Below are 144179 nucleotides of genomic sequence, written 5' to 3'. Positions count from 1 at the left end.
TGCTACAATTAGGACTTTATTCCATGGTGGGCGGTGAGCCAGTCCAGATTTTTATTCAGAGAAAAATATGTCTAAATGATAAATCTGGAAGAGTGGCTTGGGGCAGGGTGGTATCTTGAGTCCTTTGGATTAGTCCAGGCAAGAGATAATGAGAGGAGGCAGAAGACAAATGCATGAGGTGTTAAAGAGGAAGGATCACTAGGTTTGGTGACTCACTGGATTAAAGGATGAGTTGTAGGGGGTGATACGTGTCAGGTAGGAAAAGACTGAAAACGGTTCATTCGGTTCAACAATAAGGGAGGTAACTAGTGCCCTTTAATGGGAGCTGCCTCAGTGGGACAACATGGGTGGACCCAGTGGACTGAAGCATGAACAGGAGGAGAGGCCAGGTGGTGACTGAGAAGCTTGATGATGAAGTGAATGAAAGAGCACAGGTGAAAGGAGTGATGTGGCTGGGACTTCCCCGGGGCACCAGCGGCTGAGGCTCTGTGCGCCCCATGCAGGGGGCCTGGGAACTAGATCCCACACGCTGCAACTAAGAGCTTGTGTGCCACAGCTAAAGAGCCCACGTGGCACAACTAAGACGCAGTGCAGCCAAAGAGCACATTTAGAAAAAGAAAAACACTAATGAAAAAGAGATGAGGCTGGAGATGGAACTTCGAGGCGACTTCCGGCCATTAAGTTGACTGGGAGTTTGTTGTGTTGCAGGATAGATCTGATGCACTGCGTGTAGGTATTTGTTATATAAAGTACAAAAATGGGGAAAACTATGCTATTAGAGGTCAGGGTAGTGCTGTCTTTTGGTGGGGAGCAGTGAAAAGAGGTGCGGAGGAGACTTCCAGAATAGTATTCTCTTCAAGTTCCTGATCTGGGCGCATGTTATTAATACCCGGAGGTGCTTCTTTGAGAATTCACTGAGCTGTACATGTGGGATACATGCACTTTGTGGTATGAGAAAAAGAAGAGAAGGGGGAAGAGGAGGCAGAGGAAGCAGCAGCTGACACATGTGCAAAGACGTGGGAATGTGTGAGGAGCAGAAAAGTGTTCACTTTGCTGAGAAGGTAGTGCTAAACAGGGCAGTGGCTGGAGATGAGCCGGTCAGGTGGGCAGAAGCTGCCTGGGAAAGACCTTGTATCTCAGGCTCAGGGGTTTACATGTTAGCCAAGGGCAGGGGGGTGCTCCCTAAAAGGGTGACGTGACCTGATTTGCGTTTCAGAAGAATCACTAGGGGTGACTGGATTGCAGGGGGCCAGGGTGAAGGCCAGCAGACAAGTTAGAAACCAATGAAACTCTGGGCAGGACACGACGTGGCTTGGACGGAGACCGTGGTGGTGCGAAAGGGAGAGGCTGACAGACTCGAGAGACGCTGCAGAGGAGCATCTCAGGATGCGCGGGCTGACTGGACCAACAGGTGAGAGGATGCGACTGAGCAGTGCTTCTGGGCTTCTGACAGCAGCGCTTGGGGTTACATGGGGACATTCTCGGAGGTGGGAACACCTGGGATGGGCAGGCTTTGAGGAAAGATAACTCGCTTAGTTTGCAGCATGTCGAGTTGGCTGTGAATGTGGGCCATCCAGGTAGGAATGGTCACTGAAAATCCTCTTTGGGACTCAGGAGAGAGGTCAGGATGGAGACACAGATTAGGACATCTTTTGCGGAATGGCAACTGAAGCCCGGGGTGTGAATGAGACCCCTAGCAGGTGTGAAAAGTGTTCTCACCTGCCATCCACAGGAGACTCAGAATTTTTACCTTTTCTGTGTTTTGTTCATAAGCCCTGCACACTGATAAACATTCCTCACTTCTGCTGATATGCTGTTATCAGAATATAAACCCATTAAAATGCAGTTCAAATTCTTTACCCACTTTGGGGCTGTGGGGCACAGGGGCCAGGACAGGGAGACAAAATGTCTCCTTCCTGACTCAGGCTGTGGGCCTTTTACTGACATCACACGCGGCAGTCGTCCTCTGGTGGCTTGTGAGCGCAAGGAGGCCTATGCTGGCGTTCTAGCTCAGCCTTGAATAATGGCCCTGGTGGGTTTTGTCCCCCAAATGCAGCGACTGGACTAGACCCCATCTGGACAGATGGCTACTCAGTGAAGGAATCTCCACATCGTCCAAACTCTGAGAGGAGCAGACAGAGCGACGGCCACTGGCAAGAGCTTAACTCAGAGGTGGTTTCAGAAAAAGAGGCGGAGACGCTGGCACTGAGGTGTCTCCGCAGTTCAGTGTTCAGCTACAGAATGCTGGAGCACTGAGACTCTGAACAGAAGGGTGAGAATCGCTGAAGTGAGAGCGCTGTGAGGTTGCAGCCTGGAGTGGCCACAGCCCTTCCGGGGGATGAGCAGCACCAGGACGGGCTGGCTGAGAGGAAGGCGGAGGCTGCCTAGCAACAGACTACCAACTGGCTCTGCTTTGGGCTTTGGATCTCATTAGATCTGAAGACAGACTGTAGGGACGAAGGGAAGTTCTGACACTTGCTGTAATTTGGGCAGAAGATATGATAGGAGAACATCACCAACTCAATGGACATAAGTTTGAGCAAACTTCAGGGAATAGTGAAGCACAGGGAAACCTGGAGCGCTGCAGTCCGTGCATGGGGCTGCCAAGTCAGACATGACTGAGTGACCGAGCCACGGGAAAAGCAAGAGAGTTCCAGAAAAACATCTATTTCTGCTTCCTTGACTACGCCAAAGCCTTTAACTGTGTGGATCACAATAAACTGTGGAAAATTCTGAGAGAGATCGCAATACCAGACCACCTGACCTGCCTCAGCAATACCTTTCCTGACCTGTGAGGAAGCAACAGTTAGAACTGGACATGGAACAACAGACTGGTTCCTAATAGGAAAAGGAGTACGTCAAGGCTGTATATTGTCACCCTGTTTATTTAACTTCTATGCAGAGTACATCATGAGACATGCTGGGCTGGAAGAAACATAAGTTGGAATCAAGGTTGCCAGGAGAAATATCAATAACCTCAGATATGCAGATGACACCACCCTTATGGCAGAAAGTGAAGAGGAACTAAAAGCCTCTTGATGAAAGTGAAAGAGGAGAGTGAAAAAGTTGGCTTAAAGCTCAACATTCAGAAAATGAAGATCATGGCATCCGGTCCCATCACTTCATGGGAAATAGATGGGGAAACAGTGGAAACAGTGTCAGACTTTATTTTTTGGGGCTCCAAAATCACTGCAGATGGTGACTGCAGCCATGAAATTAAAAGACGCTTACTCCTTGGAAGGAAAGTTGTGATCAACCTAGATAGCATATTCAAAAGCAGAGACATTACTTTGCCAACAAAGGTCCATCTAGTCAAGGCTATGGTTTTTCCTGTGGTCATGTATGGATGTGAGTGTTGGACTGTGAAGAAGGCTGAGAGCCAAAGAATTGATGCTTTTGAACTGTGGTGTTGGAGAAGACTCTTGAGAGTCCCTTGGACTGCAAGGAGATCCAACCAGTCCATTCTGAAGGAGATCAGCCCTGGGATATCTTTGGAAGGAATGATGCTAAAGCTGAAACTCCAGTACTTTGGCCACCTCATGTGAAGAGTTGACTCATTGGAAAAGACTTTGATGCTGGGAGGGATTAGGGGCAGGAGGAGAAGGGGATGACAGAGGATGAGATGGCTGGATGGCATCACTGACTCGATGGACGTGAATCTGAGTGAACTCTGGGAGATGGTGATGAACAGGGAGGACTGGCGTGCTGGGATTCATGGTGTCGCAAAGAGTCGGACACGACTGAGCAACTGAATTGAACTGAACTGAACTGAACAACAGAGCTATTTCATCAAAACCCTGAAGACAGCATTTGCCAGAGTGCAGAAACTATATAAAACTTGTTGGTATTGTTTTCCTGGATCAAAATTAGAATAAGGACTTAGTATTATTGACAGCAGTAGGCCTCTGTTGTCTTCGGAACCTCCCATTACTCTTTCAAGACAGAAAACAACACCATCACCATCATCTTTAGAAAGAGTCAAGACTATGCATTTGTGCATGAGTGTGGGGGGGAGAGAGTGAGCTCATGTGTATGAAAAGGAGTCACTGAGTTATATGATCTGACTCCTTGTTTAATGCTGAATATTTGGGACATATATTTCAGATCTTTTATTCTAAATAATGTACCAACTTATTAAATAATGAGTCACTCATTACATGATCTGATGACCCCTGCCTGGGCCACAAATAAAACCAGCTACACTACCAGATTTAAGCCCAAAAGGGCCAGTTTTTACATTTTCAAAGCCAGATAGAGCTGAAGTTCATCCATCCTGTATTTTCTCCTCTCTTTTACCCCTCTTCTTCTTTCTTTTTTTTCCCCTCTACATTTTTTCTTATCCTCTTTCTCTTCTTATTGTTCATAACTGGGGCCAATATTTAACTTATACAGGCCAGGTCCTGTGATAAGCCTTTGCCTGCATTATCTCATTTAATAGTCATAAGCACTTATAAAGTAGGTACTGTTATCATCACTGTTTTGGAATTGAGCAAAGAGAAGGTCAGGGAGGTTAAGTGATCACACGGCAAGCAGGTGGCAGGGTCAGAATTTGGAGAAGGCATATCCGAGCCCAGAGATGGAGGTCTTGACCTTGTGATTGGGCCTCGTGTCCCACCAGAAAATAGGAAATAGGCCCCAGAAAGCTGGCTCATGTGTAACAGTATGTGATCAGTGCTTCTACCTATTTCCTGCTCTTTCCCTTCATTATTTTATCAACTGAAGAACTTGCAAAGGTCCTGACATGCAGCTGTTTTGGAGGGGAACTTTTTCTCCAGCACATGATATGTCATCGACAATTAAGACATGTGAAGTTATGTAAGAAAGTAGACAAGGCTGGTTAGCATGGAGCTTATAGCTTATACTGCATCCTTCCTTTATAATATTCCTGTTGAATTCCTATCTCCTTTCTGAGGAACTAGACAGACTGATTACTTTGTAATAGCAGGGTATACATCTCTAAAACATGTGCGCCCTCAAGGAGGTTCTAATGTACGTCTCGGATGTGACTGAGACTCTGGGAGGAGTGTCTCTACACTGAATTCTCTAGTTTAGAAAAGCCTGTATCATCATCAACTGGGCTTCCCCAGCGGGTCAATGGCAAAGAATCACCTGCAGTGCAGGAGACACAGGTTCAGTCTCGGGGTCCAGAAGACCCCCTGGAGGAGGGCATGGCAAGCCACTCCAGTATTCTTTCCTGGAGAGTCCCATAGACAAAGGAGCCCGGCGGGCTGCACTCCAGTCAGACGTGACTGAAGCGACTGAGTGCGAGGCAGCACACATCAGCTTGCATCTCACTAAAAATGAAATGGCATCACTTGATCACTCACCTAACTCTTCTCAGACTTCATTCTGAGATTCTCGGTGCCATTTCCAAATGCCAAATTGGTCACATATTTGCATCATACAATGTCTACAATAGCCTGTGTGGCTGGCTCTAAAAATCCTTCAGAGGAGAAATTTTAAAAATATTTTTGAGTAATGGCCTAATATCAGCCTCCCGAATTGATAGGCTAAAAGGATAAACATATATTTAGATGCTTCAGATTTGATTGCTTATTTAAAATATTATTAACATTGCTTTATAGTATTATTTCTTACTACACTTTGATTTACTCAGTTCACTGAACAGAAGTGCCAAGTAGGAAACTCTTTTCCCTGACTTCCTTTGCTTTAGGTTTGTGAAATATGCCCAGATGCGTGGCCTGCTGGGTACAGATCCCATTGCCCAGGGTGGAGCAGTCTTAGGCCCAGCAGACGCAGCCTTCTATCATCTTTACACTACTCTGTAGTCAGACCATCTGCCTGGAGTCAGTGCCCGGGAGATCCAGGCTGTCTGCAACCATGGGAAGGTGCAGCTTCCAGCCAGATCGACCTTTCTCCTCCCACAGGTGTTGTCCTCATCCTGACCCACACAAGAGCTCACAAACCTGTGAGGGAAAAGGATAAAGAATTGGAGCTTCTAAATTGTGTAACTTTGGGACCACATAACACACCTTCGGTGGAACAAGGCTGATGGAACATTACAGAATCAAGCATGCCATCCCCAGAGCTATAAAATTAATAACGGAGTCAGGGTTCCCAGCGCAGAAACACTTCTGTCTCCACTGACATGCATCTTCCTGACAGCAGAGGAGGATGGGGGGCTTGTGCTAATAGTTCCCAGACCCACACCTCAGGGACCTGGAGGAAGGGCACTCTCTATCTCTCTGGATGGGTCTGTATCTCTGGAAATTCCTGCCCTCCAGGCTGACAGAAGCCCATATGTTGACCATTAGGGCATAAAGCAAGATTCACTTAAGCCCGTCATCCAATAGGCTGTTTCTCCTCTGGCTGACTTACATGTTGTCATTCACAACACAGATTTATCGAGGGAAGAAAAGAATGTTAAAGAGCACATGTTAGAGGCCGCACATTCATCTGCTTGGAAGGCTTCCCCCTTCCTTGCATCAAGGATCATAAAGCTACAGCCAGGACAATGTTTCTCCACTTATCTCAAGGCATTTTATTCAGCATTTTCATAATCACTAGGAAAGGTTTGACTGGCTCAGGAAAGAGCATCCCATTAAATTAGCGAATCCTATTGGAGAAGGCAATGGCACCCCACTCCAGTACTCTTGCCTGGAGAATCCCATGGATGGAGGAGCCTGGTGGGCTGCAGTCAATGGGGTCGCAGAGTCGGACACGACTGAGTGACTTCACTTTCACTTTTCACTTTCCTGCATTGGAGAAGGAAATGGCAACCCACTCCAGTGGTTTTGCCTGGAGAATCCCAGGGACAGGGGAGCCTGATGAGCAGCAGCAGCAGCATCCTGGAATTAGTTGTTGAGTCACACTGTTCAAGGCTTTCTTTATCTGGCACTAACTAGCCTGCTGCTGCTGCTGCTGCTGCTAAGTCACTTCAGTCGTGTCTGACTCTTTGCGACCCCATAGACAGCAGCCCACCAGGCTCCCCCATCCTTGGGATTCTCCAGGCAAGAACACTGGAGTGGGTTGCCATTTCCTTTTCCAATGCAGGAAAGTGAAAAGTGAAAGTGAAGTCACTCAGTTGTGTCCGACTCTTCGTGACCCCATGGACTGCAGCCCACCAGGCTCCTCCATCCATGGGATTCTCCAGGCAAGAGTACTGGAGTGGGGTGCCATTGCCTTCTCTGACTAGCCTAAGCCATGTTTATTTCCCATCACCCTCCACCCGCACCCTCATCAAGCTGACTCCTCACTGTCCTACTGAAGTGACTTTCTGATGTCACAGCCATGTAGACCGTAGAGTTACCCTCACCTGCTGCACGGGACTTTCCCCTAACTCCTTTAGACTGAAAGTCTTCCCACCCCTCAAGATTCAGGGCCTACTTCAGCACCTTACATCGAGCACTCTCTGTCTGCTCCAAGCCCACCTGGACCGTCTTCCTAAGTCCTGTAACGTTAGCACATCAGGCTCTAGGGCTCATACACTGTTTTGAAATGTTTGGTGATTTCTCATACATCTTGTTCCCTAAGGACAGTATTAGGTCTCATATTACTCAGGTGGTAAACACATTCTTCCTGATTTATTAAGTACTAAAATCAATTTCTTACAAATTAATATCAACCTTCCCTTGCCAAACAGAGGCATACTTCTCCAGGAAGGGCTCACCCAAGGGCACTGTGATGAGGACAGAGGAGCTGAGAGCCTGGTTTTTATTTGAAATATCTCACTTGATATATAAAGAGAACATATACAAGAAATGTGGCACATTTTTAAATGATAGAAATTAAAAATGACAGGAGACTCTGTGGCATCAGATTCAGGTTCTGTTATTGCAAACTTAGAGTAAGATTAATTAACAACCCATTCATTCGAAGATTGAGTCATAGGAACCTTAGGAATTTCTAAGTGAGATACATATCTTAAGAGACCCAGAGAAGTGAATTTGTCCAAGACTACCCAATTAGTAATCAGTAGAAATAATCATAGGCAGCATCCATCTCCTAATCTATAATGCAGGGCTCTTTATTATATGAAATTTGCAAATTCATAGGCATATGAAATTTGCAAATTTTAAGATTACCATAGCAGCACAAAATAAGTTGTATGGGGAAAGCTTAAAAGAAGTATGCAGATACATTATTTTAAAGTACTTTAACATTCTTTTATTTGTAACACATTAATATAGTAATTAGAAATAATCACACATTAATACAATAATTAGAAATATTTTTTTCTATTTCCAAAAAAGTAAAGGATATCTATTTGATAAATTCTTTGTTGTTAGTAGTTATGTCAAAGACTTAGAAATAAGAAAATTAAATTTTCTTTTTTTAATAAAAAATTTTTTTTTAAAAAACTTCACAAATTCAATCTAATAGTCACTGTCAAATCAGGGTACTTTTTAATGTATCCTAAACGTATAGTAATTCTAGCAAGCTTGTATTCTAAAAGGAAATGCAGATTTACAGATCATGTCTATACTATAAAATAGCATTGGCTGTAAAAGGTATTTTGGTATGTTAGCAATGAAATCTGATGAACTAGCCTGTAATCCCACTGATAACAGTAAATGAAAAAGGCCCCCCAAAGAGTAAAAGAACTGAGTATTTGGTGGCAGCTAAAAGTAACATATAGAGTCTGCTGCTGCATTTACTTAAGACCTTTTATCTCATCCAAGGAAATGGATACCCAGAAGCATCTTAGGCTCTGTAAATGCCCCACTAATGCACTTGAATATGAGGAAAAATTCCATTTAACACTTATGCTTAAATGGGAATTTTCATAGGCTGTGTGTTATAATCAGTGATGAATGAAGACAGGCTGAAAAAAGAAACCAAATTATCTTTAAGCTGCACACTGCACCAACGTAAGTATCCAGCTAATATGGTGAACATATTTTATGTTGCTTATAACTCGCCATTCAGTTCAGTTCAACACATGTTTATGTACTAGGTGCCAGGGATTCAGTGGTGAACAGACAGATGTATTAATGGTTCCTGCCATCATGGAGTCAGAATCCAGTGGGGCAGACAAGTAGTGAACAAATATTTAAACAAAAACTGCTGGCACATTCTAGGAATGAAAGAAGAAGGCTTTCTGTGATAGATCCTTTGTGCATTTTAAGAGGACATGCTGATGGACCAGATGTGGAAGTGAGAAAGCAGCGTAACAAAGGATGTGTGGGTTTATGGCTTGTGTGGGTTTATGGAGTGGGCAGTCATGCCATTTTCTGAGAAGGGGAAACCTGGGGAAGACATGTTTGGGAATGGGGCAAATCTAGAGCTCAATTTCTAACAGAAGTAGGTTGATAAAAACATGAGCATGCTGGAGCTGTTAAGCAGGGGGTTGAATACAGAATGAGGAGAGAGGAGAGGACACAGATGAGGTCTGAGGAGCAGTTAGAACCGTATCAATGGAGGAGGCCACCCAGAGAGAAAATGCAGAGGAACCAGTGAGAAGAGACTAGATTGGGCCCTGAAGATCTTCAAGGTTTAGAAGTAGACAAGGAGACACTAACGACTGAAAGTGAGAAAGAACAATTTCAGGTCAGGAGGAAAATCAGGAGACTGCAGTGTTACAGAGGTCAAGAAAATAGTGTTATAAGAAGGAGGGATAGGCTATCTGCATTATATGCCACCAGGAATTTGAGGGTCCACCAAATAGTATTGATATAAATTATATAAGATAATCAATAATTACTGTGAAAATGGTAACTTAAAAACCTCACCAATATATTTTCGTATCATTCTTGCCTATTCTAGCTGTCTTAGCACTTTTTTAGATATCATGAAATTTCTACAATAAAGCTTAACATAGAAAGGGATAAAAAACTTATTCTTTAATTTTCAAAGTGACAAATGTAAGGTAAGACCTCATAATAGAGCAATGGAGTGAGAACTGAAACCTAAGAAAATCACATTTTGGCCCAGGTAGGGTTTCCTAGCACCTAGCCTGTGTCCCCTGCCTGCCACCCACCTGGGTCATCCACAAGGACCGGGAGGCCTATGAAGCCATGAGGGCAAAGACCAATTCTGACTACCTCATTTTTGCATTCCTGGGGCTTAGCGTAGTTTCTGGCATATAGAAGGGCCTTAATAAATATTTGTTCCATGGAGAGATGAGGAACCTCAGATATCCTGGTGGGAATTGTACATTTCGGATCAAAATAAGGCCCACCCACTGCTATTGGCTGAGATGGTGTTCTCTTGTTTGTTTTTAATCAGGTCATAATCACAGAGTTCGGAGGTTCTGCAAGCTAGTCACACCACGGGGTAGGTCTAGAACACCAACCAGTCTGTGTAAGCCTTGGTTGGGGTTGTGTTCCCATAGGTATTGAGCTGTTTGCTAATATGGTTTATGTGGGAAGAACCACGATATCTGAGAACTCACATCATTCACAGTCTGCAGCTGTTAGGCAGGTAAAGCTCTCCTCTGATTTCTGAGGAAGTTCACTTTATGCATTTCACTTTGCAGAAATTCTACATCAGTACCGGTTTTTGCTAACCAGAAGAAATCCCAAGAGAATTTCTGCTTTACCAAAAGAGGCGAAAAGTGAAAGTAGCACTGAGCCTTTGTTTTTGGAGCAAGCCGGTACAGAGGCAGCGCCCGCCCAGAGCAACAGGAGTAGCCCTACCCAGCTCCTTCCCCAGCACCTGCACTCGGCATCTTAGTACCAAGGCGCCGTCACCTAGCACTGAGTTCGTGAGTGTCCATGCTCTATCTCCATGGATTCTGTGCATCTGTTAGCAAGATGTGTCCTAAGGTAATCACTTCTTCGCTTTTGGCCATTTCGGCTTATGAAAGTTTTTATAGGAAGGTTCTGCTTCTAGACAGCAAGGGAAACCTGTCTCAGGCTTTCAGTAACAAGTTAAACAACTGGTGAACTCCATTTGCTTTCTGAACTTGACAGGAGGATTGCTTGTTTTCTGCAGCAGGAGAGGAGACCTCGTGGTGACCTCTGGCCCAGGTCAGGGTTTTACAGAATAACCAGTGCAAGTGGTCTGTGATTAGGTGCAGGCCTTCTCTGGAGAGACAGCAGCATTCCTTAGCCAGAGATGCACCTATCTCTAACTTAAGGACTTCTTTGATTTACAGATGCCAGGGGCAATAACCAGAGGAGATAACCACACAACCACCCATCCCCGAAAGCCCAGTTCCTAGATCTGGCCTCCAGTTCGGCCTGCAAAATGTCATATGCACAGCATCACACAGCTGTACCTACTCTCCGAATCTCTAGGAAGTATTTATAGTTGAACATCAGAGCACTCAGCTTCTTCAATGGAAGACTGGGGGGTAAAAAATGTCTTTTGTCATTATTGTTGCCATAAGAAAGTCTTCCTTTACAGGTTTTCAAGCTTATCATTTCTTAGGAGCAACTGAAGACATAACACCCTCCAAATCAGCTCCCTGCTTTGTGGGCACCTCATTCCATTATGTTCTGTGTCCTCATGCTGCCTTTTTATTACACAGCCCCCCAGTCGCTACTCTCAAGTTTCAGGAAGTAAGGTAAGAAAAGTATAGAATTTTGTTTTGATTTTATTTATTTTGTTTTGTTTACCACTTACGGCCACAAAATCTTGGACAAGTTAACTTTTCAGAGGCTCAGTTTCCTTCTCTATAAATAGAGGTAACTGCTGTGAAGATTTAAAGAAAATGCACATAAGGCTTGCAGTCCAAGGCCTGATTCTCAGTAGGAGTTCACCCAAAGTTCCCATTACCTTTCCAACCTGAGGTTTGGGTCTGTCTTCACCCAGGAATACCCTAGGGTCTTGACTCACCCTTCTGTAATTCTCACCAAAATCTACTAGTCCTGATATCATTGTTTCAGGCCTTCACTAAAGGGCTGACTTGATGATCTCCGTCAAGCTAATTCCAAGGGAAGCTTTGATGGATGAGATCATTTCAGAGTGCTCTTCCCAGTAAAAGAGGGTCCCAAAAAATGCCTTAATGTGAAAGAACACCCTCTCATACTGTGTAAGTCAAGGCAGGGATATTTTTGAGTGACATTTATTTAGAGCTTTTCAAAAAGAAAAACTTCTTTTTCCTTTGAAGCGATCAGATATTTAACAACAACAACAAATATCTCAGGTAAGATTTCTTCGTACCTGACACTTATAGAAAATCAGGGAATTGTGGATTCCCTGAGAAGTGAAGTGACAGTGTTAGTTGCTCAGTTGTGTCCAACTCTCTACAACTTTATGGACTGTAGCCAGGCTTCTCTGTCCGTGGAATCCAGGCCAGAATACTAGAGCGGGTAACCATACCCTTCTTCAGGGGATCTTCCCCACTCAGGGATCAAACCTGGGCCTCCCTCATTGCAGGCAGATTCTTTGCCATCTTAGCTACCAGGGAAACCCTATGGATTTTTCAAACTTTGATGTGCTTGAGCGTGAAAAGCATACAGAATCTCATGAAAAAAAAAAAAAAACCCTGAGATTCTGATCCAACAGGTCTCTGAAGAAGTCCTCACTTTGGAAAACAGTGGACTAGACCGACAGACTTTATCCACTTCACAAATTGAAATTACAAAACAAGCCAGCTCACGTCAGTCAGATTAGGAGTGGATTTGAACAGGAAGAAGCCACTAACTAGCAAGAGTAAAGTCTGCCAATTCCAAATATCTATGACTTGACAATGTTCAATCTTCTTACCACCATTGCTTTTGTAAGTGCTGACAAAGGGAAGCTGCCCAATCAGTTGAATATTAAATGTACATGATATTTTTTTTTAAAGCAAGATAAAATGACCACAACACAGCAGAGTGGTGAAATCAAGGGAAAAGTTAGTGTCAATTTTAAAAGAGAAAGTAAATATATATATATATATATATATATATACACACACACGCATATATGTATACACAAATATATTTGATTTAAATTTTACTGAAAACTTCTGACTTATTTTGGAGCCTGGATAACTCTGATGGTAACCCATTTCTAAGGAGAGGGAAGCTGGTTTGTGCAGTCCATGGGGTCTCAAAGAGTCAGACACGACTTAGCAAGTGAACAACAATAACTCATTTCGAACATGTTCCATTTACCGTAAAGCAGGTCTGATGTCGTGCAATCATACAGAGACTCTCTCGGCGATGTCCTGACTCGTTACCCGTGAGTGCGTCTTAGAATGTACGCCAGAGAATGTCAGCACTCACCCGAATGAGGGTGGAGAGCCCAGAGAAGAAATGCCACTGAGTTAGATTCGGGAATCTCCCTCCTCACAGTTCTCAGACTCTGTCATGTCTCACTGCCTGAACAATCGAAAGCTGGGAGCCGCTCCAGGAAGATTCAGAACTACACACTTTGACCGATTCTTCAGAGCACATACCGCAGAAGTCTCTAGTAGAATGTAGCCTGGAGAAAGTCTCGTCTCTACACAGACCAGGGCTAGGCCCTCAGCAGCCGTTTGGGTTAAAGGAGGCTGTCTCAGGGAAAATCGGCATCTCATATATGTGTTATTTGTAAGTGTTATTTGTCCAGATATGAACAATGACAAAATACTGTCAGAAATCCAAGATTTCTCCACGTAATATCAAACACCCTAAATCATATTTTCACTAAAACAGTCGTCTGACGGTCAACAGAACTAAAAAGAAATATTGCAAGTTTTCATAGATGACTTTGGCATTTTTCTAGGCTTAGCTAAAATAAAAAGGCCTTAAATATAGTTCAATTTATGAATAATCTAGGAATCTTAGTGGAAATCTGATCTAAAACAATGGAACTGGCTACTTAAAAAGATAACAAGGTGGCTCCTGGTAAATCAATACCAACCCAGAACCAAATTCGAATCTTTTTAAGTCAGAGAAGCTAAAATAGAAGGGAAATAAGAGAGTGACTAAATTATATAACCTCCCTCAGAAAGTCTAGACCTGCAGCAGTAGGCCTTGTGGCCGGTGCATTTGGAGGCAGAGTGAAATAGTTACAAGGATGGGAGGACTTGGATTCAGGTCCCTCCTCTGCCTCTTACCCATTAGAGTCCTTTGGAAAAATCCGTAACCTGTCTGAGCCTCAGTTTCCCCTCCCATGAAGTGGGATAATAACATCCCACTTTACTCAATGAGAGAATATAGATCAAGCCCTATTATGTGGTGGGTACTGCAACTGTGTTTGCTATTTTAGGATCAAGAAACAGAATCATGTTCTAATATATGGGAGTATAGAAAGCAAAGTGTGCAAGAATAACTTAGTATCCTGAAGAGGTAGCAGGGATTCAATTCAGAATCTCCCCATTGTGAAGAGAAAGTAAGGTCTTTCTATCTGTATGTAGCAGTTAAATGGTCATCATGCATAACTGCTTCACTGTGCAAACTGCTTCAATTCAAAAAACCAGAAAAGATGTCCAGGGAAGCAGGTCCTCTTATGTTTGAAGTGAGGTTCATGCTTCACCCGTCCTTTCACACACATGCCCTGGGAGAAAGACAGGAGCAAGCTGCAATGTCTGGGTTAGGAGCACAGGTCATGGGGTCAGACAACTGGACATTCATCCCCTCCAAGACCAGCCAGATCTTGAGCTGGTTACTCACGTTCTCATCTTTACAATAGAGACAGTGATATCCAGGGTACTTAACTGATCTCAAAAATTATAAGAGGTGAATTTGGTTCCTGGTTGATGTTGATCAACCAGGAGCCACCCTCTTCTTAATCATTTTTGTCTTTTTTCTTCAATAATCAGTTCCAGTGCACTGATGTCATAGGGCGGTTCTAAGGATTAAATAAGACCATGTGTGCAATGGTCTTAGAGCAGTACCTGGCACACAGGAGTCAGTACATTGTTCCTACAGTGATCCTGATGTCATCAGCCCCATGCTTGTCTGAGCAGTCTGAAGTTAAGCAGCTAGTTAGCAGCAGAAAGGAACCCAGACCTCTGGGACCCTCCTGTACCAAAACACAGGTTTCTTGGGGATTGGGTGGAAACTTTGGCCTGACAGGTAGGATGACTTGTTAGAGGTCGCAAAGCACGTGAGGAATGCAGCAGGGCACAGCATCTGGCCCTTTCGCTCAGCAGTTATTAATCCAGGGGCTGCATGTCCAAACGTGCTCTGGGGCTGCAAAGAACCAGCTCATCAAACCATGAAGGCAGTTCAACCACTTGGGGACAAAGAAGAGGCTCTGGACTTTTTGTGACATCCCCTGATAATCCTGCTCAGACCTGTGATAGGAGCTGCTGACGTCCGCTCTGTTTTACTGTTTCCTTTGCAATTACTTTGGAATGAAAAACAAATTCAGAATTTGAATTTGAGGATGTTTTTCCTGGTAATGAAATCCCTTGCTTTCTACTAAGCCTGAGAAGTTGGCTTGAGATAAGTTGGCTGTGGGCTCCCCATCACCTCCTCTCCACTGAGACATAGTGCTCATTCTTATTCTGTATCAAAGTCTTTGCATGGATTTTGTGCTAAGCCCAGAGTTCAGGGCTGACCAGGAGGGGCAAGAGGTGGAGAAAAGCACATGTGTAAAGCCCACAGGTGGCAACTGCTGTACTGAGGCTGATGGAGCTGCCCTCTGAGTGAGTTCAGGACAGGGAAGGTGCCGTCAGTAAGGGAAGGGTGTGGCTTTAATAAACGAAGTGCCTCTTACGCAGCCCTCATCCACTGCTCTCCGACAGCTGAGCCAGTGGGGATGAATTCCTGCTTTCAAGTAGTTGGCAACTTCAGAGCATTTTGGAAAGAGCGAAGGAGTGTGAAGTATGGAGGATTTCAGAACAGGCTAACTCTAAAGCCTTGGGATCCTCTTCCATAATCACAAAGGTGGGACTTAAAGGGGCAGATACACTGCAAAGCTGTCCTCCCCTGAGCATCAAATCACAGGGAAGATGCTGGGCTTCTATACAGAGTGGACATGAACCCACCAGTTAGAGTTCTGCCCAGGCTGAGGACTTTTGCTAATCTGCACATTTTGACTTTTTGCCACGTACATTCTTGTTGGGTTCCCATTGCTCCAGAATCTGCACATTATCAGTGAATTTCTCCAGTTGCTTAGGAAAGCTTTCTGTGCACTTAAAATATGAATGCTGAAGAACCTGAGTTTTGAACCTGAAGACAGCAGGCTGTACTTAGAGGACTGGCAGGTGGAAAATACAGTACTGTTCTTAAATTGAGGAGTGCTGATTCATGGAAGAATTAGGTACTTTGAATAAAGTGTTTTGAACTTACCTGCATCTCGGTCCCTGATACAGTAGTCTGGAGAATTCTCAAAATACACGAGGTCATTTTTCGTTGGCTTTTTAAACCTCTTGTTAGCCACAGTGAAACCAGTGCCATCCTGGTTCATGACAACCTGGATGGCCCCATTGTACTTCCTCCAGAGATAATTGCCCGTTTTCCTGAAGTCAGCCATGGCCAGCCAGCAGGTCCTCAGGGTGCAGGAACCGCTCACGCCATGACACTTGCACTCCTGTTTCAAGAACCTCTTTACAGCCTGTGGGAAAGGACGGGTGAGTTCAGTGGAGGCAGATTCAGATATATACACACGCTGCCACTTTTCTTACCTCCAAGCAATCAGGAAGTGACCATAAACCATCGTGGTAGAAAATATGAAAAAGAAAGTATATATAACTGCACCACTTTGCTGTGCAGTAGAAATTAACACAACATTGTAAATTAACTACACTGCAGTAATATATATACACACACACACACACACACACACACACACACATATATATATATATTTCTTTTTTTTTTAAGGCAGGGGTAGGGGAAGGAAAAGAGAAGTAACTGAAGACCCAGGATCCTGGGACTCAGGACTGGGAGATGTTGCAGTCACTCGCTGGTCGCTCTGGGCACCCTGCCCTGACTGTAGCAGGTGGGGAGGGACAGCACCTGACTGTGAGCCTGCTTTCCTCTGGGCATAAAAAAAAGCCTCACTAATTGGAATTTACTGGGGTGTGGAGCCAATTTGAAGAATGAGGGGATGAATTAGAGTATTTTCTAAATAAATATGTTTTACTATGTTGAAAATGTATACTATTACTCGAACAAATAATTGCGAAGCCCGTTTCCTCTTGATAAGCCGATAATAGTGATTATCCCTATCTATGAGGTGTTTCCCATGGTCCAGGCATGGTGCTGATGCTTCTGCACTCTGTCTCCATGACCTTGATCTTCACAAGCCTGTGTTACAGGATTCATTTGCAGATGATTGAGGAGCAAGACTTACAGAGTTGTAAAAGCACTTGTCCAAGGCTACACAGCAGGTAAGGACAGAGTCAGGGTACACTGGAAAGTCAGTCGGTGACCCTGAGGGTGACATTGCATTTGGGGGATTATCACTTAGCTCTGGCTGAGTAATTCTGAATAACTCAGTGAGAGCTGAGCTCGCTCTGTTCTCTTGGAGAGAGGACAGAGAGGCAAGTGGGATGAATAGGGTCTCCCTCATCAGCTCTCCAGAGCACTGTGACACTCATTTCTGAGTGAGAGAGGCTATGGGAGAGAATGACCTTGGAGACCTCACCAAGTCTGAGCCTTTGGCCTCAGCTCAGGCACAGGGCAGAGGACGAGAAGCCTGCCTTCTGAGGGCCTCTGTCCTCTCCATTTGCGTGTCTAAGCCAAGGGGTGTTGCGGATGGGAGGCAGAGGCAGCAGGGGAGTGAAACCCCTTGGTGACATTATCTGAGGCAGCGCTAGAACAAAATTCTTAGGGTGATAGCCCTGTTTCTAGGAACTTGGAGCTGATGGTTGGAACTCTGCCCACTCTCTGGGGTTCTTAGCTGAGGTGGGTGGGGATATGGGGGTTGGCTCCAGCACGAAACTGGGGTAGAGCTCCCCACAGCACCCCAGCTCACCCCATACCCCATCTCACAGAAACCAGTGTTCCAGGCTGCCTGTCCCTCCCCAGGGCCTCACCCCAGGTAACTCTACCCAGGTTTTGCCTCTTCCACAGACTCAGTTTCCATCCAACGCTATGGTGGAACCAAGCGTGCAAAATGTTCATCATTCCAGAAGACCAGTCCCACAAAAGCAATCTAGAAGGAGCTGAGACAGCATGGGGCTCCACAGTTATGCATCCCCTTCTTGGCTCAGCCCAGAGCACCACACCTTTCCCGCTTTGTCCCACATGATGACTGTGCCCTGTTACATCTGAAGCCTGTCCTGTTCAGCATAAGCCAGCTTTGGAGGGAAGGACACAGAAGGAAGGAGAAATGTCCTGAGTTTGGCCCTCCAGGTCCCGGGGCTCTGGGCATCTTTAAAGGATGTTTCAGAATGGACTTCTGTTCTGGAACTACACTTCCCTTGTGCCCCCCAACTCTGCCCCCCTATCTTTATATGGCAGGTGTTTGGTATGAGACTCATTAGGTGACCCAGACAGCAGGCCTCTGCCAGAGAAACACCACTAGGAGGGCCATCTTGACTCCACCCCCCTGCCCCACTTGGGTCACCTGTCCAGGAGCTTTCTGTTCAAAGATCCTGATGGAGCCACACAGAGCTCACTCCGTGCCAAGCGTTTGGGAGCTGACTATGAATGCTTATTCATCAAAGCGTATTCCTTTAAAAGCTGACTTATTTACTCACAAGTAATACTTCTGTCTGGAGAAGGCAATGGCACCCTACTCCAGTACTCTTGCCTGGAAAATCCCATGGATGGAGGAGCCTGGTAGGCTGCAGTCCATGGGGTCGTGAAGAGCCGGAGACGACTGAGCGACTTCACTTCATGCACTGGAGAAGGAAATAGCAACCCACTCCAGTGTTCTTGCCTGGAGAATCCCAGGGACGGGGGAGCCTAGTGGGCTGCCGTCTATGGGGTCGCACAAAGTCAGACACGACTGAAGCAACTTAGCAGCAGCAGCAGCAATACTTCTGTCTTTGAAAATACTGGGATATATTACTCTCCTTTGTAATATTAATACTAAGTTTCCAGGTTACAAAGTTAGAACTTGGTATTTTTACATGATTAACTGAAGGGTTTGCATATTAATTTAAAATACACTTTATGAGTTCTTATAAGCACACGCAGGAGTGGTACACCCTGTTGATCATCACTGTCATTCACTGTTGAGTGGCTGCGGCCACTTCTCTCTTCCTTCGACTTCTGTTCAGGTGTTGGGTAGCCATGTGCTTCAGAACTGGCCTGGACTCTTTCTGACCCAGAACAACCCAAATCATTATACTAATTGCACTGTTCTGCCACTGATTTTTTTTTTTTTTTGCAAAGAGTATGTAGTGATACAATTTGGGCCAATATGATGTTACAAATAATCTGTTGGGAGGCTTGTAGGAAAGGTTCCTTCACTCTTTAAAAGAGATAAATGTCCTTTCCTCTGTCTCTGGATGCCGTTCTCTGCAGCTGCCCCCTTGGGACATGAAGCAGCCAGTGCCGGACGAGCAACAGGCTGTAGGCAGCAGCCTGGAGAGACGGAAGAACTAGCTTCCAGAGGGGGTTGCTGGACTGCTTGAACGGACCCTCCGTGGCCCTGCTCTCCTTCCAGACTTCTCGTGATCCAAGATGCTAAGTTTTCCTCATCTTTTAGGTTCCCTGGGGTCTGTTACTTACAAGTGAAAGTATTTCCACTGGAACCATGATCAGTTCTTGACTGTGGTTTAATCACAGACTCTGACAATTAACCAAGGGGGAAGGTGAGACACTTTCTCTGGTACTGGGTTTGCTGGCATCTCCAGGTCCCCTCCCTAACATGCAGTGCTCAGTCACACTTGGGGGTTACCGCTGCCTCTTCTGTATACTGAGTTTGCAGACCTGACATTCAAATCTTTAACCTTGAAGAGGGAAACACCCACTCCATCAGAGAGGCAGAGGGCAGAGGATCTAAGCCTAGGTGGCCTCATTTAGAAAGTAGCTGATGTAAGAGTAAGAAACTCACAATAATGTTTCCCAGTTTAGAAGAATTCAAATATTCAAATGGTATAATAACATAATAATAAGCATAGCACTATGTGCCAGGCTCCACACATTGTCTTATGTAATTACCATGATTAGGCAAAGTAGATTATTATTCCCATTCTACAGTTATGGAAACCAGGGCTCAGTAAGGAAAGTCAAATCCCCAGTCACCCCGCGAGACAGAGGCAGACTATTAAAAAAATGTGAATCAGATATGTCTCACCCACAGATCCGTGCTCTTTCTACAAACACATTTTAAATATTCCTGTAAATTGTGTTTTTCTCAAATTTTGAATTGTGCATACTCTGCTTCCCTCTATTCTTTTGACTAAATCAAGAATTAAATGGATAATGTTATAGACCTATTAGAGCAAAAAAGAGGTAAGGAGGGAAATAGGAATTACATTCATCTTCCAAACTAATTGTCATAAAAAACCTAAGAAACAGTTCATTCATAGGAGAATTACAAAGTAGTAATAACAAGATAAAAAGATGTTCAACTTCACTAGGCGTCAGACAAAGCAAACTCAAATAGCGTAACACTTTTTTTCTTTTGCCTAGCAGGTTAGCAAATAATAATAAAAAAACAATGATTTGATAATATTTGGTGTTGGTAAGAGCATGGAAAGGAGATGCTTTAACAAACTGTTGGTGAGAGATTAAATCAATATGTCATGTAAAATAGAGAGCATTTTTGCAATACTTGTCAAAATTTTAAATGTACAGTATCCTTTCACTTCGGTGATACTCATGGAAAGGAGATGCCTTTAACAAACTGTTGGTGAGAGATTAAATCAATGTCATATAAAATAGCATTTTTGCAATACTTATCAAAATTTTAAATGTACAGTATCCTTTGACTTTGGTGATACTCTGAAAATATTTGCACAAGCTTTGAAGGATACCGACCCATATGGATGTTCACTGCAGCATAATTAGCAATAGCAAAATATTAGGAAAAACCCAGATGATGTCAACAAGACAATGGTATGGGCTTAATAAAGGAATATGATGTGGCTTTTTATTAATTAATAATATCATTCTTACAGGCATAAAAGGAAATCAAGTGAAAAGCCAACTGCAGAACAATGTAAGTGGTATGATGCAGTTTTAAAAAGCTTGCATATGTGTGCATACAAAGAGAAGGAAGGGAAAGAATGTTCATTTACAATCTGGATGCTGTCTGAGGGGCTGCATAATCCGAAAGAGGGAAAAACAATCAAACTACCCCTCAAGTTAAAACAAACAAACCAAGAATCTTGGGATTGTTCTCTGGCAACTAGAGACAGCAGAGCAGAGCAGAGCAGTGGTTCTCTTCCTGGTTACACATTAGAATCCATCTGGAGACAGTCTCCATCACAGAGACCCTGACCTCTCCCGGAGCGGAATACACCATAACCTGGCCAGGGGGTGGGGCCCACCTTGAGGGCACTTCCGGTCCAGGTGCTTCTAATACACAGCCAGGCTGAGAGTCACGTCCAAACCAGGGAACGTGGCGGAGTAGAAAAGGAGTCCGCACCACGGCCAGAGCAGGTAAGACATTCACGTGCAGAGCCAGGCTTACATTTCTAGAAACTGGGATATCTGAGGACTGAATCAGAAGTTGTGTCATATCCTATGTCTCCAAAATGTCCTGACCTTCAGGGAAAATTTCCCACAAACAGCCCTTTGCGTTAGCGTTGCTTTGGGACAGGCTGCCGCGCAGGGCCCTGCCACAAGGATGCTCCTCCGGGGTCTCCGGAGCCGCGGGAAGAGGGGCTGGGGGCTTCCCACACAGGCAGCTGTGGAGCTATAACAGACATTTTATTTGCACTGTGAAGAAATGAGTGAACGAAGCAGGGGACCTGGGGACATCCAGGCACTGCCAGACAGTCTGGGCCTTTTTGTGTTTGTTTTTATATATTACTTTTGAATTTTAAAGTTAAGTATGTGCACGTGGGGTTTCCCAGGTTTCAGTGGTAAAGAACCCACCTGCCAAGCAGGAGAGGCAGGTTTAATCCCTGGTTGGGGAAGATGCCCTGGAGAAGAAAATGGCAGCCCATTCCGGTGGGTTGTCCTGGGGAATCCCACGCACAGAGGAGCCTGGCAGGCTGCAGTCAATGGGCTCACAAAGAGTTGGACACAACTGAGCGACTAAACAGCAGGAGCAGCAGCAGCATGTACACATGATTTTTAAAAATTAGAGTCCAGAAAAGAGAATAAAAAGCAGTAACTCTCTGCTGTACCCGCTCCACCTCTCCCCTCCCGGTGGGCTTGGCACAACCCCAGAGCAGTCATTTTTAATGCGTTGTGCCCTCGTGGTGGTTCAGTATGTGTCTGTAGAACAAGATCTGTACTAGTTTTCCTCCAGCTTTGTGAGAAACAGAATCCCATCCTCAAGGTATTTTATGGACATCCACCAGAAAATTCTCTTAATAACTAAACAAACCTGAATGCCAGTGAATGGAGCCCTCTGGAGAGGGCTGCACGCACAGTTGGCACAGCTGAGTGTGACAGTTCTGCCAGTCACTTTATTTACCTTCCAATCAGGTTGTATAGTCCCTGATAGACTTCTTATGAGTGAGGGTGAAAACTTGATTCACATCTCACTAATTTTACCCTCCCCCACACTCCCAACATGGTTCTATCATGGTTGGTTCTGATGGTTTCTCCAGCTTCAAGAAGAATCCTTACACCTCTTCTAGTTCCAGAAGTCACCAGTGCTCTCTCTCATGAGATGAGGATATTTGCAGGCCCCTCCATTCTCCTCCCCTTCCACTTCCTAGTCTCCATCAGCATGGTCTGTCCTTTTGTGGTGACGAAGATTAGAGCATTAATGTTCTGTGACCATAATTAAGTCTCTCATGGTATGTCTGAACATCAAATCTAAAAACTGAAAACAATAAATATTTGTTGTTGTTCAGTGGCTAAGTCATGTCTGACTCTTTGCAAACCCATGGTTTCCCTGTCCTTCACTATCTCCCACAGTTTGCTCAAACTCGTGTCCATTGAGTGGATGATGCCGTCCATCTCATCCTTTGTCACCCCCTTCCCCCTCCTGCCTTCAGTCTTTCCCAGCATCAGGGTCTTTTCCAAAGAGTCATCTCTTCACCAGAGTTTTGGAGCTTCAGCATCAGTCCTTCCAGTGAATATTCAGCGTTGATTTCCTTAGTTAACTGCACAACCAAGGACTGTGCCAGGACTGCATTTTATAATCTCTGATCCAATTGGACAACGTCTGGGCTGAAGAATGTTGCTAGAGTGAAGTTGGGTGTTTTCTTACTTTACTTGTTACTAAGTGCACTTACTGTAACCTAATGTCTTCCACTCTCACGCTCATTCCACCTGTGCCACCACTTCCCCTCCTTTCCTGGGGGGGTTCTGTGCCTCTGAGTCGTCTTAGTCTCGCCTGGACACAGCTGGGATCATGCCCTCCTAGAGGAGCGCACGGCACTGCCGGATGCCACGTTTTCTCTCTTTCTTTCGGTTCATTCCTTCTCTTTACTGCAGCCCCTTTTTGAGTAACTCCTTCAAGGTGCACGGAGGATGAATTTTCTGAATCTTGTGTATTATGAAGTCTTTACTCAGTCTTCACACTCGACTAATAGCTTGGCTGGTGATAAAATTCTGGGTTGAAAATAATTTCCCCTCAAAATTGAAGGTATTGCTCCAAGGTTTTTGGCTTCTAAGTGTTAAGATGGAAAATCGGATATGCAGCTGATCTCTGCCAACTGATTTTTGTTTTCATTTCACTGCCCGCCCCGCCCCCCACCACCGCACCCCCTACATGAAAGGCACTAGAAACTTGCTCTTATCCTTGGTGTTCTGAAATATCACAAGGATGTATTTAGAAGTTTTAAAAAAATTAGTCCTGTTCAGCCGTCAGTGGGCCCTTTCAATCTGAAAACTTCAGCGCTGAGATGTTCTCTTAATATTCCACCCCCTCAACATGCCACAATTTTTTAGTCTCTTTATGGCTTTCTAATTGGTCAAGTTGCTGAACCTTCTGAATCAATCCTCCATGTCTCTTATATTTTCTCTTTTATAGTTTTAATACTTTCTTCCTGGCTTCTTGAGGAAGAAATTCCATTAGAGTAATACTCCTGGCTCTCTCTATCCCCTTACTAATTTCTCCCCAGGGGAGGACAACAGACTTTTCCAACTGGTGAGTTTAGAGGAAGGAGAAGGGCTTGTGTGTCTGGGTTCCTTCTCTTTGGGCATCTGCCAGCATGTGGAGAAGATGAGTTATGATCAGCTCCTGCCCTCCAGCAAGGGGCTCCTTGCTGAGCCCGGGTACGCAGCCTGGGACAGGGTGAGTAAGTCTGCCCAGCTCTGGAGTGGAATAGAAGGTTCAGATCTGCATTCTCCAGGGCTGCCCTTTTTTTTTCCCATCCTGCAGCAGCTGCTGTTACTCCTTACATCTACATCCCTTGTCCACTTTTCAGCTGGTTTCAAACTCAAGTGAGAAAGAGAGGTGATGTTATGACTCCCTTTTTGTCCTTTGGGCTTTTTGTTTTACTTTCTGGGAGATTTCTTTGACTTTCTCTTCCAAGTTCTCTCTTGTTTTCTAATTGTCACTTTTTGAAAGCATCCACTCTTGTTCATGGATATAAACACCTTCTTGGACCTTCTTGATTTTTAAAAATTTCTCTTCTCATCCCTGACTTACTGCTTTTTTGTTTTTTCTTTTATGCTTCTGAATTTAATCAAGTATATGGTAATTCTTGGACATTCTCTTCGTACTTAAGAATGAAGTCATAAAAAGATATTTAGGAATCTGGTTATATGGTAGGGCTTGTGGACCAGAGGTTTGGTTTCTAGTGACTAGGTAGGACACTGTTTGTTTGGGGGACTATAACTCCAAAAAGCCTAGAAGATTTGATGCTAGACTTCCAGGAGTTCTGTTTAGGGGTAAAGGGGAGAAGATGGGGTTCTTTATGCTACCAGTGGGTTTTTCAGTTAATCCCAGTTTTCGGACCTGTGCTTCTTTCCAGCGCTCATTTGTATCTGAAATTTTCTCAGGGCATCTTGGTTTCCATGTTCCTTATCTGCTTTTCCCCCCCCTCCTCATCTACTTTTATTCTTCTAGACTGAGGCTTCTTCATCCTGCTTCAGTTCAGTTCAGTTCAGTTCAGTCGCTCAGTTGTGTCCGACTCTTTGCGACCCCATGAATCGCAGCACTCCAGGCCTCCCTGTCCATCACCAACTCCAGGAGTTCACTCAGACTCATGTCCATCGAGTCCGTGATGCCATCCAGCCATCTCATCCTCGGTCGTCCCCTTCTTCTCCTGCCCCTAATCCCTCCCAGCATCAGAGTCTTTTCCAATGAGTCAACTCTTCACATGAGGTGGCCAAAGTACTGGAGTTTCAGCTTTAGCATCAGGCCTTCCAATGAACACCCAGGACTGATCTCCTTTAGGATGGACTGGTTGGATCTCCTTGCAGTCCAAGGGACTCTCAAGAGTCTTCTCCAACACCACAGTTCAAAAGCATCAACTCTTAAAATTTCTTCATTCCCTTTCTACTTTCCAGAAATTTGTTGAGTTCTCTCATTTCTTTGACCATTTTCTTTATTGTTGGTTTAAGCCATGCTTATTCTATTAGTATGATTTTAATGAGATCTGAGGGAGGAAGAAGTATAAAAGTATATGTTCTATCCGCAGCCTTGCATCTGATTGCACTTTGAAATGCTCTGGAAGGAGACAAGGATTGTGAGGGGAGGAAATGTTCTTACTTTATGATACACACTTCTGCACTCCTCAGTCTTACTTTTGTTTGTATGAGTATCGTTTTTATACCAGAAAGAACATGATAAATAATCGATTACAGTGACTTGCTGTCTGCCTTCAATGTGCGATACTGAAAACTTCTCTCAGAAGCGTAGGCCATACCCCATGACACATTCGTCCTGTTTCCTATTTTGTCTTGAATCTTTTCTAAAGGGTTTCTTCTACCACTTCCTTCTTTGATTCTTGACTGCTGTCAAAGTTCCATTTTCTGCCTCCTTAGACTCCTGTTTTGACAGTCTCACAGCCCTGATAGCTTTTTATACACCCCAGGCAGCCAGCACAATTCCTCACCAACCCCCTCCATCACTATTTGTTTAGTCCCATCAGTGTTTGCTCTGTGGCATCTCATCATTAAACCTCATTTGACATGACGACTTTTAAAAAGATGAATGAATATGACTGCTGAGGACAGCATTACTGTTGGCATTTAGCCTTGTAGAAACCATTTTAGCTTAATATGTAACTTTTCCCAATAAAAAATCTTCAATAAGCTCATTGTTCCATTATTGCTAAATTTTACTTAGTAGATTGTGGATGGCCCTTAAATCTTTGACTTTCAGCATTTTAAGCCTTCAGGTCTACAGAAGTTATGTTCTACTCTTAGAATCTAAGAAATTTATAAATATTAGTATTCTCTACTACAAAAACAGAAGTCTGAATGTTTTTTTAAAAAAAGGTATAGAAGAAGGAAATACATGAATTGTGCAACAGAATAATTCTGTTTTATATTTATCTGTCCCAACTAAAGGTCAGAGCATAATAACGAGGCATAATATTCATTAGGCTCTTGGCATATGTTAAGCTATGCTAAGCACTTGATTTAAGCACTTTTATTTAATCCACACAAGCATATAAGGCATATACTATTTTCACCCCCATTTTACAGATGAGGCTATTGAGATACCTAGATGCTGAGGACCTTGCCCTAGGTCTTACAGGCAATATGGTTGAGGCAGGATGCACCCTAAGCCTGTCTGACACCAGGTTGACACCTGAAATCACTCTGCCAGCCTTTCTTATAAAGTCCTGAAGGGTTCATTTACTCTGGTTTCAGTGGTGGGTTCTGCAAAAGTTTTTACATTTAGTGTTTTCCCATTAAATTAGTCCACAAAGAATTATTTTGACAGTTTTAAAGACAAACTTCTCCCAAGGAGAGTGAAATTTCCGTTTCTCAACTCAGCCTTTTTGAAGACAGAACTCAAGCAATGCCAGGGTGTCTTTATAAGACTTCTTTGTAGATCATGAGAGTTATCTTTTTTCTAAATACCTGCATTTTGCTAAGTTTATGACCCTTGTGTCATGCCATACTGATTCTCTCCCTATCAGAAAAAGGGCCGTCTATCTCATACCATGTGAAGTCTGTGCAAACTTAACTACTGACCTTGCCTTAGAAAGCCTACTTAGGATTTATTTTAGTTTGATATATGCTATATGTTTCAACTAAATTATTTAGTTTAACTTGAGCATTTGAAGAAGTGTTAGCACGTCACTTTTTAGTTGGGTGTTTGCCACAAAACCACCATATTTCTGGTCCTATATCAATTTTCCTGAGGGAAACACACATTAAAATCATATTATTTAATTTTCAGATACTGGCTGAAAGCCAAATACATTTATTAACAATTAAATCCTTTTGACAGGTCCACATCTCTGAGAGTGAAAACCAGACCAACATATTTTTCGAACATACATGCATGCTCTGGAACTAGGAAAACAAGGAATATTTATTAGCAAACTGCGCAGTTGATTTGCTTATGCAATCATTTATTAACTTAAATAAGACACTGTGCTTTCTTGAGCACTGTCATGCTTTTAAAAACAGTGCCTGTGGGTGGGCTTAGCTAGGAAATATAAGGTGTGGAATTTATATTTGTGGAATTCAAGAACATTACTGTTGACTAACCATATATATAATAGTTCTTACTGACTAATAAAGCTAGTCTAGAAAAATATTTTGTATGAATAATAGAACTTTACCTGGAACTGTAACAATTTTGTTAAGAGTCATTCTTTGCTTCAGGGCTTTAATTTTGGTTAGTTTTTGATTCATACACAATAAAAGATCAACTGTATCACGAACATACTATTTTGGGGTCCAATAAGATAGAGACGAGGCAGGGAGAACTGATCTAATTTTTCAAAATGCATTTAATTTTATGAATGTAGAAAACCAATCAGAAGATAAATCTGTGCTAAGTGAAAGTTGGGCTTCATGAAGATGCTCAACATGAAGGGAAGATGAGGATATATAGGAGTTAAAGCAGTTTGGCTCTATCAGTTCAGTTTTATCACTTTCTTTCTACTGCCATTCCTTACTTTTAGAGAGTGATTTCTTTTTCATTACGTCCAGTTCTCTTGGTTCAGAACCATTATGTATTATTTATCTTAGGTGGCATCATAGGATTTATTCTTGGAAGCCTTTATTAGGCCCACAATTTACTTGCCTGTAAAGCTGTGCTTACATCTTGTACAGTATCCATTTGTGTTGACTTTGGAGGCATTTCCTGTAGTCAGAACTGGGAAGCATCTGTTTTGTGCCGTGCCCCAGTGGGCTAAGCTCAGGGGTGGGCCCTGTGCTCCACAGCACTGACCTTGCTTGGTGCTGGCCTGGGCAGGGCAGAGAACTAAAACTTTGGATCTTCACCCTCCAAACTCCTCACATATAAAATACAGGCTGTCAAAATATATAAATAAAAATTACAGGAGCCTAGGTTAAGTTTGAATTTCAGCTAGGGAATAAATTCAATTCTAGTGGGAATTAGGAAACAAGTTGAACTTATTCCCTAACTGAAATTAGTCTCTTCATATTGCAAAATATAGATAATAATGATACCTATCTTCTAGGTTTGCTTAAAGCCTCATGCATAGGTATATATATTTTATGTAGCTATCCTTGTTAGGTAACCTGTCCAAGATTGTGCTCAAGTTTTGGAACCAGTGTTCTAATTCCAGAGTCCCAGCCTCCATGTTGCCTTAGTCAACATGATGTCAATAGCTGAGAACCCCTAATGAGCTAATGACAGTGTAAGTCCATCCATGCTTGGGCTCAGTTGTGTCCCACTCTTTGTGACACCATCTGTAGCCTGCCAGGCTCCTCTGGCAGAATCCATGGGATTCTTCAAGCAAGACTACTCTAGTGGGTTGCCATTTCCTTCTCCTTCTCTTTTGTGTCCCCTGCATTGCAGGCAGACTTTAGGTAGATTCTTTATTCCCTGAGCTATAAGAGAAATGCCAATAACCATGTAAACATTATGTTAAAAATATAAATAGCAATAGCAACATCAGTTGCCATGTGCTAATTTTTAATTACTACTCATCAGGAAGCTTGTATCAGTCTTTATATGTATAGGTAAGGCTGAAAATAAAATTCAGGGAGGTAAAAATTTCTCATAAATTTCCTATTGAGTCCATTTTTTTAAGTTGTTCATTCAAACCAGAAGATTTTAATTTTGAAATCTATCATTCTATTTAAGTGGACTCTAGAGAAATTAACAATGCATAGAAGTAGAACTTAAGTATTTAACATCTCCCCCAGTACCTTGTTCAGTACCTTCCTGCTCAGTACTTTCCTGTTGCTTCACAGCGGCATCTGAATATCTCAGCATGGCATTTGAGGCTCTCCACAGCTGGCCAAGACTCAGATTTGAAACCTCAGGCCGTATTAATGCTCAGTCATGAGCTCCTCAGGGACCCTTGTCATTCCTTACTTTTGATGTTTTTTCTGCTTTCATATCTTTCTGTGACTTGGAGGCCCTTCATCCTGGAAAGCGTTTGCCCTATCTCAGTCATAGGAAACCTTTATCTCCAACATCCAGTTCTTTTATGACATAGCCTTTCTCTCCTCAACTGACTGGCTCTGTTGGGTGATTTTTCTACTATACCATATAGAATAGGGCTTCCTCGCCCTATACTTTCTACAATGTTATACTATATACAGTTGTATGTCACTTGTCTCTCTGACTCAGATTTAGTTTCCTGTGGTCAGAACTTTGTTTTATTCTTTTCTCCATATGCCATAGTACCAGAAACAGTGCTTTCCCCAAATTTAACCCAACAGCACATACTTGCTGTGCCTTGAGTTGAAATTTTGGGAATCCCACCAAATAAGGCTGAGTTGCTTTAGGCATGCTCATGGTGACTAGAAGTTATGTTTTTGGCATTTAAAACAGAGTTTTCCCTTTTATTAAAAATAATAATACATATTCACTTTAGAAGACTTGTGAAATTAAAGACACACATAAAGGGGAAAAATCATCAGTAAACTACCTTCCAAGGGCAGCAGCTGCTGCTGTTTTTTTTTTTTTGTTTTTAATTTTTTAAAATACAGAAATACTGTGTGTTTACCCTTCTCAACAGAGACAACACGGAAAAGTAGGTAAAGACAAAAGGGTGAAAGCAGAGGGTTTGAAGCCCCAAGCCCAGTACTCATGATTGTGTGCCCCTATGTGTTAGTCACTTGATCCCTCTGAGACCCAGTCCTTATTTGAAAAACAAAAATACTAATACTATTTTTTATTCCTATAGGGGGTTTTAGAAATCAAATTACAAAGGATTTTGATCATCTTTTGTACACTAGGGAATACTATTTTTTATGCCTATTTTTTATTAGTATGTTGGACTGTATTTGAAGATGAGTCTCTAGGTACTTGCAGAGATCAGATTGAATCCTAAATACCAGCTCAAATTGGATTTGTGGCTGATTCTGTACCCCGAATTACAGACAACCTTCACATCACTAAGGGAGGAAGAGGGGGACTAACTTACTAAGCACCTACTATGCGCCAGGTTCTCTTCTGCTCCCTTCCCTTGTTCCTCCACAGCATTCTGCACTCCCTTTTACACCTGAGAGAGCTGAGTTCCGTGATCTAAGCCACTGCTGTTGCGGGGTTCAGTGATCTAAGCCACTGCTATTGTGGGGTTAAAACGAAGGTGGGTCTTGCTTCACATCCTATGTTCCATCTTCACTATGGTAAGAAGTACTTTGGTGGGAAAATATCTTTATGGAATTCCTCTCTTATTATGGAAATGTCCAGTGATTGAAGGGCAGTATTTGATTGGGTACATGGACTATTTAGAGACAGATTCTCTCAGGAAACGTAAAAGAAGTTGGGATTACTTCATGTAGAAAGAGTGGATTAATTTAAAAGCCATTTGCTGGATCCTGAGAGGAAACAAGTGGTGGATATCAAACAAGTACTTTTTGCTTGTTGTTTTACCTTAACCTAGCTTACAATGCAGTTTACAAGCTTTCATAGCATGGCTTCTTTAGACCTAAAAAGAACTGCTGAGAGAAGTTATGGAATGTCTTTTCCCATAAAATGTTTTGAACAAGGTAGTTTATCTTTTCAAGACTTATTAATAGCCTTATTTGGAGGTAGAAAACTAGACTCAAGATGAGTTTCAGGAAAACATCATTACAAATTCTGTTGAAGCTGTGATGAAAATAAAATGATATAATAGCACAGATCTAAAATGATATTACAGTACAGAAACACATGAGGGTGCTCTAACCAGCTGCTATAATAAAGGAATTAAACTGCTCAAATATTAGGGGAAAGTTAAGGCCTTTTGTGATGGCAGTGTTGAATTCTCACGTGTAGCATTGGCTAAACGGAACAATCTTGGAATAGATGGCTTTTCTTTTAAAATGTATTGGCCCTACTCCTCCCCCCCATCCCCACTTAAAAAAGTAGAAAATGTTCATCTTGGACAATTTGGGAAATATTGAAAAGCAAAGAATAAAAAAACAAATGAATCAATGTTGCTGTCAGCTTTGGAGGCTGGGGTTTACTAGAGCCAGGCCAGTTGGAGGCTTAGCTCAGGAGGTTTGCCTTCAAACACACCCCAGCCTGTTCTCATTTTGATTCCACAGACCTTCTGCTGGAAAGAAGGGGGAGCAGAGGCTGGGGGTCTAATGACCGCAAGAAGAGAATTAGAGACGCATGTTTATCTCAATACATTTACTCTCATTAAAGTTCATATTCACTGACATCATGCATCTCCTTGAAAAAGTCTGCCCACCCACCATTAATTAAAGCCACATTTTAAAAAGTCAGTGTGTGCACTTTTATTCCAATCAAAAGTAGCCTCCTAAGTTTTGCAGAGTAGGCAGGAGAATATCTGAGGCCTGACAGCTGTTCACCTCTACCCAGTGAGGAATCATGTGATTTACATTAAAAGTCATATTGATTCAGAGCCTACAGTATAATAGCTGAGATCTATTGTCTTGCAGAATGGAAACATTCAATATCTAATGACCTACTAAGCAAAATTAACATTTATTTTGATGAGTCAATGTTATTTTGGATGCAGTGTATAACCATATGCTCTTATCTGTACAGATATTCTGAGAGATCTGTATATTGTGCTTGAATAATTGAGCAGCATTCTCTTATCAAAGACACCACACTTTATAACCTATACATGTGGTATCAATGTCAAAACAAAGGTCAATGTAAATTTTTCCTTATCTGAGCCATGCATAAACAGTAATTACCAATAGTTGTAGGGTTGCACAACTGCAGTCTATATTCTTGGCAGTAGTCACTGTAAGTTCATAAATTCATGAAAATAAAGAATGTTGATTTTCAAAGTTCAAGAAGGTACTATTTGTAAACAGTTCAGGTCACACTCATCTTATTCCATGTGCTAAGCAAGACTTCTTTCCTTCCAACTTCCTTTAAATGAGATCTGTTCCCTCTGTGAGCCTAGTAAAAGGGTTTTCATCCAAACAGATCTGCATTCTTTTCTATTCTTTTTCCTATTAAAGCCCCCCTGGGGACTTTTCAACTTTATGCTGATCTTTCTTTACATATTAATATCAAGCATATTGTGATTTTGTGTTGATAAAAGACAAATTATGGTTATCTCTTCTCATTGGCAATTAGGTTATTTTAGAGTGGTTCTGACTGAGTGTTTGATTAGCCCAACTGGTTTATGCTTTTCTTACACAAAGCCCTAACATGCAGCATTCAGATTCTCTTGTTATTCTGGTCATGCCACCATATCCCCAAACGTGGCTCATCAGTAGATTGATCATTGGCATTAAAATGGTTTAATCCTAGGCCAAACCACCCTGGGGCTGGGAGGTGAAACTGGAATTCTAGTCCTGACATTTCTTCTGATTCTGCAGGTGACCCAGAGCTCTGAAGGGTCTGTTTCCTCATCTAACAAATAGGGGTTAGGGAATGAATACTGACCAGATACCCAAAAAGTTAGGCAGGACTAGCGATTAAGGGGCCAAAGCCTCTGGGGTATGTCTTCCCTTGGTGCATTTACTCATCCAGTACCAGAAAACCCAAGGTGGGGCTTTCAAGAGTGAAACTGGGGTCTGGTTCTAAAAAGAACCTCCCTGAATCTAGAAGAAGCCAACAAGCCATGCCTGGTGAGCTGCTTTCATGATAAGTTTGAGAGAAGATGTTCTTGGTCTTGACACCCCTTAGATACAAGCATTCACTGTCCCATCGGTATGTGGGAAGCAGCCCTAGCCTCAGCCACAGATGCTGTCTTGTGACTACATGGTACAGTATCCAGAGAGACCACAGACACTTGACTGTACACACTGCCAAAAGCAGCGGGTGGACTCTTTCACCTCCGCTGTGGTAGGGAAGCTGGAGTGCAGGTGGGATATTTCAGCCCAGTTGGTGGTATTCTCTAGGGCAAACAGCTCTGGGCTGGGGGACAATGGGAAGCTGTGATGATAAGCATTTTTGTACCTCTCGGAAAGTTTAAGATAAGCTTGGCTTAAGTGATTTATGAGGCCATGCAGTCTACCCAGTGAGCACTGTCGAGGTCCATACCTTCCTGCCGGCTCGGTTGTTGTGAAGGTTCATCAGGGCTCTGGCATCCTTGCCTTTCCTTTCCTTGGCATCCACAAACGCTCTGGCAAACTTGATCCCATAGTCAATGTTATCACTGCAGCCACCCCAGTCAAAAGTGCCCTTGTTGTCCTTGGCGGTTCCCTTCTTCTTTGGGTCACAGGAACAGGATTTTAATTCTCCTTGGCTACAGGCCCTGGTGATGGCAAATACAACTCCAGCTGAAGAGATGGCGTAAACAAATGCAGATTCCCGGCTACCTGTAACAAAAATGCTGTTCTTAAAAGGAGTCTGGAATGGCTCGTTGTGAATAACTTTCACTTGATGGCTGTTTAATACTTGTTCTGCCTCTGACAAAGTATTCTTGAAGAATTCTTTCCTAGAGCCAAGGTTCGCTCTTGAATGTGAATCATGGCACTTATTACAAGCCTTTGTCAATTTGGATAACTGTGTAACAACTATCCTTAAAGTAAATAGAGTTTAAAAGAAAATGCAGCAGGAGTCTGCCCTGCACACGTTAGTCTCGTACATGTGCTTTCTTTAACCTAGAATCTCATGTGTCCCAGAAGAGAGGAGACAAATGTGTCTAGGCCTTCAGTTCCTCCTCTACACCACACCGTCTGAATTTTACAATTCTGTCCTTCCATAACATATTTTGGTATTCATGCCACTACAGCTCTCCTGGAAAAAACCTTCCAGGCATTATTGAGGACACTCATATGCATGTAAATGATTATTACTGAAATGCTGAATTCAAAGTAACCTAGGGGCTGAGGTGGGAAGACAGTTCGTGGCAGTAACCATCCCCTCTTGGCATCAACTTGCAAGTAAGGGAGAGATTTTTGGAGGCAATATGCAATATACTTGAGTTACATGCTACGGCTAAATATTAAGGTGAATTTACTTTCTTCTGGAACACCTGCGCTAATTGGGTGAAAGACAGTGAAAAGCTTTTCTTTGGTTTTTCTGGAAGGAAACAAATTTACCGCTTATAATTAGACCTGGGCAAGAACCCTTTGGGGTGCTTTCTTAGAATTGTTCTTTATTAGAGCACAGGCTACTTTCACTTACAGACTGAAAGGTACATATTTCAGTGCAATAACTACATTAAATTATTTTAATAATCTGTAGTAACTCATAACACGGTGTTGTGGTATAGTGACAGATATAAGGCTCTTTAGGGTCTGTGTGCACCTCATTTTTCAAGTGGAGCTGTATTTCATTGTTATTAGCATGCCTTTTTATTAATGGTTGCTGCAGCGAATATATTAACAATCAAAATAGAAGCTGAACAAGCTAATGCCAATGCAAGGAAGCAAATGGAGAGCCATTTTGGTGATTCAATATGTCAAAACGAGTGTGACTTTTTGAACCATGCAGCTGGGAGAACAAACCACCTTTTCGCATCGAAGCCCTACTTGTTTCCGTTTGTCATTCAGTGCTAAAATTTATTATACATCCCTTGCAATATTTGCTCTGCTAGTCTCATTATTAAAAATCAGGAAAACGTATCTACACCATATTAAATGGCACTTACCTCAGCCTTCAAAAAAAATCTCCCCTGAAACCTCTAATCATCAAACAAACCAAGAAAAGGAATCAATCATGCCTTGAAGTTAAGTAGAATCAATTATATGAATATTTGCCATAGGTAGCAGGTAGTGCTCTCCGGAGAGAAATGTGATGGTCGTGGGAGCTGTTTTAGAATTCCAGATTATATTATAAGGATCACAGATGATTTTCTAAGTGAAATTGAGATGTTCTGTAAAAAATGGTGACTAATAGATGGAGATGTAGCTTAATCTCTGGTAGCAGCTTTCAGATAAATAAAATTTTTATCTTACCCATTTTTACTGTTTTAAAAAATACCTTGTCCATAGTCATCCCACTGGTCTGCTAAAACCTGGTTTTGAATTTGGAGTTCAGTGCCCACATTTAGAGATATCACATGGGGGGAAATTCTCAAGTGCATAATCTATTATGTACTAATCCTACTTTTTAAGGAGAAAGAAGAGAAGCTTTAGGAGGTGGTCTTGTAGGGGAAAGCTAGGGAAGATCCACATGATAGAATGTCAGTGACCAGACAGTATTTTGCAAGTTGGTAGAGGAATGAATTGCTTACTCATAGACTGCATCCTGGCTTAACTTGCAAACAAGTACATTGACTTATTGGCTGAAAGAAAAAGAAAATCACTCGAAATCTGCTACATTTAAGAAATAATTTCCAAAGCAAAACCATCACCTTTCTGAATATGTGTCATTTATTATTCAAACTCATTACTAAATAGTTAGATATTTGTTTATTTAAGTAAAAAAATAGCACATGGAATGACTTTTCATTTTACCTCCAGATGTTTTGGTATCATGTAGATACAGCCTTAAGATGTTTTCAGTTAAGTGTCTTAGATGAATCACTTAAATGCTATGTGCAAAATAGTAGCACATTTCAAGAGTTGGCTTTGTAACAAAATAAATTTTGATCTTAGGCCTTTTAGAAAAACTGATTCTGCTTAAAGCCATTGCAATATTAAACAAAATCCAAATCTGAATGGTGATATTTAGACTTGCTATTATGTTACTATTGAAGTTTCTCTAATTTTTGGTTTGAGATAAGTCAAGCAGTGTTTACTCAGTGTATAGACTAGTATAGGTGACTGGGAGGGCAAAACATTAGAAGCTAGGCTTTCTGGAAGGCTATGGATTATGCAGCTCTTTTTTAAAATGCTTGTTTTTTTAAAAAAAAGAAAGCAAGGATGCTACCTAATGACCTTTTTTTTGTTTAAGGCTTATTCTAGAATTCTGGAGGTGTGTGCAAATTCTTGTAGGATTATTTTTAAGTTTACTAGTTCTGTCTACATTTCTCTGCCCATGTCTGGGGACAGCCAGTTCAATGAGCAAATTACAAAAGTTCCTAAAAATTGTTCTGGTCTTAACTCTTGTTCGCTGAAGCAAAAGAGGCAAATGTTCTCCATTTCTCTGTGACCACGGGGTATGTTAGTAACTTTTATGTTCTCCTTATATATGGTACTGCCCTTTGCCTTTCCTATTCATCTATGAGAATTTTTAGGTTTCCTAAGGAGGGTTCTTTACAACTCTAAGATGTGAGTTTCCCTCCAAGCAATTAATTGTAAAACTCTTTGGATAGCTTCATTGGAATTTCGTGATTATTTCCAGGATAAGCTACCTTAGGCCAAATTCAGCCTTCCCATAACCAACACAAAATCATCACTGACAGTCACAGGAGTTTACATAAATGTCCAGGAAGAAATCTGGCCTTCTGTGAAGATTGGAAAGAAATTGTGTAGCATGAGTGTTCTAAGTTTTGAGTGCTTTGGCAGAGCATTCGGCTTCATATGAAAGAAATCTGAAGGAAATGCAGTTATAATCTCTAATTTACCTGAAGCCTTAGATTGAGTCAAACTTGTTATGCTTTCTCTATTTATTACCTTTTCCCTCTCAGCCACCGTACAGCTCTGAAGAAACCAATATTGCTAATATTAAGTTAAAGTATTTCATGAATGAATGTCCTGCTTTGGGAGATACACTGTCTTTAGGATCAGTGGTCAAACTTGCTTCCTTTGATTTGTGATCTAAAGGGTTTTTTTTCATTATAGAGACATCTTAATGGATTTTCATAGATAGACTCTGTAGGTGATCATTTTATAAATGAGAGGTACTCTTAATTTGTAATCATTGGAAATGGCTGTGAGAACTTTGAAAAGGAACACTCCTAATACATCTTAAATACCGAGAGCCTGTACATAATATATGCAAAGATTTCTTGTGCCAGATATTTGCAAACTCTCTTTGACAAGGTCCAGCACTTTGATTGATTCACTGGTGAACTAATCTAGGTGAAGTCTTAAAATTCCATGTAGCTGAAATTTATTATTATCATCCTTTCAAAAATTTTGCGATGTCATATCGAAACTCCAAAAGGAATGCAGAAGAATATACTTCTTAAACTAGAGAATAAAATTGCAGAATATCGCAGTAAATTAACTTTAGGGATACACCAAGAGTGAGAGCACTACGCCCTTGGGGGATTTTTAGAGACATTCAGTTATGCGTTTGGCCTCATAAAACCCTAGGGCTATGATGATTACATGATAGAAACACCCTCTGTTAAGCATTACCAAGTGCACAGCCTGAACGATTTTCTTAGGGGGTAGGGGAGGGCAGTGGGCAAAAACAAGAGGAAACTTCCTGTTTCTGCGATTCACACATAGACTGTTGTGTTTTCAGTCAGATTTCCCAGTAGCAAATGGGATGTGCTGCTCCTTGAAGAAACTGCTAAGGCCAGGTTAAGGGATGGTTTATTTTTTAAAAAATAGGATTTGATTTTCAGTTAATTTTCTCTGTTTGTATACAAGCTAGTGAGCTACTTTCCACATTCAGAACATTTAAGTTTATTATGTAATTAGATAATTTTCGATGTGCTTTCTAAAAAAAGTAAGGAAACCACAGGCATACCCCATTTTATTGCACTTTATTGTGCTTCACAGATACTGTGTGTGTGTGGTTTTTTTTTTTTTTTTTTTTTTTTACAATCTGAAGCTTTATGGCAACCCTGCATTGTCTGATGACAGAATTTTTTGAATAAAGTATTTAAAAATTAAGGTATGTACATTGTTTTTACAGTAGTTAATAGACATGTATGCTGCTGCTAGGTCGCTTCATTCGTGTCCGACTCTGTGCAACTCCAGAGACGGCAGCCCACCAGGCTCCCCGATCCCTGGGATTCTCCAGGTAAGAACACTGGAGTGGGTTGCCAGGGTTGCCATTTCCTTCTCCAGTGCATGAAAGTGAAAAGTGAAAGTGAAGTTGTTCGGTCGTGTCCAACTCCTTGCGACCCCATGGACTGCAGCCTACCAGGCTCCTCCGTCCATGGGATTTGCCAGGCAAGAGTACTGGAGTGGGGTGCCATTGCCTTCTCTGAATAGACATGGATACATAATGTAATATACATATATATAATTTAAACATAGCTTTTATATGCATTGGGAAACCAAAAAAATTCATGTGACTTGCTTTACTGTAATGACTAGTGATCCAGAACCAAACCTTCAATATCTCAAAGGTCTACCTTGATGTATTCATGGTTCTCACCCTACCTTCCATAAATATCCTTCTGCCTAAAACGCACCTGGAGAATAGGTACTCACTGCAAGTTTATCTATTCATTCATTCAACCATTCAATGAATGAGTGCTGCCTACAACATATGAGATACAAACAAAATGCAGAGAAGGCAGAATGAGTCCCTGCCTTACAGAATTTACAGTTTACTGGGGGAGAAAAAAAAAAAAAAGTTTAGAAACAGAGTGACCCAAGATGGAGTAGCTGAATGGGAGGTCAAAGGTGACAAGCAGAGGTTTCTCTCTGCTTCTCAATCACACTGATTTGTTATTGTAACAATGACCATTTATGGCCAATAAAAGATGTGGGAATTCTTTCCCAATCTTCTGCTAAATCCTTCTGGAAGGGTCAGGTCCCAGAAAGAAGAGTTTAAAAGTCAAGAGTGCTCTGTGGCTGCTGCTTCCTTTTCTCCTAGAGACAAAATCTGAACCTGGAGGGACAGGCAGGGTTATGACGGGACATGGATAAGAGCCAAGGACACTGTACCCTGACCCATGACCAGCCTCCTCCAAAACTTTGGGCAGGCTTCTTGATTTCTCGAGCCCACATCTGTAAAAGAGGGCCAATGGCACCCAACAGAACAAGCTTCTTGACTGAACAGAATGCAAGACAAGACGGGCAGGGACTGTGAAGACCAAATAAGGGTGTGTGTGTGTGAGGGCAGAGCCCGTGAGCTGTGTGAAGGCGAGAGACTTACTTCGGAGCAGGACCCTGCCGAAGAGGCTGTGATCCCTGTCCAGGGTGTTGCAGTTCCAGCGGTGCTGGCGGAACTGGTGCTGGCACTCCATCGTCCACTCAGTCACGCCCAGGCCAATGGCACGCATCACATCCGGGTGTCGGTGGCACAGCTGCCGTTGGTGGCTCACCAGGCCTGGCACGTTGTCACACATCACCCTGGAGGAGCCACTCGTAGCTCTCATGTACCTAGGAAGGACCAGCGTTGGAGAGAGTCCTGAACAGCAAGGCCTGGCAGGGTGTTTCCCCAGAGTGGGAAAAGTTCAAAACAGTATTTCATATATGAATTCTTTATCCTGTAGGGGATATTAGAACGCAAAATTTGTTTTGTTTTGTTTTTCTAAACTTAAGTTCACTGGAGAAGTGGCACGGCAGGTATGGTGAGTGATCTGGTAGAAGCCACTCCAAAACTAAGTGCTGACTGTTTCTTGGCCATGAAGCTAAGGCCACCAGATGAGGCTCTGGGCAGAGTGGGAGAGGCAAGGTCTGCAGTCCAGGAATGGGGTGAGGGGGAAGGGCCAACAGGTTTTTGGAAGACATTTTTCTCAAGAAGGCTCTGATCTCAATATACAGTGTGTCCAGACTTGGTTTTGGAGGAACTAGACCTTTAGAAGCTCCTCACTGCCATTTTGTTGATCTGATGTTTGAGTATCTCAAAGAAACTGTCTGTCTAATCAGCACCTACTGGGATCTGATGCTACACTCTCTGCACAGACATGCCATTCTTTTCCTACTAAAGAATCCTTTAAATATTTCCATTTTCCAGCTCTTTTCTGGCTTTATAGAGAATCCTTGGAAAAAAATCTTTCTATTGTTATTAAGGATACTAAATGTTTGGAAGAATCAAACAGTGTTATAGCTTCATAAAGTACTTTTGAAAAGAAACTTTAACAAAAAATTACATCATCATCTCTACCCAGATGTTCTCTATTAGTTGTGAAATGTTTAGAAAGGTACCTTTTATATAACCCAAGCTGCCATAGGTGTCTTTTGAAGCGATCAAACAAGGAGAATGTCTTTTTCTTGTATTTTCATTATTTTATATGATCATAAAATCGTTACAGCTGTGACTCCCCAAAAATATATTTAAGTGACAGCTGAGAGACAATGTGACAAAAAGCCTGGGCAGTAAATAATGTTTATACACCCATGGAAGCCGAAATAGTCATTTTATTGAAAAATGGTCACTCTGATAAATCAATCTTTGATCCTGTGTCAGCAATGTCAAGGCTAAACGCCTTTCTGTTCAAAGCAGCTTAGGAAGGAATTGAACCCCTCTTCCTATCAACCCTTTGCCTTGCTTCTTTGGAGAGCTCATGTCTTCCTAAAGCTTCCTGCTCTAGTCTTTCATTTGGCCAAGATGCCTTACTTTTGCCAGATTCTTTAAAAAAAAAAAAAAAAGCACTTCTTAACAGATAACCGATCTTTCTAAACCGAGTTTCAAGTGTCTGTTCTGAAGTTTTTAGGTGCAAAAATGTTAGAGAGTTCTCAACTCTTTTCTCAAGATCCGAAAGAGATGGAGAAGAGTTTGTGGGTGGGGAGAGCCTCTACCCTTGTAACATTTAAGGATGATAACTTGTTAGGTTTCAAAGTTCCTTCACTCTGCAAAATAGATAGAAGATCACCGTATAAAGGGACAGCAGCAAAGTTACCCTTTGAGATGACTGGTTTCGAACAGGGTAACGTCTTAGAGTCCCCACTTCAGGAGCTTTCTATTAAGGTGGGAGTCTCTACCTGGGGGTAGCAAAATGTTTTTCCGCCCCACTGGGGTGAAGCACTAGGAATGTGGAAGGACGAGAAATAATGCAAAATCACACTCTTTGGGTTCTACGGCTTGCGCCTGCCTGAATCGGCCCGTCGGTTTACCTTGAGGGTTTTGCGGGGTGGGAGCAGAGGGAGACGACTGTAGTTTTGGAGGTGAGTTTACACGCGCGCGCGTGCGCACGCATACACAGACGTCTCTGCTAGTGGAGCTAGAGACCCGGCTAGCGCTTGTCTAAAAGATCCCGATTTTGCTGTCGCTCAGCTGGATCCAAATAAACCACACATCCGAGCTCTCGTTTGAGGGGCAATGTATGTGTAGTGGGTGGGGGTAGTGGTGGAAGGATTGGAGTTGTCAAAGCCGGAATGGCCTTCCGAGGAAAAGCGAAGGGGTGATAGGAGAGGGCAGCAGCTGGGATTGGGTTGGAATCCGTGACTGCCACGGCTGCGAGGAAGCGCCGCCGGGAAGGATCTATGTGACCAGTGCGGTCTCCATTCCCATCTCCAAAATCCCTCGGCGCCCGTGCGCGTGGACTTACCACCATGAAGAGCTGACCTCAGGGCTGAGCCAGGTAAAGAGTAGAGGGAGCCAGAGCCAGATTCCAACGAGACAGGCGTTCATATTAACCCCCTTGCGTCCGCATCAGGTCAGACTCCGTGTGCGGGCGCCATGCGTGCCCGGAGCAGAAGCGCTCAGCGCTGGGAGCGCCTCGTCACGGCCGCCGGCGCCTCGCCGCGCCCCCGCCCCCCGTTCGCGTCTGCGGCGAGTGGCGAGACTCGCTGATAAAGTTTCAAGCCACCAGCGGGGCGAGCGATAAAGGCCAGCTCGGGCCGCCTCGCCCACAGCCAATTCCCCAGGCGCGGCGAGCGCGGGCTGCTGGAGAGCTCTGCGCGCCTCAGGCGCGTCCCGGTCCCTTCAGCTCCCTGCCCGCCCAGGCGCAGCCGAGGGAGGGGGCGCTGCGCCGGGCAGGGTGGCGGAGGCGGTGGGGGTGGGGGGAGCGGTGTTTTATATAAGGGTGGATGAAATGATGGCAAGAGGGGAGGAAGAAACACCTCTGCGTGGCCTCGAGCACCCGCGGAGGCAGGCACCTTTCGGGAAGCTCCGGGTCAAAGAGCATCAGTGGGTCCCCAGCTGCGGGACCAAGCGCTCGGGATAGGCGAGGCTACAGAAGTCGCCCAGCGTGCAATGTGGGGAAACGAGGGAGAGGGTAAAGAGATAGCTGTGTACAGGAGGCAGAAATCCAGAGCTGATTTTCAACTCGTTCCTCCGCTTCTCTCCCAAACACCGAAAGGAAGAGCAAACACTTGTGAATTTGGAGCTAAGGAGGGCAAGGTTGGGGAGGGAGGGGCCAGGCCTCAAGGAAATGAGGACCTGTGGCCTTGATTCCTCCGTGCTGGGCTTATATACAGAGCTCGCAGGGAGGGGAGCCAGGAAGGTCCCTGACCCTCCGGACCTCACCCAGGCGTACTCAGCCATAGCGTCTGGGGAAGATGCGGCTTTTACGCACACCCAGCTCCTCCCTGGCGCAAAAGACCATGCAGGGAGGAAGCGAGGCAGCAGGAGCCGGCCGAGGGTCCGCGCCCCAGCCCTGGTCGTGCCTCTTGTCGCCCGGGCGCTCAGCTTTTGCGCCTTGCGGAGGTAATGGGCCATCGGTCCTGATCTGGGCCCCCGGAGGGCCCAGAGAAAGAGGCTTGAGCCCGCGGGTGGAGCATCTTGAGCAGCAACTGGCTTGTAGCCCCGCCGTTTATCACCGGAAAGGAAGGAAGACCAGGAACTGGCGGCGGCCGTGAACTGTTCCATAGCTCTTTTCCTGGGGTTGGGGGGGGGGGGGACCCGCCGCCCGCCTGCCCGCGGAGCATGCCTTGGGGAATGTGTGTGCCTGTTGGGGGTTGGGTGGGCGCTGTATTGTTAGCAGAGAATGGAGGGGTGGCGGTCCAGATAGGAAGGACAGGCTCTCCCCACACCCTATTCCTAGAGCCGAGACTGGCCAGAGCATCAGCTCTCGCTCGGCGCGAACGAGGTGAGAAGCTGGACGGGGCGAATCTCGGGAAAGCCAAAAACCTGAAAGATGCTGTCATCGCCACCCCTTCCCCCCACTCCCCCTCAACCGCTGGTCCCTGGCAGGTCCAGCCCCTCCCAGGCTGACCCAGATACATCCCCGTTTGGGTCCGGAAAGGGAGGGGAGGGAAACAAGCACCGCGCCACCCACGACTCGGGAAGAGCAGGGCTCCGCGCCAGGGCCGCTCCATATCGCTGGGCCGCGACCCAGGGGAAGTTCTGATCGGTCTGTGCCGGGAGGGAGGGAGGGGCAGGGGAGGAGTGGGTTGTGTTTCTGCTCACAGTGTGTGCACAAGCTGGTTGTGTGTGTCTGTGCGCGGGTGGCGGTTAAGGGGAGAAGAGGAGAGTGATGTGATAGGCACCAAACAGCAAGAAATATCTCATTTACGTCTATGCTTATAAAGCTTTCTCCTGGGTAAAGCAGAAGAGTAAGCTAAAATATACTTCCATTCTCTTTTGTCCACAGTCCCTGCACTTCTACCAGCGACTAGTAAATACTGTAGTAGAGGCGTGGGTGTGTATGTTGGGAAAGGTAGGCAGTCATATGCTTTTCTCCTGGACAGTGAGGCCTGAAACTATCTAAAACACTCAAGTTCCACCCACCTCAGCGCATCTCCCAGTAGAGGGGAGTTAGAAATACATGGAGTGTGACTGTCAGCTTAGAGGCCTTTCCTCCCCACCCAGGGAGTTATGGAGTGGCCGGGAGATCTGCCCTTCAGTTGTAGATGAGGCCAGTGGAATGACCTAAACCTGAACCAGACCTCCTGGAATGAGATCAGGACCATCCCCAAAACTAATGAAATCCACTCCAAAGGACTTTATCCTGGGGCAGGAGCAGTACCTCATGACTTGCAGAGAAGAAATCAGCCTTGGTGAATGGCGAAGGCTAAAAAAGTTCCAGAAAAGCTAAATCCAGATGTGAGAAAGGTTCACACAGACACTTCATCCTGTCAGGTCTGTGATTCTGTCTCTGACATTCTCCACCCCTATTCACTTCTAATCAACTAGCCCTGTACAAATTCTCTGCCTGCCCAGCAGGTCTGACTTTCCTCCTACCTCATCTGTACTGAGATGGAGTGCTCACTACTAGAAGCTGGGAAATGCTCAAGAAGATTAGGAGGGAAGAAAGTTATTACAAATGTCACCTCTCTTCCAATAAACACTACCATTCTAAGGAAAAATTAAGTAAATTGCACATGATTTCCACCTTGCTATAGCAGATGATGAGTTAGGAAAGACAGAGTTCAGAGTGCCTTTAGATCTGTGCATTTAATATCTCACTTTTTATTTCTCATTGAATTGATTGTAAAATTCATTTACTGTATACAGAACCCAATTCTCTTTCTGGATATTAATGTTACTTTGCTGGTAACTTTAGTATAGCATTGTAGCCAAATGAGTCAGTCTATTTTCTTAGTTAGATCCATTGTTTGTCTAATCTCCCAGGACAGAGAGAAAACTAATTTACTAGCAAGCCATCTCCACCCTAAAAATGGACAGTTACTTCTTTAACCAAATAGTCATTTGTGTTTCAGTCTGAACTGGCTTCTTCCTAAGGCAGTGACCCCGATTTAGCTACTCACTAACTAGTGATTCAAAAGTCTAGTATTTCCAACTTAGAATCAATGATCTTAAAAGAACATTGTGTATTAACAGAACAGATCAATGAGGGGAAATAAAAACTGTATTTTTTTTGCTTTCTAAATCTAGTATATATATATATATATAATGATACAGATAATATATCATATAAAAACAGAATGTCATTAAACCTTTTTTGCTTGCTAAATCTGTCCATCTAAGAGAATCATATGCATGAAAATTTATTAATAAGTTTTATTAATAAAGAATTTAGGAGTGACTAAAGGGGAAAGGGGGCAAGCCCTTAAGGGCAAGGAAAACACTTCAAATTTCAAACTTAACCTTAATTTTTATGTATATGATTCTTAGATGGATACACTTAGCAGGAAAAAAAGTTTTAATGATATATATCCCATGTTTTTATTTGATATACTAGCTGCATTCATAGGACTTCCCTGGTGGCTCAGACAGTAAAGAATCCACCTGCAGTGCAGGAGACCTGGGTTTGATCCCTGGGTCAGGAAGATTCCCTGGAGAAAAGAATGGTTGCCCACTCCAGTATTCTTGCCTGGAGAAATCCATGGAGACAGGAGCATGGTGAGCTCCAGACCATGGGGTTGCAAAGAGTTGGACACGACAGAGTGACTAACTCTTTCACTTTTACCTATTCTTTGTCAGAAATTGCTTTTATGAAAAGTTCCAATATCAATCATTTAAATCTCAATGTGCACTTAAATTAATGGGCACCAAAGACTTGCCTATTACTTACCTATTACTTGCCTATTATTTAGAAAGTAATAGGTACCTGACTTGTTCTCCTACTGAAAAAAAACTATAAGACCTGGACAAAATGATAAGGCAGATCTTTTCAAGCACTGGGTAATAGGCAGCACACAGCTATGATCTTTGACAGAAGGAAAACACATGAAGTGTGCTCCGTTACTGTCCCGTAACTGTCCTGATTTTTCTGCTGAAGGACGCTTTTGGGAGAGGAGGGATGGTGCAAGAAGAGCAGCAGTCTTAGTTAAGGAGGAGGGTTTAGAGGCCTGGGCTGTTGCAGCACCTGAGATGGGCAGGGTAGAATATCTGAAATATCTGGATATAGGTATCTATAGATATTCTGAATATCTGAAAATATGTAGCTGTGGAAAAGAGGGCCCAAGAAGTCTACATGGAAATTAACCCCGAGTCCTTGGCCAAGAGCTGAGCTGAATATAGCCGTGACAAGATGCTGCAAGGCTTGGGCAAGTGGAGTTACAGAAAGAAAGGAGAGAAAGAAAATGTGACAAAAATATTTGAAGATATGTTACACCAGATGTGTCTAGTATCATAAAACGCATCAATTTACAGACCCCCAAAACACCAAGCAACATAAGTATACAAAGCATATCACGCCTTTGTACCTCATGATCAAACAATTTAAACTCAAAAAAGGAGGACAAAAATCTCTAAAGCAGCCAGAGGGAAAAGATGCTTTAAATATAGAGGAACAAGAATACGTGTCATAAACTGACTTTTTACTAGCAATAATGGAAGCCAGAAGACAGTTCAGCAACATCTTTAAAATGCTGAAAACAAAAAGTGGTTCACACTGAGTTCTATAATCAGTGAAAATCTCCTTCAAAACTGAAAAGGGAGGTCTTCTTTTGTTCTTTCCCTTACCTTGGGAAGAAACTACAGTTCATGAGGAAGGGCAAAACTGAAACAGAACAGTCCCAATGAAGTCTAAAACCAACTTTGACAGGATCAAACTGAGTCATGGGTTCTCTATTTGCAAGCCAAAAGAAAATGCAACCCTCCTTAGTAAAGTCACTCAGTCGTGTCCGACTCTTTGTGACCCCATGGACTGCAGCCCACCAGGCTCCTCAGTCCGTGGGATTCTCCAGGCAAGAATACTGGAGTGGGTTGCCATCTCCTTCTCCAGGAGGAACATAATTTCATTCTGGGTCTCTACAAATTTTTATCTATTATATCTAGCATCAAATCCAAAAGTTACAAAAAGCAAAATAAAAACCCCATAAGCAAATCAAAAGAAAATAGAGATAGACCCACAAATAATTTAGTTTTTATCTGGGGACTGCAAAATAACTAAAATTTAAAAGTTAAAAAAATAACATAATTTTAACAGAGAGCTGGAACGCATGTTAGAAGATTTAAATGAAAATCCTAGAACTGAGGGCAAGGGGGAAGTTAAGACTGAAATTGAGAATGGATGGATTGAAGAACTATCTAGAACCAGCAGAACAGTGGACTGGTAAACAAGAAGAGAAATGAATAAAAAGTATTCAGGTTAATGCACAGAGAGGGAGTTAAAAGGGTATAAAAATACAGAACATAAGATACAGCATAAGAATGTCTAACCCAGTTGTAATTAGAAATCTTGAAGAAGAGGAGAGAGAGAATGGGACTAAGAAAATATTTCCAAATAAAGAATTTTCCAAACTGAAAGAAATCAGACCACATATTCAAGAAATCTATAAATTTCAAGCAGAATAAAGACAGGGAAAACCATAGTTAAGCAAATCACACAGATGACTGACAAAGACAGGGAGAATATTAAAGCTGCATCAAAAGACAGACACAACAGCTTCATGAGAGAAATCCTAATATATGACTGGCTTTTCAACAGAACCTACTGAAATCAACAGAAATTAGAAGATAGTAGAATGATGTCTTAAAAAGGAAAGATGAAGGACTGCCAAGCTGGAATTCTATAGTCATTGTAAAGATCCTTCAAAAATGAAGACAAAGATGGTTTCAAACAAAAGCTAAGAAAATAAGTATTAAGTCTGTTCTTTAGGCTGAAGGAAAATTATACCAGATGGTGTTATGAAATTGCAGAAAAGAATGGAACACTGGGAAGGGTAAGTCTGTGGGAAAATATAAAATAATATTGACTGTTGAAACAACTATAATATCTTACAAGGTTTAAACCATGTAGAAGGAAAATAATAACATTAGCACAAAACTCAGGAAGGGACTCTGATTCCAGGTGAGATGGAATAAGTACAATCTGCTCTGTTTCTCCCTCTGAGTAGTGCTAGACAGTGTGGATGGAATGCAGAGAGAAGCTATCTGAGGACTCTGAAAAGTGAATGGTAGCAGTGAAGCATTCACTTTGAAAAGTGAATGGATTAAGAAACACTGACATTTTAAGTTGACTAAGTGATGATAAGTTTCTTTTTTGTATCTCCTCTGGTATCATACAGCCTGGACCCAAAGTACCCAAAAGCTGGAGTAGGGCAGAGAGATCTATGGGGACAGTCTCTAGAATTTTGATTCAAGGAGCCTAAAAGGAACTCCTAACATACTCAGAGAGAGTGGGGGAAATCCCTTCATTTTCCTCCAGCCCCCAATCTCTCTCATACCTCATGCCCTAGAACGTTGATATTGGCAGTAATGGCATTAGCAGCAGTAAGGACCCACATGTGCCTAAACTCTTAAGAGATGGGAAAATTCCTCTCCACACGGAAGAACTTGGTACCAAGAAGGTGGGATAAAATTTCATGGCTTTTCTCCCCTTTCTCTTTCTCTCCTGCTGTGTGGTTCCAGAAGGGTATAGTCACAGGAAGTATATGACAGAGTGAAATAACTAAAACCACAGTTTCCAGACAGAAGACCAAAAAGTATCTAGAAAATCACACACAGAATGAAGAGCTTGGAAAAGTAATCCCACAAAGTTATATGTGAACTCCTATGCTGACCTCCCAGGGTATGCACATGTGGATCTGACTCTAAACATCAAACTCTGAGAAAAGAACAGTGGGATATACCTCCGTCAGGTCCCAGATAAACCACTGGGCTTTACACATGGAGGCAGGCATGGAAATAGCATTACAAAACTTGAAAACTGAAATGTTAATAATACCAGAGCAAGAACCCACAGAAAGGTAAGGTGGTCAGAATTTTTGGCCTGAACCCAACTGGCTTGATTATGTGCTACAACAGGAATATCAACATTCTTCATAGGATTTCAACAAGACCTAGAGTCTCAACATTCTATTCAAAATGTCCAGGATGCCAAAAAATTACTTGCCATACAAAGAACCTGTAACATTCCAACTTGACTAGAAAAGACAATGGACAGACACTGTTTCATAGGTGACACAGATGTTGAAGTTATCATAGACATTTGAAGCAGCTATGATGAAAATGCTCCAAGAAGTAAAGATGAATACTTTGGAAACAAATGGACAATAGGAAACATCAGGAAAGAAAGAGAAAATGGAAAAAGTAACCACATGGAAGTTTTAGAATTGAAAAAATATGTACTGTCTTACACAGTGAGATAGTGAAATATCTCACTAAATAAGGGCAGTAGCAATACTGGAATGGCAGAAAAATGTGAGTGAACTTGAAGCCATATCAGTAGAAATTATCTAGTCCTAACAGAAGGACAAAAAAAGAGTGAAAGAAATGAACAAAACTTCAGGAATCTCTGAAACAACAGAAACAGTCCATTGCAACAAAAAATATTTGCAGAACTAATGGCTAAAAATTTCATAAATTTGGTCAAAGGCATAAACCTTGAGATTCAAAAACCCCAAACAGGACAAACCCAAAGAAATCCATGCTATGACACATAAAAAAAGCTACCGAAACCTAAAGAGGAAGACAAAATCTTGTATGACAATAGAGACAAGTGATACATTACTTATGAGGAGCAAAGGAAAACGATGATTTGAATGACTGTAGATTTCTCATGAAAAATTGTGAAAGCAAAAGGGAATGAAACAGTTTTTTTTAAAGCTCTGAGAGAAAAGAGCTCAGTCCAGAATTCCATATCCAGTGAAAATACATTCATGAATGAAAATGATACTCTCAGATGAAGGAAAACAGAAAAATAATTGTCAGCAGACTTGTTTTTATTTATTTATTTATTTTTCCATTTTAAAACAGTTTTGTTTATTTGTTTTTGGTGGCGCTAGGTCTTTGCTGCCGGGCGGGCTTTTCTCCAGCCATGGCGAGCGGGGCTGCTGTCTGGTCCCGCGTGGGAGCGTCTCGCCGCGCGGTCTCTCTCGTGGAGCGTAGGCTCTAGCGCACGTGGGCTCGCTGTTGCTGCTCCCCGGCTCCTGAGCACAGGCTCAGTAGCTGTGGTGTCCGGGCTTTGTTGCCCCGAGGCATGTGGAATCTTTCTGGACCAGGGATCAGACCAGTGTCTCCTGCATTGGCAAGCGGCTTCTTTACCACTGAGCCTCTAGGGAAGCCCCACACAGTTTTTTTGTCAACAGGAGAGAAGGGGAAGACTTGTTTTCTGTTTTGTGATTTCACAGTAATGAGCACTGTTCTGATATCCCGACCTGTTTAGTCTCATAGAAGAACAAGAAGGAAACCAGTCCATCTCTTCTGCTGGGCGCTGGCCTAGCTATCTTGCGCTGGAGAAATGGCCGAGTAGAGAAATCACCACAAGCTTGATTAGGAGGAGGTGTGGTCAGCTCTCAGACGGAAACTGGGTTGGAGGATGGACTGGACCAGGAGTCCCAGCAGAGCTGACCCACGGCATATCCCCCCTTCTCTCCAGACTTGTTTTTAAAATAAATGGCCAAAGGAAAATTTTAAGTTAAAAGGAAAATGATCCAAGAAGGAAATCTGGTATGAAAAAAAAGGCAAAAAATGGTAAATAGATGGATATATATTATAAACTTCTGCTTCTCTCCAGTTCTTTAAAATGTTTGATGGTTGAAGGCAAAAATAATAACATTGTGTGATAGTGGTTTCACTGAAATTATGATAGGGATCACACTGAATCTATTGATTGCTTTGGGTTTGTGGTGTTGTGTTCAGTTGCTCAGCCATATCAGACTCTTTGTGACTCCATGGACTGTAGCCCTCCAGGCTCCTCTGTCCATGAATTTCTTCAGGCAAGAAAACTGGAGTGGGTTTCCATTTCCTTCGCCAGAGGATCTTCCTGACCCAGGGATTGAACCCACATCTCCTGTGTTTCCTGCGCTGCAAGTGTATTCCTTACCACTGAGCCACCAGGGAAGCCTGTTTTGGGCAGTTGTTATAATGCCTATTTATTTATGTCTTCTGAAAAAGTTGGGTCAAAGCTCAACATTCAGAAAACTAAGATCATGGCATCTGGTCCCATCACTTCATGGGAAATAGATGGGGAAACAGTGGAAACAGTGTCAGACTTTATTTTTCTGGGCTCCAAGATCACTGCAGATGGTGATTGCAGCCATGAAATTAAAAGAAGTTTACTCCTTGGAAGGAAAGCTATGACCAACCTAGATAGCATATTCAAAAGCAGAGATATTACTTTGCCAACAAAGGTCTGTCTAGTCAAGGCTATGGTTTTTCCAGTGGTCATGTATGGATGTGAAAGTTGGACTGTGAAAAAAGCTGAGCGCTGAAGAATTGATGCTTCTGAACTGTGGTGTTGGAGAAGACTCTTGAGAGCCCCTTGGACTGCAAGGAGATCCAACCAGTCCATTCTAAATGAGATCAGCCCTGGGTGTTCTTTGGAAGGACTGATGCTAAAGCTGAAACTCCAATACTTTGGCCACCTCATGTGAAGAGTTGACTCATTGGAAAAGACCCTGATGCTGGGAGGGATTGGGGGCAGGAGGAGAAGGGGACGACAGAGGATGAGATGGCTGCATGGCATCACTGACTCAATGGACATGAGTTTGGGTGAACTCTGGGAGTTGGTGATGGACAGGGAGGCCTGGTGTGCTGCAATTCGTGGGGTCACAAAGAGTCAGACACGACTGAGCGACTGAACTGAATTCATTCTTCAGTGTCTTACAACTTTCATTGTATGTGTATCTCATCTCCTTGGTTAAATTTATTCCTAGGTATTTTATACTCTTATGCAATTTAAAATGTAACTGTTTTCTTATTTTCCCTTTTTGATAGTTCATTATTAGTATATAGAAATGCAACTAACTTTTGTATATTGATTTCATATCCTTCAAGTGCATGGGATTCATTTATTAGTTATGATAGTTCTTTTGGTGGAGTTTTTAGCTTTTTAAATATATATTATCATGTCATCTGCAAATAGATGCAAATTTCATCTTCCTTTTCAATTTGGATGGCATTTTTTTCTTTTTTTCTTGACTATTACTCTGGCTGGCACTTCCAATGTTAAATAAAAGTGGTGAGAGTGGGAATCTTTGTTTTTTTTCCTGATCTTAGAAGAAAAGGTTTCTTTTTTTAAAAAAAGCTGTTGAGTAGTGTTTGCTGTAGGCTTATAATATATGGCCTTTCTTGTGTTAAGGTATTATACATTGCTTCTAAACCCACTTGGTTGAGTATTTTTATGAGGGATGGATGTCAGATTTTGTCAAGTGCTTTTCCTGTGTCTGTTGAGATGATCATATGATTTTATCCTTCCTTTTGTTAATGTGGTATATCACACATTGGTTTGTAGGCATTGATTGAACCATCACTGCATACCTGGAATAAATCCTACTTGATTATGGTATAAGTTTATGGTAACAATATGGTTAATCATGTGTTGTTGAATTTGGTTAGTATTTTGTTGAGGATTTTTGCCTCTGTGTTTATCAAGAATATTGGACTATAATTTCTTTTCTTGTAATGTTCTTGTCTAGTTTTAGACATTAGGTATCAGAGTCATACTGGCCTTATGAGTTTGGAAGTGTTCTCTCTTCTATGTTTTGGGACAAGTTTGAGAGGGATTGTTATTAATTCTATTTAAAATGTTTCATAGAATTGACCAGTGAAGCCATCTGTTCCTGACTTTGTTTGTTGGGAATTTTTTTTATTACTAATTCCATCTCCTTCCTAGTAATAGATCTGCTCCAATTTTCTGTTTCTTCATGTTTTAGCCTTGATATGTTGTATGCTTCTAGGAATTTATACATTTCTTCTAAGTTGTTCAATGTTTTGGTGTATGTGTGCTAAGTTGCTTCAGTCATCTCTGACTCTTTATGATCCCATGGATGGTAGCCTGCTGGGCTCCTCTGTTCATGGGGATTCTCCAGACAAGAATTCTGGATTGGGTAGCCATTCCCTTCTCCAGGGGATCCTCCTGACCCAGGGATCGAACCTGAGTCTCCTGCAGCTCCTGCATTACAGATGGATTCTTTACCACTGAGCCATTGGATAAGCCCATTTTAGTGTATAATTCTTCATAGTAGTCTTTATGATTTTTTGTATTTCTGTGGTATAAATTATGTTGTCTCCTCTTTCATTTCTGATTTTGTTTGAGTTCTTTTTTATTTTTGGTGAGTCCAGCTGATGGTTTGTCAATTTTGTTTATCTTTTCAAAAAACCATTTCTTAGATTCATTGATCTTTTCTTGTTGTTCAGCCGCTCAGTCATGTCCACCTCTTTGTGACCCCACGGACTGCAGCACACCAGGCATCTCACCATCTCCCAAAGTTTGCCCAAGTTTATGTCCATTGCATTGGTGATCTTTTCTATTATCTTTTAAATCTTTAATTCATTTATTTCCACTTTGTTATTTCCTTTTACTAACTTTGGGTTTAATTTGTTCTATTTCTTGAGGTATAAAGTTATATTATTTGAGATCTTTCTTCTTAATGTAGTCATTTATCACCATGATTTTCTCTCTCAGAACTGCTTTTGTTGCGTCCCATAAGTTTTGATATATTTCCATTTTCATGTCTCAAAATGTAGACAGCTAGGTTGCTTCCACATCTTGGCTATTGTAACTAATGCTGCTATGAACACTGAATGTTTTATAATTGAATGAATTACATGAATCTTTTCAAATTTGTGTTTTTGTTTTCTTCAGATGTATATGCAGGACTAGAATTCCTGAATCATATTCAGGAATATGATTCCTGAATCATATGAAAAATAGTTCTATTTTTCAGTTTTTTGAGAAACACCCATACTTCCTTTCCACAGTGGCTGTACCAATTTACATTTCTACCAACAGAGACCTAGGGCTCCTTTTTCTCCCCATACTCACCAACATTTATTACTTGTTGTATTTTGATTATAGTTTCTCACAGGTGTTAGAGGATGCCTCGCTGTGGTTTGTATTTTCCTGGTGTAGTGATGTGAAGCATCTTTTCATGAGTCTGTTGGCCATCTGGCTGCAGGGCCCTAGGGTCTCGGGTCTAAATGCCTGTGCACCGGTGAGTGGGGCCAGGTCCTGGGCCGCTGATGGCCAGGGCCGTGTCCAGGGTCGGCCGTGAGCTCAGGTGGTGTTCAGGCAGCCTATCTGCTGGCAGATGAGCCTATGTCCTCACCCAGTTAGTTGTTTGGCCTGAGATGCCCTAGCACTGGCGCCCACAGGCTGGGATCTGGGGCAGGACTGGGCCCTAGGGTTAGTAAGGTAGAGGAAGGGTTCCAAACTTGCCAGCACCAGTGTCCAGGTAGCAGAATGAGCCCCCAGGATGGCTGCTGCCACTGGCTGTCCCCAAGGCGAGCTTCAGTCGCCTGCTACCTCTTTGGAAAACTCAGTCATCAGGTTTCACCAAGCTCCTTTCAAATCAGTGCTTCTGCCCTGGGTCCCAGAGCATGTTAGATACTGTCTGCACTGTTTAAGGTAGAGTCTCTATTTCCCACAGCCCCCTGGGTCTCCTGGAAGTAAGGCCCACTGACCTTCAAAGCCAGGCATTCTAGGGGCTGTCTTCCCAGTACGGGCTCTCCAATCTGAGGACCCCAGTATGGGCTGGTCCCCTCACTCCCTGGGGAGAACCAATGCAACTGTATGATGCTCTGGGTAGTGCGTCACCCACCTGGAAGCATTGGTCTTAACTACACTGTGGTTCTGAGACTCCTACCCATTTCTTTGCAGTGCCTTCTTTTTCTCTTTAGTTGCGTAAGATCTTTTCTGGACATTCTGGTCTTTTTCACTGATAGTAGTTACGTAAATACTTGTAATTTTGGTGTGCCCACGAAAGGAGGTGAGCCTCAGGGTCTTTCTATTCTGTTGTCTTGGCAGTGTCTCTCTTTTGCTGCTTTTAAGAATCTCTCCTTATCTTTTAACTTTTGACAGTTTAGTTATAATGTGTCTTGATGTGAGTCTTTTTAGATTCCTTTTATTTCAAACATTCTTAGGCTTCCTTGATCTTGATGTCTGTTTCCTTCCCCAGGTTAGGCAAATTTTCAGTAAATATTTCATCAAAAAAACAAACAAACAAAAAACAAACAAAAAACAAACAAAAAACAAACAAAAACCATTCTGTCCCTTTCTCTCTCATTTCTCCTTCTCAGTTTCCTATAATGTGAACATTGGTCCTCTTGATGTTGTCCCGCAAGTCCTTTAAGCTGTCTCCACTCTCTTTCATTCTTTTTTTCCTTTATGTTCCCCTCACTGGATGAATAAGAAGCCTGTCCCTCAGGCTGAAGGTTTTAAAATAAGCAAATAAGCCTCTTTTCGTGAAGGAATGGGTGTTTCAGGCTACTGCCTCTGCTCTATGCTCTGAGAAGCAGCCAGTGAGTCTGTGTGAACCTGTTAAGAACTGTCTCTCCATTCATTATAGTCTTGTAGATCTCCAGGATGCAAGCCTGTTGGCTTTCAAAGCTAGATGTTTCGAGGGCCCCTCTTGAGTGTAGTAAGGTAAAGCAGAAGAACATGTAACACAGGAGATACTGCTGTAGCTGTCTCTGAAAAATACAACCTTCCCCACTCTTCTCTCTGGCAGAAGCAGTTCACATTATTTTGCATGCATAAAACCTTCACTCTCTCCCACTCTTGTCGTATTGAAATATAGTATTGGTTTGAAGTCTAGGGCCTTGTTATCTAAATTAGTTGTAGTACAGATAAGTCTCTTCAGGTAGTGATTCTAAAATGTATATGAAAATGCAACAAGCTTAGAACAGTCTAATAATGTTGAAAAAGAACCAAGTTGGGCTGTGGGCTCTCAAACTTACTTAATAAAAACTATAATAATTAGGGTCAAGTGATAATTGCAAGAATAGTCAAGCAGAAACAAATTTAAAATAACAGAGTCCCTAAATGGGGCCCTACATACAGAGTCAACTTGTTTTTCAGAAAAATGCAAAGCAATTTAATGGGGAAAGAAAGCTTCTTTCAAAATTTGGCACTAGAGCAAATGGATAGCTGAATGAGCAAAATGAATCTTTAACCCTACCTCCTATAATACCAAAAATAAGTATTTTTTAACATGGATCATGTTTATGACATTGATCATAAATCTTGATATGAAAACTAAACAACTAAACACAATCAAGCTTCAAGAATAAAACACAGGACAACACCTTAAAGACCTTTGCATGAGCAGATATTTCTTAAACAGAACATTAAAAGCAGTGTGAGGGAAAAGAGGAACGTGTTGAACTTAATTAAGAACTTTTGTTCATCAAAATACACCATTAAGAAAGTTTGAAAAGCAAACCTCAGACTAAGAGAAGAGAAGATATTTGCAATACATATATAAAGGACTTTTCTCTTGAATATTGTAAGAATTCCTGTCAGTTAAAAAGAAGAAAGTAGACAATCCAATTATAAATGGGCAAAAACCTTGGATAGTCATTTCACAAAGAACATATTCAAATATCTAACAAATATAAGAACAAGAGCAAGTAAAACAAAAGGAGAATGATCAGAGTTAAAGTTTTCCGGGTTATAATTTTAAAAGGAAGGCAGAGTTGCTGGTTCTCCTTAGACTTTCCATCTGTTGTTACGTTAAAAATTTAAGGATAATCACTAAAAAGAATATGTAATTTACAATATGGTTGAAAAAAGAGGAGGACTTAAAAAACTCCATAGGGAATTCCCTGGTAGTCCAGTGGTTAGGATTCTGTGCTTTCACTGCCAAGGGCTCGAGTTCAATCCCTGGTCAGGGAACTACGATCCCACAAGCCCTGCAGTACAGCCAAAATAAACAAACAACAAACAACAACAACAACAACAAACACCAACTTCATAAATCAGTGAGAAGAAGGAAGGGAGAAAAGCTTAATAAGAGCCAAAGGGATGGTGGAAATAAATATAAATACACCAATAATCACAAGAAATGTAAATTAACTAAACTTTCTATTTCTTTTTAAGGACAGGATTGACAAATTTATTTCCTTTTAGGACACAGGAAAAAATGGAAGTATAAGAATAGTAAAGGACATATCAGGAAAATAATAGTTTCTTTAAAAGTATACCTTTACTAGTATCAGAAAAAAAATAGATATTAAGGTAGAAACATTAGTTAGGGATAAAAAAAGTTAGATCATATAATGATAAAAGATAAAATCCACCTGTAAGACAACAATAATTTTAAGTTTAATTCACCTAACATTATAGTCTCAAATCTTCATAGCAAAGATGAGCAGAAATACTAGGTTAAATTTAGAATCTTAGTGAGAGATATTTAACCCACTGCTGTCATTAACTGACTGTATCATTTTTTTTTTTTTTGCCATGTAACACGTAATTTAAAACCAAAATTTTGATGCTTAAAATAATAGCCATGTGTTAGCTATTTTGTGAAGCAGAAATGTAAACAGGTTTGAGCTGGCCACTTTTTCTCCTGAGCTCAAATGGGGCCAAGCGTTTGATGGCCTCACTCTCATGTCAGTGAGTTTGCTAGAGTGAAGGATAATGGGGCCATGGTTATTTCTTTATATTAAGCTATCCTGAACTTGTTGATGTGATGGAGGATCAGAAAAGCAACAAGAGTGGAAAGCCTAAGGCACACCTAAAGCAAACCCTGAAGCCTTTGTTTCCATCCTTTTTGCTAATGTCCCATTGGCCAAAAAAAATCAAATGGCCAATGTGGATACTGAGGGTTAGGAAAGAGACTCCACATGCTGTCCCACTGCAAGGGCATAAACACAGGGAAGAAATACTAGGAAGTATTAGAAATAGTCGCCAAATTAACAAGAACATCCATTTTGACTGCTATTATTAACCCTGGGACTAAGGTTCTAAAACGTTCTAAGGTAAATACATAAGTATAAGAAATAGAAAGAGGTCAAAATTTCATTATTTGCAAATCTATGTATGGAAAACCTGAAGCAATCGGTGGACAAAATTACTAAGATGAATAAGACAGTTCAGAATCTTGATTTGTATTTAAGATCAAGCACAGAAGTAACTATATTTCTCAGCCAGCAGTAAACAAATTCAAATGGAGTAGTAAATTACTGTTGTGCTACTAGATATTAAGACATATTATAAAGTCTTGGTACTTAAAACAGTGTGATATTGGCAGCAAACTGATGCATGGAATAAAACATAAAACTCAGATCCATAAGTCATTAGAAATTAGGCATAGAAATAAGTACGATTTCAAATCAAGGAGGAAAAGATTATTTTAAAATGGCGATGTGAAAACTGGCTCACTATAAGGAAAGAAATGTTACTGGATTTCTATTTCACACTGTGCACAAAAATAATTTTCAGCTCTGTTAAGGCCCAAAACATAAAAATTAAAACTTTAAAGCACAAAAAATATAGGTAAGATTTTTTAAATGTTTGGGCAACAAAGAACATTACAAACAAAAGATAAGCAGTAGATAGAAATCTAGTAAATGTTACAGATAAATGACTGATATTTCAAATATTTAAAGGAGTAAAAGCCAGTAAGAAACAGTTCAGTAGAAAGATAAGCAAATGATAGTAGAAAACAATTTATAGGGAGAAAATGGCCTATAAATCTAAGAAATGCTCAGTTACACCGGTAATCAGAGCACAAAATAAAAAACAATCAATTTTATTGAATCCATCAGGTAGGAGAAAACTTAAGGACATTAATTTTAAGCATTGGTATGGCTGTGTGGTAAAGAACACTCTCATGCGTGGCTGGTAGGCCTGTAAATTAATATAGATTCCTTGAAGAGTGCAGAACAGCAATGATGCAGTCAGGCTCTCACCTGGAAACAGATGGCATGATAACTCAAGGAGATTTGATTTGCAAAGAGACTATTTTTGAAAGTGTGGGCAGAGAAGCTGTTACCACCCCCAGACCAGAATGGATGTGGAAGGAAGTAAAGTTTCCAGGAACTCAGGAATGAATCTTGAGATTATCTTGAGACAAAGCCTTCAGCTGAGGGGCACAGGTAGTAATCTCACAGAAATCACTGCCAGGTGAATAAATACCTACACCTTACTCTCCTTCAGATATTCTGCCACTGGATAAATTCCATCAGGAGTTGAAGGGTCCTTTAATGTATTTCATAGATTGAGCTTCCCAGGGTGGAGTGGGGGTGGAGAGAGGATCTCAAGGGGGCAAACAGAAATACCCGGCAACATCAAGAGTTAATGAAACAGAAATTGAAGATTTTTTTCCCCGATAACTAGTTATTCCATTGTTAAATGTAGTTAAAGAAACTTTGTCATTTACACAAGGACACATGTACAAGTATATATAATATGATGCTGCTGAGAAAAGTAAGTCCAAAATAACTCAAAATTTTATCAGTGGGGGAACAAACAGGTAAAGTATGGAATATTATAGAGCAGATAAAAGGAATTCATTACATCTTCACTTTTTAACATGGATGTATCTGAAAACAGTGTTTATGGAAAAAGCAAATTGGAGAATGAGGTACCATAGGTATAACCCTGTATCAGTTGGGATGCCTTTGACACCATTAATAAAAAACCCCCAAAGATGGGTTAATTTTTCTCATAATGTAGAGGTCAACAATTCAGAGCTGGTGCAGCTGCTCCAGGATCTATACTAGGAGGGTTCTTGCACTGTTCTTAGTGTGGGGCTCCATCTATGGCTTTCAGGTATTTGGGAACAGCCTCGTATCTGTGCTTAAAATGAAATCATTTCACAATGTTTATCAATTCAGTTGGCCCAGATTTTACCATGTCTTTAGTATTCATTTTCAAGTAGACATAAAGTAGGTAAATACTTAAAAATCAAGTTAATAAATAGCTAAAAAAATGTGTCCCTCTCAGGTGGATAAACTGGTGGCTCTCATGATCTGTAAACCATTTCTGGGAGAAGAGGTCCTCTTTGTGGCTTGAGGTGAACGTGTATTAGGGTGTCATTATCAAGCTGACAGTCTGACCAGGACTGAATTACATATCTCCTTAGTTATCATCTATGGATGACAAGAATGCAAACTCTAGCTCTCACCATCATCACAAGAGGGTTTTATAGACAAATGGTTTCTGCTTTTGAGCACAGTAACCACCTGTTAAAAGGGAAGAGGGGAAATGGAATCTTAAATAATTTATCAGCTTGGTTTATTAAATGTCGTCTTATGGATTGTGAATAGCTTAGACAATTTAAGTATTTTTAATTATATATCACTATTTTAAGTTATATGCCACAAAAATCTGGTCCTGGAAATTATAAAGATCTGATTTTTGGTCAGAAATTATACTGGCTACCATTTATTTGATGTATGCTATATATCATGCATTGTAGAAAACTCTTTATATTGCCTTATTTCATTAGTCCTTATAACAACCTTACAGGTTTAGTTAAATAGGTCTATTAAAATATAGGTTTTAAAAAAATTATTTAGCTTTGCTGTGTCTTGGTTGTTGCATGTGGGATCTAGTTCTCTGACCAGGAACTGAACCCAGGCCCCCTGCGATAGGAGCACAGAGTCTTAGCCACTGGACCACCAGGCAAGTCCCTGTGATGTAGTGTTGATGAAGGCCTCAGCCAACCCCACCAGGAGCTCTGAAAGTGGGATGGTCCTTTGGAGTTAATCTTGATTTGGGATGAGGGTCCTTGAAATTGGGGCTTTTAAAGCCCTATGTTGACTAGTCATTGCTGGGAGTAGGACATGCTTTGGGGAAGGCATCTTTCATTAGCAGAGAAAACCTCTAAAGAGGGCTTTCTGCTAGCTGCATTCCCAGCAGCTGTGGGAATAAGTTCTTTATTCCTAAAGAGCAATCTGGGAGTTACATCATGGCATATACTTCAGGAAACGAAACCTTATTAACAACAAAATACATAATTTTTCTTTCATTCTATGATGCTATTCCTATTTTATCTAGAAACTGACTGAACTTTCACACTAACTCTGTAATCTTTCATTTCTACATTTTAAGTCCAATTTTCATTTACCACAGCTAATCCCAGTGTTAATGTAATATTGCCACTAACACGACAATTGTAGCTCTACGACTAACTATAGTTAATTGTTATATTACCAGTAACTGGATGGTTAATAGTACTACTACCAAATATTCTAGGTGTCTGATTTTAATACTTTACATTGATGGCACAGGAAATTACATTGGTGCCATAAAAAAATTGGTTTAGTATAATGAATCTTAAATCGATGATAAGTAGAAGCTTACTCTGTTAATACTGTTATTTTAATATTTGCTTATTTATTTGGCTGTGCTGGGTCTCGGCTGAGGCACATGGGATCTTTAGCTGTGGCATATGAACTCCTGAATTGTGGCATGTGGGATCTAGTTCCTGACCAGGGACTGAACCCGGGCCCCTTGCATTGGGAGCATGGAGTTTAGCCACTTAACGCTAGGGAAGTCCCGCTTGCTTTAAATATAGTCTAAATCTCTTCTAAAAGATTTCACACACTGACACTTAGCCAGTTTTCCCTTTGTTGCTTTTTTTTTTTTTTTGTAGGAAGGCACTGATTGAGGTTGAGTGAGCCCTTCTCCCATAAGATAAGTGAATCTATCACGACATTCGCAACTGTGGAAATTAAAAACAAAATGCTCAACCACACCCTTTCCATGAAACAGTTTTACAGAGTGGCCTTTTTTTTTTTAAGCTTATGTCTTTAAGACAGTAACCTCATTGTCTCTCTTAATAGCAAAAGTATTTGAGTTTTCTGATCTCATATAAAACATGTAATATGTGGGTATATTACTGTCTTATACATACTAAGCACTCAGTAATTGTTTAATGAATTGAAATGTAATTACTAGTAATTTCCCCAAAATTTATTATAAAATATTGGCAATAACCAAATGTTAAGATCAATTCTCTTATCAGATCTCTGGATGTGAAATCAAAAGCAAAACCACTTCTGAGGGGTTCAATGTGTCTAGGAAGCACTGATTCTCTTACATAAAGCCCCTATCATTTTATTCTAATTTCAGAACTCCAAACTGGCCCTATTAACAAGGAGGCATTGTTCTGATTCATTTAGTCTTTAGAACCTATTTTACAGATGAGGAAACCAAGACTGAGAATGTACAACGTAATGCAACAGGGCTAGGAACCTAGGCTGCCTTCTGCTTTACCTCATTGTCAACAGGAAAGTGAAGGCTTGAGAGGAAAGAGACAGCATGTAACAGTAGGCAGACTTCAAAAGGAAAGAAAAGAAAGATGGATAAAGTGTTAGAAAGATTCCAGGAAGGAAGAAAATTCATGGAAACAATTATGACAAGATTAGTTGCGAAGAGAAAGGTGAATAATACTGCCTTCTAGAGATAAGTCCGGAGATGGTGACACTTCCAAAAATGGCATTTTATTTACTCTCTCCCCAAAACTGTTATGCAGTATTAAAAATTTGTTCACTTTGTTTAGACTATTGATAGGATAATCTGAATTTATAGGTAGAGAAATATAATAATAGAGCATTGCTCAAATAGTTTAGAATTACTTTCTTTAATAACTAACAAATGTGTCACATAAGTCCAGTATAACATTTTTATTGGCACTTGAAATAAATGTATTACTCACTAGTGGATGTGCCAAAAAGAAAATCCCCACCCTATTTCCACCCCCACAGAGCTACAAATGATTATTTATTAAGCAGTGACAGAGTGTCTTGGAGTGCAAATCAGAAGTCATCATGGTTATCTGTGTTCTTAAAGATTAACTTTTGGATAATGTTAGGATAAATAAAAAAGGTTGTCAATGTAAAAAGTCACATTAAAAAACAAACTCAGTTTCAATTCTGGTGCTTGAAATTGTAGCTGGTTTCATTAGACTTTTATATATCCAGTTTCCTATATTTAATGCATATAATTAATTTATGTATTAAATATCTTCTACAGTAAAGTTTTCAAAATTTAGAGTGTAGCCTTGCTTTACCCATCATTTACCTACTCATAATGTTTCCTGGTCAAACCAAGGTGGTCTCTCTCTTTTGCTTCTTCTTAGGTGCTCTTAGAATTTTAAGCATCCTGTGATACTAACCTGGAGGAAGGTAAAGCTTACATGAAAGAATTTAGCTAATGTTTCTGGCTTAAAAAAATTCTTTCATACTATTCTGGGCCAAGCACTATGTTAAAGGCTGTAGCAGATACCCTAGAAATACCGGTGTGGGAGTTTCACTGCCAGGATAGAAGTGTAAAAAGCAGCGTGGACAGACTCTCCAGAGAAGCAAAGCTAGAGAAAGCTATCAACACACAACTTTACTAAGAATCCTTGCAGAGTCCTACGGGCTCAGAACAAAGGAAAAAATACTGATTCAAAGAAACCTACTACAACTCAGTATGACCCTAAGTGGATGTGGTCAACAAGATGGGGCTCCCTCTCCCCTCAGCTCCCAAATAAGGGCTCCCATATCTCATCTTATCCAAAGGGCAATCCTCCAGCTTTTCTAAGGCCTTCTGACTCTAAGCTTAAGCGGCTAAATTCTGATGAGTGTGGCTGAAAGGTAGAGGGCTCTCTCCTTTCATTGAGCTCATGGGATGAGGGCTTTACCCCAGGAATGGCAAGGCCAGACACTAAGGCCCCATCTTCCTTATGCCAGCTCACTCACAGGACTGGAAGAACAGAACTGTAAGAAACAAACCCAAAAGACCAGAGGCTACTGCCCCACCCAGCACTCAGAGGAGTGGCTCAGAGATTTTGTCCAGGGAAAGAAGCAGTCCATAAGAAAGGAGAGTTTCATTCTCCTCCCCAAAGGAACTGACTTCATTTGAAAGAGAATGTGGAGAAAATCAAGCCCAATGGCACTCTTGAAGAAAACATTTTCCTCTTAATTAGGAGCAACAAGCTAAATTGTAGGCCAACTAGTTCACCAGAGAAGCAGAGAGAGACAGCTGAGAAGGACTGTCCCCTGGTCAGAATATGCCTCAAAAGATGGCTTCAAAAACTATCCCATCCAAATTTAATTCTATCAGACTGCTGAGCAAGGCATGCTCCAGGGCATGTCAAAAACGATCAAGCAATCAACCAGTAACTGGTGGAACCTAAGGGCTGGGTGTCCTGGTAGAGAGCATGACAACCCACTCCCGTATTCTTGCCTGGAGAATCATCATGGACAGAGGAGCCTGAATCGGTTACAGTCCATGGGGTTGCAGAGTGGAACACGACTGAGTGACTCGGCACAGCACAGCAAAGCATGGGCTGGGTGTAATACCAAATGAGGCAGCCAGCCTACTAGAGATATTAGAAAAAAGAGACAGTCAGAAAGAGCCCTGCTAAAACCACTGCCATCCCAGGGTGAGTGTGTACATGCCTAAGACTGCACTCTCTGAAAAGTGACATCAGGGGCTCCACAATTTGGGGGAAGCAGGTTTCAGTAAAATAGACCAGCCAAGTCACTAAACAAATAAAAAAGCAAAGAGCAACAGCAGCAGTTGTTTGTGGGGAGGGGGAGAGGAATCTCTTTCCAGAATAGCCAGTTTTTAACAAAAAATTATGACATTTGCAAAGAAATGGGCAAGTGTGACCCATACATAGGGAAAAAGGGTAGGCAACAGAAACTGTGAGAGGGACCAGATGTTATTTTTAATAAATACTTTCAAAGATGCCACTATAAATATGATTAAAGAACTAAAGGAAGGTATGAAGAAAATGTTTCATCATAGAGAATGTCAATGAAGAGGCAGAAATCATAAAAAAAGAACCAAATGGAAATCATGAAATTAAAAAGCACAATAATTGCAGTAAAAAATTATAGTAACTAAACAGTCGACTTGAACTAGAAAAAAGAATCAGTAAAGATAAACGGATGAACATTATGCAACCTGAAGAAGAGACAGAAAAAAGAATAAAGAAAAACAGAAAAAAATGTTGGATACTTTTGGATCCATACAGGTGTAATGGGAATACCAGAAACGGAGAAGAAAAAGAAATAGAAAAAACACTCAAAGAAATCATGGCTGGAAATTTCCCAAATTTGGTGGAAAACATTACACATCAAAGACGCCCAATGAACTCACCCCAAGTAGTATAAATACAGAAGCTCAAACACATACATATCATAGTAAGAATGCTAAAAGACAAAAAGGAAATCAGCCCCCGAAGTTCAAAAGCTGACTTATCATTTTAAAAAACCGTGAAAACTAGAAAGCAGTGAGACAGGATATTCAAAGTTCTTAAAGAAAAAAAAATCCCTGTCAGCGTAGAATCTTATACCTAGAAAAACTTTCTTTTAAAGATTTTAAAATTAAAAAAATTAAAAAATTAAAAAAAAAAAAAAGCTGCTGGCATTTTTGCAAAAAAAAAAAAAAGGCAAAACAAAGACTACCAGGTAGACAAAACTTAAAAGAGAATTGCTAGCAATCCACCTTATAAGGAATACTAAAAAAAGTTCTTCAGAGTGGAAACAAGTAAACCCAAATGGGAATCTAAGTCTTTAAGAAAAAAGAAAAAGCAGTAGTAAAGGTAATTATATAATTATAAAAGACAGTATCCTTCTTCTCCTTTCTTTTTAAAAAGCAGTTATTTGAAGAAATATATACATAACTGTACCATTGGGTTTGTAACTTGTAGAAATGTATTATATTTGCAAATAATAGCACAAAGGAGGTAGGTGTGAAGAGTTGTACTGGAGTAAGGAAGTAACACCAGATGGTAACCTGAACCCATAGGAACAAATGAAGAGAACCAGATATAAGAAAGTCAGTGACTCATTTTATAAATATAAACTTGATGGTCATCTTTTCTTTCTTTTAGTAGACACAGAATTACAGAAAACAATAATTAAACACTGTGTTGTTAGGTTTATAATATATATAGATGTAATATGCACAACAATAACAGTATAAAAATGGAAGACAATGAAATAGAGCTCTACAGGAATGCTTCCGTATCTCACTGAAATTAAGTTAGTGTAAATCAGAAGCAGACTCCTGTAGGTTAAAATATACATGGTAAGCCCTAGAAAAACTGAAAAAATAACTCAAAAATGTGAAAAATCATTAGATTTTTAAATATGAGACATATAAAAAATTAAAATGACAGATATTTCTAATATTCTAATAATAAACCAGTAACACTGAATGTGAGTAGATTAAATAATTCAATCAAAAGACAGATTGTTAGACTGGATATTATTATTATTTTTAATTCGTATTTGTACCTGTGTGACATTAGACTGAAGCTGGCAATCGATAGCTTGGTAGGCTAACTCCAGGAAATCACCTGTATTTGTAAAGTTTTATTATAGCACAGCCACATCAATAATTTATGTATTGTCTACAATCTGCTACAGTGGCGATGTTAAAAAGTTGTGACATATGGCCTGCAAAAGCTAAAATATTTCATATCTGGTCTTTTACAAAAAGAGTTTGCGGACATAACTAAAGGAAACCCAGTGTGGAAGTTCTTCTTTAACTGATTCTGTTTCCTAGGACATTAAGAGGCAAGGCCATTATTTAAGAATGAGATCAAGAGAAAGAGGTCTTAGAAGTTTGACTGAGAAAAGTAAAAAGGTTAGTGAATACCCCAGGGATGTGGAATAGAACTGGTGGAGGGTGCTAGGCGTGGCACTGGAGGAGAGTGGCAAGGAACCAGACTTTTTTGTGTGTGAAAGATACCAGCATTCCAACCAGTGCTTATAATGAATTATCTGAGCTTCAAAGTGGATTCCAAAGGTACAGGAACATTTTCTGATCCCAGCTAATTACCAATTAATAAAGTTTTACTACTTTCAAGTACATAAAATTAAAATTAGGTTTACACCACTTCTGTCTGTGGTTTTAGGGAGGTTCTCCACTGAGTCTGTTCTATAAAAGGAAGACATGATTTTTAATGAGCTATCTTATAAAATAATGAATATTCCAGTAGTTATACCCTGCCTCCCTCATAGTAAAGCACTGTAATTAAGTCAAATAATCAGAGTAAGAAGGGACTTACACGCTAGATAAAATAACTAATTTTAAACCAGGAGAAAAAGTTTATTTTACCCAGGAAGAAACAATTTAATCACAACAAATGCTGCCCTACTTAGTCTGTAATCTGAAAATTATACTGTAATTGTCAAGGGAATGAAAATACTCAGATAATGCAGATACAATGGACTTTATAGTACTTCTTTTCCTTGAATAGCTAATTATATTTGACATATACTGGGACAGATTATTACCACCGCTACTACTAAAGCATCAATATTTTAAGGAATTGTACAATATATCCTTTTTGAAAGCAAATATTTTATCAATTTGCATTTTCATAGTTTGTCTTACTATTTAAGAGATGCATAGTTTGGTTTGGTTAGCAAAAAAAATTAGCAATCCATTGAGCCAGCTGATGGTCTTTAAAGATGAACTGATATGAAAGACTACTGTAAATAAACAATCAGGTAGTATGTCTGTCACTTTCCTAGAGTTTTTTTTTTTAAAGGAAACTAAAACTAACATTTATTAAACACCTCTGTCTGCCTGAGCACTGGGCTAGTAGTGAAACATGATCTATGTTAAAAGAAGTACCTATTATCCTATCCATTCTCTACTTTAGTTCTAAGACTTGAAGCCTTAAATTTAAAAGAGGGATATTAGAAAAAAATGTCTTACTGTGGCACTTAGGTTAAAATGTCAGACACCAATTCCTTCCAAAAATGTATGGTTGGGTAATTCTCAGAAAAAAAGAATGACTCAAACCTTGCTGCTTTGTTATAACCAAGAGCTACTAGTGCTACTAATAATATTCCTCATGCTGTTCTTCTTTTCCACAATTTTCTTCTTTGTTTGATGTTTTACCTTTTAACAACTGTGTATCAACTGCATCTAAGTATGGTACTAAATAAAGCAAGGTTTAACTACTATGCTGCTGATGAGTCTACTATGCTGCTGCTGTTGCTAAGTCACTTCAATCGTGTCCAACTCTGTGTGACCCCATAGACGGCAGCCCACCAGGCTCCGCTGTCCCTGGGATTCTCCAGGCAAGAACACTGGAGTGGGTTGCCATTTCCTTCTCCAATGCGTGAAAGTGAAAAGTGAAAGTGAAGTCACTGAGTTGTGTCCAACTCTCAGCGGCCCCATGGACTGCAGCCCACCAGGCTCCTCCGTCCATGGGAGTTTCCGGGCAAGAGTACTGGAGTGGGGTGCCATTGCCTTCTCCGAAGTCTACTATATTGCCTGCTAAATTAGGCCTGCCTTTTCTTCACTTTTATAATCTGAATATCATTATTTTGATTTTGGAAAAAAAAACTCATAAAGAAATCATGCATTACTTCTTTAGCTTGGTATGAGAAATTATATGCCAAATGCCAGTCACTTTCATACCATCCTCAAGAATGTTACACACACTAAGTTCCCAAAAGTATACTACATAAAAAATTCTAATGTGCTTTGGGCTTTCCACACTACTCTAAATTTTCTGCTTTTTAAAATTTACATTTAAAATGTTTTTCCTGTTTTTAATAAATGATTAAAATTTTTCACATTTTATCTATACTCTGCATTCTCTAAAATATTCTCAAATTAATAATTTCTACATAATGATATATAACTAAAAAAACTAAGAAAGTCCTTACTACATAATAATGGAAAGGGAAGACACGGACTAAAAGAAAGCTACTGTTTATGAACACTTTACAAATTCTGTAGGTTCACTGTGACAAATGAACATACTTTTTTAAATGTCAAAGAATATTAGATAAAACTTTTATTTTGAATGTGATTTACAGTCATAGGATAGGATCAAACTTAAAAATCACTTATAATTTACTGCTTGATCAAAATTAACATAAAAATATAACAAATTATATTTTCAGTTCAAACTGACAAACCACTTTTTAAAGAAAAACATTCTGCCCTATACTATCATAATTCTTCCTACAGAGTACTGGCAAAGAAGGTAGTTACAGTGTGTCACAAATAGTTAAAAGCAACATTTTTAGGTAATTTGAATAAGGAACACATACGTTATTCAAAACAAATATTAGGGTTATTTTTTCTGAAAAGTTAGCTTGCAGATGAAAAGAAGAACCCCAAATCCGCATACTGTAATAGCCGTCCTCTTCAAAATCCTAGTATTCCATGTAGATACTTCTTCCATTAACGGTATATGAGTTGGATCATTTTCTCGTTCATTTTGTAACTAATGTTTAGTATGGAAAAAAGAAGAGTTAATGTACAGTACACTGAAAATAAAAATATCTTTGATTTAAAAGTATCAAAATATCCATGTTAATTCACTTGATTTAGATGTAACCTAAATGCAAGATTCCCATGGAAGATTTGAAGTCTTAAAAAATAGTTTTTCCTTCAACCAGGATCCGATTATAGTAGACTATTAGTTTTATATTAAAAATAAATGCTTCTACAGATGACTACATTTTAAAATCACGTTTTTATGTCAAGAGATAAAGTTCCTTTAATGTCAAAGTTTCTGTTTCTACCTTTAAGGAATGACAATCATTTTTTTTTTCCTCCTGTATTAAATATCAACTGATTTCTTACCCAAAAAAGCAAACCATTCTTATAGAATACCTACAATACATAAAATTCAACAAAAACTAGAAGATTCGATGCTAATGCTAGAAGTATAACCCTTTATTTAAATATAGTTGCAGGAACAAATGTTAACAAAAATTTTAGTGGTTTTTTTTTTTAGCACTTTCCAGCAATGAAATTACATGACTCAGTCAGTTTCTAAATCTCCATATTGGAACTTCTTGCTAAAGAAGTCCCCTCAACTTTGTGTGTGTGTGTGTGTGTGTGTGTGTGTGTTTGTGTGTGTGTGTGTGTGGTGGGGGGGTGCGGAGAAGATAGTTTAGTTGTTGGGGGAGAGGCAAAAGAGGGAGAACAAGCAGAAACCAGAAGATCCTTGAAAGATAAAAAGCATCAGGCACATTTATAGAGTGATATTTACTGGAAACATCCTGTGCTGGAGTGGTGACATAAATACTTTGAACCTTAGAAAAAATAACTACTTCTCAAATCTACACTGTAAATATTTAATTAAAGAACCCTGCAAAATTAATTTTAAATTTATAGTAGAAGATGGACTTCAATGCCAATTTCATTAATACTGTATTCTTGGTCTAGCTTCCAAATGGCTTCATTCAGCAACAGATTCCTTTTTGACACTGATGCTCCATTTACTGAATCCTGAGACAGTCATTCCTTTTATTAACCAATTACTTAGAATGACCCTTTCTGACAAGAGCCTGTCCGTGTGTTGGTTTGAAAGAGAATGATGTGGTGTTAGAGTCTGGCCTTGACCTCTCCCACCCTCTCTCTGTTACCTCCATATACTTATCTATGATAGCTCATATGTTTCTTTTTTTAAAAAAAATCCTTTGTTATTATTGGTAAACTGTTAAAATATTGTAAGTTTAACAGGCATGACAGCATACTCCCAAACCTGGAAGTCCTCACAGTTTTTTAAATAAAATCTTATTTTGATGATTATTGCTTGTTTAAGACTAATTAAAAAAAAAACCAATGCACTAGCTTGCTGCAGAATTAAGACTTTCCTGCCCAAAGAATAATATCTATTGTTATCATGAACCAATAAATATGTTTTCAAGGCTAGTCCTTATATAGAAATGTATAGATTCAAGGTAGAAAAGACCAAAGAAAAAAGACCTTCCATTTAGCTAAAGAAAGTTGAATAATTTCTCTTTAGGTATACACTATTAAAATAAATATTACTGTACCTGACTCAATTGTTTGTGTTTTAGAATCAGAGTTACACTTGAAAGCAGTAACTTTTTCATCCCTTCAGGAAAAATCTGATCTCTCTAATTTCATCTTACTCCTCTTATCTACTCTCCCTCCAAATGTTTTCAGTTCATCTTGGAGAAATCAAATCATTACCGATCCTGAGACAAAGATGTCTTAGGGACTATCTTACACTAAACATGAAAAGTTGATGCTTTGCAGAAAGTTTTACATAAATCCTTCCAAACTTCCCTTGGACCCCGTGAAAAACATCACATTAATAAGTAAAATCAATACCATTTCCCTTCAATTTTTCTGGATGATGGATATAGTAAACATGAATGGTGCTATAATTTTCATGTTGTAATCAAGTTCAGAAAGTATAAAATCATATTTTTGCAGGAGAAGGTTTATTTGGGGAGTGGAGTGGATTAAAGAAACACAAAAGTAGAAGGAGAGAGCATAATTAGAAAAGTACTGTGTAGCACAGTTGCCTGACATACAACAGGCACTCAAGTTTGTTGAATGAATAAATGTCAGAGATAACACAACTTCTAAGATAACTTTTTCTGGGAAGGAGTTATTGTCTACAAAAACTTTGAACTATATTGTTCATTTGCCCTATTTTACATGTTTTTATTCTCCTATAATTTTGCAGAATTTGCTTCAATTTTCTGCTCAGTTTTTAACAAGACTCCTTTTGACTGAACATATGTTAATAGCTAGAATGACAAATTACCTGGAATATATATACAGTTATTTTGAGGAAAATAACTTTTTGATAAAATATTAATGAAAATATTAAATGATTATGGTATGAAACTATGAAAATTTAATGCATAATCTGATGTTCACATCAGATATTTCACAAAAACTTTTTAGATACCAAATATATTTATTAGACTTGGAGAACTCAAAGGGAGTTCTTTAGTAAAGTGAAAGTTTTCCTTTATTATCTACCTTCAACAGAGTTCTCTATTTTACCAGCTTAGATTTTGATATACTCAATTTTCTTAAACGGGGGAAAAATCACCTGTCCTTAAACCATGTATGTATAGAAGATACATACTTCTATATGAGTACAGAAACAAGAACCAAGAAAAGCCCATACTCTTTTAAAAAGTTAAATTTAAAAGATACTGGGTTGGCAAAAAAATCCGTGTGGGTTTTTCAGTTACATCATATGGAAAAACCTTGAACGAGTTTTTTGGCCAACCCAATATTATAAAAAGTCTAGAAAATAGAAGGAATATTTCATCTACAACCCTACCTCATTAACAGAGCTAATAAACCTTTAATTTTTGGTATTTTTTAATATTTATACATAAAGAAAAATTAGAAATACAACATTTTGTCTTTAACAAGTTGATATTTGCTTTTCATTATATTTTTCAACTGGCTGCATACCATTATGACAAATGGCCATACCATAATTTATTAAATCATTTTCCTAGTATACTATACTTCCAGTACGAACAATTTTGGAATCATTCGACTAGTAGTATTGAAAGACAAAATCATTTTTATAGTCCTTGCCACATCCTGCTAAACCGTTCTTGAAAGCTGTTTTAACATCAGTCTTACACGAAAATATTAGTTTGGTGAACTATAACCAGTAGTGAGTAGGGTAATACATTCCCTGCTAATTTGCAGGATGAAAATGATGTATCATTATTCTTTCAGTATGCATTTCATTAATGACCAACAAAGTGTCTTTCCTAGGTAAATTTCTTTCTTTGGAAATGGTCCTTTTCCCAGCTGTCTAGTGAGAACTTAAGTTGCTCTTGTCAGAACTGCTTCACTGTCTAACATGTGCTTAGTCGCTCAGTGGAGTCTGACTCTTTGTAACCCCATGGTCAGCAGCCTGCCAGGCTCCTCTGTCCATAGGGATTCTCCAGGAAAGAATACTGGAGTGGGTTGCCATCTCTCCTCCAAGGGATCTTCCCAACCCAGGGATCAAACCTAGGTCTCCCGCACTGTAAGCATTCTTTACCATCTGAGCCATCAGGGAAGCGCTCATTGACTAACATACTGTGCTGTAAATGATTTTTCCCACTTTAAATTTTAAATAGATACCTTCTGAATTAAGTCTTTTAGCTTGCAGACCTCTTCACTCAAATCTTCAACATTACTAACCAGTTCTTCACAAACTGAAGTAAAATTCCGGGGAGAAGCCCATTCTAGTACTATCTGTTAATATTTTCAAAAGTTTTAATAAGAAACAACTTTTTTTAATTTTAAACAATAAGAAACAACTTTTCACAACTTTAGATCCACAAAAGTTACACAGTACTATGAAACATTAAATTATATAACTGAAAAGCATTTTTTTATCAGGATAAATCCTGACACCGAAAGAACTGAGTAATTTTATACAAATAATTGAATCAGTTTCCTGAATGCATTTATTAAATACATGTAACTATGGAAACTAATATTAGTAATAATGATTATGTTGAATAAATAAAGTCATGAAGGTTTGAAGAATGACATGATTTCCATATCAGCATTATACAAAAATCATTGGAAAACAAATGCATTAAATATTTTTCACTACATACAAATAGCTACAACTAAATCACATGAAAAAAACAAAACAAGTTTGCTTTAACGGGTCACTTACACTTTCTCTATTTAAAATTTCTTTCATTAAAAAATCCTTACATTGATGTGATTTTTAATAATCTCAACACACTGTTTTATTTCAACTTTCACTTGGGTCTCCTGTCACTTTATATTTTAAACAATTAAATTCCCTTTAAAAATATATGGTGAGTTTAGTACACAAATCAGTTTTCTTTTTGGTCTGACTCATTTCTTTTCTTGAGGGCTGGAACATTAGTTTTTCAATTATTTCATATAAAAAGAAGTAATGTTAAATAAATTGACTTATTTAGATCTTGTGTGATTTTGTAGAAGATATAGTTTTACTAGATCATTATTATTTACTGAATTATCATTAAATTATCTGTAATGTTATTTGCATTTATACTTTTCTTCACTTAAATAATTTTTGTAGAATACCTTGTGAGAATTTACAGGCAACTCAGTAATAATGTTCTGTACAGCTTTTATTAAGTGGCCACACTGTTTGTTTAATTTCAGAAGAAAGTTGAGGAACTCATCACCACTAAAGAGAGGAAATAAACAAACAGAAATCACTGATATGAACAATTTACTCTATTTTACTTAGCTAGTTATTCACTGTCTAGTCATAACACTTATTATATTCTTTAAAAAGTATCTGTAGAATAGTAAATTTGTATTAGCAGATGAAATAAGACATTAAGCATACAAAGGAAACCAACTGTCCAGTCTTGAAGATCTCAAAGTTTGGGATAAGAGGCAGACCTACTATTATAACCAAATTATTCACAGGGACATATGAAGAAGGAACATAAAAGTCCTAGTATTTGAGTGTCTATTATGTGAAGGCACTGCATTTGATTTTACATTTATTATTTTTTAAATTCCTTCCAACAGCTCCAGTAAGGTATATGTTATTAACAGTAATTTACAGTTGAGATATCTAAAATTCAAGAGATAATGAACCTAGCATAAGTTGGAATGAGGCATCTTCCCTGGTGGCTCAATGGTAAAGAATCTGGCTGCCGATGCAGGAGACATAGGATACATGGGGTTTGATCCTTGGGTCAGGAAGATCAGATCCCTTGGAGAAGGAAATGGTAACCCACTCCAATACTCTTGCCTGAGAAATCCTGTGTACACAGGAGACCAGAGGGCTACAGTCCACAGGGTTGCAACAACAACATAACTGGGAAGAGGGATTTCGTAACATTTCAGAGAGTTCATACTTGAACTGAGTCTGGAGCTTTTTTAAAGCTTGTCAAGTACATAGGAAGAGAAGAGATTCTGGATGGAGAGAATAGCAGGTGTGGAAGTATGGAGTTAGGAGGTCTCCAAAGTATAACTAAAGCACAATCATGTGAAAGTCGTAAAAAAAGAGGTTATATGGGATCATTTATTTAAGGAACTTTTGTGACATGCTAAGGAATGGAATATTATTTTCTGGATAATGTACAGTTACTAAGGGACTTTAAACAGGGAAGTAGAAAATCAGACTTTCGTTATGAGAGTTTATTTGGGGTATGGTGTGGATTAAAAGGAAAACAAAAGTAGAAGTATAGAGAATAATTAGGAGATAGTTTAAGAAATGTTCAGGAGAATAAACTGAAAAAAAAAAACTTGGTGATGGACTGCATGTAAAAGGAAAGGAAAGGTCTAGGGTGATTCTAACTTCCTTGGTTTCAGTGGAAAATGGCACTGCCAAGCAGGGAAGTGAATTTGGGGGTGGGTAGTAAAGAAATAAGTGGGGTAAAGAGAGAACAATAGAGCATAATAATTAAGAATATAGACTCTAGCATCAGGAAACCCTGAGTTTAAATACAACTTCCACAGCGTTATGATCTCAGGCAAACCTAATCTTCAGCCAAATATTGCCATATCTCTAGAACTGAGATAACAGGACTGTCAGGAGGACCGAAAAGTGAAAGTCGCTCAGTTGTGTCCGACTCTTTGCAACCCCGTGGACTATATAGTCCATGGAATTCTCCAGGCCAGAATACTGGAATGGGTCATCTATCCCTTCTCCAGGGGATCTTCCCAATCCAGGAATTGCACTGCAGGTGGATTCTTTTCTAGCTGACCACCAGGGAAGGAGGACTTAGGAGATATTATATGAAAAGCACATAGTATTTAATCTAGTACACAGATGGCATTCAAACAAACTTAATAATGTTGATAATGGCAATGATATGAGTCATGTAGGTGCAGTGATCAGTAAGTAGTAGAAAATGTCAGTCTTGTAGGTATTTTTCCTGGGGTCTACAGACTGACTCATGAGGCTACAAAGAATTCAGGGATCTGGTGAACTTATATGGGGAAAAATTACATCTTTATTTTCACTAACCTCTAAAAGAATTTCAGTATTACCTTCAACAGTGAATACAGGCACAAACAACAGAAGTATCAGAAGTGTCTATAGTTTGCTAACCAATAGAAATCAAAACAATGATCATGGAGAAGGCCACCAAGGAAAAAGATACATATTGTAAAGAGGGGCGAATTGATAGGGGTTTAAGGAAAAAAGCTATCAAAGTAAAAGTAGCCTGAGAAAAAGAAAATCAGGAGTAATTTCTATTATGAAAGGTAAAGAAAGGAACAGATTCAAGATGGAGGGAAAAAGTCAAGCATGTTAAATAATCAGGATTAATCCACTAATTCTGACAATGAAGAGACACTGATGACTAGATTAGTTTCAAAGACAGAAGCCAACTTGTTGTGAAATCTGCAAAGAGACTAACACAAGCTAATAGAAAGGGTAATAGGTAACTCAAAGAAAAAGAAAAAATGAAAAATTTGATGAATAAACAATTATAATAAAAATAAGTTATGTTTCAGTGGAATGACAAAAATTAGGAAGATGATTAATATCAAGAGCTGACAAATCTGCAAGATGACCTTTCTGGAGTGTTACTTAGTGGGATCTATTATAACAACAACTTACACACATTCTAATACAATAGGGCCACAGCTGAAATAAGCAAATACTATTATAAACAAAATTACATAGTCTTAATGAATGAAAGGCAAATATATACCTTTCTTGTGATGTATAATTTTCAGGGCTACTGAATATCGATAGGCAAGTTATAAAAAACACAACTTTTATGCCTTTTACCATCACTGTGTGAATGGATGCCCAGCCCCCACCCTAGAGCTATACAACCTACATACCTTTACATGGAATGCCTGATAATTCTGAACTTATTTAAAGAATTCCAGATAAGCAGATATGGCATAGGTATGGTAGACTATATCATTTGATCAAACTGTCATGTCTCTTTTACCGAGCTAGATACTACCAGGGAGGATTACATTTCATGTCCGAAAGACATGAGGCTTGGCCAATGACTTGCTTTGGCAAATAAAATATGACTGGAAGTGACTGTGTCATTTTTGAACAGATGCTCTAAGAGCCACTGACTGGTTCTGCCAGCTCTCTTTTCCCTTTGCCACAAGAGCAGCATATCTGAGGTGGGGCTGTTTCTCCAGCCTATTGGCAGAATAATAAGGAAGAGATTCACTGCAGCTGATCCATGATATAGATGGATCACATATTTCTGATCAAGAAATAAATTTTGTCACTATAAGTCAACTTAGATTTAGAAGTTATTTGTTACTGCAGCACAAAAAGTGTAAGTTGACTGAAACAATAGGCCACATTTAAAAATTTTGAAGCTAAGGATGAGGACAAAATTTATACTTTATACATTTTATTTTGTATTTGGGTATAGTTGATTAACAAACAATGTTGTGATAGTTTCAGATGAACAGTGAAGGGAATCAGCCATACATAAAACTTGTATCCATTTTCTCCCAAAACATAGGTACTCCAAATGGAAGAACCATGTGCTCACTGTAGACTATCTGGAAAAATTAAAATAACCAATACTTTAATCACACAAATATAATGACTGGTATTATTTTCTTCCAGAATATTATAAAGGAACTAAGTATTTCTCATATGCATACATACAACTGGCATTATAACTCACACTCCATTTTATATTTGCCTTTTCTATAAGTATTTTTCCATGACATTAAGTCTCAAAATAATTTAAGTGACAGAATAAAATCATTATATTGATGTAATGTAATCCAACCATCCACTTAACGTTAAATATTTGGAGTTTCCAAGTTTAGAATAGTTATAAATCATAGATGTGAACAATGTATTTTTATGTGAAAATTTGCATCTATACACTTTTTTTTTTAAGGAGAAATCATTTTCTAAGTAGGCATAATTTTGAGATGCCTTTGATACGCTCAAGTAGATATCAGGCTTGGAGAAAAGGTTTGGGCAGAAACTGCTGAAAATGTCAAGACATGGGTGAAACTTAGTTATCTCTGTTCAAAAAAAAATCTCAAAGTAGTAATGAAATGGTGATCAGTATTTTTAAATTGCATTCTCTAATTCTGAAAACATACTAAGGCTAACTATAGAAGAAAGTAAAAGTACTGTGCATGTGTACTCTTGTAACAGACTATTTTATAAAATTGAGCACATAGAAGAAAAGTATTTTAAAACAAATCAGTAGCTAAATTGTTAAAGTCACATTACCAGAAGATTATAATCAATCAGTTCAACTTTTCCTGCTGTTAGTTTTCTTATGACTTGATGACTAATTTCTTCTTTAAAGAATGACTTTGAACAAATGGAAAGTAAAACCTTTTCCATAACAGCATGTAAACAAAGTCTGTGATTTAATAACAAGGTCAAATTCCTGAAATATATGTCTGCTAGTTTTATTTTTTAAAAAATTTAGCAGTTGTAATATGTGAACCATTCAGGACTCTATACATTCTTTAAATCTATTAAGCCTCACAGTGAAAATTCATAGAGGCAACTCTGACATCCTATAAATAAATTATATTAGAATTTTAATTTGCAATTCAGTCATGTTGAACTTAGAATATTCCTTCATAGAAGCAATACATTAAAAAAGTAAAGACAGTGAACAAAAAGATTCAAGGTTTTCTGATTTAAGTCATCATCACAACTGAAATCCTTTACAATGTACTTACATATTCAAGAGTTGTGGTTATTTTGAAACAGCGATGAAACATTATTTTGAATATAGATCATCTTGTTATAAGGAGGTATAGTTAGAGAAAGGGAAATAATTTTGCAATAACATTTTTAAAGAAATCTGCATCATCTAAATTATTCACTGTAAGACTTCTCTGAATTCTACAATGGTATGGAAACTTACTGTTCCTGTGTTTAATTAATGTTTCTCATAGCTGCAATGTTAGTTTTAGGCAGGCTACACTAGTGATGCTACTACTGCACTTTGATGTGTTGTATTTTATAGCATATAACTTGGACGAACCTCAGGGAAATTAGTCTGATAGAAAAAAGACAAACAAAGATGGAAAAATACTCCAGGTGCGATGCATGAGCAGGGTGCTCAGGGCTGGTGCACTGGGATGACCCTGAGAGATGGGATGGGAAGGGAGGTGGGAGGGAGGGTCAGGATGGGGAACACATGTACACCCATGGCTAATTCATGTGAATGTATGGCAAAACCCACCATAATATTGTAAAGTAATTAGCCTCCAATTAAAATAAAAATGGAAAAATACTATATGACTGCATTTAATTTATGTAATGTTCATGATATAACATCTTTATAAAGATGGATAACAAATTATTGTTGCTAGTTTTAGGGATGGGGGAGAGGTGGTGGGAGTTATGAAGGGGTAGTACAAGGTGGCCTTGTGGTGATGGTATGTTAAGTATATTGATTGCGGCGGTGGTTATGTGAAGCTACACACCTGATAAAATTGCATAGAGCTACATACACACACACACAAATAAGCACAAGTACAACTAGTGAAATACAAATAAACTATGTAAATTATATCAATGTCAGTTTTCTGGTTTTGTTAGTGTACTGTAGTTAGGCAAGATATTAGACCAGGTAAGAATGGGTGAAGAAGGGTGCATAGAACATTCCTATACTTCTCTGCAATTTCTTGTGAATCTATAATTAATTCAAATAAAAAGTTAAAAAAATGATTTAATATTGTGCAATATGTTTAAAAAATCAAACACTATTATTTTCAAAATAACTTTAATTACTAATATTACTAATAATCAGTGCTTGACAAGTTTATAATATTAAAAAGGAACTTTATATATTGATAACATAATTTCATAAATCATTAAGGCTGAAAATAGAGCTGAGCTACATGAGAAACACATTTTTATTGCCATAAGCAAAAATATTACCTTTAAATTTTCAACTTGATACTTAAATGATTAAAGAGAGTAAGAGATACACTATGAAAAATGCAAGATCTTTTAAATAGCTTGTTTAAAAAAATGCAATGAAAAAATAAAACAAAAATGTTTCTATGTGAATTAAGAAAATGCACTGTTTTGCTTCTTGGTATTGGTAAAACCTGCCTTGTAAAGTACTTTCTATCTCAGAACACGGTGTATAGCAAAATGAACTACCCATATCTCTGGAAAAACTATGGTATCAAGTAAAATAACTCAGACATTATCAAAATTCAACTGAAGAGGAAAGGTGGTTCTAAACAGTATTAATGTAAACCAGTAAGTTAACTTTACCTGATTTCCAACTTTGCCACTTCAGGTAATTCTCCAAATTTTATCTCTTCTACTTCCAGTTCTTTAAGGGCAGCCATAATTTTCTGCTGATCTCTACTGGTAATTCCATTCTAAGCAGAAATGATTTCAAGGTGCAGTAAGGTAGTCATGAAGAAGTGAAGTGAAAGTTGCTCAGCTGAGTCCGACTCTTTGTGACCCCATGGACTATACAGTCCATGGAATTCTCCAGGCCAGTATACTGGAGTGGGTAGCCTTTCCCTTCTCCAGGGGATCTTCCCAACCCAGGGATCAAACCCAGGTCTCCAGCATTGCAGGCAGATTTTTTAACCAGCTGAGCCACAAGGGAATCCCCAAGGTAGTCAAACTTGTATAAAATTTGAAATTACTGAACAAGATCTACCTGATTAATTCTCATCTTGAAAAAAATGCATATTGAAAAAAATGATACTGAAAAATATACAAATTTGCTTGTAATTGGGCTGACAAAGTTACATCATTAAAATATTTAGCTACATAGTGACTACAGTCAATTTTTTATGTTATATAACAATGTGATAGATGCTAAAACAAATGACTAGGTTTTAATATACAGTATAAACTTTCCAGAAAATCACAGTAAAATAATTTTTCCTACAAAACATTATCAGTGATTAAATGAGAATTAAGTCTTCCTTTTGCCTGTATTCTACCTCTAGTATTAACTAAATTTTCTATCCTGGATTTATCTATATAGTTTGATTTTCAGTGATGCTGAAGATTTCAAGTTTCCAATGTGTTCATACAGGGAGATCATTCCTTTTTATTATTTTATGTATTAAAGTATCTTTGATGTTTCCCACAGCTATTTTCAAATTGTTACTAATAATACTTGATGGCAAAATAACTGATCATTTGAGAACCTAGCAAAAGGCAATATTTGAACAATACATTTTTAAGCCCCCATGTATAAAAAAATCACCTCTTATTTCTGAGTAATCTGTTTTATATAGTGTTACAAATCTATTTCATATTTAGAAACATAGCACCAGTTTTAGTTGAGATGTCTTAACTAGTATGAAGGAAAAAACTACCACCTTTAAGTCTTCAAATATTGAGGCAAATTAATACTATAATAGAAAATTTTAGATATGGTTATCCATAAGCATATCTAATGAGGAACCTAGCAAAAGATAACTCACAGTCTATAGCTGTAAAATTTTTTAAATATAAAATGAAAGGATTCAAAATATTAAAACTATGAAAGAATGTCTGGGGTTTTGAAATTGATACTAACCTTTGCAAGCTCATCTTTCCTCATGGTCAAAAGATGTCTTAAAGTTATTTCCCTTTCCTGTAGAAAAGGAAAAAAAATGCCACCTTCAATATAAATGAAATAGTGGAAGGGGAAGTAGGCAAGTATACACATAGGCTAGTCAGTTATATGCTACCCTCCCAAACAACTTTCAACTTTCTAGAGGAGACAGCATATGCAGGTGTACAGCTGTATTACTGGGTAGATAGCAGTAAGTGTAATAATATGTATAATGACCTAAAAAACATACATATAGCTAGTTTTCCAGAGTAAAAAAACTGTTACAACTTTTACTTTCTTACATAAATAGCTCTATAAAATTTGATAGAAATTATGTTTTATGAGTAGTCAAAATTTATAACTGTATAAGATTTAACAATCAATAACATTTAGTTTTATTAAATAATTCTCAAATAGGAAGTTTCAAGATTGTACAATGAAACCCAATTCTAAACAACAAACCACCTAATCGAATGCGCATTCCTAGGGAGAGCCTATCTAGAACAGTGCTTTACTGCTGCAGCATCAGCTAAATGGCTGAGAACTGCCATCGACGCAAACTCCATAACGCATGCTTAAAATACCTACAACAGTGCTTGTCATAGGATCTAATTTAATATCTATGACACTCCTACACTAGGTATTACCATTCTTTTGGGAAAAAAAGAGATTTAAGTAATACATTTCAGTTAATAATCATTAGAGCAAGACTCCCATACCAGGTTTGTTCGGTTTAAAATCTTGCTGCTCCTAATATTCTATACAGGAAGACTGGCAATTGGAAAAACACCCTAAGGCATAGGTTTACATGGAGTTCTGCAAAGCTACGAGCAATGGGTAAGAGCCTGATTCTAATTTCTGTAAATTTTTATAATACATTTTCAAAATGCTTCCAAGTTTAAAATGGGATGTACTATAAGTTATGCAGAAAAGTGCATGTCACTCTTTCATAAGCATGCTTATGAATTAACGTTACATTAATTTAATGTTATGTTAATCAATCAATAAACATGCATACACAGTTCATTGTAGTTCATACAAAATCTTACCTTCAATAAATCTGTCATATGTTCAAGTCCAAGACCATGTAAAAATATTTCCAGATCTCCAAATGCTGTATATGAACTATACATATTTATAGCAATGTCAATTTCAGAACAGACTATAAGTGTACAAATAATAAATATATATTTTAATGTACAAAAGAGAATAAGAATGATTGAGTCTATGTAGAATATACAGGTATACCTAGTTTTAATTGTGCTTTACTTTATTGCTTTACTTGCAAACATTTGATTTTTTATAAATTGAAGGTTTGTGGCAACCCTCTGTCAATCAAGTCTACTGGTACCATTTCTTCAATGGCATTTGCTCATTTTGTGTATCTGTGTCACACTTTTGTAATACATGAAATATTTCAAACTTTCTCATTATTATTATGTTTGTTACGGTGATTCGATATTGCTATTACAACTTGCTGAAGGCTCAGATGATGGTTACCATTTTTTAGAAATAAAGCATTTTAAATTAATACATGTACATTGTTTTTGTGGGGCCCTGGTAGCTCAGATGTTAAAGAATCTGCCAGCAATGCAGGAAACCCGGGTTCAACCCCTGGGTCAGGGAATGGCTACCCACTCCAGTATTTCTGTCTGGAGAATTCCATGGACCGAGGAGCCTAGCAGGCTACAGTCCACAGGGTCACAAAGTGTCAGACACCATTGAGTGGCTAACACTTTCACTTTTTTCACATTGATTTTGTAGACAGAACGCTACTGCACACTTTAAAAGACTATGTGCATGTGTGCTAAGTCGCTTCAGTCGTGTCCAACTCTTTGCAACCCTATGGACTGTAGCCTGCCAGGCTTCCCATCCATGGGATTCTCCAGGCAAGAATACTAGAGTGGGTTGCAGTGCCGTGGCCCCCCTCCTCCAGGGGATCTTCCCAACCCAGGGACTGAACCCATATCTCTTAGGTCTCCTGCATTGGCAGGTGGATTCTTTACCACTAGTGCCACCTGGGCTACAGTATAGTGTAAATACGACTTGTAAATTTGTGTAACTCACTTTATTATGACATTTGCTTTATTGTGGTAGTCTGGAATGTACACCAATATCTCTGAAATATGCCTATATCTGCAAATTTGATCTATGTTATACAAAGGAATAAGAAATGTTTCTTGAATGAAGATTTAAGTAAACAGAGAAAATGGTGATAGTAAAATGAAACTCATCTTTCCTAAGAAGGAAAATATTTGCCAATATTTATACAGTGAACCCTGGAACAACACGGTTTGGACTGTGCGGGTCCACTTATACATGGATCTTTTTCAATAGTAAATACTACAGTAGTATACAGTCATGGATGTGAATTCATGGATGTGGAACTGCAGATATGGAGGAACCTTGGATACAGACTTTCCAAGGGGGACGGTCAGCATCCCCAACCCCCAGAATGTTCACGGGGAAACTGTATTCCTTATAAGAGCTCTGGGCATGAAAATCTCTTTAATTGTAGGAAGTAAAAATTTACAACAATTTTAAAATGTAGGTAAATAGAGAATAATGTTGTGGCTATGTATTGAACAATTGTGTTCGGGGGTGGGGTGGGGGCGGAAACATTTTTATTTTTAGCTTATAAAATCAGAAATCTGCTGTAAAGAATTAGAAAGCAAAGTGCAATCTAGTTTGAACACTAACAAAACCATAACCTTAGAACCTTTTAGAAATAAACTGTATTGTTGATATTTTATTTAAAGTAAAAAATAATTCTCTTTACTGTTAATATATACATATATAAAACTTTTCTAAAATTCTGGAGAACCAAACACTCAAAATTCATACATTTTTAAGTAGTATTTTAAAATACTCATAAAAGCTTAAAATATTGTACATTTCAAATGTCATCACTTGACTATAAGTAATAAAAACACACAATTTTTACTCATTTATAGGTATTGAACAAAAACATGCTATGTTACCTAAATATGTGATCTTTTTCTTTATCAGAATCTGTTCTCAATAGTTTACTAATAGACTCTTCTTTAGTTAGCTGGTGAAGCTTTCCTTCCAAAGGATTTAAAGTCAAGGAAAGAAAATTGAAGATCTGAAAAAGTTATAAGAATTAAAGCAAGATAGTAATTAATAATATTTTCAACAAAATATACAACAAAACTAAAAATTCCATTTTGGTAAGTTAAGTCAGAAAGACTAAGTACTCAGGTAGTATTTTAAATACATTATTAAACAGAGAGAAAATAAGAAGCATGACTATGGTACATAAACCTCAACTGTACATCTTAAAGAGATGTGAAATTCCTTAGTTTTTGAAAACTTCTTAGTTCTAACTTTTCAGTAAGTTAAGGTTAAGTCATATAATCAGTCAAGATACAAAATCAAATCTCACTTCAGGAAACAATTTATGACTCAAAATAATCTTTGATATTCATACATTTCTTAGTATGTCAAATTCAGTATCATCCACCCTAAATTTAATAATGCAGTATATTAATGAAAAGTTTTCAAATTTTCAAAGCTTAGGAAAAAAACTGTAAATTTCTTTTTAAAGATTCACAGGGCTTCAGTGATTAGCACTTACACCAGAATAATATTGGAAATGTAGATATGAATTATAAAATGATAGGCATGTTTATAGGCTGCTTTAAAATTGAGGAAGTTATTTTACATGCAATAAAAATGACATGGTCTGACTACTGTATGGTGGAAACTTTGGAATGTCATAAGCTTCCAAAATCAGAAACTCAGTTTTAGAAGATCTTGAACTATATTACTTAGATTTAGAGTTGTACTGTATTTTATCCTTGCTTAGAAATTACAGACCTTTGGCTGAAAGCTTTCATATTTAGACCAAAAGTTTATATCAATAAAATTATTCACTGTATGGCAAATATTTACTATTGACTTTATTATCTGAATGACAGTAAATTATATACTCCCATGTTATTACTTTATACCTTGTCAAATGTATAGGAGTAAATGTAGTTCAAAGGATTTAATTTTTAAATTGTCTAATATGTGTTAATTAAAGTTTAAAAACAATAGTTTACATGTGCAAATTTTGAAATTTTACTAGCTGTGTTAATACACTAATTTTTGAAAATTAATTAATTTTTGAAAATCAGTTGGAAGTGCTTAAATAAACAGTCTGTTACAATTTTATTTCTAGGGCCAGATGAGACTTTATTATCCCTTTATATAGCTTTTAAATTACCACATCATAAATGCCTCTTATTTAGTAAAAAGATAAATACTCTAGTAAACTAAAGTTTTCATTACCTGGCTGGGAGAAAATTACATACTGAAACATTTAGTAATAGATAAATTATTATTATAGTAGTGAGTTCTAACAAAATCATACAAAAGTTTTACAAACAATAATGTAAACTAAGAAAAATTAGCTAAATAATAGGATACCTCGAGATGTTTATTTCTTTTTGCAATTTCACTTGGTGTCTTTCCATCTTTGGTTTGTATCATTTTATTAGCTCCAAGTTCAAGCAACTTCAAAACTACATTTTTATGACCCTGACGTGCTGCCCATGTTAAAGCCTGTAAGTGGGGGAAAAAAAGATTGTTTAAAGAGAGGGAGTACATATGACACAGAGAAGAAAATTTCTCAACAGTATTTATGGCACAATAAAAAAGTGAACATGGTTAATTAATGGAATGATGCAATCTTATCATTTCACAATATAATGTAAACATATTTCCAATGTTGTAATCGCAAAGCAGACTGCCAGTGTTCACTGATTTTGTAAAACCAAATAATGTCTTAGTCAAGTGAAATTACAGAGTAAAATGATTTATCTACCAATCAGAGAACTGTTTTCTATAAAAAGGAATTCTATTTGTAGTCTAATAGAATCCAGGCTTTGCTATGTGTTACAGTTTCTTTTGTTAAGGGTGCTGACCAACAAAGGCAGATAATTTCTTTTTTCTCATTGAAACTGTTGCTTTTCTTTACTGAACAGCAATTACATCCCAGCCCTTCTGTAATTTTTACTTCTTAAAACCTTTCTGCCAACTACTGATAGTAAGATATCAATGTCCTAGAGATAAAAAGAACACTGTAGAGTCGGTTCTCACAGTATAGCCGTTCTCATCCTGGGTATTAACTTCTGCTCCATGAGCAACAAGGAGAGCAACAACCTGAGGGTGGCCGTCACGTGCAGCATACATGATTGGTGTCATAAGTCTCCTGAGGAGGAGGAAGAAAAGACAACTGTGTCAATGCTGCCCTTAACAGTTCTTCAAAGGCTGAACTTAACCATCAGTGCTGTTCTGAGAGCAAAGAAATGGGAAAGCTTTTCACAAAGCAGGGGGGAAAAAAATCTAAAAATCCAATTTACCAGCAAATAAATAAAATATGAAGGAGATTACACTCTTAAAAGCATTGAATGCTTACACAGCACCCTCTAGTGAAGAAATGTGTCTTTAAAAATCACTAAATGAGCCCATACTTTTTAATATGAGGCTTCATTACTTTACCTATTCACATATCAAAATATCAGAGTACCTCACTATGCTTATGCTGGGAAAATAGTGATGAACAACACACACAAGCACCCCCACCGACCCCATGTTCTCAAAATTGCTCATTTTAAATGCTTATTACACTTTAAAAACTGTATTTTATTTAGTAAAAATGTAAGTTTAAGATCTCTTACTTCTTAATGTGTTCTATTATAATTCGACTTTAGGACTGAGAGAATTTTACCCCGAGGCTTACTTTAATAAAGACAGACATCAGCCCAACAGCTTTGCCAGACTCTGAGACTATGTTCTGGGAGAACACAAGTGGTCTCCCTCTAGTGGATCACTTCCCCAAATTAGAGATTCAACCCCTCGACTTCTAGAAGTCATTCAGCTTCTGAACCTAATTACAAAGGATACCAGAAAGGTTCTATTAGTTCTACTTGGGTTGAACTTAGTATCACAGTCTGTTTTAAAGGAGATCTAGGATTCTGGGCTCAATCTTCCTGAGTCACCACAAATATCTGATCTATATACAAAGACCTTCACAAAAGAACAATAAATTAAATAATTTTACAATTCTCAGTTTTGATCTCATTAAGGAAGACTGTCTCGATTACTCATATTACATATACTACAGATAAACAATATTTCTCTGTAAGATTTGTTGACATAAGGTATATCCTGAATCTGGTCATTTCACACCAATGCCTTTACACAGAAAGTTTCATGCATTTATCCGTTCCTTCTATTTCCTGGTATGTTAAAATTTCAACTTTTTATTAGAATTACATGCTAAGGTAGTTTGTCAAACACTGCCTCCTCTACCTTGAATTTCTCCTACATAGTGGCTTTAGTACACAATCTTGACAAAGTGAAGTGTGAATTTCTGGATAGCTAAGCAAATAGGGAGAATATATACAGTAGAATGAGCTTGTTTGAGTAAACTGGCTATTCTAATTCTTTCGTAAGTCTAAATCAGACCGCTTGATGCTTCTCTTCCCACCTTCCTGACAGCAGCTCAAATCTGCTCCTTCCAAGGTTCCCTATTTCCCAGAGCTTCCACTAACCAAATAACTCAGGCTAAAACTAAACATCATTCATAACTTTTCTCCAGCACTCCATATACATGTCATCAGAAGGTCCTGTTCCCTATTTTCCTATCATATTTTGAATCTAACCATGTCTCATCAACTTGTTAGCCACTGTAAGCAGTCCATGCTATCACTGTATTTCTCTGATTTGTATTTTTGCAGTAGCCTCATAACTGCTCTCCATGCTTCTGTTCTGGCCACGTATTCTTTTTGAAGACGCCAAGTTCTTCCCCTTTCAGAGACTGTGCAAGTGCTCTTCCTTCCACCCTTCCCTTGACCTTCATACTGTACACTCCTTCATCTTTTCCAGGGAAGGTAACATGAAAGTCTGAGTGTCCTGTCTGCTTGAAACTTATTACCGAAAATTTCTGAATCTGTACTGAAATTGTATTGAAAATTGAAGTTCTTTTAAAAATCATTTTTTCTTATAACAGAATCTTAGAAAACAGCAGGGATATAATTTTCAGTCTGTAAATTCACAGAGACATAAAATGGCTTTTATAAATGCTTTTGTCATCCTAGCTAGTAAAACTACTAGACTAGTATAGTTTGCAGACTAAGATGCTTCAGATCATAACTGAATATGTGTTACAATAAAGCTTCATTGACTTCTTAGTTGAATTTACTGAATGGGATAGCAAACTCCTATAATGGAGTCTAGATTATCTAGAAGGTGTATTTGTTGTTCAGTCGCTAAGTTCTGTTCAACCCTTTATGACCCCACAAACTGCAGCACGTCAGGCTTCTCTGTCCATCACTATCCCTCTGAGTTCATTCAAACTCATGTCCATTCAGTCAGTGATGCCATACAACCATCTCATCCTCTGTTGCCCCCTTCTCCTCTTGCCCTCAATTTTCCCCAGCATGCGGGTCTTTCGCAGTGAGTCAGCTCTTCCCATCATGTGGCCGAAGTACTGCAGCATTAGCTTCAATATTCAATATTTCAGTGTGTTACTTAGCTTCTGAAAGTTATTAGAGTTACTGATACTATCAATAATGTTGTATGACCATTTTGAGAGGGGACAGAACAATTCTTACAGTGGTTTTATATCTACAGAAACTTCTAACATCTATTGTTTCCTGCCTGTCATAGATTAATAAAATCTAAGTTAAGTCTTCAATCTTACAAACTCTTATGAACTTATAAATGGTCTTATTATAAACTCTTCAGGGAAGTTATAAAACTTTTAACTGGTTTGATCAAATGACATGGTAACTATTTGTGCTACTGATAACTTTACTTTCAATATTAATTTCCATCTTATTTATTTCCTGAGATTTAATATAAAGAATTCTTTACTTCCCCTTCTGTTTTGTTCTGCCCGCTCCTTCCAATACATAACTGCTTTGGCAAAGGTCAGCAGTTACTTGGACTCCTTTTATTTTTCTAGCATTTAAAGGTATGTATTTCAAGAGGCTGCTGCCCTCAATATTCTTCCCTTTTCACTACCTAAACAACATACCTGTATGGTTTCACCTACTCTCATGACTATTAATGCACTGGTGACTGCTGAATCTGTATCTCTAGCCCAGGCTTTGCTCTTGTGCTCCAGATCACATCTGCCATTTCCACCTGGGTATCCCAACAAAATTCAAAACCAACATATACCTAAATCTGAAGTCACCATCTTCCCTCCAACACATAGTACCCTCTGTTATTACCTATCTCCATGAACAGCATCACAGGTCCAGCATGACCCAACCCAGAAGCCTGAATGAATTTATCTATGACTCCTCATGTCCTCATAGCTAACCCAGCTTTCCTGCCAGTTTTACCTCCTTCCCATCATTTGTACCTGTACTTTACACTCGCCTCCTTCCTTGTCTTCAAGTCCTCATCACTTCTTACACGGATTACTGCATGCAACAGAATCACAACTGGCCTCCTTGTCTCCAATCTTTCCTCTACATTTGTAAACCTCATCAAATAAATTCAGTTTGAAGCTTTCAGGGTTACACCTATGTGGATCTTTCTAAGTCCTCTGTCTACCTCTCTACCTTTCAGTACCTGCCATCCTATTCCATTCCAGTAAAATACTTCAGTTCTTCTGCAGGCATGAATTCGGCTCTCTCATCTGCCTATTTCCAGAGCACTTCTGGTCGAAATGTCCTTTTGCTTTTCAACAAATGTATTCATAATCTACTTCTGGGGTTAATCTTAGAAGCCAGCATGCCCAATTTTTTGATGATCTGCCTCATCTTAGATAGCAACCCCACTCTCCTCTATGTTCTCATACATAGCACTCTGTGCTTATTTTAATCAGGTCACCTTTCATGTCAAAGTATTTGTTCAATTCATCTGTTTTCTCAACCAGAATATCAGTTCTTTGAGGATAATGATCCTGAAAGTGTGAAAGTGAAAGTCACTCAGTTGTGTCCGACTCGTTGTGACCCCATGGACTATACAGTCCATTGACTTCTCCAGGCTAGAATACTGAAGTGGGTAGCCTTTCCCTTCTCCAGGGGATCTTCTCAACCCAGGGACTGAACTCAGGTCTCCCGCACTGCAGGTGGATTCTTTACCAGCTGAGCCACAAGGGAAACCCATGATGATCCTGACTTGTCTCTATATCCACCACCCCGCAAACCATGCAGTAACTAGTATAATGGTCTGCTTCTCTGCTGTGTGTCATGTGTACATTTAATACAGGCAGAGTTTTCTTATCTATTACATCATCTCATGTCTACTGATTGTGTTAGTCAGCTCATCTATATCCTTACTCAATTTACATATATTAGATTTGTGTAATGAGATAAATACTGAAATTTCCTCCTATCATTGTATTTTGATCTACTTCTTCAATTTTAATAGGTTTCAATTTATGGATTTAGCAGTCATGTAGTATAGTGTGTACAGGTCTGTGTTTGTTATATTTTCATTGATCTTTTTTTTCACTATAGTACAAAATTTATTCTGTTTATTGTATATAATATTAGTAATAGCTGGTATTGATAATCCTGATTTCCAAGGGTTTACCTCCACATGTAATGGGATATTTCATACCCATTTTCTTCTAATTTTCTTGTAATAGCATTTAGCCATCTTCTGTTTTTAAGCCAATATTCAGTTGAAAAATTCAGTCCGTCCTCATTTAGCATGATGACTGATATATCCGACAATACTCTTCTATCTTGCTGGTGCAACAAAACCACCATTCACTACATTTCTCCCCTTGAAAATCTGATTCTGCTTTTCCTCTTTTTAAAATGCCATTAAACATTACCCTAGTAAAACATTCTCTTATAGGTGAGCAAGATGAGACTTGTTTCTCCTAATAAGATTATGGTTTCCTCATCCATCAGGACACATTTCTCCCTACTTGTATTCAAACAGAATAAAGCCTCCTGAATACTCTTTGTTTCCTTTCTTCTCCTGGGTATCCCCCAACTCACTGCAAACTATAGCTCTTACAATCTGTTGGCATAATCTAGTAATTATTAGAATTTGGCTTGCATTTTGTCTTGCCATTTCCAGAATCCTTATTTAGCAGTCACAATTCACAGTCTCAGTCTAATACTATCTATTAAATACATATTTATTAAAATTCATCCCCCTTCAATGCTTTCTCTTTATCCTCCGCCTTCATGAGGTCTCTGGTTCTTTTTGGTTTGGCTAGTCTTTTTTCAGGCATTTTCCTCAGCTAGGGTGCTTAGGTAATGTATTTTCTGAGTTGCTGCATATCTTTGACAATCTTTTTTTCCAACCCGAGAGGCACAGCTTGATTGAGAATAAGATCTTTAGGCTGTATACCTTCATTTAAGTGAAAATGCAATTTCATTCTTTTCTAGTTTCAGCTGTGCTCATAAGAAGTCTGATGCCACTGTAATCTTTCTACTTTTCATTGTTAAAAACTTAATTCTTTCTACCTGGAAACTTGTAAAAATTTCCTCTTTGTTTTTAGAGTTTACACATTCTAATCAGAATTTATGCCTAGGAGTGTCTTTTTTTTTTTTTTTTTCCTTCCATCAGTCCAAACTAAAGCTTGAGAACTGTTCAAAAATGTAGGGTTTTTTGTTTGTTCCTTTGTTTTGATATGCATTTATGATAGTTTTTCAGCTTAAGAACAATTTCTTTTTACCAGACTGTGTTTTATTATTACCAGTCTTCCATGTTCCTCTTTCTTTCCTGAACTTTGAATTGAAATGCCACAATTTTTAAGTTTCAAGAGATCTTTCTTCATGCTGCATTTAGATCTCCTTGTGTGCTCATAATTTTTAATTCCGGTTTTTTGCCTTTTCCTGTCAGCATTTTTATTGTACTAGGCAAATATTTTAATTGTCAGTCTTTTCACTAGCTGCTGGGAAATTTGTTTGTTTTGTATTGGCTCTTTAGGGCTCAGGTCTAGCAGTTGTAGTATTTTTTAATGGCAGAAATCCTTATAGATATTGAAAATCAAGTTTCTTATGCAGTGGGTCTATAGTTTAAGGTTGTTAGCTTCCTCCAGAAGTATCTAGATCTCTCTCTGCTTTCCTATCTTCCAGAATGTTCCCAACCTCTGGGATAACTAAGCCCACTTGTCTAAGTGGCTAAGAGATAACTTAGCCCATTTGTTTAGCTCTAAGTCTTTAATAAGAGTCTTGAAACCTAAGACATTCATGCAAGATCAGCTCTGCTCCAGGTCCCAGATGTCCTAATGTCAAACTTTTGTGGGGTCAGCTGCTCTCCATCTAAGCTTACAACATAACTTCCTACCCTTGGGGAATGGAGCCTGTATGTTTTGCAGGGATAGGAACACAAGCCTGAGTCCTCATCAGCACCCAGCTCCCTTAAGGTCTTATCAGCCCAAGGCTTGGGAAAGGCACAGTTTGGAGTTGAGAACAAAAAGGATGAGAATGATGTTCTGGTAGCCAAGTTTCCAGATATCCTATGTCATGTTTATAAAGACCATTGCCAGTCCAACATATATTCATCCACATTTTCATCTAGTAATTTTATTAAGCATCTGTGTGACTTTGTATTGTTTAATTTTTAAATATTTTGAGGCATATGAAATTACTCTGGCATGAGATTGGTGCCCTGCATTTTTTTTGGCCGTACCACACAGGATCTTAGTTTCCCGACCAGATATTGAACCAGTGTCCCCTGCACTGGAAGTGTAGGGTCTTAACACTGGACCTCCAAAGAAGTCCTCTTGCATTTTTTATTCTTCTTCTCCTACCCCACCCCCTTGGCAACCACCAATCTATTCTCTACATTTGTGATTCTTGTTTCTGTTTCATAGATAGGTTCAACTGTATCATACTTCAGATTCCACATAGAAGTGATAACATACGGTATTTGTTTTTCTGATGTATTTCACTTAATATGATAATCTCTAGTTGCATTCATATTACTACAAATAGCATTATTTCATTCTTATAGCTGAGCAGAATTCCATTGTATATATGCAACACATCTTTATCCGTTCATCTGTTGATGGACCTTTATGCTGTTTCCCTGTCTGGCTACTGTGAATAGTGCTGCTATGAACACAGGGGTGACGTATCTTTTTGGACAAGAGTTTTGTTTGGATATATGCCAAGGAGTGGACTTGTTGGTTCATATGGTAATTCTATTTTTAGTTTTCTGAGGAACCTCCATACTGTTTTCCACAGTGGCTGTACCAACTTACATTCCCACCAGCAGTGTGGGAAGGAATGTAAGTTTTCCCCACATCTTCTCTGGCATTTGTTATTTGCTGACTTTTTAATGATGGCCCTTCTGACCAGCGTGAGTTGGTAGCTCAGTGTAATCCTGACTTGCATTTCTCTAATAATTAGCACTGTTGAGCATCTTTTCACGTACCTACTGGTAACCTCTATTACTTCTTTGGAGAAATGTCTCTTTAGGTCTTCTGCTCATTTCCCAGTTGCATTGGTTTTTTGCTTTTGTTTTGTTGTTCTTGAGTTATATGAGCTGTTTGTATATTTTTGGAAATTAAGCCCTTGTCAGTCTTGGATCAGTTTTTCTTCCATTCTGTAGGTTGTCTTTTCATTTTTAAGCTTGTGCAATTGATTAGGTCCCATTTGTTTATTTTTGTTTTTATTTCCATTGTCTTGGGAGACTGACCTAAGAAAACATCAGTATGAGTTATACTTACCAGAGAATTTTGTTATCATATGATCTCTTATGGGAGTTTTATGGTGTTGTGTCTTAAGTCTTCAAGCCATTTTGAGTTTAGTTTGTGTATGGTGTGAGGGTGTGTTCTGACTTCATTGATTCACATGCAGGTGTCCAACTTTCCCAACACCACTTGCTGAAAAGACTTTTTTTCCCACTGTATAGTCTTGCGTCCTTTATTGAAAATTAACTGACCAAATGTATGTGAGTTTATTTCTGGGCTCTCTATTCTGTCCCACTGATCATATGTCTATTTTTGTGTCAGTGCCATAAAGTCTTGATTACTATAGCTTTGGAGTATTGTCTGAAGTCTGAGATGGTTACTTCTCCTGCTTTGTTCTTCTTCAGCATTGCTTCAGTAATTCTGAGTTTATAATCATTCCATATGAATTTTAGGATTTGTTCTATTATGTGAAAAATATCATGGGTAATTTGATAGGGATCATGTTAAATTTGTAGACTACTTTGGGCAGAATGGCCATTTTAACAATATTAATTCTTCCAATTCAAGAACATGGGATATCTTTCCATTTCTTTGAATCATCTATAGTTTCTTTTATTAATGTTTTATAGTTCTCAGTATACAAGTCTTTCATCTCCTTGGTCAGCTTTATTCCTAAGTATTTTATTTTGGGAGATATGATTTTAAAACATATATATATACATATATTTTTTACATTCTCTTTCTGATATTTCATCACTGGTATAGAGGAATGCAACCAATTTCTGTATGTTAATCTTGTATCCTGTTACCTTGCTGAATTCATTTATCAGTTCTGGTAGTTTTTGTGTGGAGTCGTTATAATTTTCTCTATATAATTATCATATCATCTGCATATAATACAATTTTATCTCTTCCCTTCCAATCTGGATACCTTTTATTTTCTTGCCTGATTTCTGTGACTAGAACTTCCAGTACTATGTTGAATAGAAGAGGTGAGAACAGGCATCTTTGTCTTGTCCCAAATTTTAGTGGGAAGGCTTTCAGTTTTTCACCATGAGTATGATTATATTGGCTATGGGGAAACCAGCATTTTTTACCCCTTCAAATAGCTGTCTAAATCCCTAGCACCTAAATGATGATCCACTTTCTCCCCACTAGTCTGGATGCCACATTAATCATTTAATAATTTAATGTGTTCATGGATTTCATCCAAGATTTTCTTTTGTTTTACTTTTAGAGATCAGCAATTCAGAGTTTTCCACTAATAACACACATTTTAATTATTGTGATTTTAAAATACAAGGCAAATTACATACTACTCTTTTTAAAATGACATATTGATTTTAAAAAATTACTTAACTTACACATATGTATTTTTCCCTCAGAATACTACAGATAATTAATAATAAGAGCTGGGTATCTTTCCAGATCTCAGCAAACAAAAAGAACAAATTTTACATATATAAATGTGTGCAGGAAAAACATTTTTTAATATAAATAATATCATGCTGTTTATGTAGTGTTTTGACTTAAGTTCCCTTTGAGTATTGCTTTGTGTGAATCACACAGGTTTTGATATCAATGTGATATAATTGTGTTCAATTATCATTTTCCTTTAAAATCCTTCTTAATCTAGAAGTTATTAAAATATGTAATTTAAATACCTGCTTTTATGCATTAAGGAGGCTTTTGGTTATTAAATTCTAAGTTTGTTACATTTTGATTAGTGAAAGTGTTCTACATAACTTTTTAAAAGGGAATTTATTAAGGCTTCCTATATGTAGGATACTACTATAAAAATAATCGAGGTGTATTTGAAAATAATCTATATAAATTATGTTGGAGTCAGAATTCTAGATAAATATGAATTAGACATGCTTGTTAAATGTTATCTTAATCTCCTATATCTTTACTTTCTGTCTTAATACATTTATACTAAAGACTCAAAGATAATTATAGATTTTCTATTTCCTTTCCAGTTTCATAATTTTCATTTCATATATTTTAAAGCCATTTATATTAAAACTGTTCTTGTTAAATTTTTTGCTTTTATCAAAATGAATACTTCCTCTTTGTTCCTATAAATAATTTATTATCCCAGAGAGTTTCTGGGTTTTTTTGGTCTTGTTATCCACCAGGTATAGGTACTTTCTAAATGAATATTTTTTTATCATTTTATTTTCAACTTTTATGTATTATTGTATTTTAGCTGTGATTTCATTGGCTTTTGGTTTTAGCCATGGGCTTCCCTGGTCGCTCAGCTGGTAAAGAATCTGCCTGCAATGCAGAAGACCCCGGCTCGATCTGTGGGTTGGAAAGATTCCTGGAGAAGGAAATGCCTACCCACTCCAATATTCTTGCCTAGAGAATTCCATGGAGAGAGGAGCCTGGCGGGCTATAATCCATAGGGTTGCAAAGAGTCAGACATGACTAAACACAGCACAACCCAATTCAGCCAATTTATCTTTGTTGAAGAGTCAGACACAACTGAGTGACTTTCACTTCACTTCACTTTAGCCGTATGTGAGTTAATATTATAATCAGTGAGCTTTACCAACTAGTTTTCTTTTATATTAATATAGTTAAACTTATTTCTGACACTATATTTTTGCACTCTTTATTTATCATGTTTCCATGATAAATATATGCATTTAAGTTTTGTCAGACTGAATCAAGTTCTGTATGTTCTATCCACTCTCTAGCGCCACTACTGCCCCTTGATCTGAAAGCTTTTAACAATCCTTCTTTTCTTCTGGTACAGCAGTCCCTTCTTATCCACAGGGGATATGCTCCAAAACCCCCAATGGATACCTGAACAGTGGATAGTACCAAACCCTACATATACTATGATTTTTTCTATACTAATGGGAGGGTAGCATACACAGTGTGGATATGCAGGACAAGGGATGATTCATGTCCTGGATGGGACAGCGAGATATTTAATAACATTACATAGAATGGCATGCAATTTAAAACTTATGAATTGTTTATTTCTGCAATCTTCCACTTAATATTTTCAGACTGTAGATAACTACAGGTAAGTGAAACTACACAAAGCGAAACAGAAGATAAGAGGGGAACTACTGTGCTTATTACTTTTAAATCCTTTTCACTTTTCCCCTCACATCCTTCACCTTACCATTTAACAACAACTAAAGTGAATAACTTTGGTCTCATCTGAAGGGAGAAGTTTAGTTTTATTTTGCTTCATTCTTTTCTCAGCCACCCACATTCCAAACTTGTTATCATGAAAATTTAGTATACCACATACACTTTTTCTCTGTCTTTTTTATGGTCAATAGTTATTTCAATTTACCAATATATTTACTAATCTCTTTGTTCAACATTATATCTTATATCTCACTACCTCTGAGTTTATTTTCCTTTTTGTAATTAACTTTCAAAATTTATTTTTAAGAGTCAGTTGAACATAATTCTTGACCGGTAGCACTTTTCTTTGAAATATGTAGGAGGTATTTTAGTTTATCAAATGACTGGAATCATCTATTGGCATTTAATTACTAAATATCCTGTAATACACAGTATAATCCCACTCAAAATGTCACTTGTACTTTTGCTTAAGATAACTTTAAGCTCTTGTAGATAAGAAAATGTCTTTATTTTTGCCTTCACTCTTGAATAACAGAATGGCTAAACATAGAATTATAGTTCAAAGTTTATTCCTCAGACCATCTGTCTTCTCCCATATATAGTTGTTATTAAGAATTCTAATGTCAGATGGTCATTTCTTGATAAGAATTGTCTTAGTGAACTGTCTTTTCTATAGATAACATTTAGGAATTTTGCCTTTATTCTTTTTTTTTTTTAATTTTTATTATTTTTTTTTAATTTTAGTTTTTTATTTTTTAAATTTTAAAATCTTTAGTTCTTACATGCGTTCCCAAACATGAATATTTTAAAGTTTATTATGATGTGTCTCTCTGTGTGTGCTCAGTTGTGTCCGACTCTTTGTGAGCCCATGGACTGTAGCCTGCCAGACTCCTTGTCCAAGGGATTTCCCAGGCAAGAATACTGGAGTGGGTTGCCATGCCCTCTTCCAAGGGATCTTCCCAATCCAGGGATCAAAGCCATGTCTCTTTCATCTCCTGCTTTGGTAGGCAGCTTCTTTACTACTGTGCCATCTGGGAAACCGTGATGTGTCTATATATTTTAAGTTAAAATATAAGTTATATATCTTCATCATTATGTGTATAAATTTTAGTTTGCACTTGGTAGATCTTTCAATCCTAAGGATTTGTGTGTTCAGTTTGGGAACATTCTTGGCCATGACTACTTCAAATACAGTTTAGCTTCCATTTCCTCCTTCTGGAACTCTTATTAGGGCAGATGTTGTAACTTCTGGTGAGGTTCTCCATGTCTCTTACCTTTTCCTTTGTAACTTTTTGTGTTGTATAATGCTGGAGATTTCCTCACATCTATCTTCCAGTCTACTCATTAGCTCTTCTGCTGAGCGTCATCTGCTATTCTTCACACATATTTAGGTTAATATTCAATAACAGTTTGTTTTTCATAATTCACTCTATTTGTTTCATAATTCCTGTTTGTTATTTTGTGGAAGAAAATCCCTCTTTTATTCCTCAGAGGAATATAGTCCTTTTTAGATGCTTTTGCTTTTTCCACTGTATCTAATCTAAGTGAATCTTCTGTTAGATTTGTTGCCCTTGTTTTACGATGCTTACATTCTCTAGGTTTTGATGCTTTGTGGTTACGATCTTCTACGACTTCTGGGTAGCACAGTGGTAAAGAATCTGCGTGCCAATGCAGGAGATGCAAGAGACACCAATGCAGCAGATGCAAGAGATGCAGGTTGACCCCTGGGTCAGGAAGATTCCCTGGAGTAGGATATGGCAACCCACTCCAGTATATGTGCCTGGAAAATTCCATGGACAGAGGAGCCTGGCAGGCTATATAGTCCATAGGGTCAAACATGACTGAGCAACTGAGCACACCCATCTTCTGGCCTAAAAAGACCCCTTCAGCATGGAAATCTCAAGCCAACAACCCTGGCCTGAACTATCACTAATGCAGTTCTTAGGGATTACCAGAGAGGGTTCCCATTTGTTTCTTTCTTTAGGGAGTGACTCCTTTTCCATTCCAGAGATAACTCCCTTTCTTGTTTCAAACAGAAGTTTATTAAAACTTTAAGGAGGTCTAAAGTTTGCTGTGGAAGGGCAAAACTTTAACATATGTTCAGTTTAACATCTTGAAGTCATAAAATTAGTTTTCAGAAAATTCCTGGTCTTTTACTGGTCATGTTTTTTTTTCAGAACTTTTAGAATCATTTCATCAAGTTAAAACAATTCCCCTGGCACTCTGAATAACATGTTTAATTTTACAAACTAATTTAAATTAAAAAAATGTCTTTTTTAATGCTGAATCACCCAGCCAAGGAAATGGCATGGCTGTTTATTGAATCTCTTTTTGTTTTAGTCAGTATAGTTTTAAACTTCTCTTCATTTGGATCCTTCACATTTTTTTTTTACATTTACCTTTTGATATTTATGGTGTTTTTTTTTTTTTTTTTCCACTTGTGAGACTTGGATCTATTCTCCAATTCTTCTAAAGCTGGCTCTTATTTGCAAATTGGAAGCTGACTGAATTTTGCATATTAGGTAAAAGAAAACTATCTGACTTTATGATTACTATTTAGAACAGTTTCTGAGTTCATGCTTGGGTTTACCAAGTATATATTCATATAATCTAAACTATAAATGTGTCTCCTCTTTCCTAATAAAAAAGACCTTCATAGTTTGATCAAAGGTAAGATAGTTCAATGGCTTAGAACAGTAGCTGGCAATTTTTTCCTGTAAAGGGTATGAGAGTAAAATATTTTAGGCGTAATGGGGCATATAGGGCTGTGTCAAAACCACTCAACTGCTACTGCAGCGCAAAAGTGGTCACAGACAATACATGAAGGAATGAGCATGGCTCTGTTCCAATCACACTTTAGAGGATTGCAAAAAGCCTAGTTTAGAGTATAAGAAGTGTATCTAAAAGTAAAGTCGATCAGCCAAAGTTAAAATCTAGTCTTCAGTATTTATTGGCCATGTAACCTTAGGCAAGTATCTTAAACTGTCTCTGTCTTAGTTTCTACAACTTTACATAGTAAAATGAATAGTTCCTATATTTGTGGCACCTATTTGTGATATTATCATAATCTGTGGTAATGAAATAATAATGTTCAATAATCAGAATGGTACTAGGCATAAACTAAATGCTCTGTCGTTATTAACTATTTCTACTATTATTTGTATCTCTTTTCTTCTCTTACATGGCTAAATTACCTTATAGTTCCCAAAACACTGTAAGACAGAAAGCTTATAATAAGCATCCTTGAAGAACTATTCATCTAATAAAATTTTACTAAGGTTACAAAAATCAGAATAAGATTTTAAGTTTTATAAAAACACCATTCTGGCATCTATTATAATGATTACCTCCTTTTTAAAAGCTCTTGACATATTTATAGAATTTATTTCTCTGATATTGAGACATTTTCCTATGAAATAGAAATTCTGACATGAATCCCACTTGATCGTTATATATTATTTATTCATTGTGCAGATAACATTCACCTTGTTGGTACTTCATTAAGGAATTTTTGTATTTATAATCATAAATGAGATTGATTTATAAAGTCTGTTGGAGTGGATAATTTTTTTATTGGATTTAAAAGTTAGAATTATGTTTGTTTTATTAAAAAAACTAAAAGGTTTCTCTCTCTTTTTATACTCTGGAATTATTCAAGTTGAATTAGTATAATATATTCCTTGGAAGTTTAAGAAATGACCTCTTAAACTCTCTGAGTCCAGGACATATTTTGGAAGTTAGCTTTATGACAGTTTTTCTCCAAAGACAGATAAAAATCACAGCATAAAATTAAAAAAAAAACCAGAAACAGACAAATAAATAAAAAATTAGAAATAGCACCTTCAACACATGTAATAAACTAAAAAAATTCCATATACAAAAAGGTATTATAAATCAATAAGACACATGTGGACCATCAAATAGAAAAATGGTCAAAAAGGTCAGACACAATTAATAGAAAAAGAAATACTTATAAATCACTAACAAAAATGTGGAAGACTAATCAATTATTATTGAAAAGAACATGAAGTATTATTTACAAATCATACTGAAAAATTTAGAATATCAAAATATCCAGCAATATCATTATGTGGGTTCTTTCAAATACTGTGGGAGGTAGTATAACGTGATTCCATTTGTCAGAAGACAATTTGGCAGTGTCTATCACAATTCTAAATATACATATATCTTTTAGTCAGAAATTCCATTTTAGGAATATATTCTATAGAAAACCTACCCAACTTGACAGAGATGTTCACTGTAGCATTTTTATCATATTAAAAACCTGAAAATAACCCTAATGTTCTTCAGTAAAGTATTAGGTTAACTCAGGATATCACATTTATATAGTAAAATATAATGCAGTCATTATAAAGAGAACTGTGTCTATACATACTGTATAGTGCCCATGAAACATTGTTTAAATAAGTCAGTTGAAATATAGTACATAGGATAAAATCCCATTTAAAAACAAAGGAAAACAAAAGAAAAATGCTAACACATGGAACAAGTTCTGTAACAATATATATGAACCAACTACATTACAGGGAAAACAGAAGACTTTTCACCTAAGTTAAACATTGTTTAAAAAATGTAATAGGAATCTTTTATGACCAGAATTTTAAATAAAATTTAAAAACTATCTGGAGGTATACTGGAACAAATCTTCAAATTCAGGCAAAATTACTTGCTAATTTTAATTCTTTGGTAAGAGCAAGTCTTTTAGCTGGACCTCCTGGCCCCAGTTCATCTCAACTGCTGACAGAATAACCTTTATAAAATACTAATATGTTCAGTCTTAAAGTTGTTCAATAGCTTTCAGGATGAATTCATACATTTCAGCATGGATAACACAGGTTACAGGTTATATCTAGCCACTGCCAAATTCTGATTCATTTTCTACTCTTATATCATCTGCTTAAATAACTTAAAATTGCCCAAATGAATTATGCTCTCGCGTCCTTCTCTGTCTGTACACGCACCATCCTCTACAGTGAATATTCCATTCTGCCATCTTGAGCTGGCCAAATCTCACTCATTCTTCAAATCTCAGTTCAAAAGATAAATCTTCAGAGAGCTTTTACTTGTCTTCTACATCTCGATTAAATTCTAATTTCTATTCCCAGAAATACTCTTAATCATCTCTAATCTTACAATGTTGTTAAATCACTACAGTGTTATAATATCTTCTATTATATTATCAAATACAGTAGGGTCAGGGACTGAGTCTTTTATCTTGTATCTCCTAGTACTTAGCACATATTGCTTAACAAAGTCTAGTTTAATTTCCTAGTGATACTAAGTTTGTTTTTTAATTCAACTACCAAATGTCCTCAGAACTGTTAGTAATCAAGAGTTGGTTAAAAAGAATAAAACTTATGCAGAATTTTTTTAGTGGATGATACAGCCTTTATACATCTTTCTGGTTATTTCTTTTCAATAAAACCTCCACTAGAGGGCATACAAAGAAAAGCAGAACCAAATGCTCAAGTCTGACAGCAGGAAAAAAATACCTTCTTAGTGGTATCTTTATTACTTCTCTGTACCAAGGAAAAAACAGCTAGTTTATCTTCCTGTCACATTTTTACTGTAAACGTCAGTGTTATCTACTATTTTTAGTCCCAGCTTTTGGCTGGGAGATTAATGAAATAACTATGATAAAGGAGATTTTGAAAATTATAAAAGTCTCTGAATTGTACATTCATTTCCAGTTATTTCCAGTTTTATGACATTAATGTTTCCACTAACCAAGGCTATAAAAGCTGACAAAATACAAAATATGTCTGAAGGCACTGTAGTAGATCGAGGCAGCTAAAATATGAAAAGTCAGGATCCTAGGGAGAAAAGAAGCATTTACTGGAATCCTACATTCTTTGACAGGTTTTCCCTTGTGACATCTGCCAATTCCTGGCTGGCATAAGTAGGCCTTATTAGCTAGAGACAGTCTGGAATAAAGGGAATAGCAGAAAAGTGGCCCTGCAGAGAAGGGATCTTTTGCTGGGCTTTTACCTTCAAGACATTTCGAGATTCTTAAACTACATAAAATATGTGTAGAGAGGGAGAAAGGCAGACCACAAATGAGCCGCTAAAAGGTAAAAAGCTGAGAAGGGCTTTTAGAGAAGTCGTTCAGTTGTGTCTGACTCTTTGCAACCCCATGGACTGTAGCCTATCAGGCTCTTCTGTCCATGGGATTTTCCAAGCAAGAGTACTGGAGTAGGTTGCCATTTCCTTCTCCAGAGGATCTTCCTGACCCAGGGATTGAACCCAGGTCTCCCGCATTGCAGGCAGACGCTTTACCGTCTGAGCCATGGCACTCATAAAGTTGAGGTGACAAAATATGGCATTCATGACCCTCAAAGGGAGAGGGTGCTCAAGTAAACCCCTAAATTTGAGTTAAGACCACTGAAGGAGTATAGGGGAAACAGACTAAACCCAATACCCAGGCATGAACTAATGTAGAACCCTGATCTAATCAGGGATTAACTGCCAATCAGGAAAAAAACTAAGTATTTTCTAGAAGCAGACAGACCTATACAAATGTTCATACATTATTCAATCAAAAATAATTAGGCATATTAACAGACAACCAAGTGACCAAAAGGAAGAAATGATAAAAACAGACCCACAGAAATTATGAGAAACACACTTTAAAAATCAGTGTGATTAACAGCTTCAGAAATAGAAGACAAGTGAAAATTTTAATTAGAAACTCAAATTTCAGGGAAAAAATAGAGGAAAGCATAAATTTTGGATGGAAAATAGGATTACTGAAATTAAGAAGGTAATGCATGGGTTTAATAGAAGATGAGCAATAGGAGAAGAGGATTAGTCACCTGGAAATTAGGCCAGGAGAAAATACTCAGGAAACTATTATAATAAATGGCGAGGAAAAAGATGGAAAGTAAGGAAAAGAGACATACATGATATGGGTGTAATGGTCTAAATCCTGGAAAGAGAGGAGAGGGAGCATGAATCAAAAGCAGTTTCTTAATACTAAAAATATGATGAAATAAACCAAGCAACAGATTCAAGTTCTATGAACCTCAAGCTAGAGAAATTGAAAGGAAAGAAAACCTAGGGATATCATACATAGCAAAGGTGCCCAAAACAAGAGACAAAGAGAAAATCTTAAAATCTACCATAGGATAAAGCCAACATATTCAAAGCATCAATAAGAATAACAACTAGCTGGCTTTTTAATAGAAACAATGGAGGCCAGGAGACAACTATAATAGCTTTAAAATACCAAGAGGAAACTAACTCCTAACATAGGAATCTATGCTCAATGAAAATAACTTTCCAAATTAAAGTGAAATAAAAAGGTTTTCAAACAAAAAGACTCTGTCACCAGCAAATCAACTAAAGAAGGTTTTCAGAAGAAAATGACCCCTGACTGAAACATGAAAATATAGGGATGACATGAAGAGTACCAGAAAAGATGATTACAGGAGTAAATCTAAATGAAAGTAGATAATAATGACAACATAGTTGAAAACAATAAAATGATGATAATAATATGTTGTGAGGCTTAAAAATACAGGTAGATTTGAAATACATGACAACAGCACAAAGGGGTGGGATGGGCAAATGGAGTTAAAATACTCCAAGATTATTGCCATCGTCCAGGAATTGGCAAAAGTCCTCATTTATAGTAGATTCTAAGAAGTAGAGAACACATGTTATAATCTCTAGAGTAGCCATTCAAAGAATAATAGAAGAATGACTGATAGCAAGACAGGAAACTGCAATAAATAAAAAGATTAATCTAAAAACAATCTTGGAAAAAAGCACAAATTAAATGGAACAGATATATCAGTATGTACCTTAATGTGAATGGACTAAATATTAAAAGTAAAAGTTAAAAGTAAACTATTATTAAGCAATCTGGACTTAAAACGAACTATACTGCTTACTTTATATAAAAATATATAGAAAGGCTGAAAGAAAACAGTGGAAGAAGATACATTATATACACACTAACTAAAAGAAAGCTGACACAACCACACTAGCATTAGATATTATAATAAAGAAGAATTCCTAGACATACAGAGGAGTACACTTCGTAACAGTAAAAACATTAATGCATCAGGAATATGATGGCCTTAAAAACATAAAAGCAGAAGTTCAACAAAATACAAATCACAGTAACTGGCAGAGCAAGCAAACAAAAATATCAGTAGTCATTTAGAAGATCTGAGCAATGAAACTAATAAATGTTGCCTAATTAAGACACAGACCATTTATATCCAACTATTACTAAATTACATTCTTTGCTAGTATACATGGAACATTTGCAAAAACTGCCATCAGTCAGTTCAGTTCAATCACTCAGTCGTGTCTGACTCTTTGCGACCCCATGAATCGCAGCACGCCAGGCCTCCCTGTCCATCACCAACTCCTGGAGTTCACTCAAACTCACATCCATTGACTCAGTGATGCCATCCAGCCATCTCATCCTCTGTCGTCCCCTTTTCCTCCAGTCCCCAATCCCTCCCAGCATCAGAGTCTTTTCCAATGAGTCAACTCTTCGCATGAGGTGGCCAAAGTACTGGAGTTTCAGCTTTAGCATCATTCCCTCCAAAGAACACCCAGGACTGGTCTCCTTTAGGATGGACTGGCTGGATCTCCTTGCAGTCCAAGGGACTCGCAGGAGTCTTCTCCAACATCACAGTTCAAAAGCATCAATTCTTCGGCGCTCAGCTTTCTTCACAGTCCAACTCTCACATCCATACATGACCACAGGAAAAACCATAGCCTTGACTAGACGGACCTTTGTTGGCAAAGTAACGTCTCTGCTTTTGAATATGCTATCTAGGTTGGTCATAACTTTCCTTCCAAAGAGTAAGTGTCTTTTAGTTTCGTGGCTGCAGTCACCATCTGCAGTGATTTTGAGCCCCTCAAAATAAATTTTAACATGGATGTACCTAAAAACTGTTAAGCTGAGTTAAAGAATTCAGACACAAATGCAAAATAAAAAAAAATTCTAAAAAGAATTCAGATGTTAAGAATTTATAACGTATGAGGTACTAACCCAAAACGCTAAACCAGCATAGAGAAGAAAAAACAAGAGTGGGTGCCTCTAGGATTCAGGAGATTGTCTCAGAAAGCACTTTAAGGAACTTCCTAGGGTAATGGAAAAATATTCTCCACTTGAAAGGGATGTGAGCTACACTTGTATATGCGTTCATCATAATTCAAATTTACACTTAAGATTTGTGTATTTCACTTTGTAAATCAGATCTCAATTAAAAAATGGAATTAAAATTATGCCCAATTTTACTATATGATGTGTACAGATGGATAGATGGCTGGATGATTATATGTATATACATGTGGATAGATAATTTTATATTCTCTCTCTATATATATATAATTTAACATGGGCAGGAAATATGCACACAAATTATAAGACTGGTTGCCTATGGGAAAGAAAGAAGGAAAAGTGAGTATGATTGGGGAGGATACAAAGGGGCCTTTGTTGTTGTTGTTCAGTCACTAGGTCATGTCCAACTCTTTGAAACACCACGGACACCAGTATACCAGGCTCCTCTGTCTTCCAGCAACTCCCAGAGTTTGCTCAAATTCATGTCCATTGAGTTGGTGATGCTATCTAACCATTTAGTCCTCTGCCATCCCCTTCTCCTTTTGCCTTCAGTCTTACCCAGCGTCAGGTCTTTTCCTGTGAGTTGGCTCTTTGCATCAGGTGGCCAAAGTATTGGAGCTTCAGTTTGAGCGAGTCCTTCCAACAAATATTCAGGGTTGATTTCCTTTCGGAGTGACTGGTTTGATCTTGCTTCCAAGGAACTCTCAAGAGTCTTCTCCAGCACCACAATTTGAAAGCATCAGTTCTTCGGCACTCAGTCTTCTTTATGGTCCAGTTCTCATACCCAGACATGACTACTGAAAAAACCATAGCTTTGACTACACAGACATCTGTTGGCAAAGCGATGTCACTGCTTTCTAATATTCTGTCTACGTTTGTCATAGCTTTCTTTCCAAGGAGCGAGCATCTTTTATTTTCCTGGCTGCAATTACTGCCTGTAGTGACTTTGGAGCCCAAGAAAATAAAATTTGTCACTATTTCCACTTCTTCCTCTTCTATTTGCCATAAAGTGATGAGACCAGATACCATGATCTTAACTTTTTAAATACTAAGTTTCAAGCCAGTTTTTTCACCCTCATCAAGAGGGTCATTTGTTCCTCTTCACTTTCTGCCATGACAGTAGTATCATCTGCATATCTGAGGTTGGTATTTCTCTCAGCAATCTTGATTCCAGCTTGTGTTTCATCCAGCCTGGCATTTTGCATGATGTACTCTGCACAGAAGGTAAATAAGCAGGGTGACAATGTACAGCCTTGTTGTACTCCTTTCCAAAATTCCAAAGTCAGTTGTTCTATGTCTGTTCTGACTATTGCTTCTTGACTCACACAGGTTTCTCAGGAGACAAGTAAAATTACTCTCATCTCTCTAAGAACTTTCCACAGTTTGTTGTGATCTGCACAGTCACAAGCTTTAGTGTTAATGAAGCAGAAATAGATGTTTTTCTGGAACTCCCTTGCTTTCTCCATGATCCAAAGAATACTGGCAATTTGATTTCTGGTTCTTCTGCCTTTTCAAAACCCAGCCTGTACATGTGGAAGCTCTCAGTTCACATACTAGTGAAGCCTGGCTTGAAGGATTCTGAGCATAGGATTGCTAACGTGAAATGAGCTCAGTTGTAGGGTAGTTTGAACATTCTTTGGCATTGCCCTTCTTTGGGACTGGAATTGAAACTGACCTTTTCCAGTCTTGTGGCTACTGCTGAGTTTTCCAAATCTGGTGACATATTAAGTACAGCACTTTAACAGCATCATCTTCTAGGATTTAAAATAGCTCAGCTGGAATTCCATCATCTCCATTAGCTTTCTTTGTAGTAATGCTTCCTAAGGCCCATTTGACTTTGAACTCCAGTATGTCTGGTTCTCGGTGAGTGACCACACCATCACAGTTATCTGGGTCATGAAGATCTTTCTTGTATAGTTCTTCTGCATATTCTTGCCACCTCTTCTTAATATCTTCTGCTTCTGTTTGGTCTTTATTGTTTCTGTCCTTTATTGTGATCATCTTTACATGAAATGCTCCCTTGATACCTCTAATTTTTTTTAAGAGATCTGTAGTCTTTCCCATTCAGTTGTTTTCCTTTATTTCTTTGCATTATGCACTTGAAAGGGTTTCTTATCTCTCCTTGCCATTCTCTGGAACTCTGCATTCAGATGGGTATATCTTTCCTTTTCTTCTCTGCCTTTCACTTCTCTTCTTTTCTCAGCTATTTGGAAGGCCTCCTCAGACAACCACTTTGCCTTCTTGCATTTCTTTTTCTTTTGTAGAGTTTTGGTCACTACCTCCTGTACAGTGTTATGAACCCCTGTCCATAGGTCTTCAGGCACTGTCTACCAGATCTAATTCCTTGAATCTATTTGTCACCATCACTGTATAATCATAAGGGATTTAATTTAGGCCATACCTGAATGATCTAGTGGTTTTCCCTACTTTTTTCAATTTAAGCCTAAATTTTGCAATGATCTGAGTCACAGTCAGCTCCAGGTCTTGTTTTTGCTGACTGAATAGAGCTTCTCCATCTTCAGCTACCAACAACATAATCAATCTGATTTCAGTATTGACCATCCGGTGATGTCCATGTGTAGAGTCATCTTGTGGGTTGTTGGAAAAGGGTGTTTGCTGAGCCAGTGTGTTCTCTTGACAACATTCTGTTAGCTTTTTCCCTGCTTCATTTTGCACTCCAAGGACAAACTTGCCTGTTACTCTCCTGACTTCCTATTTTTTCATTACAATCCCCTATGATGAAAAGGACATCTTTTTTTGGTGTGAGTTCTAGAAGGTGGGGTTGTCACAAAAACTGGGCAATCTGAGCTATTTTGGCATCAGTGGTTACAGGACAGATTTGGATTACTGTGATGTTGAATGCTTTGCCTTGGAAACAAACTGGGATTTAACCAATCTGTATTATTTTATTTAAAACATACTTAAAGCAAAATTAGAATCATTGGGCAAAACATGGCTTTTCAGAGACTATATGAATTATAGTTTTGATATACAGAAGTTTTATATGATTTTTCTTAATTTTTAATGTCTATTAGCTTTAACAAGTACTAATGGATATTAGAAATGAATATCTTCAAAGGTTAAGATCCAGTAAATTCTGGACTAAATAAAGGTCCTAATAATTGCACAGTTCCACAGAGACACATGCAGAGCAGATATTAAGCTTTCCTGGCACAAATGGATTTACTCCTGTGTATTTGTGGACTTACTGCTATAACACTGGAATGTGGGAAGACTTTCCATATGAAAATAAAATTTTAGCACCGTTCTTCCCAGTAATGAATATGTCATCTATATGTGTGTACAAGGTATAATTAAAAGGTATAATGGAAAACATATTTTTTGTATCTTATGCTTCACTTGCATCAGCAAACATCCTTCTAACATTCTTTAGCACAGACCATTAACATATAAAATTAACCTATTATGGTTAGAAAATGCTGAAATAGAGTATATTTACATAAAGAATTTTACTTTTTTGAAAGCTATGAAATATGAGAGTAAATTTTAAATGTTATTTTTATACCGTTCACTTTTCCCAGGACTTCTAATATCACTGGATATTCCTGAATACAAAAGTTCAAACTAAGATAAGACTACTAAAATAGGTAAGTAACAAGTTACTATATTTCATTAGATCTAAGACATCATCAATATGAGGATGTATACCAATTTTAGAAATGCTAATATGTGAACAAAAAGTGTCATAAAACATGAAAAAAGTTGGTTTTTATTTCAAATTAATTTTTGTGAAAATATATCTGGTGACATAAGTATAATCATTACCAAGGTTCAAAAAGAGACTTCTGAAGAAGATGAATTAGAATTTCTAATTACAAAGCATCTGAAATAATTATATTCACTACTTGGGTAATCTTTCTGAGGCATGTGAGGCAAACTCCAGATTAGCGTAGTTCATTTTTTTTTAACAGAGCAGAGTTAAAAGACTAACTGTTAAAATGAGTACTATACTTGACATCCCATTTAGACAGTATTCGGTATCTCTTCTCTCTCTCTTGTTTAGCTACCAGAAAGGTAGTTTATATTCATTCTTTCCACACCCCCCACTCTCATTTATTGTCTTCCCTGAGCTTCTCTGGTGGCTCAGATGGTAAAGTGTCTGCCTGCAATGCGTGAGACCTGCGTTCAATCAGTCCATGTGGTCGCAAAGAGTCGGACATGACTGAGCAACTTCTCTTTCTTTACCTCAATAAGACTCCAGATTCTTTTTTTCACATAGAAATAATCATTTTAATGTTTTATCATTAATACATAGGAACACATGCGTTTATGTATATTTTATTAAAATAATAAATGTTTAAAGAAAAATAGTACCTATACTTATTTGTTTTAAAATCAATCAAAACGAATATCTTAGAAATCATGGTGCTTATAACACAACACAGGAAGTATTCCCCATTTAGGTAAATGTAACTTTTGGTAAGGGGCTTCCTGGATGACTAAGCAGTAAAGAATCCTGTAATGCAGGAGACACGGGTTTGATCTCTGGGTGGAGAAGATACCCTGGGGAAGGAAATGGCAACCCACTCCAGTATTCTTGCCTAGGAAATCCCATGGACAGAGGAGCCTGGTAGGCTATAGTCCACGGGGTCACAGAAGAGTTGAACATGATTTAGTGACTAAATATGTGGTAAGCATCAGAACTACCAAATGGCAGCATATTAATTAAGTCCTTTCATATTCATTATCTTGTTTTAATTCTCACAGTCATCTTGCTAATTAGCTAGATATCATCTCAATGACAGAGGAAACTGAGCCTCAAAGATTTCCAAATGACTTAACAGTCATATTAGCTTGGACAAGTTATTGAGGTAGTATCTGGACCGAGATTTTCAGGCTTGAAGTCATGCTTCAAACTTTCTTCAGTATAAATGTATTAATATATTAATTACTTCACAAATGATATGTTTTAGTTAAGCTTTATAAATATATTAATGACCATTCTGTATCAAATACACTAATTCAATAAAAAACTTGATAAATATAACATGAAAGAATTATGAAGGAAATAAAAAATACCATAGTCGTCAAGCAGCTTACAGCAAAATGAAGGCTTTCATATATTAAATGATGCGAGAATGAAGAGAACAACACATGCCATGTACAAAACCGTGCTAAACAAGATAAGCACCTACCCCAAAATCATAGCCTATGAACAAAAAGCACTCTTGTGGGCTGTAATAAAATAGGGAAGTTAACAAACTATTCATCTGGCCCTTGACGGCAAAATGTGAATGCACCATGAGGGGAGGAGAGGATATTCCAAACTGAAGAATAACAAAAGGAAAAACAAAGAGGTAGAAATGATTATGTATCTGAAGAATATCACTGAAATTGTATAAATGAAATAAAAGTTAGACATTAGGGAGATCCAACTATTCAGAGTTTAGGATTTCACCTAAAAGAGAAAAAGAAGTGTGTTCCCCAGGTAATAGCATACAGGACTGACTAAAGCACAGAAATAGTGCAGTCAGAAATACCAATTAGGAGGCAATTTAAGTTGCCCCTGGGCTTCCCAGGTAGCTCAGTAATAAAGAATCTGCCTGCAAATGCAGGAGACACCGGTTCAGTCTCTGGGCTGGGAAGATCCCCTTGAGAAGGAAATGGCAACACACTCCAGTATGCTTGCCTGGAAAATCCCATGGACAGAGGAGCCCGGCGGGCTATAGTCCATGCGATCTCACAAGAGTTGGACATAACTTAGTGACTAAACAACAACAAAGCTGCCCCTAAAGTGGGATGATAAGTACCAAAACTGAAAGAAATCTAAGAAACATTACCGAGAAAGAGTAAACTATATATAAAAGTGAATGGAAAAGTTTGAGATATCTGTTTTTCTTGGTATAAATTTATGTTCAATAAATTAACTATTGCCTTAACCATACAGTAAATCGGAAATACAATTACTATAGCCATGAAGAAAATACATTTAGAATAACATGGTAAGTCATCAGGGCTGCCCACTCAATACTGCTGACTTTTCTTTTGTGAACACAGTAAGACTGAACTTCTTTCAGTTCAGTCGCTCAGTCGTGTCTGACTTTTTGTGACTATGTGACCATAATTAAATAGACGAAATGACATGGGTCTCTTATGGGTGGGAGCTTTAGCAGCCAGCACACAATTTACCATCCATGCTAGACATAAATAAAACAAAGTCAAGTCAAAATTTGAAAGGTTTCTGTCCCAGTTTTTTTTTTTTTAGTTTTGGTTTCTGTGCATGTGTCTTGAGAGATGAGTATCAAGGGCTTTCATTACCTAGCTTTCCTCACCTTTATCCTCTCCATTCTGTGCTTTCAAACGGACCAAGCAGATTTACACATATATGAATAGCAATATCAATCCTACACCTTATATATGCAAGGAACACTAAGATATTTGTCACTGTTTGCATGTGAAACTGATAACAAAAATCAGGTCTTCAATGCAGATAAAGAAAAGACAGGTAAATAAAAAAATAAGTAGAGGATGTTAACAGGCAATCTGTAAAAAAAGAAAAAAGAAAAAAAATCACAAAATAACAGTTTTTGGTACTGTTTTCTAAATAAGCTATTAAAATTTTTTCTGAAAATATTTTTGTGACTAGTCTATGCTTTCAGAGCAAAAATATGTCAGATCATTACTTACAACTGGAAAACAAGTTAATACTGTAATCTAAAGTTACACCTCAATCTACCAAACTGCTCCAGCGACGTTTACAACCAAATTTATATTGTGATAAAGAAAGCAACATTTTTCCCAGAGTATTTTCTCTACCGGCAATAACATTCAACAAGTTAACAATCACACAAATGATTACGTCAAAACCTTGAACACTGGTTCATGTGTGCAGTCTTATCAATGGTAATAAAACATCTATTGAAATGAAAATGCCATATCATTTTACAAAACCCTTATCTCATGACTAAGCACTGTGAATATAACAAACTCCTCTGCCAGAAAAGTTGCCTCCTGAATGTAAAGAAAATATATCTTCTTTTTTTTTTATATAATATAAGAAAATGTTTTAGCAAACTATCTAAAAACAGAAATGTTAATTATATCTAAAAACAGAAATGTTAATTATATATACACTTTTAAAGGCTTATTATTACTCAAACAATAAAAATATCAATTGCAAATTTAAGGTTAGACTGAAGTGTTTAAAATTTCATTATGTGTCCAATACAGACCTTTAAAACTTTGATAATTTATATCATCTGTTACTGCATTATAGACATAAAATAAGGAAATAAGATGTAAAATATAGACATAATATAGACATAAAATAAAAAAATAAGGAATAATAAAGTCCATACTATAGCACAGCTGCCAAGTTCCAATTAATTTACTTGCAGGACATCGTGTTTTCAGAGCTAAAAGCAATTATGCTGCTGAATTAAAGTGATAATATTTTCTGTTCATATATTTTCCTTTGCAATCTGTGGACTTTTCAAGTAAAAATATTCAAGTACCTACAATAATTTAGGGAAAGAGGAAAAAATATCCCAAAATACAAGTCAATTTAAGATGTGCTTTGCAACAATTAGAAAAGTCATGTTGTTTAAACTGGTTGTGCTGAAAAAATCCTCAACCTAGACAAGATGGGGAATATAAATACATTCCATTGGTGGATCCTACTCACATCAAACTTGTAAGTTTTGTTACCAAACCTCTGCTACACTCAAAGGCTCAAACATTTGATTGCCAACTTTCTGTTCTATATAAAAAATGGATACCATCTATCACTGAGCAGTAAGGATTACATTAGACAACAAATTTAAGAGCAAATGACACAGTGCATGCTACACAGGAAACAATGAATAAATGTTTCATTTAAAAACAAAATAAAAAAGCCTAACCCAGAAACAAATTATAAAACCCCAAATAAATAAATAGGTATTAAATTATCATATTTGCTAGACATAGTATACTAGTATTGTGTGCCAAGATTCAAGAGAAATATAAAACATAATTTGTATTAATTTAAAAATGGATTTAAAGTTGTCAGGGTTTTTTTTTCCATTAGTCCTACAGGATAGAAAATAAAATGAATTTTTAAAACTAAGAAAAACTAATAAAAGATCAAGGTAGATCTATATGTACTCACATTTAGCTGATTATTAAATAATAATACTATTTTCAACAAGATTTGATAAAGGAAGATACATAAATAAAAATCAATAAAAAATCAAGAAGACGCTGATTTCTGCTTCCAGTAACTGCAAGCTAAATTGGGATCAAAACTGAAAGGCTTTAAACATAGCTAGATTTTTTTTTTAATTTCTTAAAGACTGAAGAACTAATACGATATCAAAGAACTACTGAACCAAAATCTATATGGCAAAAACATAGAGGTACATAAACTCAGCATTCACAGTTAGCTTTTGCCTTGAGGGCATTTGCCAGTTCATAAGCACTGGTCTTGGCAAACACCTTCTTCCAGCAACACAAGAGAAGACTCTACACATGGATATCACCAGACGGTCAACATCAAAATCAGACTGATTATATTCTTTGTAGCCAAAGATGGGGAAGCTCTATACAGTCAGCAAAAACAATACCGGGAGCTGACTGTGGCTTAGATCATAAACTCCTTATTGGCAAATTCAGACTTAAATTGAAGAAAGTAGGGAAAACCACTAGACCATTCAGGTATGACAAATCAAATCCCTTACGATTATACAGTGGAAGTGAGAAATTGATTCAACAGATTAGATTTGACAGAGTGCCTGAAGAACTATGGACAGAGGTTCGTGACATTGTACAGAAGACAGGAATCAAGACCATTCCCAAGAAAAAGAAAAGCAAAAAAGCAAAATGGCTGTGTGAGAAGGCCTTACAAATTGCTGTGAAAAGAAGAGAAGTGAAAAGCAAAGGAGAAAAGGAAAGATATCCCAATTTGAATGCAGAGTTCAGAAGAATAGCAAGGAGAGATAAGAAAGCCTTCATCAGTGATGAGTGCAAAGAAATAGAGGAAAACAATAGAATGGGAAAGACTAGAGATCTCTTCAAGAAAATTAGAGATACCAAGGGAACATATGCAGATGACACCACCCTTATGGCAGAAAATGAAGAACTAAAGAGCCTCTTGATGAAAATGAGAGAGGAGATTGAAAAAGTTGGCTTAAAGCTCAACATTCAGGAAACTTAAGATCATGGTATCTGGTCCCATCACTTCATGGCAAATAGATGGGGAAACAGTGGAAACAGTGGCTGACTTTGTTTTTGGGGGCTCCAAAATCACTGCAGATGGTGATTGCAGCCCTGAAATTAAAAGACGCTTGTTCCTGGAAGGAAAGTTATGACCAACCTAGAGAGCATATTAAAAAGCAGAGACATTACATTGCCAACAAAGGTCCATCTAGTCAAGACTATGGTTTTTCCAGTAGTCATGTATGGATGTGAGAGTTGGACTACGAAAAAAGCTGAGTGCCGAAGAATTGATGCTTTTGAACTGTGGTGCTGGAGAAGACTCTTGAGAGTCCCTTGGACTGCAAGGAGATCCAACCAGTCCATCCTAAAGGAGATCAGTCCTGGGTATTCATTGGAAGGACTGATGTTGAAGCTGAATCTCCAATACTTTGGCCACCTGATGCGAAGAGCTGACTCACTGGAAAAGACCCTGATGCTAGGAAAGATTGAAGGTGGGAGGAAAAGGGGACAATGGCATGAGATGGTTGGATGGCATCACTGACTCAAAGGACATGAGTTTAGGTAAGCTCTGGGAGTTGGTGATGACAGGGAGGCCTGGTGTGCTGCAGTCCATGGGGTCACAAAGAGTTGAATACAACTGAGCGACTGAACTGAAGGGAACATTTCATGCAAAGATGGGCTCAATAAAGGCCAGAAATGGTATGGACCTAACAGAAGCAGAAGATATTAAGAAGAGGTGGCAAGAATACATGGAAGAAATGTACAAAAAAGATCTTCAAAACCTAGATAATCATGATGGTGTGATCACTCACCTAGAGCCAGGCATCCTGGAATGTGAAGTCAAGTGGGCCTTAGGAAGCATCACTTTGAACAAAGCTAGTGGAGGTGATGGAATTCCAGTTGAGCTATTTCAAATCCTATAAGATGATGCTGTGAAAGTGCTGCACTCAATATGCTAGCAAATTTGGAAAACTCAGCAGTGGCCACAGGACTGGAAAAGGTCAGTTTTCATTCCAATCCCAAAGAAAGGCAATGCCAAAGAATGCTCAAACTACCACACAATTGCATTCCTCTCACATGCTAGTAAACTGATGCTCAAAATTCCCCAAGCCAGGATTCAACAATACATGAACTGTGAACTTCCTGATGTTCAAGCTCATTTTAGAAAAGGCAGAGGAACCAGAGATCAAATTGCCAACATCCACTGGATCACTGAAAAAGCAAGAGAGTTCCGAAAAAACATGTATTTCTGCTTTATTGACTATGCCAAAGCCTTTAACTGTGTGGATCACAATAAACTGTGGAAAATTCTGAAAGAAATGGGAATACCAGACCACCTGACCTGGCTCTTGAGAAATCTGTATGCAGGTCAGGAAGCAACAGTTAGAACTGGACATGGAACAACATATTGGTTCCAAATTTGGAAAGGAGTAAGTCAAAGCTGTATATTGTCACCCTACTTATTTAATTTATATGCAGAGTACATCATGAGAAACGTTGGGCTGGATGAAGTACCACCTGGACTCAAGAATACCTGGAGAAATATCAATAACCTCAGATATGCAGATGACACCACCCTTATGGCAGAAAGTAAAGAAGAACTACAGAGCCTCTTGATGAAAGTGAAAGAGGAGAGTGAAAAAGTTGGCTTAAAACTCAACATTCACAAAACTAAGATCATGGCATCCAGTCCCATCACTTCATGGGAAATAGATGGGCAAAGAGTGGAGACAGTGGCAGACTTTATTTTGGGGGCTCCAAAATCACTGCAGATGGTGACTGCAACCATGAAATTAAAAGACGCTTACTCCTTGGAAGAAAAGTTATGACCAACCTAGATAGCATATTAAAAAGCAGAGACATTACTTTGCCAACAAAAGTCCATCTAGTCTAGGCTTTGGTTTTTCCAGTAGTCATGTATGGATGTGAGAGTTGGACTATAAAGAAAGCTCAGCGCTGAAGAATTGATGCTTTTGAGCTGTGGTGTTGAGAAGACACTTGAGAGTCCCTTGGACTGCAAGGAAATCCAACTAGTCCATTTTAAACGAAATTAGTCCTGAATATTCATTGGAAGGACTGATGTTGAAGCTGAAACTCCAATACTTTGGCCAACTGATGCAAAGAGCTGACCATCTGAAAAGACCCTAATGCTGGGAAAGATTGGACGCAGAAGCAGAAGGGGATGACAGAGGATGAGATGGTTGGATGGCATCACCGACTCAATGGACATGAGTTTGAGTAAACTCTGGGAGTTGGTAATGGACAGGGAGGCCTGGCGTGCTGTAGTCCATGGGGTTGCAAAAAGTTGGACATGACTGAGCGACTGAACTGAACTGAACTGAGAACCCAATGGGAAACTGAGCTGTGGCTTCAGCAGCTTCAAACTTCCTGATGAACACAATTAAAAGCACTGGGCCTAAACAAAATTGGAAATTTATTAAACCATAATCAAGACACATTAAAGTGTGCCTCTAAGTATATTTAGGGTAAGGGTGAACTAGAAATAAGGTGTTTAGGGTTAGGTTTAACTTACATCACCAAAATACTCCAGGGAGCTTCAACTTCTGAGCTTAGATTACATGAGTCCTGGAGTGATAACTACCCCAGGCATCTTTAGAAATATACAAAATCCTCTCTGATGGATCATCCGAGGCCTCACATTATTCCAACAAGTTTTAAATCTAACGACTAGCACCTAGTCATGAGTGAGAAGTATAAGAAACTATTGTAAACAGAGACAAACATACAAAGATCTCAGATACTGTAATTGTTACATCTAGACTATATGTTGACCATATTAAAGTTTTATTTGGAGCTTGAAAATATTTTTAGTGAACAAAAAGTCATAAATTTCTTTATAATACTTTATAACTTCCTTATAATCCTGTCGATTTTAAAAAGAATCAAATGGAATTTCTAGAAATTAAAAAAAAACTAACTGAAATTATGAACCAAATTGAGGAGTTTAATAATAAATTAGAAGGAAGTGAAATGAGATTTGGTGAGCTAGAAGGCAGACTGGACGCTATTATCCAGAATGTTGCACAGTGAAACAAGACGATGGAAAATAAAGACAGGGATTGAGGATACAGTGAGAAAGGTCTAACAGATATACAATCAGAGACCCTAAAAGAGAAAAGAACAGGGCACAGTAATACCTAAAGTGACAATGGATGAGACTTCTTCAGAACTGCAGTACCAACCCCAAACTTAGAAGCTTTTCATAATAATGCTTGAAATGGCAAATGGAGATGCCTTAATGATAGATACCTACCACATTAAGTTGATGATTTTTTCATTAGCCATTTTCAAGATGAAACAGAGAAACATTAGAAGAAACTACAAAAATTTTGCCAAAATACATGGACACCTAGAAATCAAATGTATTAACTGATTTTAAAGTCTATACACAAAGTTTAGGAACAATATAAAACTTCAAAGCAGATAAAAGTTGCTCTTTTAAATAATATTTATCTAATAAATCTGAATATTATTAAATGTTTACCATAATAATGAACCAGAACAGCTAAGGAAGTAAAATAAATGTTGAAAATTATATAAGAGCAATTAGTGATATTGATGCACAGCACACATACCCAAATCAAACAACAAACACCAATACGCATTCAGCAGGTAGAACAAAGCAGCAGATAGTCACAGCTATCTGAAGAACTGATAAAACGCTCGTCTCTATTTAGCTTAACTCAGAACTCAAATCAGAAAAGCAGGCATTGCTCAAAAAGACTCCAAGTGTTGGGTGCCTCGGGCAAATGTTTAGTCAGAAAAACACTAACCTGTACACATAAAAAATGGTTAAAACAGCAAATTTCATGTTATAAATGTTTTACCACAAGTTTTAAATTAAAAAAAGGAGGGGGACAAGTAGGACTTAATAACTTTATGGAAATTTTGAGGAAAAGACACAGGAATCTGGAGGGAGTTCAAGAAAGGAGTGACATGAAGAACACTGTGGAAGAGAAGCTAAGGGATGGCTACAGGTACTTGGACCGAATACCAGGAGCTGCTGGGGATACAGAATCACGCATTATGTTGTCAGCACTCATGCAGCCTTAGCATAGAGCAAGCCATAATATGCTGTCAATTCTGCCTATTGAAGCATTCTAACAATTTCATGATCTTTTAAATACACTATTCTGTATTTTCTTTCAATTTCCAAGCGAATCAACTTTCTGCCTGACTGGGTCAGCCATTTTGTGAGGCCAAGAAGACTTCGTCGTACTCTTATTAGTACAGAATCTCTATACAATGGAATACTACTCAGCAATAAAAAGTAACAAATTTTTGACACACACAACTTGGATGAATCTTTAAAACATTATCCTGAGTGAAAAAATTCTGTATAATTATATTTATGTAACATTTTAGAATAGCAAAAAAATAGTTTATAGTGATAGAAGTAAGTTCTGCAGCACTGGGGAGGGGCATGAGGGAACTTTCTGAGATGTGAGTTATATGAACACACATTTTTCAGAACTGATTCAACTGCACACTGAAAATCTGAACTTTTTCACATTTATGTAAATTACACACAATAAAAAAACTTTAAACTATTACAGAATTTCCTCAGTACCATTCAGCAAGACCTCTAATTAAGTTTAAGGCAAAATGACAGAAAGTAGGTGAAAGAAAGCAATTTGGTAAGTGGCTAATATTAAAATAACATCAATATATATAAGACGAGTGCTCATCTTCTGCGAGAACACCAAAATTGCAACTAGCTGCTGAACAACTATGGACAGGCGAATGTTGGAACCCACCAAGAAAAAGATACCCCACAACCAAGGGCAAAGGAGAAGCCACAAACAAGGTGGCCAGAGGGACGCAACTGCATTTAAAATCAAACCTCATACCCACCAGAGACCCTTGGAGGGCACAAGCAAAACCTTGTGTGCCATAGGGCAGAGGAAAAGGAGCAGTGACCCCCACAAGAGACTGAGCCAGACCTACCTTTGAGTGTTTGAGGGTCTTCTGTGGAGACATGAATCAGCAGTGGCCTGCCATGGGGACAGAGGCTCTGGCAACAGCAGTCCTGGGAGGCATGGCAAATAGCCTCTTGGAGGAGACTGCCATTAACCCCACTATATGGTTGCCGAGCAGGCAACTCACAAACTGGAGAACAAAGTTCTCCCACTGCTGCAAAAGTTCTAGGCCCCGCAACAGACTTCCCAACCTGGGAAGTCCCTTTCCCATCAAAGGAACTGAATATCCCCAGGGAATCTGACTTTGGAGGTCAGCAGGATTTGATTACAGAACTTCCAAAGGACTGGGGAAACAAACTCTTGGGGGTCACAAACAAAATCTTGTGCACACCAAGACTCAGGAGAAAAGAGCAGTGACCCCAAAAGACTGAGCCAGACTTGTCTGTGTGTGCTTGGGAGTCTCTGGCAGAGGTGCGAGTTGACAGTGGCCTACCACAGGGTCAGGATACTGGCTACAGTAGTCCGAGGAGGCCCGGCGTGCTTGCAAAAGTCCTCTTGAAGGATGTTGCCATTATCGCCATTACCCCTACCATAGTTTGGCCTCAACTACAGGGAAGGAATACAGCCCTACACCCATCAGCAGAGAACTGGATGAAAGAGTTACTGAGCATGGCTCTGCCCACCAGAACAAGACCCAGTTTTCCCCACAGCCAGTCCCTCCCATTAGGAAGCTTGCAGAATCCTCATCCTCATCCATCAGAGGGCAGACAGAATGAAAACCACAACCACAGAGATCTAACCAAATGATCACATGGACCATAACCTTGCCCAACTCAATGAAACTATAAGTCATGCTGTTTAGGGCCACCCAGGACGGATGGGTCATGGTGGAGAGTTTTGACAAAATGTGGTCCACTGGAGAAGGCAATGACAAACCACTTCAGCCTTCTTGCCTTGAGAACCCCGTGAACAGTATGAAAAGGCAAAAAGATATGACATTGAAAGATGAGCTCCCCAGGCTGGAAGGTGTCTAATATGCTACTGGAGAAGAGCAGAGAAATAGCTCCAGAAGGAATGAAGAGGCTGAGCCAAAGTGGAAACAACGCTCAGCTGTGGATGTGTCTGACAGTGAAAGTCAAGTCTGATGCTATAAAGAATACATAGGAACCTGGAATGTTAGGTCCATGAATCAAGATAAACTGGAAGTGGTCAAACAGGAGATGGCAAGAGTGAACGTCGACCTTTTAGGAATCAGTGAACTAAAATGGACTGGAATGGGCAAATTTAATTCAGATGATCATTATATCTACTCCTGTGGGCAAGAATCCCTGAGAAGAAATGGAGTAGCCCTCACAGTTAACAAAAGAGTCGAAATGCAGTACATGGGTGCAAGCTCAAAAACAACAGAATGATCCTGGTTCATTTCCAAGGCAAACCGTTCAACATCACAGTAATTCAAGCCTATGCCCCAACCACTAATGCTGAAAGAGCTAAAGTTGAATGGTCCTATGAAGACTTACAGGACCTTCTGGAATTAACACCAAAGAAACCAAAAAGATGTCCTTTTCATCATCTGGAAGAGAAACAAGGCAAGTTTGGCCCTGGAGTACAAAATGAAGCAGGGAAAAGCCTAACAGTTTTAGCAAGAGAACCCCCAGGTCATAGCAAACACCCTCTTCCAATATCACAAGAGACAACTGTACATGTGGACATCATCAGCTGTCAATAATGAAATCAGACTGATTATATCCCTTGTAGCTGAAGATGAAGAAGCTCTATGCAGCCAGCAAAAACAAGGCTGGGAGCTGACTGTGGCTCAGATCATGAACTTCTTATTGCAAAATTCAGACTTAAATTGAAGAAAGTAGGGAAAACCACAAGGCCATTCAGGTATGACCTAAATCAAATCCCTTATGATTATACAGTGGAAGTGACAAATAGATTCAAGGGATTAGATATGATAGACAGACTGCCTGAAGAACTATGGACAGAGGTTCATGACACTGTACAGGAGACAGTGCTCAAAACCATCCCCAAGAAAAATAAATACAAAAAGACAAAATGGTTGTCTGAGGAGGCCTTACAATTAGCTGAGAAAAGAAGAGAAGCAAAAAACAAAGGAGAAAAGGAAAGATATACCAATCTGAATGCCGAGTTCCAGACAACAGCAAGGAGAGATAAGAAACCCTTTTAAGTGAACAATGCAAAGAAATAGAGGAAAACAATAGAATGGGAAAGACTAGAGATCTCTTCAAGAAAATCAGAGATACAAAGGGAATATTCCATATAAAGATGGGCAAAATAAAGGACAGAAACACTAAGGACCTAACAGAAGCAGAAGATATTAAGAAGAGGTGATAAGAATAGACAGAACTATACAAAAAAGATCTTAATGACCTGGATAACCATGATGGTAGAGTGGTTATCACTCACCCAGAGCCAGACATCCTGGAATGTGAAGTCATGTGGGCCTTAGGAAACATCACTATGAACAAAGCGAGTGGAGGTGACAATTCCAGCTGAGCTATTTCGAATTCTAAAAGATGATGCTATGAAAGTGCTCCACTCAAAATGCCAGCAAATTTGGAAAACTCTGCCATGGTCACAGGACCAGAAAAGGTCAGTTTTCATTCCAGTCCCAAAAAAGGGCAATGCCAAAGAACGTTCAAACTACTGTACAACTGAGCTCATTTCACATGCTAGCAAAGTAATACTCAAAATCCTTCAAGCTAGGCTTCAATAGTATGTGAATGAAGAACTTCCCAATATACAAGCTGGATTTAGAAAAGAGGAACCAGAGATCAAATTACAAACATCTGTTGGATCATAGAAAAAGCTAGAAAATTCCAGAAAAACATCTACTTCTGTTTCATTGAATACGCTAAAGCCTTTGACTGTGTAGATCACAACAAACTGTGGAGGATTCTTATAGAAGTGAGACTACCAGACCACCTGACCTGCCTCCTGAGAAATCTGTATGCAGGTCAAGAAGCAACAGTTAGAACCGGACATGGAACAACAGACTGGTTTCAAATTGGGAAAGGAGTACATCAAGGCTGTATATTGTCACCCTGCTTATTTAACATATGCAGAGTACATTATGTGAAATGCCGGGCTGGATGAAACACCAGCTGCAATCAAGAATGCTGGGAGAAATATCAATAACCTCAGATATGTAGATGACACCACCCTTATGGCAGAAAGCAAAGAGGAACTAAAGAGCCTCTTGATGAAGGTGAAAGAGGAGAGTGAAAAAGTTGGCTTAAAACTCAATATTCAGAAAACTAAGATCATGGCATCTGGTCCCATCACTTCATGGCAAATAGATAGGGAAACAATGAAAACAGTAGCTGACTTTATTTTCTTGGGCTCCAAAATCACTGTTAACAGTGACTAAATTAAAAACTTGCTTGCTCCTTGGAAGAAAAGCAATGAAAAACCTACGTAGCATATTAAAAAGCAGAGACATTACTTCCTGACAAAGGTCTGTATTGGTCAAAGTTATGGTTTTTCTAGTAGTCATGTATGGATATGAGAGCTGGACAATAAAGAAGGCTGAGCACAAAGAATTGATGCCTTTGAACTGTGGTGCTAGGGAAGACTTGAGAGTCCCTTGAACTGCAAGGAGATCAAACCAGTCAATCCTAAAGGAAATCAACCATGACTATTCATTGGAAGGGCTGAGGCTGAAGCTGAAGCTCCAATACTGTGGCTACCTGATGCGCAGAGCTAACTCTGATGCTGGGAATGACTGAAGGCAGGAGGAGGAGGAGGCGACAGAGGATAAGATGCTTGGATAGCATCACTGGCACAATGGATATGAGTCTAAGAAAACTCCAGGAGATGGTGAAAGATAGGGAAGATAGGCATGCTACAATTCATGGGGTTGCAAACCAACAGGACTGAGTGACTGAACAACAAAGGGAACTCAATAGTTTTGTCCTAATTTTTATTCTTCTCTTCACCTTTAGTGCAAATAGAACCAAGTGGTACATTTGACTAGTGAATCACTTCCATTTTAAGATCTAGAATTATCTTTCTGTCTGTAATACAGATAAAATTCTCTTTTTCTTTTTTTCATATTATATACAAACTAATACTCTGTCATTTTCATTATATCCACAGAATACAGAAGGGCTTCCATGCTACTTTACACACTGAAACAGACTTCTGTCGATAAGTGTTTATAGAGAGAATGCTAAGAGGCTTTACTATTATAGCTCAATTATCATATTCTTTTGAGTGTGCAATTCAAAGGAAAGTGATACAGTTAATAATTATCTTTCTTCCTCTCACATCAACTTCTTAGCATTTTCTTCCAAAATTAAAATATGAAAGACTACTTTTGATGATATACCTGTCCTTTGACACACTTATACAATTGGAATCATGACCTTATGACCTATTTTCATTCATCAGTTATATGGCCAAGTAAACACATATTGGTTATGCTTTTTAAAAAATCATGCTGTCAAATGTTTAACAAAGAAAAGACTGATAATCAAAGAAAAGTACATCTTCATCATTTTTGAACCAACAGTAAGATTCTTACCTACAAGCGACATTTGGATCAGCATTTCTTGAAAGTAGTAGCTCTATACACTTCAAGATCTTTTCCTCTGAGCCACGAGCAGAACATGCAGTAATCAAAACAGTTTGCTTATCTATAATGAAAAGAAAAGTGAGGAAAAGCCCGCACACATCAGAAATTGTAACTAGCTGACTTCTTTTATCATTCAAAACATTCTAAATATTTATTGCATTTTTAAACTTCTGTAACTTATTCCCAGATCTCTTGTTCTTAACAGGTAATTTTGTATTCCTTCACCTAAAACTGAGATGAGGGATGAACAATTTCCAAAGTATATCTACAGTTCATTTACTAATTTCCTTTCCCTATTCTCATTTCTTCAAGAGGATAGGAAAGTGGTTCAGAGCATGGGCTCTGTGCAGATTTACCGCCTGGAACTGAACAGTTTTTGGTTGATTAAAATTTGCCTTGAACAGGTAAATTTGCCTTGGATAAAAAACAATGACTGATATTCTCCAATTTCACTTCTTTGCTTCTCACTCATTTAAAACTCACTGAGATCTGGCTTACGACCAAACCCTCCTACTGAAGATGTCCTAACTGCTACACCTGTTGGTTTCTTTTTAGTCCTTGCCTACTTGATCTCTCTCAGCTCATCCCATTTCCTAAAACTCTTCTTCCCTTGGCTCCTATGGCATCAGTGGAGAACAGGGTTAATTAAAAGACAAAAAATAATTCTCAAGTAAGAACTGGGGAACTTAAACTAAGTCATGCCATGGTTTATATTTGTGGTTCATTATTGACCAAATATAGAAATCTAGATTCTGGTCCCAGTTCTGTCACTGAAAAACTATGACTCCAGTGATCTCTTAGTCTCTGAGTAGATTTACCTTACAGTTGAAAAGCTAATGTCTGCCCTCTACCTGAGTGGGCCTGTGAGATAAACAAAATAATTTATGAGGACATGCTGGGCAAAATGTTTTATAACTGTAAGGTATTCTCTGTTTACAAAAAGCAAAGAAAGACAACTACTGATCAATTTTTTGGGCAGAACATTTTACACTTTCAAAAATTTAAGTATAGCTTCCATTTAGTAATATTTTAAATGACATAATAAAAAGAAAAACCTGCCACAGCAACAGATTAAACATAAAATATTGCTAAGACATGAAATCATATAAAATATATAAATGAGAAAACAGAATAGAAATGATCATACAAATATCAAATGCAGTACAAAGTTAATATGAAAATTCTCACATGAAAACTATATCTGAATTAAAAAGTAAATCTGTCTATTGTAAACATGTAAAAATAGTTATTCAATATAATAATTAAATAGGATTTGTACATATATTCTTATTCAAAGCAATAATGAATAGAAATTATTTAATAACAAATAAAGAAATGGATTTAATAATTATCTTTGAAACAATTTTTAAGTGATATAATTCAGAATTGAGCTGTAAAACTCTCTAGCACAGATTTTTAAAGGTACATATTAATAACACAATCCGTTATAATGATAATATAAATGGAATCTACCTCTTTGGAAGGAAGGTTTTTCAAAATATCTATGGTTTCTAATTTGGTTTTCTGTTTATATAACAGGAAGATATTTTTTTAAAACTCTTTTAAGTTTTTTTTACTTTGCATAATAGTTGCTTGGGGATCAAGAAAATCACAGTAAAAATAATCAGTTACCTCAAACATTTTACCCTTATTATGATTTTTTAAGAGCCAAGTTTTTATTTTGAAGTGAGTATATGAAAATAGAGCATGGAAAAAGTATATATCACTACCCCAAAGAGAATATAATTTGGTTTCTAAACAGAGAAGTATACAAAGTAAATGTTCACATATTTTAAATATTTAAAACATCTTACCCTTATCAAAGCTTGCATTAGCACCTCTGTCCAGAAGGACCCGAACCAGCTCTACATTGGAAACACTAGCAGCATACATAAGCGAAGTCCACCCATACTGAAAGCTGGTATCTACACTGATGCCTGTTAATACAAAAACAAGCTTTTACAAGCCTCCTTCACCAAAACAAACAAACAAATCCATGTCACATTAATATGTTGAAAGTACTGCACACAGTGACATATACCATGTACTTCACAATGGAAGGGAATTTCTTGGTAATAACGGCTTAAGAAAAATAGAAAATAATTATATGTGAACTATAATAAAATAGTTAACTTCACTTTTGCTATAGTTCACTTCCATGTCACTATATTTCAAGAGACTGGATCTGTCAAATATATTTTTCATATATTTGTTGTTCAGCTGCTCAGTGGTTTCTGACTCTTTGCAACCCCATAGATTGTAGCCCACCAGGTTCCTCTGTCCGTGGGATTTTCTACGAAAGAATATGGAGTGGGTTGCCATTTCCTTCTGCAGGGGATCTTCCTGACCAGAGACTGAACCCACGTCTCCCACATCTCCTGCATTAGTGGGTGGATTCTTTACCACTGAGCTACCAGGAAGGCTTTTTTTCATATAATATGTTATCTATATTAGGACAGGTTTTTACATCCTACCTTTTCCTTTCTAGGGCAGTTGGGAAGTTTCACAGATGTAAAAATGTCTTTTTAGTTAGACATTATCACACATCTCTATGGTGGCAAATATAGAAAATACTCCTTACTAAAACTCTCTTAACTTCCTTCTGAATGCAAAATTTAACCATGGGTTACTGGCCAAACGTGAGGCTAAAAAGGTAGGTCAGGGTTTGATTATGAAAGCTCTGTTAAGAAATGTAGACTGTACTTTGTGATCCAGGGATTTACATTATTACAATTGTATTTTAAGAAGACAATTTAGGTACCACTGCTGAGAGTGGGATAGGAGGCAGGGAGACCTAGTAATGAGGTTACAAGTCCAAGCAAAAGTCAGAGCAAGGGCAGTTGAGAAAGAGAAGGAATACAAAAGGATAGTTCAAAGACAGGGTTAGTGGAATGTAAAGTTACTTTGAGGAAAAGGAGTGTTAAAAAAGAATAAATAGAAAATATCAAATTCTTTGCTTGAAACTTTTGAGGAAGGGGTACGTTTCTCAGCTGGGACTACTGAAAGGAGAAGCCTCTGTCCATCTAACTGGAGATCCTATCATAGGTGGAAACAACACAGAGAGAAGCAGAGCTTAGAGGTGGAAAGACTCTTGAGAAGGCCAAGAACAGAATTTAAACCATGGAGCAGAACTTTTCACAGATCAAGCCCTGAGTCTCTGGAGTAGGAGCACTGACTCCGAGACCCTAGACTACCAGAGAACTAACTCTATGGAGTATCAAATAGTGGGAACTCACACAAAGGAAACCATTTGAATACAACAGCTGGCATCACCCAAGCACCCTGTGTAGGACACCTCATCCAAACAACAAACAAAACAAAAATACAAACCCAATCATCAGCAAATAGGATTACTACCTAACTCAGCCATGGCCATTAGAGGAAAAACAAAAGAACAAAAAAACTCAGCACAAATCTCACCCTATACAAGCTTACACAAACCACTGGACTGACCTTAGGAGGGCAGAAAACAAAAGGAAGAAAGAATTCAGCCTTGAAGCCTGGGAAAAGGAGACCTCAAACACAATAAGTTCAAAAAAAAAAAATAATGAAAAGACAGAGAAATACTACACAAATGAAGGAACAAACTATGAACACAAGTCCAAATAAATGAGGAAATAGGCAAACTATCTGAAAAAGAATTCAGAATAACGATAGTAAAGATGGTCAAAAACCTTGAAAACATAATGGAGAAAGTGCAAGAATCAATTAACAAAGACCTAGAAGAATTAAAGAATAAGCACAGAGAGATAAACAACACAATTACGGAAGTTAAAAATACCTTAAAAGGAATGAATAGCAGAATATCTGAAGCAGAAGAACGAATCAGTGAGCTGGAAGATAAAATAGTGGAAATAACTTCTGAAGAGCAGAATAAAGTAAAAACAATGAAAAGAAGTGAGGATAGGCTCAGAGACCTATGGGACAATATCAAACACACGAACATTTGAATTATGGGGGCCCCAGAAGAAGAAGAGAAAAAGAAAGGGTATGAGAAAAGTTTTGAAGAGATTATAGTTGAAAATTTCCCCAACATGGAAAAGGAAATAATCAAGTTCAAGAGGCACGAAGTCCCATACAGGATAAACCCAAGGAGAAACACGCCAAGACACATACTAATCAAATTAACAGAGACTAAACACAAAGAAAGAATATTAAAAACAGCAAGGGAAAAGCAAAAAGTAACAAACAAGGGAAACCCCATACATTTAACAGCTGATCTTTCAGCAGAAACTCTGCAGGCCAGAAGAGAATGGCAGGATATATTTAAAAGTACTGAGAGGGAAAAATCTACAACCAAGATTACTGTACCTGGCAAGGATCTCATTCAAAATTGATTGAGAAATAAAAAGCTTTTCAGACAAACAAAACTTAAGAGAATTCAGTACCACCAAACCAGCTTTACAACAAATGATAAAGGGACTTATATAGTTAAGAAAAACAAGAGAGGAAAAAGATACACAAAATCAACCCCAAACAATTAAAGAAAACGGCAATAGGAACATATATAGCAATAATTACTTTAAATGTAAATGGATTAAATGCTCCAACCAAAAGACACAGACTGGCTGAATGGATACCAAAACAAGACCCATATACATGCTGTCTACAAGAAACCCACTTCAGATCTCAAGACACATACAGACTGAAAGTGAGAGGACAAAAAAAATATATTCCATGCAAATGGGAGGCAAAAGAATGCTGGAGTAGCAATCCTCATATCAGACAAAACAGACCTTAAAATAAAGAATATTACAAGACATAAAGAAGGACATTGCCTAATGATCAAGGGATCAATCCAAGAGGCAGACATAACAATTGTAAATACTTATGCACCCATCATAGGAGCACCTCAATACATAAGACAAACACTAACAGACATAAAAGGAGAAACTGACAGTAACATAATAATAGTAGGAGACTTTAACACCCCACTCACACCAATGGACAGATCATCAAAACAGAAAATTAATAAGGAAATGCAAGTCTTAAATGATACATTAGATGAGCTGGATCTCATTGATATCTCAGGACATTCTATCCAAAAGCAAAAGAATACACCTTCTTTTCAAGTGCACATGGAACATTCTCCAGGATAGACCACATCTTGGGTCACAAATCAAACCTCAGTAAATTTAAGAAAATTTAAATCATATCAAGCATCTTCTCCAACCACAACGCTATGAGACCAGATATTAATTACAAGAAAAAAACTGTAAGAAACACAAACACATGGAGATTAAACAAGAAGTTTCTAAATAACCAACAGGTTACTAAAGAAATAAAAAGAGAAATCAAAAAATTTCTAGAAACAAGTAACAATGAAAACACAACAACTCAAAACCTATGAGATGCAGCAAAAGCAGTTCTAAGAAGGAAGCTTATAGTAATACAATCCTACCTCAAGAAACAAACAAAAAAAAAACCACATCAAATAGACAACCTAACTTTGCACCTAAAACAACTGGAAAAAGAACAACAACAAACAAAAAAAACAAAATTAGTAGAAAGAAATAAATCATAAAGATCTGAGCAGAAATAAATGAAAAAGACATGAAAGAAACAACAGTAAAGATTAATAAAACCAAAAGCTGGTTCTTTGAGGAGATAAACCAAATTGACAAACCTTTAGCCAGACTCATCAAGAAAAAAAAGAGAGAAGAATCAAATCAACAAAATTAGAAATGAGAAAGGAGAGGTTACAACAGACAATGCAGAAATACAAAGGATTATAAGAGACTATTATGAACAAGTATAAGACAATAAAATGCATAACCTGGAAGAAACGGACAGATTCTTAGAAAACTTCAATCTTCCAAGACTGAACCAGGAAGAAATAGAAATTATGAACAACCCAATTACAAGCACTGAAATTGAAGTGTGATAAAAAATCTTCCAAAAATCAAAAGCCCAGGAGCAGATGGCTTCACAAGAGAATTCTACCAAACACTTAGAGAAGTGCTAATGCTTATCCTTCTAAAACTCTTTCAAAAAACTGCAGAGGAAGGAACACTTTCAAACTCATTCTATGAGGCCACCATCACCCTGATACCAAAAACAGATAAAGACAACACAAAAAAAGAAAACTATAGGCTAATATCACTGATGAACACAGATGCAAAACTCAACAAAATTTTAGCAAACAGAATTCAGCAATACATCAAAAAGCTCATATGCCATGATCAAGTTGGGTTTATTCCAGGGATGCAAGGATTCTTCAATATATGCAAATCAATCAATGTGAGACATCTTATTAACAAACTGAAAGATAAAAATCACATAATAATCTCAATAGATGCAGAAAAAGCCTTTGACAAAATTCAGCACCCATTTATGATTAAAACTCTTCAAAAAAATGGACACAGAAGGAACCTACCTCAACATAGTAAGGCCGTATATGATAAGCCTACAGCAAACATTCTCAATGTTGAAAAATTGAAAGCATTCCCCCTAAGATCAGGTACAAGACGAGGGTATCCACTTTCATCACTATTATTCAACATAGTTCTGGAAGTCCTAGCTATAGCCATCAGAGAAGAAAAAGAAATAAAAGAAATCCAAATCAGAAAAGAAGTAAAGCTCTCACTGTTTGAAGATGACATGATACTGTACATAGAAAACCCTAAAGATAATATGAGAAAATTACTAGAGCTAAACAGTGAATTTAGCAAAGTTACAGGATACAAAATCAATACACAGAAATCACTTCTATTTATATATACTAACAATGAAAAATCAGAAAGAGAAATTAAGGAATCAATCCCATTTACCACTGCAACAAAAAGAATAAAATATCTAGGAATAAACTTACTTAAGGAGACAAAAGAACTGTATACATAAAATTATAAGACACTACTGAAAGAAATCAAAGATGACATAAATAGATGGAGAGATAATCCATGTTCCTGGGTAGGAAGAATCAATATTGTGAAGATGACTATACTATTAAATACAATCTACAGATTCAATGTGATCCCTATCAAATTACCAATGACAATTTTCACAGAACTAGAACAAAAAATTTCACAATTCATATGGAAACACAAAAGACCCCGAACAGCCAAAGCAGTCTTGAGAAAGAAAAATGGAGCTGGGGGAATCAACCTTCCTGAGATCAGATTATACTACAAGGCTACAGTCATCAAGACAGTATGGTACTGGCACAAAAAATACAGACCAATGGAACAAGATAGAAAGCCCAGAAATAAACCCATGCACCTATGAGTACCTATTTTTGACAAAGGAGGCAAGAATATACAATGGGGCAAAGACAGCCTCTTCAATAAATGGTGCTGGGAAAACTGGACAGCTACATGTGGAAGAATGAAATTAGAACACTTCCTAACACCATACACAAAGATAAACTCGAATTAAAGACATAAATGTAAGACCAGAAACTATAAAACTCTTAGAGGAAAACATAGGCAGAACACTTGATGACATAAATCAAAGAAACATCCTCTTTGACTCACCTTCTAGAGTAATGGAAATAAAAACAAAAGTAAACAAGTGGGACCTGATTAAACTTAAAAACTTTTGCACAGCAAAGGAAACTATAAACAAGGTGAAAAGACAACTCTTTAAATGGGAGAAAATAATAGTAAATGAAACAACTGGCAAAGGATTAATTTCCAAAATATACATCAGCTCATACAACTCAATGCCAGAGAAAACAAACAACCCAATCAAAAAGTGGGAAAAAGACTTAAACAGACATTTCTCCAAAGACATACAGATGGGCTCACAAACACATGAAAAGATGCTCAATATCTCTCATTATTAGAGAAACACAAATCAAAACTACAATGAGATATCACCTCACACAGGTCAGAATGGCCATCATCAAAAAGTCTACAAACAATAAATTCTGGAAAGGGTGTGGAAAAAAGGGAATGCTCTTGCACTGTTGGTGTGAATGTAAAGTGATACAGTCGCTACAGAAGACGGTATGGAGATTTCTTAAAAAAACTAGGAATAAAATCACCATATGACCAACCAATCCCACTCCTAGGCATATACCCTGAGGAAACCAAAATTGAAAAAGACACATGTATCCCATTTTTCACTGCAGCACTATTTACAGTAGCTAGAACATGGAAGCAGCATAGATGTCCATCAACAGATGAATGGATAAAAAAGTTGTAGTAATACACACAATGGAATATTACTCAGCCATAAAAAGGAACACACTTGAGTCAGTTCTAATGAAGTGGATGAACCTAGAACCTATTATACAGAGTGAAGTAAGTCAGAAAGAGGATAAATATCATATTCTAATACATATATATATATATATAGACAGAGAGAGAATATAGAAAAATGGTACTGAAGAATTTATTTACAGGGCACCAATGGAGAAAAACTTCCCTGGTGGCTCAGACGGTTATACATCTGTCTACAATGTGGGAGACCCAGGTTCGATTCCTGGGTCGGGAAGATCCCCTGGAGAAGGAAATGGCAATCCACTCCAGTACTATTGCCTGGAAAATCCCATGGACAGAGGAGCCTGGGGTCGCAAAGAGTTGGACATGACTGAGCGACTTCACTTTCACTTTCAATGGAGAAAGAAAGACATAGAGGATAAGACTTATGGGCATGGGGAGAGGAGAGGAGAGGGTGAGATGTATGAAAAGATAACATGGAAACTTATATTACCATATATAAAATAGACAGCCAATGGGAATTTGCTGTATGGCTCAGGAAACTCAAACAGGGGCTCTGTATCAGCCTAGCGGGGTGGGATGGGGAGAGATGGGAGGGGGGTTCAAAAGGGAGAGGATATATGTATGGCTGATTCATGTTGAGGTTTAACAAAAAAACAACAAAATTCTATAAATCAATTATCTTCAATTAAAAAATTAATTAAAAAACATTAAAACCTTGGATACAGCTCATAATATAAAAGTTAATACCTTAATGAAATATTAAAATTGCATCAGGAATACTGTTCTGGCATTAAAAATAAACGACATAAAAAAAAGAAAATAACTATCAAGTTTGCTTTGGACAAATGAATGAAACAATGAGCTAGAGTAAGAAGCACAGATGAGATATCAGGCCTGAGAAGTAGGATTAAGTTTTAGATAGCCACCATCCAGAGTGAGACAGGAAGAGATGGATGATAACTGTTAAGAAAGGATGAGAGAAAGCCAGATGCCCTAAAAACCCTCAAATCAATCATTAATGGTACAAATCCGTGAAGTAATCTAATTTCCCCCCATAGCACTGACTGGTTTAGTCACATTAAAAAAACTGGTGAACTAATCTAGGTTTGGATCTAAGACTGGCGAGAAGCATAGAAGATATGATACAAAGACAAAGTTATAATGAGGCAGTGAACATAACCCATTAAATTTATGTAAAGCCTTTGCTATATGAAGAGCTTAATATATAAATGGTGAACTTTCTCCTGAACCTAAGAAATATCTGCTAATTTTAAGAAAAGAAAGAAAATAGAACATCTTTCTATTTCAAAGAGGGAAAACTTGCATATGAAAAACCACTGAATACAGCCTTCCCTTAATACCTTATATTTGACAGGTTTTATACTCTGGCTATAAAGTGTTTCATCTGCAAAAGGTGATATCACTGAAGGAAAGCAAACTTGTTAGGGAGTACTCACTTTATTTCTGTGAAGACTCAGTATTTTTCTGTAGGAACACTAAGGTGCTGAAAGATTATTTGTCAAATTCCCAGTTGTCTAACTTTAACTGATATAAGGTACATGATAATTCCTTGGAGAAAACATCAGAAAACTGTCTAAGTATTCTATAAACAATATACTGCTGTCCCAACTTGTCTTCTCTAACAAATTTTTCTCTTTAAACTGCTGCAACTGAAAGCGTATGAATAAGATCAGAGAAAATTATTCTTTCCTTATTGACATTACTGCTCAAACTGTGACAGCAAAAGTAAAAAGGAAAAGATGTGAAGATAAAGATAAGCAAATGTGGCATTTTAGTATAAAAATTCTTAGTAATCATCACCTCTAAACTCAAAAAAGTAAATTATTAAACACATGATGTTCTAAGCATAAATGCAAAAAGAAAAGTTTAAAAGAATTGACACAAGATAGTTTTACATAGCTCAAAAAAAAAAAACGATTCAAAATAACACTATATTGTTTGTGGATATATACATATGTGGTAAAAGTATAAAGACATGCATAGGAATAAAAAATACCAACTATAGGAGACTGCTAATCTCCAGGAGGAAAAAGGTAAGTCTCCATACATTTTCGACTGTCCAAAATACTTAATAATTTAAAGAGAACTGAAAATGTTAGTGCATAGCAGAAAAGCAAAAACCAGTGTTATCGTTGGACTACTAAAAATGCCTGACTCAAAAGGAGCTTTCATTTTTTTATTAAGATTTCCAACTAGTACAGAATATGTATGACTTTGGCAAAAAATGAAGAATACTTTTTTAAGTGTTAAATGATGACCTCTGGGAGGAAATCAGGAGATACTAAAATAGGAGTTACACGTTAAAGTAAGACTTCAAGGATAGTGAAGGTTAAAGTGGGGACAAAGGTGTTTCTCTACTTACACCTGTTTGTTATTGGTTTTTTAGAAGGAACTTAAAATTTTTTGTAATTAAAGACAAATTTTAAAAGGTTGACAAAATACTTTACCAGAAGGCTCTTTTCAAGTCCTTTCAAGAGACTCCATCACTTCACTGTATCTAGTCCCACTACTCCCAAGACAAGCTCTCTTTTCTAAAAGAAATTTCTGCCTATTCCATCCCATCCAACACTATGCACACTCCTGCATGTACTCATATCCTAGTATTAGATCTCTTTCAATTATTCAAATTTTATTTAATTCTTTACCTATGAACTGAAGTTCCATTGTCCATAAAGTCACACAATCCTTACTTGGTACAACAGTTAATATTTATATAGTGCCTATATGTTCTAAGACTTGTATATATTCTCTCATTTTAATCTCCCCTCCCCCCCAAAAAATAAAAACCCTTTGATCCAATGCATCTTGCTTTTGAAAATGGGGACATTGAAGCTTAGAAGGTTTCCTAACTTGGTCAGGATTACAGAGCCAAGTGGCAGGCTAGTAATCAAATCCAGAACTGTACTGTTTCCCAAATGATTCACTTTCCATTAAACCATGCATCTCTAGCATAGAAGAAAAACATTTTGCCAGATACAATTTTGTGTGAGAATGTGTTGTATTTACAAGCAGACAGTGGATGCTTATTACTCCTTTGATTAATTTCAGTCAATATCGAAAAGTCACACTTCCATGTCAAGGTAATTAAAAAAAAATATTTAGCAAACAGAAAAACGTCATGGGACCCAAGACATAATTATGATGTTTTATAGAGACACAGAGGCTCTGGAAGTTTAAATGACTTGCCCAAAGAAGCACACTGAACAGGCGATAGGCAGGAAAAGGTATCCAGATACATTCCTACTTTGTTCTCATTCACACACTGACACAACCAACACAGGCAAAGACTGTAACGAAAATGTACATAACTGGGAACAACTCTTGAGAAACACACAATCAAAATTATAGACAGATAAATGTTGAGAAAAGTGAGTCAAGATTATCAAAGCACGGTAGGCTTAGTCAGAGTAGACCTTTCAAAGGAAGTGGAAGAACTGATGGAAGGTAATCAGCAGTAGCATTCCAAATTTGTATCAGAGGGAAAAATAAGGCAGAGAGAACTCAGAGTTAAGTAAGATATGCAGGACACGTGATATGACTAACATTCACTGTGCTTCCATTATAAAACCAACTCAAATCTTTTAAAACACGGAATCCCTGTGAATTGAAACAACTGTGCGAGGTTTGAAACCATCCCTTGACTCTCACCAGAATCTAGGAGCTCCTCGACCAATGAAATATTGCCTGAGGTCAAAGCCTTCTTAAATGTTTCCTGCCTTTCTTCAACGGGTAACGGTCCTTTTAATTTCTAAGAACGAAGGAAAAAAAAAAATTGTTATACATATTTTCATTCCCAGTGCATTGGGAAACAATAATGATTGGTTTTAGGTACATCATTTTAGGGGTTGGGGGGGAGGCAAAATACAAAATTTGCGTCTAATTCATAACTAAAAAGGGATCTTTAAAGGGAATGGGTAATGAGGTGTTCAAACCCAGAAGAGCCATATTGACAACCTAAAAAGGCGTATTTGATGGAAAACACAGTAGGGAAATGAGAGGGAAACTGCGAGTTTGTCCAAAAGCCTGTATTCACGCTGGGAAAAAATTTTAGGGAAAGACAGGCAAGGAAGAGGTTTCATGGCCAGGGAAGGCCGATTCAGGTGCGGCCAAGACAAGGCCTCCTTTGCTACCTGAGCTGTCCGGTCGAGATACCCAATCTCCCAGCCGTCATCCTCACTCTCGCTACTCTCGCCTCCACCAGCCACTGCTAGACCGCGTAGGGGGCCCGCCGCCATACCACCCTGCCCTCTCCGCACGGTACTGGCGGGCTGCCTGCCCACCGGCTCCATCTGCGCCTGCGCACTGGGCAGTGCGTAAGCCTGCGCGGGAAAGGCTGTGCGGGCAGGCGCGACGCGCCAGCGTTGGGGCTTTGGACCCTCCAGCGCAGGCGCGTGAGCGCGCGCAGCGGCCCTGAGTCCGGTCTGCCAGTCATAAAACCCTCGGGAGAGGGAAACTGGCCAGCGTGACAGGCTGGGCAGACCTGACTTTGTGGCCAGTGTTGCCAATACTTTTCGGGGGCGGGAGTCTTACCCTTCTTTCTTTTTAGGGTATTTGCCTGATGAGGTTCTTAGAGTTTAAAGAATGCCCCACTTGTGGCAGGAGCAGAATGGCGTTTCAGTGTCACGAAAACTAGGCTTTTGCTCCCATTCCCTTCACCTGTCCCCGCCTGACAAATCCACTGTCAAATGTGCGTCCCTTGGTCAATGCTGTTGGCCAGAATATTTCCTCAAGGAGCATCACCCGCACATTCAAGCAGCGAGCAGATAAATGGGAGCCGACAAAAGAATCAGGAGGATTCTTCCTTTGAATTTCTTGTGATCGCGGATGTCATCGTAAATTTAGAAACCTCAGGACATCAAAACACTTTCACAGATAAGCAATATAGAACCCTTAAAGGAAATGATCAAGCAAGGGGAAAGTCAAGAGAGTGGATCAGATGAGTTGGAAAGAAGAAATGATTTAAACTTTCAGAAAGTAAGCAGTACAAACAACTTCAGGTGAAAGCAGCCCAAACTCACTTTTCTGCATCTACTCTAATTTCTAGATGAAATATTCGTAACACAGTGATTATCTTTGCCAAAACAGACCTATCAATGAATAGGGCACATGCATGTACCCAAAGAAAATTTTAAAAGAATGTGGCCATGCACCAGGGCTTCCATGGTTGCTCAGCTTGTAAAGAATCTGCTGGCAATGTGGGAGACCTCGGTTCGATCCCTTCAGGGTTGGGAAGATACCCTGAAGGAGGGCGTGGCAAGGCACTCCAGTACTGGAGTGAGAGAACCTCCATGGACAAAGGAGCCTGAGGGGCTACAGTCCCTGGGATCGCAAAGTGTCTGACAAGACTGAGCAACTAAGCACAGCACAGCCATGCACCATTCTTAGGAAATGTTACAATACATGCATATTTTTCGTTAGGGAGTCTTTGGTGTAAGATTTTGAAGTTATTTATTTCAAAGATTTTCACGGATAAGTATTTTTAAGTAGTGTGGTTATTTGGGGGACAAGATCAGTCTTTCTAAATGAATTCATTCCATAAATGTTCTGGATCATTGAGCACAGTCAGTCATAACTAAGTTTGGGGGAACATCAAAGACAAACTAAGCTGCCTCATGGAACTCATATTCAATGAAGAAAGACAGTACGCAAGTAAACAAGCAGGATGGTTGCAGATTGTGAGTCAAATAAGTGCTCAGTTTCTGAAATCAAGTTACTTGGGTTGTTTCCCAGCCAAGTCACTTACTACCAGGAGCTGTGTGCTCTTGGGCAATTACTTAGCCTCTTTCTTCTTCTGTCAGTTCTCTTATCTGTAAAATGGGGATTATGATAGTACTCATCATATAGGGTTGTTTGGAGAATTAAATAAAGTAATGAGCTTGGAATAAAGGCAGGCTCAATGTAAGAGATTAATAAATCTTGGCTACTATTGTTTTTATTATTTTAGATGGAGTAGTTGACCAGAGCAGAGTCATAAATGACAAGAAGGAGCTAACCATAAGAATGGGGAGAGCAGAGCTTTCTTGGTGGAGGAGATGACTAGTACAAAGTCACTAAGGCAGGAAAAGCTGGGGCCCAGGCCTGGACTAGGGTGGGGCAGTTGAAGGCTCTAGGAAGCAAAATTTAAGACACTCACTCTTAGGGGTCTGTAAGTTCTTGTGTTTTGCACTCTAGGTGTCTCATTCACTTTCCTTTTTCATTGCCTTTGGACCAGAAAGCCCTGAGCCTGGAACTTCTTTGAAGGAAGGGGTATGTGATAAGAGGACCTTGTTGGCCTGAAGCAAGAATTTTTTAGATTTTATTCTAACAGCAATTGAACACTGAAATATTTAAATTGATAAAATACATGTTCTGGTGTGTATGTGTGTGTGTGTGTATGTTTCTATATAAATATACTCAAACTCTTGTAAAGGAGGTTTTTGGTGCCATTGACTAAGATGGTAGAAGATCAAAGGATTAACTTGACATGAGCATCCCAAAATTAACATAGTCAAAATAAATACTCATTGTAGCTGTCAGGTTGGTAGTTGGGTTAGTTTAGCTGTGGAGCTCAAAAGAAAGGCTGGTCTTAGAGATACAAATTTTGGAGTCATCTACACATAATTGATTTTTAAAATGAGAATTTATCTGGCAAGATTTTTTTGTAAATATAAATGCTATAGACTAAATGTTTGTGTCCCCCACGACCACCTGTTTCCCAAAATTCATATGTTGAAACCTGATCCTCAAAATTATGCTATTTGGAGGTAGGGCCTTTAGGAGGTGACTAGGTCATGAGGGCAGAGCCAGCACAAATGGGATTTGTGCCTTTATGAAAGAAACCCGAGAGAACGCTCTTGCCCCTTCCATCATGTGAGGACACAGCAAGAAGATTCTTTATGAACCAGGGAGTGAGTTCTCACCAGACACTGCAACTGGCAGCGGCTTGGTCTCGGACTTCCCAGCCTCCAGAACTGTGAGAACTAAATTTCTGTTATATTAAACCACCCTGTTTATGATACTCTATTATAGCAGCCTGAACAGACTATGAAAGTGAAGTCGCTCAGTCGTGTCCGACTCTTTGCAACCCATGGACTGTAGCCCACCAGGCTCCTCCGTCCATGGGATTCTCCAGGCAAGAATACTGGAGTGGGTTCCCATTTCTTTCTCCAGGGGATCTCCCTGACCCAGGGATCAAACCCGAGTCTCCCACATTGAAGGCAGACGCTTTAACCTCTGCACCACCAGTGGCTTCCCTGAACAGACTATAACAATAGCTAAGATTAATCTAAAACTTACGTGGAAAGGCAAAGGAACTAGATAGCTCAAACAATTCTGAGACAAAAGTATAGAGTAAGAGTAATTCTACTTGGTTTTAAGACTTATGTAACTAACATAATCAGGTGTCATATTGAAGAACAAATAGAACAGAACAGACAACCTAGAAATAGGCCCATGTAAGTAAGACCAAATGTGTTTTGACAAGGGTGTAAGAGCAATTCAATGGAGGAAGGATTGTCTTCAACAAATGATGCTGGATCAACTGAATGGTCACATGTTAAAAAAAAACCTAGACCTAATTTTGAAAACCTCACGTCTTTTCAAAAATTAACTCAAAATAGGGCTTCCCTGGTGGCTCAGTGGTAAAGAATCCACCTGCCAATGTGGAGACACAGGTTCGATCCCTGATCCAGGATGATCCCAAATGCCACAGAGGAACTAAGCCCATTCACCACAACTACTGAGCCTGTGCTCTGGAGTTTAGGAGCCACAACTGCTGAGTCCTGTTGCTGCAACTACAGGCTTTAGGGGCTGTGCTCTGCAACAAGATAAGCCACCTCAACGAGAAGCCTGTGGACTGCAACTAGAGAATAGTCTGGGCAGCAACAAAGACCAAGCACAGCCAGAAATAAATAAATAAAATTATTTAAAAATAAATCATCTAAAAAATCAGCTCAAAATAGATCATAGATGTACACAAATGTTCATAGCATCACTGTTCCTATTAGCCAAAAGGGATAAACAACCCGAAAGTTCTTCAGCTGATGAATGGATAAACAAAATGTGGTATATCCACACTATATATATTAGTTTCTCAGGACAACCATAACAAATTTCTACAAATTGAGTGGTTTATAACAACAGAAATTTATTCTCTGACAGTTCTGGAGGTTAAAGTCTGGAATTAAAGTGTCAGCAGTACCAATTCCCTCAGAAGTCTGCAGGGGAAATCCTTCCCTGTCTTCTTGTAAGTTCTGGTGGTTGCTAGCAATTCTTGGCATTCCTTGGCTTGTAGTAGATACGTCAGTTTAATCTCTGCCTTTGTATTTACAAGGTATTCTCTTCTGTGCGTCCGTGTCTCTAAATGTCTCTGTCTCTAAATTCCTTTCTTCTTGTAAGGACATCAATTGTATTGGATTAAAGCGCACACAAATTCACTGTGACCTCACCTTAACTTGATTATATTTTCAAAGACCTTATTTCCAAACATGGTTACATTAATGGGTTTGGGGTGGACATGAATTGGAGGGGGCACAATTTATCCTGATACAGCATATATATCACTTAGCATAATGCTTTCAAGATCCACATTGTAACATACTTCATTCCCTTTTATGCTGAATAAGCGGTGGTATTGATTTCAGAAGTTTTTAGGAGGTGGCAGGACCCATTATAAGACTGCTATAACTGTGAGTTGGAGAAGTAGCAGGAAAGATGGAGAAAAGAGGATGCATTCAAAATTTATTGTGAATTAGAATCAGTAGGATTTGATGACTGTATATGAGGGACAAAGGGACAGAGGAGTCAAAGATACTGTGACAAGAGCTTTAGAAGAGGAAAACATTTTGAGGGAACAGAGATAAGTTTTGTTTTGCATGAAGTCTGAAATGTCTGAGGAACATCCATGTCCAGATAAGGTGGAAAACTCCCAGAGAGTCCTGAGCTATCAGTTCAGCTTTACAAACCATCTTCCTAAGAGGTGATAATGAATATATTAAAGGAATGATATTGCCACTCTTGCCAAAAAGTGAGGTGGGTCCAGCTGCTTGCCGCTGAAAAGACATTAAAAAGGCCAGGTTGGTGGAAAGGAAGGTTTACTTTATTCTAGATGCCAGCAACTGGTGGGGGTGGGGGGAGGGCACAGCTGTCCAAAGGCTGACTCCCCCCAGCTGGCAACTAGTGGAGCAAGAATCTTTACAGACAGAAGGAGGGGGCTACATGTAGAAATAGCAGTCATCTCTAACAGTCATCTTCAGATTGGTCATAGATGGTCTGACCTGTGTCATCTTGATTGTTTTAGGTACTGTTAATCTGTTCCAGGGTCGGTTTGTTTCATTTCTTTGAGGCCAGTTCTCAGAATTGTAGCTGCTCATGTCCTGGGTATGGTCTGGTCATCATGTAGTTAACTTCTCCACCTGGGGTTTCAGTATCTATAAGATAGCTTACAGAATATGGCTCAGAATATTATCTATAGCCCTCGAGAAGGAACTTAAGGTCCTTGACTTAGCTTAATGACTATATTATTATTATTTAGTTGCCTTTTACTGTTTTCCTTTGTTTCCACATTTCTCATTTCTCTAATTAAATTTATTCTTTGACTAAAGTTTTCCAAGGACAAAAGATAGTCAGAGGACATGGGGTTGAGGGTGGGGGCAAGGACCCTAGAGTCCTGCTCCATTTTACCATGGAAAATGGATAGGCTGACGAGATCAGTTGGCCAATATTACAGCCTTGTGGAATGACTGTTTTTTTAGAAAGCCACCAAAAAAGGAAGCAATCAAGTGGCCTGAGAAATAATGATCAAAGAAGCAGGAGACTTGGAAGGGATCAATGTCTCAAAAATCTTCCACTGAATTATAACCTAAGATAATAGTAACAGCAATAATAATGAAACTAAATTCATTTTATAGTACTTCCTATATGCCAGTCAATTTTTCAGAAGAGGAAATGGAGACACAGAAAGTAAAGTCACCTGCTCAAAGTCACCTACCTTGGCAGGGCTGGAATTTAAATGCTGGAAACAGCTCTGAAATTCATGCTTTTAGTCATTACGTTCTAACACTTATGTAGAAGTTTCCTGTGCCCTGACACTTTTCTAAGTACCTTACATCCATTAATTTCATGTACGCCTCACTATAACTTTTTGAGCTAAGTACTATTGTCTCCATTTTACAGGTGAGGAAACTGAAGTACAGAAAGATTAGGTAAACAGTCCAAGATTATACAACCACTAGATGGGTGGTCAGAATTCACAGCAGACTCTCTGGCTCTGGAATGGGGCTCGGGTTTAACTCAGGGAAGTGTGACACCCACAAAAGCACTCACTCCCAAAGAGGGGTACTTGTTTCTCCTGTGTGTTTCACACTGTCACCCCCCTCTAAAGAACTCTGTTGCAAAGCAGATTTCATCTTCCGATTAGTAAACCAGACTCAGAATAAACCTCGATTCATTTTTACAGGTTAATCACAAGCTTCACTTCATTCCTGTCCAGATAAGAAATGGGTCATTTGATTTTGTCTGAAAAGATTTGGGAATTCCCCCAGGGTGACTTCCTGGAGTGGGTCAGAAAGCCACCTACCTTCTTTGTTAATGACCACAGTGTTCTGCTTGGTTCACTGATGACAGGAGGCTGGTAAAACAAAGAGGGCAGGAAACCAGCAGTATCCGAGAAATAAATATTGCTCAAATTTAGGCTCCCCTTAGTTCCTGGGTGGTTTTTTTTTTTCATTTGTTTTGCTTTCCTTTGTTTTAACTTTTAAGCTTTGATTCAGATGTTAGTGATGATTAACTAATACAGTTTATTTTACCAGTACCTTGGATGATGCTTTATTTGTGGGGAACTTGTTTTAAATTTAATGTTATCACATCATTATAATTCTTGCTTATTTTCTATAGTATAATATTGGGCTGGCCAAAAAGTTCCTTTGGCTTTTAAGTAAAAATAAAGGACACATTTTTCATTTTCACCAAGAATTTTATTGAACAACATAGTCATCATTTTGTTCCACTACCTTCTGCCATTTTCCAGGCAACTTCATAATTCCATCTTCCCAAAACTTTCATCTTTTTGAACAAAGAGTTGTGGCAGTTTTCTTTTATGGTATCCCAAGGTATTGAAATTTTTTCCATTAAGAGAATTTTGTAAAAACCAAAATAAACAGATATCCCTAAGTGCAATGTCTGGTGAATACAGCCGATGAATCAGAACTTCCCAGCCAAGCTGTAACTATTTTTCACCTGGTCATCAAAGAAACATGCAGTCTTGCATTATCTTGATGGAAGATAATGCATTTTCTGTGACTAATTCTGGATACTTTTCATTGAGTGCTGCTTTCAGTTGGTCAAATTGGGAACACTACTTACTAGAATTAATCATTTGGTTCTCCGGAAGGAGCTCATAATAAAGGATTCCTTTCCAGCCCCATCATATACACAACATATCTTTGGATGAAGACTGGCCTAGTAGTGGTTAGATGTCATTATCTTCATTCAAAACAGTTTTTTAGATTGTATTGTGACAGCTATCATTTCAGCATGCATTAAAAGACTTATCAAAACTGATGAATTTTTACATAGCCATTTTAGTATCGAAGATGGAAGAAAAAAGTAACATTTTGGCATGTTACACTTTATTATTTCAAGAAAGGAAAAGCACAGCTGAAACACAAAGAAAAATTTATGCAGTGTGTGGAGAAGGTGTTGTGACTGATGGAATGTGTCC

At 38.4% G+C, this 144179-nt stretch overlaps 2 protein-coding genes across 2 annotated transcripts in view; both read right to left on the bottom strand.

Moving 5' to 3' along the window:
- The window catches only part of WNT2 (Wnt family member 2), a 46036-nt gene extending 4099 nt beyond the window's left edge, over nucleotides 1-41937 (bottom strand). Inside the window, exons 1-4 of the mRNA NM_001195319.1 lie at nucleotides 41555-41937; nucleotides 39217-39443; nucleotides 33364-33641; nucleotides 16116-16380 (exon numbers count right to left, since the gene is read on the bottom strand). Coding sequence (NP_001182248.1) covers nucleotides 16116-16380; nucleotides 33364-33641; nucleotides 39217-39443; nucleotides 41555-41637 — 853 coding nt within the window. The 5' untranslated portion in view covers nucleotides 41638-41937. The remainder of the gene's footprint in view (nucleotides 1-16115; nucleotides 16381-33363; nucleotides 33642-39216; nucleotides 39444-41554) is intronic.
- Nucleotides 41938-68576: 26639 nt separating this feature from the next.
- ASZ1 (ankyrin repeat, SAM and basic leucine zipper domain containing 1) lies at nucleotides 68577-136716 on the bottom strand. Its single transcript, NM_001195309.2, is given in 13 exon segments — nucleotides 68577-68729; nucleotides 72374-72487; nucleotides 73322-73427; nucleotides 79461-79570; nucleotides 80734-80790; nucleotides 81801-81876; nucleotides 83733-83857; nucleotides 85186-85320; nucleotides 85858-85969; nucleotides 124245-124356; nucleotides 126110-126232; nucleotides 136130-136229; nucleotides 136612-136716. Coding segments are annotated over 13 exon segments (1428 nt in total).
- Nucleotides 136717-144179: the final 7463 nt, after the last annotated feature.

This window comes from Ovis aries, chromosome 4, assembly GCF_016772045.2.
Source record: "Ovis aries strain OAR_USU_Benz2616 breed Rambouillet chromosome 4, ARS-UI_Ramb_v3.0, whole genome shotgun sequence".
Lineage (NCBI taxonomy): Eukaryota > Metazoa > Chordata > Mammalia > Artiodactyla > Bovidae > Ovis > Ovis aries.
This window is presented reverse-complemented; position numbering and strand designations above follow the sequence as displayed.